At 37.6% G+C, this 144,179-nt stretch overlaps 9 protein-coding genes across 23 annotated transcripts; 4 read left to right on the forward strand and 5 right to left on the reverse strand.

The window, feature by feature from the left end:
- The first annotated feature begins 3,768 nt into the window (after window positions 1-3,768).
- ankrd34ba (ankyrin repeat domain 34Ba) lies at window positions 3,769-10,079 on the forward strand. Its single transcript, XM_079599156.1, has 3 exons — window positions 3,769-3,854; window positions 5,467-5,583; window positions 8,259-10,079. Exon 3 carries the CDS (start codon window positions 8,316-8,318, stop codon window positions 9,954-9,956), a length of 1,641 nt encoding a protein of 546 aa, XP_079455282.1. The 5' UTR covers window positions 3,769-3,854; window positions 5,467-5,583; window positions 8,259-8,315; the 3' UTR covers window positions 9,957-10,079.
- A 1,243-nt stretch (window positions 10,080-11,322) lies between these two features.
- zfyve16 (zinc finger, FYVE domain containing 16) lies at window positions 11,323-39,693 on the reverse strand. Of its 5 annotated transcripts, none has more exons than XM_079600113.1 (18): window positions 39,543-39,693; window positions 38,569-38,682; window positions 35,624-37,638; window positions 33,938-34,034; window positions 25,729-25,896; window positions 24,566-24,705; window positions 24,268-24,481; window positions 22,254-22,376; window positions 21,998-22,153; window positions 20,933-21,157; window positions 20,731-20,813; window positions 18,895-18,999; window positions 18,655-18,805; window positions 17,973-18,053; window positions 17,712-17,874; window positions 16,622-16,727; window positions 16,371-16,547; window positions 11,323-14,245 (listed from the first exon to the last, which is right to left on the reverse strand). In XM_079600113.1, the coding sequence occupies exons 2-18, from the start codon at window positions 38,636-38,638 to the stop codon at window positions 14,087-14,089; spliced, it is 4,233 nt and encodes a 1,410-aa protein (XP_079456239.1). In that variant the 5' UTR covers window positions 38,639-38,682; window positions 39,543-39,693; the 3' UTR covers window positions 11,323-14,086. The 5 variants fall into 5 exon arrangements, 4 of the variants coding, with proteins under 4 accessions (XP_079456239.1, XP_079456238.1, XP_079456240.1 ...); XM_079600112.1 differs by having other exon boundaries at window positions 11,327-14,245; window positions 25,720-25,896; window positions 39,543-39,685; XR_013796178.1 differs by having other exon boundaries at window positions 13,861-14,245; window positions 17,956-18,053; window positions 39,543-39,685.
- Window positions 39,694-40,948: 1,255 nt separating this feature from the next.
- Window positions 40,949-51,129, forward strand: marveld2a (MARVEL domain containing 2a). 5 transcript variants are annotated; one of them, XM_079600594.1, is made up of 10 exons: window positions 40,949-41,112; window positions 42,177-42,311; window positions 43,092-43,146; window positions 43,240-43,309; window positions 45,071-46,221; window positions 47,081-47,116; window positions 47,765-47,916; window positions 48,029-48,200; window positions 48,713-48,763; window positions 50,297-51,041. In XM_079600594.1, the coding sequence occupies exons 4-10, from the start codon at window positions 43,294-43,296 to the stop codon at window positions 50,414-50,416; spliced, it is 1,698 nt and encodes a 565-aa protein (XP_079456720.1). In that variant the 5' UTR covers window positions 40,949-41,112; window positions 42,177-42,311; window positions 43,092-43,146; window positions 43,240-43,293; the 3' UTR covers window positions 50,417-51,041. The 5 variants fall into 5 exon arrangements, with proteins under 5 accessions (XP_079456720.1, XP_079456721.1, XP_079456724.1 ...); XM_079600598.1 differs by having other exon boundaries at window positions 40,986-41,112; window positions 43,240-43,355; window positions 50,297-51,095; XM_079600595.1 differs by lacking the exon at window positions 43,240-43,309 and having other exon boundaries at window positions 40,981-41,112; window positions 50,297-51,129.
- Window positions 51,130-51,726: 597 nt separating this feature from the next.
- On the forward strand, window positions 51,727-63,017 carry oclna (occludin a). The gene is made up of 9 exons (XM_079600599.1): window positions 51,727-51,815; window positions 52,246-52,305; window positions 52,945-53,590; window positions 53,731-53,898; window positions 57,097-57,218; window positions 59,334-59,516; window positions 59,597-59,768; window positions 60,751-60,792; window positions 61,503-63,017. Exons 2-9 carry the CDS (start codon window positions 52,247-52,249, stop codon window positions 61,599-61,601), a joined length of 1,491 nt encoding a protein of 496 aa, XP_079456725.1. The 5' UTR covers window positions 51,727-51,815; window position 52,246; the 3' UTR covers window positions 61,602-63,017.
- On the reverse strand, window positions 62,869-89,567 carry erap1a (endoplasmic reticulum aminopeptidase 1a). 5 transcript variants are annotated; one of them, XM_079600591.1, is made up of 19 exons: window positions 89,314-89,567; window positions 88,654-89,012; window positions 88,428-88,566; window positions 86,818-86,952; window positions 86,604-86,724; window positions 86,309-86,463; window positions 85,184-85,297; window positions 83,997-84,128; window positions 76,784-76,915; window positions 76,615-76,698; window positions 75,808-75,965; window positions 74,897-74,985; window positions 74,616-74,799; window positions 72,939-73,095; window positions 71,854-72,038; window positions 71,606-71,767; window positions 69,949-70,089; window positions 69,736-69,817; window positions 62,869-64,605 (listed from the first exon to the last, which is right to left on the reverse strand). In XM_079600591.1, the coding sequence occupies exons 1-19, from the start codon at window positions 89,329-89,331 to the stop codon at window positions 64,450-64,452; spliced, it is 2,703 nt and encodes a 900-aa protein (XP_079456717.1). In that variant the 5' UTR covers window positions 89,332-89,567; the 3' UTR covers window positions 62,869-64,449. The 5 variants fall into 5 exon arrangements, with proteins under 5 accessions (XP_079456717.1, XP_079456716.1, XP_079456715.1 ...); XM_079600590.1 differs by having other exon boundaries at window positions 75,808-75,968; window positions 89,314-89,551; XM_079600589.1 differs by having other exon boundaries at window positions 88,654-89,129; window positions 89,314-89,532.
- Window positions 89,568-89,805: 238 nt separating this feature from the next.
- ccar2 (cell cycle and apoptosis regulator 2) lies at window positions 89,806-108,017 on the reverse strand. Of its 2 annotated transcripts, XM_079599128.1 has the most exons (19): window positions 107,879-107,983; window positions 107,580-107,609; window positions 107,395-107,480; window positions 107,191-107,305; window positions 106,118-106,253; window positions 105,739-105,856; window positions 104,399-104,539; window positions 104,016-104,226; window positions 101,502-101,612; window positions 100,086-100,249; window positions 98,856-98,982; window positions 98,642-98,767; window positions 98,376-98,513; window positions 95,781-96,017; window positions 95,555-95,701; window positions 94,451-94,559; window positions 94,148-94,336; window positions 91,036-91,208; window positions 89,806-90,948 (listed from the first exon to the last, which is right to left on the reverse strand). In XM_079599128.1, exons 2-19 carry the CDS (start codon window positions 107,589-107,591, stop codon window positions 90,901-90,903), a joined length of 2,388 nt encoding a protein of 795 aa, XP_079455254.1. In that variant the 5' UTR covers window positions 107,592-107,609; window positions 107,879-107,983; the 3' UTR covers window positions 89,806-90,900. The 2 variants fall into 2 exon arrangements, with proteins under 2 accessions (XP_079455254.1, XP_079455255.1); XM_079599129.1 differs by lacking the exon at window positions 107,580-107,609 and having other exon boundaries at window positions 107,879-108,017.
- A 121-nt stretch (window positions 108,018-108,138) lies between these two features.
- ddx56 (DEAD (Asp-Glu-Ala-Asp) box helicase 56) lies at window positions 108,139-117,598 on the forward strand. The gene is made up of 14 exons (XM_079599155.1): window positions 108,139-108,307; window positions 109,279-109,440; window positions 109,547-109,701; window positions 110,355-110,525; window positions 111,495-111,585; window positions 111,667-111,908; window positions 112,826-112,969; window positions 113,089-113,202; window positions 113,836-113,930; window positions 115,311-115,381; window positions 115,468-115,557; window positions 115,644-115,749; window positions 115,835-115,926; window positions 116,783-117,598. The coding sequence occupies exons 1-14, from the start codon at window positions 108,251-108,253 to the stop codon at window positions 116,864-116,866; spliced, it is 1,674 nt and encodes a 557-aa protein (XP_079455281.1). The 5' UTR covers window positions 108,139-108,250; the 3' UTR covers window positions 116,867-117,598.
- A 1,502-nt stretch (window positions 117,599-119,100) lies between these two features.
- On the reverse strand, window positions 119,101-122,987 carry ykt6 (YKT6 v-SNARE homolog). Of its 2 annotated transcripts, none has more exons than XM_079599169.1 (8): window positions 122,664-122,987; window positions 121,884-122,005; window positions 121,698-121,780; window positions 120,871-120,971; window positions 120,319-120,423; window positions 120,110-120,175; window positions 119,898-119,999; window positions 119,101-119,816 (listed from the first exon to the last, which is right to left on the reverse strand). In XM_079599169.1, exons 2-8 carry the CDS (start codon window positions 121,985-121,987, stop codon window positions 119,781-119,783), a joined length of 597 nt encoding a protein of 198 aa, XP_079455295.1. In that variant the 5' UTR covers window positions 121,988-122,005; window positions 122,664-122,987; the 3' UTR covers window positions 119,101-119,780. The 2 variants fall into 2 exon arrangements, with proteins under 2 accessions (XP_079455295.1, XP_079455296.1); XM_079599170.1 differs by having other exon boundaries at window positions 121,884-121,994; window positions 122,664-122,798.
- A 677-nt stretch (window positions 122,988-123,664) lies between these two features.
- On the reverse strand, window positions 123,665-143,322 carry aebp1a (AE binding protein 1a). The gene is made up of 19 exons (XM_079599126.1): window positions 142,777-143,322; window positions 140,491-140,748; window positions 140,348-140,407; window positions 138,698-138,781; window positions 138,332-138,394; window positions 138,168-138,227; window positions 137,632-137,709; window positions 137,097-137,206; window positions 134,792-134,931; window positions 134,617-134,701; window positions 133,692-133,836; window positions 132,557-132,636; window positions 132,269-132,392; window positions 130,618-130,814; window positions 130,344-130,517; window positions 127,969-128,353; window positions 126,640-126,779; window positions 126,158-126,257; window positions 123,665-124,887 (listed from the first exon to the last, which is right to left on the reverse strand). The coding sequence occupies exons 1-19, from the start codon at window positions 143,051-143,053 to the stop codon at window positions 124,394-124,396; spliced, it is 3,054 nt and encodes a 1,017-aa protein (XP_079455252.1). The 5' UTR covers window positions 143,054-143,322; the 3' UTR covers window positions 123,665-124,393.
- Between the last annotated feature and the right edge of the window lie 857 nt (window positions 143,323-144,179).

The raw sequence follows: 144,179 nt of genomic DNA on the forward strand, positions 1-144,179 counted from the left end.
TATATATATGTATATATATATGTATATATATATATATATATATATATATATATATATATATATATATTTGGGTATATGTATAAATAACAAAGAGCATAAACTCAATAAATAGCCTTTGGGTCAGGGAATGCTTTGGCAAGGGCAACCCTGCGGGATTATGGGGGATTAGTGGTTTGTCTGTCAATCCCAAATATAGCAGCATATTCATAAATCTCAAAAACAGGGAGAGTGCGGCAATCTGTCTGTAGATGTCCTGTTTCTAAACAAATGCAAATGGCATGAAGAATCAAGATCAAAGATTTATGGATTTTGAAAAGGGCATTTTCAGGCCAGATGTTCACATACTGGGAACAAACATCCATTTTATTTGCACCACTAAACTGAAACTTCAAGTGCAAAACATTAAATGAACACGAAAAATTAATTTTGCTCTGCTACTTTTAGTGTTACTGTAAATATTGCTTTGTATTACCAAACACAGACTCTGTCAGCAACTGGGTTCTTCCCAAGAATAAAATTAAAATCTTTAAAAAGTAAGGCATTATCATACAAACAAATGTGTTAAAATTGCTCATATAGTGCCCTCTTGTGGCATGTCTGAATCAATAGGTCACTTTAGTGGTGCTTGATAAACCAAGCATCACTGTACTATTGCTCATGCATATCTGAAAATCATAGAGACTATTGACACCCTATCAACCACCTAACATATTATCAATCACACTATCAACAGCAAAGCAATGTCCTAAACCCTCAGAACACCCTAGCAACTGCATACCGTAGTATATTGTGTAATGGATTGCACATGTATAATTTTGTACATCTGAAAAAAAAAAAAAATCAATGTGAGCAGACATTGCCGACTGTTAATAGAGAAAAAGCATCACTAAATGTCACTCAGTTTACTGGAAGAAAAAAAAAAGTTGCACCTGATGTTCTTGAGTAGTTGCTATGACGATGGCTAAACAATTAGACTGTCCGCTGTGAAGCAGGTTCATGGTTTCTACTAACAGCAGACACATGTACAATGTTACAGTTCCATGTGTGTAACTAATAATACAATAAAAAACACTATAGTATACTATTCCGAACACAGCCAGTACACACTCACACACACACACAGTTTTTCATTTCTATCCTTGTGGGGACATTCCATAGGCGTAATGGTTTTTATACTGTACAAACTGTATATTCTATCCCCTTACACTGCCCCTATCCCTAAACCTACCCATCACAGGAGACATTCTGCATTTTTACATTTTCAAAAATATATAATTTAGTATGTTTATTAACCATTTCCCCTCATGGGGACCGCTGGCTGGTCCCCACAATGGAGGTGAATCTCAGGTTTTACTATCCTTGTGGGGACATTCGGTTCCCACAATGCATAATAAACCAAGCCACACACACACACACACACACACACACACACACACACACACACACACACACACACACACACACACACACACACACACAGATAAAGTCAATCACACTAAATAAATAAATTATTAAGTCTCTTTTTTTGCATTTCTTGATTATTGCATGGGGATAAACTGCTTGAATTTGTTCCTGAAGTAATTAGCTGTGTAATCCAATGCGGTTCCAAGTAGTACCCTGGAACAACATTTCAATCAACCTATCAGATTTAGATTTGAAGGATAGTTTCTTTGTTTTAGGCTTGCGACAAGGGTTAGGTGCTTCTACACAAAACCCCTAGGCTGCGTTCAAATCCAAAATTTGATGCCCATCACTCGCAAACTTCACTCGGATGTGCGTCATTGCTCACGTTGCACGAGTGCCCACTACTGGTGGAACTTGTGCAAAAGGTTTAAATGAGACGCACTAAGCCCTTGATCACTTGGGCCCTATTTTAACGATGGTAAATGCTAATCTAACTATCTAAGTGCATGGTCTAAAGCGCACAGCGCAAGTGCACTTAGTCGTGTCCGAATCCACTTTTGCTAGTTTAACGATGGGGGAAATGGTTGGCGCACCCGGCACATGGTCTAAAAGTGTTGTCCGTATTCTCTTAATGAGTAATGGGTGTGTTTGGACGTAACGTGCAATAAACCAATCAGAGTCTCGTCTCCCATTCCCTTTAAAAGCCAGTTGTGCTCACACCATGGCGGATTTGCTATTTACATGACAGTGTAGGAAGGAAAGGAGGAAACCGATCTGCTTGTGCGAGGTTAAGCGCGCGAGCAGATAATCTACAGGACTAAGTGTACGTGCGTTGTGGACCCACCTATAGGCGCATAAATAACAAAAAAAATATTGCACCATTGACTTTAGACCAGGTTAGAGTCTATTTCAGTTTCCTCAAAATAGCACGAGCCCCTGTTACTTATGAATAGGAGAAAGTGCAACTTATATATAAATAAATCCCGCCTTCTAAAGAAAAGAGCCAATCACCGATGAGTAAAGTCAGTGCGTCACTACACAGATGCCGTTACGGTACTGATCCACTTGTCCGACACGAATGTCGTGTGGTGTCGCAACGCCTCCCCACATGTGAACGTTGATGGGCGTTCTTCTAGTTTACCGCTATGGGCGTGGTTTTGAGCCAGCGGCCAGTCAAAAACAAAGGACCCGCGAGAGACTTCCCTCCGTCTCCATGTGCGTGCTTCTATTGGATAGACGCCTCGCGTTCAACGGAATTCATTTGCATAAAGATGGGCATCGGCCAGCTTTTTGACGCGCGGCATTTTTTCAAATGAAGCGCCGCCTTCCCGGAATGCTTTGCGAGCGCGTCAAAGTCGCTTGACGTCACCCATAGGAATATAGTGGAGTGCAGCGCGACAGAAGTGTTGCACGGACAAGTGGATCACCGCCGTTAGAAGCTCCGGTTCCTGAGACGCGCGCTAAGGACTGCATTAGCTTGGAAAAGCCTGAAAAAATGCAGTGTTTTGTCATAATTCAAGCGTTTAGAAAGAAAAATTATGAGACAGTTGTTGTCAGATTGCGTATGTGATTTAAATTATGAAATTTAATTGTAAGCTTGTTGGAACAGTTTTGGACAATTTGATGTTTCCCCATTTAAAGAGATAAGAGCTACACTTGCATGCCCGAGAGCTGTTTTAAAGATGGCTGCCGAGTTGAAAGACTTGTTTTAAACTTGTCTTTGTGTCTAGCCTCAATGCTCCATCCACATTACCTTTGGATAAAGTATTTTTACAAAACATACACCTGCAAGAAAAATAAATGTTAGTTCTGATTAATTATACCATGGTCTGAGTGAATACTCGATTCTGATTGGCTGCAGGGTGTCGATTAAAAACTGATGTAGGACACCTAGTAAAGGAGTTCTAAAACCGTTCGATTTCGATTGTAAAACTAATTAAAATATAAACTAATGTTTTAAAAATGTGTTATTTGGCAAGTGAACATGGTATAAGCGGGTTAATACCCTTCGAGGTGTCCATTGTCAGGTATTAATGGACTTCGGCGGAGGCAACCGTCCTCCGCGCCGTCGTCCATTAATACCTGACAATGGACACCTCGTTTACTTAAAAATTCCCTTCACAATGTTAATCCAGGAACATGTCAAAATCACGGCGACCAATGAAATCCACTCAGTCGGTGAGGAAGTTCACAGAGAGTTTAGTCAGGTTTAGTCAGACCTGTGAGTGCACAAGACGTACGCAGCGGTTCTTTATTTCACTGGTTGTCATGGAGATCGCATTGCTTAAGTGGACTGAATCTACGCCATCTCACCTTCCAATCAACCTGATGACAGTTCTTTTCACAAATGTAAAGTAGCTACAATTTCAGACCGAGTACATATGTATAAACACCATTATATCTAAGGTATGATGGAAAAAAGACAGGAAATACAGCTGTCCTCTAACAAGGTGGGTTTTTTTCTTCAGGAGTTGCTTCCTGTGCAAAGCATTTTATGTGTGGCTAATAGAATGGTAAAGTGTCTCTTACAGAAACTCAGGGTCTCTACAGTGAAGAAATACTTAAAACAATCAAAAAACTAATAATAACAGCATCACTTTTATACTCATAACTGAATGCAGATGCACAAGGGTTAATCTCATGAAACCGGTTGGGTAACATTCATCCCAAAATTAAAAATAACTTATCAGCCTATATTTTACATTAATAAAATTAAGCACATTTGTATTATTATATCAGAAATGTGATTTTTTTTTATAACAATAGAGCACATTTTTCCTTCAAAGTCTCATTATGGTAATATTTATACATCAGGTTTAATTTACTGCCTTTAATATATTTTATATAAAATAAAATAGAAAACATTGTACTAACAGCTGTCTATTACTGTAATACAAAATTACTGAATTCATTAGAATAACCATTAAGAATGAGAATTTAAAAAGAAAAGAAAAGCCATCCAATGGATAATGATGGATGGATGGATAGAACGATTGACAGATAGATGGAGGGATAGAATGATTGACAGATAGATGGAGGGATGGATAGAACGATTGACAGATAGATGGATGGATAGAACGATTGACAGATAGATGGAGGGATGGATGGATAGAACGATTGACAGATAGATGGATGGATAGAACGATTGACAGATAGATGGAGGGATGGATGGATAGAACGATTGACAGATAGATGGAGGGATGGATGGATAGAACGATTGACAGATAGATGGATGGATGGGTGGAACGATTGACAGATAGATGGATGGATGGGTGGAACGATTGACAGATAGATGGATGGATGGATGGATAGAACGATTGACAGATGGATGGATGGATGGATAAATAGAACAATTGACGGATAGATGGATGGATGGGTGGAACGATTAACAGATAGATGGAGGAATGGATGGATAGAACGATAGATGGATGGATGGGTGGAACGATTGACAGATAGATGGAGGGATGGATGGATAGAACGATAGATGGATGGATGGGTGGAACGATTGACAGATAGATGGAGGGATGGATGGATAGAACGATAGATGGATGGATGGATAGAACGATTGACAGATGGATGGATGGATAAATAGAACAATTGACGGATAGATGGATGGATGGGTGGAACGATTGACAGATAGATAGATAAATGGATAGATAGAATGATTGACAGATAGATAGAACGATTGACAGATGGATAGATAGACAGACAGACAGAAGAAATTCACTCTTGTGGTAGGCCCTCCTTAGAAAGAATATTGCCTCTGTTGCCCCTCAAAATCTTCCAAAATTGCTCTCTTAAATCGTTTCTAAATCCCTTCTCTCAATCCTGAAAGGGTCCAAATGTGTATGTGAAGTTCTTGAGAATCAAGGTTATTTTAAATCTTGATGTTGTCCTGCTTTTCTCTCTCTCTCTCTCTCTCTCTCTCTCTCTCTCTCTCTCTCTCTCTCTCTCTCTCTCTCTCTCTCTCTCTCTCTCTCTTTCTCTCTCTTTCTCTCTCTCTCCCTCCCTGTTTCTCCTCTCAGCATGTGAATAATGTGAACACCTCTCATTGTCGCTTAGATCTGATCAACGTCATGCCTGCAATACAAGCGCACTCAAACGCATTTACACTACAGACAGACAGGCAGCGGTGACATAACTATCTTCAGCCTCTATCCGGATCGCTGTGATTATACGGTAAGAGAATTTTTTTTTTATCTTCTTTATCCATACACCTTTGCATTAAGTATTTGCAATCAAGTAGTATTTGACATCAATTAATGAAACGAGCAGCTTCTGATAAATACACCTTTCATTTATACCATACGCAAACCGACACAAGAGAACATGTTCGTCCCACAAAGTTGATGCCACTGAATAAGGTTTGCTTAATGGTTAGATCTATTTTCACTGGTTAAGTTGAAGCAGTGAGAACATTCAGTGCCTTGATTATAATAGAAACACTTTGCAACCTCTTCAAAATCTCAAGTGCATACTGAATATGCAGTTTCGTATACCATCTTTCCATGTACATTACAAAGGCTTGAAGCGTAATGACAAAAATGACAATTTTTTATTTGTTTGCTCTTTTAATAAACACTGAAATGCAGAACAACTGGACAGGATTTTCAAAGGCCACTTTACTCTATCTATGTGCAACTCACAAGTGGATCTTCTCTACCTGCTCCCCCCAGGAGAGCTGAGCAGAACATCGCTGACATGGTACAATCACCGCTACGCAAAAGCAATCGTCATTTCCTCCATGGTAACAGCGTTCAAGCTGCTCATGGCAACTTGTTGAAACCTTGTTTTCACATAGAGGAAATGCACAATGGTACTTGGTTCCACTGACAGAGTTGCTTTGATTTTAACATCATGCGAATGTGATTATAGTCAGCATTCACTTATATGTGAGATTTGAGACGACTTTACATCCAGACTTTACATTACAGTCGTTTGAGAGGCAAAGCAAAACATTGCATTTTGGTGGAAGATTATAAGAATATAGACATTTATTTCAAAGGTCATCTATATTAATCACACACACAAATTACTTTTACACACCAACACCAGGAATGATTTTGATTTCGTGTTGCATTTTGGGGGGGAAAAATGTAAACATAGAAATTATCTTTGAAATAACGTGCACTGATAAATCATAAAACAATAACTGTGCCTTAATACATTTCGATTTTGATATCTTGTTGACTGAAAAATGTATATAAAAAGCATTGAAGCTGTACTAATATCTGGAAGTGATTGTTTTCAACAAGGCCAGATTCTGAGAATAGTTTGCAAAAGCAAACAAATTATAAATGGTTTAAGCAACACTAATTGCAAGGAGACTTCTTTATAATGCACTCCTAAGATGTAGGATGAAGCGTATAGAATACAGTATCTATAGTATACTCTCTTTACATAAGCACCACTAACTGTCTCTCTAATTGACTTTAAGGGTATGAAAGGACACTTGATAAACCCCAATCAGAGGGATGATGTTCTGCAGGCTCTGAGAAAGTAACAGCAAGGACAGCAAACACAATGGCCTTTAGAAAGATTGCAGTTGCTGAAGAAAGCGTGAGGGAGGCTGAGCTCTGCGCTCATGCTGAAAAGGACAGGCACCGTAAAGAATGTTGTCTGGCGGTAATGGCAAACAATAAAGCCAAGGTCTCTGCTTCGGTTTATTGAATTTAGTGTTTCAAAAAAAAAAAAAAGTACTGGAGCTGTAATTCTACAGAAAGAGAGCTTGTTGCCGAGCAAGGCTGGATTAAAAAAACATGTAGCAAAGTGGAAAGTGCATTTGGCTCCATTTTATTATTTTGCAGCATTTCTGTGCAACCAAATCAAGCACCTAATAATGAGCAGACCACAATATAACTCAAAGCTACTCATTTAGTACATGTAATGTGTGTAATTTGCCGAGCTTTTCAAATGGAAAGTGTTACAGATATTTGATATGCAAATTTCTAAGGCCTCTAAATTATCAATATGGCCAAAATGTTACTGAAATACTTGCACACTACATGCCTTCTGTTGTCTGATTGATAGTTTATACTTCTTTTTTTTTTAACTATTTGTACAAATGTCCACCTTCAGCTAATGGCTTTTTTGCTGTGAAAAATTTACAGATTTTTAATTAATTAAACATAAGAATGACTTATATATTATTAGTAATATTTCAAAATGAACATTTACTGATCTGAAGCAACTAAGGTTTGATTACCCATACGTCATTTTCTAGAAATGTGAGTATTAAATATTATCCATCAGACTTTTGAGGAAGGTTTATTTGTTGATCATTGTGTTGAAGTGCATTATATGTTTTAAGAGCATTTAAATATCATCAGACATTATTGGGAGATACAGTGACGATATGACTTATATACTGTTAAAAAGATCTCATTGATTTACATCACAAGATATCAGAATTTCATCTTACTCTGGCCATATTAATGTCAGCAACTGCATTTAGATTATTATTCAGTTTTCAGAGTTTGGACCTCTGAATAAAACTGGTGTTTTTTCCTTCATATTCTCACTGTCATTCAGTACTATATGAGTCTAAATAGCTTTCCTGTTGCTCAAACAGTAGCGTGTTAGCGCTCGCAACGCCAAGGTCATGGGTTCGATTCCCAGGGAAAGCAACATTTAAAATATGTACCTTGAAATGCAATGTAAGTCACTTTGGATGAAAGTGTCTGCCAAATGTAAAATGTCTTAAAATGATATATGATACTAAATTTTTTTGGGATTGTTTAATATTTTATCTAAAGCTTCAATAAACAGTTCCATTTTGAAAAATTTGATTGTTCATATTCTTCTTGTTATATGCTTAATGCTTTCCCTGGCTAATCCTGTTCCCCTCTTCACAGGTTTGTCATGGCAGCACCCGTGATCCGCAGGAGTGAGTCACAGTGAACGAGGTGAAGATGGAAAGTCCACAAGTGGTTGACAGCAACTCCTTGCTTAAGGCTGTCTACTTAAGTCGTCTCCGTCTCACACGGCTACTCCTGGAAGGCGGCGCTTACATAAACGAGAGCAATGAGTGTGGCGAAACACCCCTGACGATCGCCTGCAGGAGCAGACACACGGACCACCTAAGTGTTTCGAAGGTTAAAATGGTGGGGTACCTGCTTGAAAGTGGAGCTGACCCGAACATCCAGGATAAAAGTGGGAAGACCGCTTTAATGCACGCTTGCTTGGAGCAAGCTGGTTCTGAGGTGGTGGCGCTGCTCTTGGGTAGCGGAGCGGACCCATGTCTTGAGGACCACACTGGTTCTTCGGCTCTGATATACGCCATCAATGCCAGCGATGAAGAAACTCTTAAAATGTTGATAGATGCATGCAAAGCCAGAGGAAAAGAAGTTATCATCATCACCCCTGATAAACTTGCATGTGGAAGGCAAATGGCAAAACAGTTCCTATCCATTCCTCCACTTGCAATGGTGGAACAATGGGACAATCGAAACTCCACCATCGTTCCCTGTGCTTCTCCTTCTGATATTCTCCTCAGTACATCTCCACGTGGGACTCTTTCTTCTAGTCCTACAGAGCATATGTTTTCCTTCCAGGACTTACAAACCATGACGAATTCGCAGCCAAATTCTCCATCCCACCAGGCTCCCCTGGTGCACAGTCGAGTGAGCAAACTCCACAATCTCCAAAGATTACACTCCGAGCCTTGGCTGAAAATCCCGCAGTCTCTTCTGGCCCAACAACAGTACGCCAAAACCAACTCGGCTACGGAGGAACTCCCGGACATCACACTCGAAGAGGAGTCGACTTTCAAAATGAAGAGATTGGCTTTCGGTAATACACCGCTATCACGTCATTCCAGTGTTGATTTGAAAGAAGCCAACTGTTTGAGTCAAACTCTAAGCCGAAGCAATTGTGAAGGTCTAAGACCGGAAGGACTGTGCCGAAACATGTCCTTTGATAGCTTATCGTCCTTGCACTCGTTATCCCATCCCAATCTCCATTGCAAAAGCAGCGTGGAAGCTTCACCGCCTGATAAGGATCCAGGTAAATCCCTGCCAAATTTGGCTGTATCCAGTCTCCGCAACATCATCCAGAGAAGGCAACTAGGAATGGACCACTATAGCTCGGATTCTCAACTATCAGTGAGGCTTGCCAACTCCCCAGAAGACCGTAAAGGACATCTGGAGAAGAGAAAGCTTGCTAACTCACGTTCTCCTACTTTGGTAGGCTCCAGGGAGTCTCTTGAGACCACTTCGTTGACGCACCTGCACAGGAGGAATCCAATTAGCTACGAGCGTCGGGGCTCTGGGGCGCTTTTGGATCCCATTTCCCATCCTCGAGCTGGTTTCCTCCCTCCTCTAAACCAGCATGCTCTAATCCCAAACATCACTGGAAGCGTAAATTCAAGCAGCATTGGCTCCAGCAACAAAGCAGTTTGTGGCGTAGCAGCCGGGACGAAGCCTTGCATACCCTCGGCTCCTGCAGGTTTTCCTAAGGATCTCAAGACTAGGAGGATGCTGATAAGAAGACACTCCATGCAAACTGAGCAGCTCAAGCGGGTTGGTGACTTCACTGAGATTTTTGGACACTGAATGGTTGCAACTATTACTAAACAGTTTGACAATAAGGCGCCAATTTGCACTGACAAGAATTCATTGCTTGTTGCTGAAACTGAACAAATATCATCAATAATCTTGCGTCTAAAGCCTGGTTCACACGGGACGATTTAAAAATTGTCGGCCGATTTTTCAAACCTGAGAGACCCCACACACGGCGATAAAAAAAATCACAGGTCTAACAGTTCAAAATAAACATCACACACAAACCGATTTGACTCCCGAGCATTCCCAGGTCAGACGGGAAATCTCGCAAAATCCCTCGAGATCAAACGTGACTTCAGAGTAAACAATCATGGCGGACGAAGAGGATGCAGTGGCGATAGTTTGTAGTTTGTTTTTAACCGAAAAAAACCCCGGCTGTTTTGATTTTGTTTCCCGGTGCTTCCTCGCCGCCTCGTCACCTCACTTTCTGATTGGCTACACGACACAGTCCACAGGCTGCGTCCTCGTTTGTCCCCGGGGGACACCACAAACGAGGAGAAATCGGGCCAAAAAAATCCAACATGTTGGATATCCCCGATTTGAGATCGGAGCGGTCCCGACGTCCTTCCGAGCAGACGATATCTGAGGAATATCTGATAAGATTATTTTACGATAATCGGAACATCCTTAAGATTGTCGGAAGGGTTGAATCAGGGCTAAAATCGGCCTAATTATCCTGCCGTGTGAACCAGCCTTTAGCTAAAATGAACAATTTCAACCATGTATCCTTGAGGTGCAGTCACATGTACCGTTGCTCAGCAAAATCTAGTCATTACAATAGGAATCTAAACGATTGAATCGAATCTCAGATTTTGCTCGTATTTAAGTTGTTAACACAAATCGGCCGTGCTGACCAACAGAAAGCTGCTTGGTTTGAAAGTGAATACTGTGAGCTGTGCTTCATATATCTCTATGCTATTGACAATGGACCTTTTTGTTGCCCATGAAATTTCACTAATGTGACCGCTCCCTACAGTTAAAGACAATTTAATAGAAATGAATGGTTAAGAATGTGGCTAGTGCTTCAATTAAGAAAACAGGATACAAATGAAATGTAGGTTTGAAATAAAGAAAGCAACTGGTGGTTGAGGCATTAATGGCATAGAAAACTAGCTTGTCAACATACAAATTCATTCATAATACATTTGAGTCATTGTGTATAGAACATACTTTTGCTTGTGTATTGTTTGATGCTCACAATGTCTTTAAAAAAAACACAATCAATTGCAACAGAATTGTATATTGTGAGCAGTAAATGTGCAGAAAATCACTCGTCCATTTGGAAAATCTCAATTTATCTAAACGACAAAACAAAAGGTTGTTAGAAATACATGTCATAAATGAGCCTGAGACAATGAATTTGCGTATTTATCAAAATTTTATTCTACATGAGATACATATTAGAAATGAATGTTGTTTTGAAGAACATCCTTAGGTCCCATACCAGATAATTAAATCAAATAAATCTGGTTTTCATGAATAAATAGATATACATAATGCAAACTGGTACATAGCTTTTTGTAAAGCATAAAAAATACTTTAATTGTGATGATTTAATTAATCAGTAACAGTGAGAAAATAATTTAACTCCCAAAGTATTCCACAAAGCACGAATATAAGTGAGAAGATCTGAGATGTCTAAAATGCTTGACTCATTTCAGACATTTAATCTCAATCCTTCCGTAACAATCATCTGTATCTTAAGAATATTTGTATTTGGTTTGTGACAGAATTATAGAAGCCTTCAGATTATTTAAATATACAAGTCAATATATCAAATAAACTGATTCATCACTGTTTATGTTGTGTTTTATCACTAGTAATAAAAATGAAATAAAAAATAAGGAACAATCACTCGTCTTGTATTTCATTTCGCCAATCACAGTAAAAGTGCATTTTGCAAATTAATAAATTTAGATTTTTGTTCAGATGCAGCTTTTAAAAATGAATGATTTCAGAAACTTGGCATGAACATAATCTTAATTCATAAGGGGGGGTGGGGGGGCTTTGTTTTGCAGGTTTAAGATACATCATAAAACTGCAGGACCAAAGTCCTGGTGAACAGAGGTTAAAGGTTATTGCATTTATAAAATGGCTGCTTTAATTCAGAAACATCATCCAGAATAATTTAGAAGGAAATGAGATTCTTCAATCTGTCAAACTCATTAAAAGTAACAGATACTTTATCATCTGTAGTATAGTGAGAACCAGTGCTTAATTTGTAAATCATAAGTTGCCGGAATAATAAAAATAACATGCCATGTAATCAAATCCCTATTTAGGCTAATTTTAGGCAACTCGCATTCATTTATTAGATACACAAATCATAAATAATATATTTTCCAATCAAAAAGGCAACATTTGACTAAAGAGTAGTTAATTGCCAGTCTTTTAACATTTCTATCGTAAGATATGCCAGTTATTAATTTAATAAACATTTAATAATTCACTGCTTGCATCTTACCTCGCGCTCTTTCTGTGTTAAAACTTAAGAATCATCATCATGCTAGATGTCATGCTCAGATTCTTTGATTTTATTGGCCGTTTTAATCATCTTGACATTAGCGAGCGCTGTAATTAGATTCAGACCAGACTGACAAATTAACTTTCAACTTTTTGACATCCTTACAACATACAGAGTACAAGCTCAATGGAGAGCAGCAGAACTAAATAAAGAGTATCAAATACTGGGGATGTGTTCACATTCTCTATTGATATTGTGTTAATGTAAATAGCACATTTATGGCCGGGAGAGATAGAAAGAACATGGTAGTTTCTTCACTGTTAGCATTTGTATTGCTAATCTTTCCCTTTCTGTAACTACACCCAATATTTAGTTTAACATAAACGCCTCTTCCGACGAGAGATACTGGATCCGCACAAACAGATCACAAATTAAGCACTGGTGAGGAAATTTGGCATCTTCATTAACTGGCATAATGGTTGGCCGACCAAAGTTTAAATATCATGGAAAGTGTTCAGATGCGTTTTACAAGCCAACTTTAAAAGCCCGATTTTTTAATTTCCTGGTTGGTCACACCAACAACACATTTGTAGTGTTAATAGTTGGGGCTGTTATTCAGCTTGTCCAGTAAAATTAATTATTAAAGCCAATAAAGCCATTTAAAGGTTTCAATAAAAGACCTTTTCTTTAAATCAATACAGTAGTGTGAAAATAATGATATAAATGTTAAAGCAAATTGTTTAATAGAATGATTTTACAGTCTTTTTCCTTTACACTGGAACTGTATTTTTGGTAAATATATGTGGTTTGAAACGAAACAACCAACAATTTTTTTTATAAGCATGACATCGAGTTATACACTCAACTGCGTTTTTTTTGGGTTATAATTGCAGAATGAGTTATGCTTTGTAATTTTAACGCCCTATCAAAAATATCACCTTTAATCAACACATGAACTGTTCCAAAAATAGTATTTGAGCTTAATAAAAGCTTAATTGAATTAGCAGATGATTTCATCTATACGTTTTAAATATTCAAACTGAGGAGTATTTTAACCTCTGTGTATTTTACAGATCGAGGAACATCGACTAATCATAAGACGTAGTACTTAGAAAGTACAATAATCAGTACATAAAATCTTCATATGGATTCTTACGTCCACACGAAGCTACTTCATATGGTAACAGTAAATTATGACGGATGGAGAAAAAAACACCGCAGATTCCAGCTCAGAAAAACGGACGTTAAATTTGAGAAACGCGGGACTTCACATGCTCGGTCACGGTGTGCGCAATCAAGTAATGATTATAATTCTCTGTATATCTGACATCATAGTCATACAAAAACAATTCAGTTTTGAGTTCAAACCAACATTCATCGACCAGCATCCACCGAACAGACCCCCGGAAACACAACCGAAGAAGCACAGCACAGTTCTCATGTTTTTATTGTGTTGCTGATCCAAGACCTCTGCTTTATTCTAAAGGATCGCTAATATAGTTCCACTTTAGTGAAGTGCTTTTTAATTTCCTTTAAAATGCATCAAACTCTCCATACCTTGTCATAAATCGGGTAAGGAGTTTCTATGCATCTGCAACTCATCGGTTACGAATGTGAAGGTTTCACTGGCTGCCTTTGATTGGAAAGTCAGCAGCGTTCAAATGCTCATTGAGATGTAGAAGAAAAACTCCATGTCCATGGTCTGGTGGGGGACACAGGAGCTTCCTCCGTGGATGACGGGAATCAGAGCCCCGTCCAGATCGTTCATATACTTCTGAGGCAGGAGGAGGCCACTAGAGCCAGCCTGGTACTCAACCTACAAAAACACAATCAGTGGGTTACAAATGCACTTATGTATTTAATCTACATACTACAGTGTCTTGAGAGTTACTAATGAAGGAGTGATGCCAGTAACAAACCATTTTTTACAAAAAGCATCAGTGAAAAATCTTAAATGTCACCTTATACTGGCCCGCAGAATTAAAACTCTGAATCAAATGCTCAAGTCTCAAGATTCATTTCAGTTTAGGATCTAGCTCCTAAACTCTGGAATAGCCTTCCTGATATTGTCCAAGGCTCAGACTCGCTCTCCCAGTTTAAAACTAGATTAAAGACGCATCTCTTTAGCCAAGCATTCACATAATGCATCTCATACCTTTTATACTACAGTTAAATCAGATCAAATGGATTCATATTATGAACAGCAGCTACGCTATTTTTTTCCCATCTGCCTGGCGATATGTTATGCCCTAAATTAATACATGATTAACTAACTGTATTTTTCTATGTACATTTCTGAAATGCATTTTCTGTAAAGCTGCTTTGAAACAAAATGTATTGTGAAAAGCGCTTTACAAATACATTTGAATTGAATTGAACCGGTTATTTCAGGTGGTTTCAATGAACTGGGTTAAATGTTGAATCAAGCGGTTTAATCCAAACATTGATATGCCGACAATGTTCACAGCAATCAAATTTGTTCACAGAAGCTCAAACATACTTGATGCGTGAGAACCAATGAGGTTCGTTCTCGCGTGTTATGCAGCGCGTTTGAGCTTCTGCAAAAACCAATAAGGTTTGCTCTTGCACGTCAAGCAAGTATGGTTGAGCTTCTGTCTGCTGATCAATGTTTATATGTGAATAGAAGCCTGAATTAAATCAGTTAAACATATAAAGCGACCAAGTCTCTTCAGAAGACTTTAAGAAGGATTTCTCTCACAATTTCTTTTGAACCGTTAGTATTTTGTAGTGCTGGGACGATACACCTATCTCCTGATCACGATATTTGGGTGCCGATACAATATGTATTGCGATTTCTTTAAAGAATTGCGATTCTATATTGCGAACACTAGACCATGGGGAAAAGTTAAATCATACACTTATGAGTCATATTTACAAAAACAATTCATCACATCTTTCTGAGTTTTATTTCAGAAGCATCATACAGTACTACATTATCTTTAATAAATGATTCAATAACAAATCCAAATTTTAACAGTCACTTGTCGCCACCTAGTGGCGAAACAATGTAATCGATAAATGTGTTATTTTAAATGCCAAGTTTCTTTCAAAAGCTGATTTACTCTATTTTTATCGCTACTGTAGACATCAGTGTTTATAACCGAACTTTAAACTTTTATCTTAGTACTTCCATGATAATTTGAACTATTGTATCACAGAAATAATGATACTATGAGGTTGAAAAGACTGTTTGTGAAGCGGTTTCATGACAACTCTCTGGATCAGCGCAGATTTGAATGTTGTGATATGATTTTGTCAAAGGTTTAATAGACAGACGAAATGGAAGATCGCGTAGGTGTTTGAATCGAGATCACAGTCCTTTAAAGATGAATCGTGCATCTCTACGGTCTTATATCTCTCTCAGCATATAAGTAGCACGAGGGCTTTCAGTGCATTCAGTCTCACGTCTCTTCCACGCGTTCACTTGAAAGGGATATTACGTCACTCAACACTCAGATAACACTCACACTTCATCCTCTGTTGAAACAAGTGGCTAACTTCTGTCAACCTCGTCTATAAGCAAGGACAAAAATAAAGCTATTTCATTTGAATTAATATCGACCCCGTAAGAAAAAGATTGATTTTAAAATCGTTTAAAATAAAAATTGCGATAGCTAGGTGAATCTATTTTTTCTCCCAGCCCTACTATTTTGGGTGGATAGAGTTTCAAGGGAGGGACAGAAATGTCATTAAAAAACATCTTCATTTGTGTTCAGAAGATAAACGAAAGTCCTATGAGATTGGAACGACACGAGGGTGAGTAATTGATAAGACAATTTTTGGATGAACTTTCAATTTAAAGGTTTTCTTTTGTTCAAAACATCCTGTTTATAAGCGCAATTTCCATCATACATTACAAAATGAGTTTCAGAGTAATTTCATCAACACTCCTGTGTAATTTAGTGCCGGAAATGATTTACCACGTCCGAGTCGGTGGAGACTCGGAGCGCGAGAGAGTTGAATCCATTGGCCATGAGCACAGTGAGGTGCGGGCAGAGGGCAGCACAGCTGGCGGTGGCAATCTCTCTCTGAAACTGAGCTGATGATGTGAGGATGGCAGATAGGGAAACGTCTGAAGACTTCAGCAGATAGAAAACCTGATGGGAGAGACGGGACATGAACCAGAGATGACAACGAGGAACTCATTGTGTGGGCATCATGCAGTACACACCTCAGTACACCTGATGCTTCGGCCATCCATCTCAAACTCAGAGTCCTGCTGGATCTTGACGCTGGACACTCCCTCCAGAGACTTGCCATCCACTGGACTGGAGACTCTGCAAACATGCAAACACGCATAACATGTTATACTTTCTTAGGGGAATTATTTTTGACCTGACACAGCATCTTAACCACTGAAAGAAGCTGAACGAATGAATTTTAAACAGTGCCCAATTAATGCAGTGTATATTTTCAAGGTTACTTGCAGCAGGAGCCAAACCGATCAATAGTGCTTTATCACTCAGTAAAGTGATTATTCAGTACAGTATTGGCATATTGCACATCCATAAGAAAGCATCTGATAAGAACATACACTACTGGTCAAAACCTTTGCTTTTGACTGCTTAAGGAACATTTCTGATTATTATCAATTTTGAAAACATTTTTTGCTGCTTAATATTTTTGTGGAAACTGTTCAACACTAATATACTTTTATTCAGCAAGGATATATTAAAATTGTTTAAAAATAACAGTCACTAAGTAATATTGTGATATTATAAAAAATAACTAAGCCAGACAGGGCTTAGATTAGGCCAGGATTCGTCCTTAGATCAATTAGGGCATTTAAGTTGCTTTAATAAATGTGCCTTTGAAAAAAACATTACTGATGTGCATCTTGAGACAAAACAATGGCACTGATGTATTTTAAGATATGCCAGTGCAAGTTGTTTTCAGTTAAAACAGCTCAAACTTGCATTTTAATCTTGGACTAGATTTAAGCCTTGTCTGTGAAACCGGGGGTTAAAACGTTACAAAAGATTTATATTTCATATAAATGCTCTTCTTTTGGATTATCCATTCATCAAAGAATCCTGAAAAAAAAAAAAAAAACTTCCATAATAATAATTACCGTATACGAAGTAGAAGAAGAACCATTGTTAATAGAGCAATAATAATAATAATAATAATTGAGCAGCAAATCAACATATTAGAATTAATAATGAAATAACTTAAGGCTTGATGAGCAGAAGAGACTTCTTTCAAAAGTTTAGAAAAATTAAGATTTTTAAGTGTAAATATGTATGATAAATCGTTGGTACCCAGTGTTGACAGGCGCGATCCAGTCGACCCAGCGTACATTCACATTTTCTCGTGTCTCTTCTGAATCTGCCTTTCCACAGGGTATCTGGAAGTCGCTCTGGTCCCTGAGGGCCTGTCGCAAACCCTCCATTGTCTCCGGAGGGATTTGCACCATTAACCCATCTAAAGATGAAAAGGGAGAGCGTGATGATACAGCTCTGCTGTTTGAGAGTAATAATCTAATGTAGTGTTCAAAAAACTGACTTGTATAAAAGCATTACCCTCCACAATGCTAGATTTGGCAATAAATCCTGATGAGGCTTTCAGAGCACCATTAAACACCACAAAACTTGCTCCAGTCACTGCAAAAGAAAGACTTGTCATCTGCTGATATCAGAAAACAAATATGACACAACAAACTTAAGGAGTGTTTTCCCAATAGAACTTTTAGAATAGATATTACAATTATTATAACTATGGTTACAATACATTATAATATGCATTACAATACATAATTAATGCATTAAAAATACTGGTAACAGTTTACAATAAGGTTCAATAACATCAGTTAATGTATTTACTAACATGAACTAACAATGAGCAAAACATTTGTTACAGTATTTTTATTAATCTTTGTTAATGTTAGTTCATAAAAATACAACCGTTCATGATTCATGTTATTCACAGTGCATTTACTAATGTTAACAAATACAACCTTTGATTTTAATAACATATTAGTAAATGGTGAAATTAATATTAACTTATTAAGATTAATAAATGCTGAGGTAGTATTGTTCATTAAGTTAACTAATAAACCTTATTGAAAAGTGTTACCAAAATGCTTTTATATAGAATGCATTATTCAATTCATTATGTTAGCAAACATTTTAGCCCATTTAAGAGAAAACACAAAGTTATTAAATATTTGTAGCTATATCGCCCAGGATTAGCAGCTTGACAAACCTCTCCTGGTTTTTCCTGGTATGCTATTGGCTTGAGTCCGGTAGCTTCCGTCTTCGTTCTGCATGCAAACCAAGTGGGAATCGGCCTCTGTGCTGAAACACGCACCGAAACTGATCACATGCTCATTGGAGGAGTTCACCACCTTCAGCATCTGCAACAGCCAGAAAACAACAACACAATCAATGACAACAACATGATAACAACAGCCTGACTGCTGCACAACTCAAATACAACTCTGACCTCATTAAACCTGGACTTGGGAATCTCGATGTAGCTGTTTCCCAGCTCCATGTGTACTCGCAGACTTTCCACCACAGGTAAACTGTATTGGTAGTTCCTCAGATCCTGTGTTAAAATCAGCAAAACACAAGAATGAAGGAGGGTACAAAGTGTTTGGGGATACAAGGCCTATAGTTAACATTTGACAACACGTTTAAGGGTGTGTTCACACTTGTAGTTCGGGTTCTCTTGGTTCTTTTGGTCCGTACCACAAAAAGAAAATGATACATTAAGTCCTGGTTAGCATTCACACTGTCATTTTTCAAACAGAGCCTAAAGATACAAAACAAAAAACAGATTTCATGACGTATATTTTGCAACAGAACTTACCTAACATCCAAAACAATGCTGTGTGTGGGCTAAATGCACTCGCTGTATGTGCGCACATATAATGTTATTTTTCCCAGCAGAGAACTCATAAAGACCTTATAAAATGAATAAAGGAATCAAAACAGCAGCATGAATTCCTCTGTTGCACAAAAACAAAGATCTGCTCAAAGGAAAAGCGGTTCTGACGCCTGTACCGAACTGTAATGTGCAACTGAGCTCCTGAGATGTAAGGAACCAGGCATGCTTGAGCATTCGGCCCTTTTTAGGGTCGTATCTTGTGACATCACATCCTGTTTTTGGTTCATTTAAATGTCTTAAGGTCCACGTTCGTACAGTCTGACAAGCATCAATCGTAAATTACTATTATAAATCCTACAGTGTGCACCCGGCTTACATTTACCTTCCTTCAGGCTCAAATGGATGCAAAGAAGAATCACCAGAAATAAGCCAATTTTGATCAACTTAATTTGCACATTTTTCCATGCCTGTGTCCAGGAAAGTGGCCGCGAGCATACTTGAAAGCACTATAGTTAGAATGGAGACCAAAGAAGCTCTTATATTCTCAGAAATCAAGAGTGGCTCAGAGCTGAAGTACACTTTGAGAGGCCTCAGTCTTGAGCGCTCTCTAATCTCCTTCATTAACTGTCCTGAGCTGAACCCTCGACTCGGGTTTTACTTGGGTGGAAAAATAGCTTCAAACTACCATCTTTGATATCCTTTAAAATCTTTCAGGGAAAAATCATTCACAAATTAGAAAATTTTAATTAAAACCACAATAAACCTAAAATTTAGATATTGAGTATAAGGCTAAAACCAAATAATCCGGAATTAAATAACTATTATGTTTACCTCAGCTGCACACCATTAAGCCATATAAACAGCTATAAACATAAAAATACATTCTTTTCAAATACATGCACTACAGTTTATACAGGGTCAGTTTAAAAAAAAAAAATAACACTTTTATTCAGCAAGGAAACATTAAATTAATCAAAAGTGACAGTAAAGACATTTATGTTACATATATTTCAAATAAATGCTGTTCTGTTCTTTTGAACTTTCATCAGAGAAACTAGAAACACGGTTTTCTCAAAAATATGGAGCAGCGCAACTGTTTGCAACTTGATAATAATAAGAAATGTTTCTTTAACAGCAAATCAGATTAGAATATTTTTCTTAAAGATCATGTGACAATGAAAACGAATGTAATGATGCTGACAATTCAGCTTTGCATCACAGGAGAAATTTTCATTAAAAAATTTAAATAGAAAATAGTTACTAATTACTGTTTTTACTGTATTTTTGATCAAATAAATGCAGTCTTTGTGACTATAAACTTATTTCTAAAACATTAAACAAAACAAGACTTCAAAACAGCAGTACATGACTGAACTATTCATTCAAGTTTATATGAATGAGTAAAATACAGCCAGGATAGACAAGTGAGGGTTTAATGTGAACACGTACTGTGAGCAGATTCATGATGGTGTGTCCTGTCTCTTTAAAAACTGATTCACGGAAACGCACGCTCACCAATGGGCAGGGATACACTGTAAAAATAAACAACAGATCACATGACTATGAGCTATGAGCTAATATCATATATTCTGATAACAATAATGCTTTAAAAACAACATTTTCTTCTCTGGATGTTCTAATGAGGGCTCACCGTTGTATTGTGCCCCTAGAGCGAGCAGCAGTCGGAGGGGAAACACTTTAGCCCACGGCACCTCCAGCTTCTGAATCAAAAGACCACAGAGGAACGAGACCTGCGGCAAAGCAAGACCATCCAGAGGCTGAAAGGTTGGAGTGAAGAACAGGACGCCGCCGTGGTCTTTACTGCCCAGGAAACTATCAGTGAATGTCAGATTACCAAGGTGCTTAACGAACTTCCCTGTGGTGGGAAAAATAAGAAACAACACCATATAAGGTAAGCCACCATATGTCACTCATTAACATACTGAAAGTTTTGAGTTTTGGTTAAACAGATGAAATAGCATGCAACAAAATGCAGTAAAGCTAATCAAAAAAAAATCCTGTATAATCTATTTTGCTATCAGTATAGAAGTAAAAAAATCTCTAAAGGCCAGAAAGAGGGTGGAATATTGGTTTTGGTGCAAAAATAAAAAGCTATAAAGAGTAAACTATGGCCCTTTAAGGAAGGACACCAAAGTGAATAGGGTAAAAAAAAAAAAAAGTAACTAATAGATATCACCATACTTACCCAATTGGTTGATTCATAAAGAATTGCAAACATCTGATATGGTATGCTTAAATATTAAAATGAGGCATTATCTAATTAAATATGCACTAATAATATGCATACATTATCCAATATTCAGTTATTTGTTTTGGAAAAGTCAGGTTTCATTGTGTTGATGTATTAGAGTTAAAAAGAAATCTCTCTGTTTATCACTCCAAAAATCTAAAAAATATTGTCAACAGCCAGATAAAAAAATATTTTCACCATGCTTTAGGATGCATGAACAAACCCTTCAGTAAAAACATTCAGAATATAGATACAACTGAAAAGTTTGGTGTATGTAAGCACTGATTTTTCTGACTCCTTGCAGCATTTAAAGATTTGTATTGTATTTGAAATATACATTTAAAAAATCCACTACACAACACGTTATGAAAAGCCAAATAGCCCAAAATATAAAAACTGCCCAGTGCATTAAAAACCAGTTTTTTTGCCAGTAGTGTCATGCCTTAAGAGTCCTGGGTGACGTACCTTTCTGTGCATCCTGGTATATACTAACATACAGGTTGAATACGTCTCTAGGCAGGCTGTTTTCCTCTGGGAGACACTCGATTATAAACACCAGCTCTTTCTGGCCAACTCCCTGAAGACCATTAGAGCTCAGACACCAGCACTTCTTCTCACAATCTACAACACAAACAGAGAGACGGAGAGCAGTGATGTTTATCAAATTAACAAGTGGAACATGATCACATATTTCAATTCAAGTTCAGACATCGCAACATACATGTGACGATCTTGACGTTCACCAGTAAATTGGCGTTGAGCACGAAGATCAGAGGTTGTGGGCCTCCCTCCTCCAACAGCAGCAAAATTTGGCAAGCAGCAGGACGTTCCTCAACTAATAAATCTAACGAAATGAAAAGAAAATGACAGATTAAAGAAAAACAGCACCACATAAAGATTCTCACATTTGACTGTTGTGACAAAATAATAACCTAAACGGCAGCAGCTTCAGTTTAATTGTAATGACATGTATATGCCAGTTTATATTCAATAAGGATACTAACTAACCTCTATACGTAAATAATATTTTGTTGTCATTAAAGGGTTAGTTCACCCAAAAATGAAAATAATGTAATTAATGACTCACCCTCATGTCGTTCTAAGCCCGTAAGACCTCCGTTCATCTTCGGAACACAGTTTAAGATATTTTAGATTTAATCCGAGAGCTTTCTGTCCGTCCATTGAAACTGTATATACAGTATACTGGTCATGTCCATAAAGGTAAAAAAAACATCATCAAAGTAGTCCATGTGACATCAGTGGGTTAGTTAGAAGTTTTTGAAGCATCGAAAATACTTTTTGGTCCAAAAATAACACAAAATAAGACTTTATTCAGCATTGTATTCTCTCCCGTGTCTGTTGTCAATCCTTCACAGTTACGCTGATGGCGTAAGACGCTGATGACGTGTATTTCTGGTGCGCCCGAGCTTCATTTATAGACTGAGGGAAACGCACGCTGTAAAAGTGTCTCATCCGCGACATGCACATTTACGCACCATTAAAAAAATGATATCCACGCAAACAATGTAGAATAGCTTGAATATAGCGTGCGTCTCCCTCAGACTGTAAACGAAGCTCGGGCGCACCAGATAACACGTCATCAGCGTCTTCCGTCAGCAGCGTCACTGTGGAGTCCTGAACGCAGATTGACAACAGACCCGGGAGAGAATACAATGCTGAATAAAGTCTTATTTTGTGTTATTTTTGGACCAAAAAGTATTTTCGATGCTTCAAAAACTTCTAACTAACCCACTGATGTCACATGGACTACTTTGATGATGTTTTTTTTACCTTTATGGACATGGACAGTATACTGTATATACAGTTTCAATGGACGGACAGAAAGCTCTCGGACTAAATCTAAAATATCTTAAACTGTGTTCCGAAGATGAACGGAGGTCTTACGGGCTTAGAACGACATGAGGGTGAGTCATTAATGACATTATTTTCATTTTTGGGTGAACTAACCCTTTAACAAAGCCACACATAGACTCATTTTGCCATAAGCATTGCAGCATGCATAGGGCCTTGTGAAATAGTTATATTTCCCCCTAAATTCTGTTTAATGATTTAATTAAAAAAATATTCAAAAGTTTCAAAAATGTTGTCTAATGAAGTAAATTCATAAAACTTTAACATTTTAGTCAATCTAAAATGCCATCAAAACAAAATATAAAATAAATGTATTTTTAGTTTTGTCAAATAAAGTGCTGCACAACAGAACTTACTGTATACTGTATAAATTAAAACATGGGTGAAAAAACATCTTGGTTGTATGATGAAGGATCTAAGGATTCTTAATAGCAACCTGAGTGTGTGTGTTACTTTAAGAGAGCAAACATATCATATATAAAAATAAAAAGATGTATATGTGTCCGGTTTCACAGACGAGGCTCAAGTCTAATCCCAGACTAAAATTCATGTTTGAGCTGTTATAACAGAAAGCTACTTGCACTGATATATCTTATAATATGTCAGTGTCATTGTTCTATCTCAAGATGAACGTTTATAAAAGCTACTTAAATGTAGTTTAACTAAGGCCTACTCCTGGCTTAATCTAAGCCCTTTCTGTTAAACCAGGCCTTAACTTTATAATCATTAGGCATTAATGTAGTTGTGACTTTACACAATTTACCATTTCATCATTTTTTTATTTCCCCCAGCCCTACATTTAGACATGAATGACCTCCAGAATGATGTCTACCATCTGGTAGAAGCCTTTAAACAGTCCTTACCCCCAACTTCCTCCTCTCCTGTAGTAATGAGAAGCGGAGGCAGACCTTCGTCATCCTCCGGCACCAGACTGACCGCTCTCTGTACGCAGTTGCCAACCCCACAAAGCAGACCGTAGTCCCACGGGCCTCTGACGGGCGGGCGGCTCACCTCAGTAGCGCTGTCAGAACTGACTCCGGCACTCTCATCAGACTCGCCAGGAATTTTACCTTCAGGCTGAAAGGCAGCAAATCAATTAATGACTTCAATTGTCACTATCAGTTATCTCCAGCATCAGTTTAGAGGATTTCGGCGACTCACCTCCGGTGGGTCTGGCGTTACTGGGCTCGATTCCTGAGAGGATCTTCGGGTCTGTACGGAGAGTTTGGTGGTGTCGGCTACCTCACCGTTTGGCAGGATACCATCCGCAAACCACACGTGCTTCTGCTCACGTGGAAAACCTACAGGAACAAATATAGAAACACAAACGACAGTGTCATTAGGATCAGGCTTGAAACAGGGTATCAAATAAAGTATGCTTGAAATCAGGTGTGATGAAGAGGAAATTTGTGTACTATTGCACCAAAAGTTTGCTCACCAAGGTTGAATTTATTTGATCAAAAATACAGTAAAAACTGTAATATTGTTGAATATCATTACAATAAAAAAAAACGGGTTTCTATTTAAATTAGGGCTGTCAAAAGATTAATTGTGATTAATCACATACAAAATCAAAGTTTGTTTACACATAATATATGTGTGTATACAGTGTAGAATTATTATGTATAAATACACACATTCATGTATATATTTAAGGAATAATTGCATTTATATACTATATTTATATTTATATAATTTATATTACATATACATATTTTATATATAAATATAACCAATTTTTCTTAAATATATACATGATTGTGTGTGTTTTTATATATATATAAATAGTAATACACAGTACACACACATATATTATGTGTAAACAAACTTTTATTTTGGATGCGATTAATCTTTTGACAGCCCTAATTTAAATATATTGTAAAATGTAATTTATTCCTGTGATGGAAAGCTGAGTTTTCAGCATCATTACTCGAGTCTTCAGTGTCACATGATCCTTCAGAAATCATTCTAATATGCTGCTCAAGAAATGAAATGAAAGCTGATTTGTGCCGTATGTGCAACATGTTTGTGGAAACCATGATTTTGAACAGGCGGTTCAAAAAAACAAAATATTTTGTAATATTTAAATGTCTTTAATGTCACTTTTAGTCAATTTGATGCATCCTTGCTGATTAAAAGTATTAATCTAGCTAGTGAAGCTAGCCTAGTCTTCCACTCTATATGATATGGAGTATATGCAATTTGGGACGCAGTCACTCTTTCATCCATGAACTAATTATAGTAAGTGGAAGTCACTGTGTTTTATAGCCATAAGAGCTATAACTCAGCATTCTGGCTCAGAGTGCAGTGCGTACCGTCATTACCGGGGTGTTTGAGGACAGACACGGGGACCATGACGGTGGGTGGGGGAGAGTTGAGGGTGCCGGCAGCACGGGCCTGCTGCATGGGTGGTATGGTGGAGCAGTACTCTGATGGGATGTTGGGATTGGGACTGGGCCCAGTGGGGCTCATCATTCTCTCATGGGCTTGAGCTGCACACAGACAAACAAAATCAGTCGTTCCTAAATCAGGCGTCTTTTCAGTGTAGTGAATGAAGGGTCATGCTGGGACAGAGAATGATTGAGAGAAAGGAACAGTGGGGTGGGCAAATCATTTTACAGTCCTGTTCCCCATGTATATATGTTCTTAATATAATAATTGCAATAACTGGGAAATAACTAGGTACTAACCCTGAACCTACCCCTAAACCTAAACTTAACCGATGTAATTGCCTTATATTACCCAGTACGTTCTTAGGTAAGAACACTAAGTGCACGTACTGTAAAATATGCAACCAACAGTAGATACATTTTGCTGTGATAAATGAGGAATAACTTTTGTTATAACTCGTGCATAACTTTTGTTAACAGCCTAAAGACAATAGAAAGTGAGAATTTATGCAATTTATGGTCTTAATAAATATTCCCGGTTTTGTAAACGATTTATCAGTGCACACATTATACTAAAGAAAAAGCTTTTTTTATTTTACATCATAATGTAATAACTTGCTCAATATCTGACTTTTTAAACGATGTAACATTAGATTAACCAATAATATATCATAGCCTAATATGCAAAAGTCCCATTCTAAATGATTTATAAACTAATATTATGCTTTACTCAGATATATAGTAGTGGCCAAAAGTGATGTCTGGAAGGGAGTTTTGTTTTTAAAGACACTGAACATATTTTTTAGGTTAGGTTTCATATTCATAGGTTTTATCTTATTATGCAAAAACAAAAAAAAAGCATAGAAAAACAAAAAGCTCACTGGAAAAAGCATACTTTGACTACAACATAATCAGTTATTAATATTTTGTTGGTTCCCTCGTTTTTGCATGTGTTCATTATTTCTTTGTATGACAGCCTGACCAAATATTATCTGCACAATTTGTCATGTTTCATTGCATTATCAAAAATAAAACAATTGACTACAAGCACAACTACGCAATATGCTTACCAAATCTTTAAGAACTGTTTTTGTAATATTTGAATAAAGGGTGGACTAGCGTGCTGTCATCAATAGACGCTTTTCCACCATCGGGTCGAACGGTTCCAGTTATATTTCCACTTGAGATTGGTTCGGCACGGTATGACAACAAACTGCTTTCGGCCTGAATTGAACCGTGCAGGTAGAATGGGTGTAGTTACGTCGCCCTTCAGGACTAGTCACTTATCTGTTGCCAGGCTTCAAGTTTCTCTGTAGCTGGCCAAGCTTGCTATTTGAGCCAAGTAAACACTAGTTCATAATAAAAAATAAAATAAATATCTGATCATCCTCTATAATGCAGTCACTATTTACATCTCATACCATCTGTAAACTCTTGCAGAGAGAGAACTCTTACAGGGCAACGATTGGACTGACGCATTTGTATTACATTTAAAAGAGCTCTGATATCAGCCGTGCATTGGAAAATGAAACCAAATCCATACCGGCTGGGCCGGATCGGCAGTGAATGCAATGGGAATGGTTTGGCCCAATGGTGGAAAAGGCTCATGTCTTTGTGTGAGGAACAGACAATATTTACTGAAAATCTTCCCCTCCACTGCAGTCAAGTGAATGTTTCGGTCACTTCCTCACACATATAACTTCCATATGACTTTAAATAAAAGCACACTGTCAAGTATGAACTACTTTTATGGAGCTTAACAACCCTTGGTTTATATGCTTTCATTTCATTAAAAAAAATAGCAGCATCAACATACTGCCGTTTGCAATCCACAAAAGAAAGTTATGTGGCTTCTAAACAACATGTTTGAATGAACAACGAGTGAATGATGACAGGATTTACATTTTGGGGAGAACTGCCCCTTTAAATGCACTGTGAATGCAGTGAAAGATGAGTTCATACATCAAATATATGTATATACTGTACCTATACAGTACCGTTCAAAAGTTTGGGGTCAGGAAGATTTTTTTTTGTTGAAGAATTTAACTTCAGCAAGGATGCAATAAGTTGATCAAAAGTGACAGTCAAAAATAATGATTTCAAATAAATGCTGTTCTTTTAAACTTTCTATTCATCAGAGAATCCTGGAAGAAAAAAAATGGTTTCCACAAAAATATGAAATAGCAAAAGTTTTTTCAATATCGGTAATAAGAAGAAATGTTTCAAATCAGCAAATTATAATGATTTCTGAAGGATCATGTGACACTGAAGACTGGAGTAATGATGCTGAAAATTCAGCTTTGATCAAAGGAATAAATGTTTTACTGTATTCCTTGGTGAACATAAGAGACTTCTTTTAAAAACATTATAAAAGATTCCAAACTTTTGACCGGTAATATATTTGCTGTACACTTGTAATTTGTAATTACACTAGCTAAAAAGTGTTGACCTGTGGTAAACCAAGTTATAATCAAAGTCCAAAGTACAGACCTCATTCAAGCTGAGTCACATTCTAATAAATCAAAACCATCAAATGTTTACAACACCACAGGCTTGGTGTCTTTAACCGAGAGCACTGAGGGTCAACCACAGCAAGTTGTTATTAAAGTGATGGGCAACGAGCCACCAAACTGAACTCAAGAAACAGGACGTCCAGTGCAAACCACAGCCCAGTGTGCTGACAGCCTCTCCAGCCATGAGTCAGTGCATTATGTTGATTAAGGCTCAAAGATGCTCATCGACCTGATTACACTGGCACTGCCTGTGACACCCGCAAAACATGTCAGCTAGAGGCACAAACGCCAAAATATGCTGGCTCACGGCGAAACCGGCTACCACGACAAGACAGATGGGAACTGTGAAGCCAAGAAACAACAGGACAGAACGTCCTTGAGTATTTGGAAATTCACACTGGAGTTAAAAACTTAAAAGAGTTACCAAAATAAAGCCACTGAATGATTAATCGCAGATTGTGATTCAGTTCAGTGACATCCTAATCTTACCTCATCCCAATTTAACTCCAACCCAAATTCTCTTCCAGGTTAATCACGGGTTGCATGTTAGTCTCCCAGGACGGCGTTAGTGTGCACCGAGCGGAGGAGGAAGTGTCCATCTTGCCGATGAGCGCGAGAGAGTCCGCGAGTGACTGAGATAGAGGGCGCATCCTTGAGCCTCTCTCATCCCGGATGGGGCGCAGCTCACTTCCGCAACCTCACACTGAGTTCTCGTCTGTCCTGGACCAGGTTCCAGCCCTGCGAATATCACTGGCTCCGAGTGCAAGCTCAGTCCGTCACACACACGCACGAGGTCGTATTAAATGGCTGCCCTGGGCTGAGAGTGGTGACAAACCCTCCTTTCCTGAAATGTGTGCTGGAGACAAGATGTGTGTGTGTGTATATGTATGTGTGTCTTACTCGATTCCTCAACCCGGAGAGTGAATGAGAGAGAGTGTCACGTATACTGCACCAGGTGGGTCCTGTGTACACACACACACACACACACACACACACGCACACACACACACACACACACACTCAAGGACATGCACCAGTGCCCTGGCTCCACCCAGCCCTGCACCAAACCCTGCGAGAGCTGGCTGGCGACTGACGCTCTGTGATGAATGTCCTTTTTAATGTGCAAATGGACCGCACGCTCGGCCACACACCGTGTGCCAACCTCTTTTTATAGACCATCCAGGACGAAAAAAACAAAAACAAAGCCTTGATCTTCTCCATTACATCATCAGTCCTTGAAAAATAAAAGAGCTTCAGATGTTTTGTCCCAAGAAAAAGTTTGCCACAAATTAAAAGGGACGCAAGTGCTCCATGAGCCAGTGTTGTTATTGTCACCTAAAACTAATAAGCTGAAATAAATACAATACAAATATGAGATGAAAAACATAAAATAAAAATAAGAAAGGTTGCATTGGCAACCAACTGAAATAAATAAGTTGTAGTGGAAATATTGCAATTACTTCAACTCAAATATAATTTGAAGCTAAATAGGAATGACAAAAGCACATAAAAAGTGCTAAAACAAACTAAAAGGAACTGAAAAATATATAAAAATTAATTCTAATAAATACAAAATAAATCACACTAAAATAAAATTGTCATGAGTCTTAATTTACGACAGCATTACATCACAACTAAGAAAATCAATGTCACCTTTAATTTAATTTAAAAAATAGAAAAGTATGCAAAGCGTGAAAGTATAGTTACAAATTAAATGGGGTATTTACTGCTGACAAAATGGGATTTTTATAAAACTTGGTTGTCTATAATGTAAAATGCGAGAAAAAAACGTATAGACTGCATAACTATAGAAACAGAGAAAGGCATGGCATTCCCTTTTTGCCAAAAACTTCAACATCCATTCGTCAGACTTTTGCGGACAAATAAACGGGTATATCTGGGTGAAGGTAACATGGAGAAACATGGAGTGTGATATTGTAATAATGCAAAGCGGGTTGAAAATCGGCAGACTTATCCTTTAAGTGAAGTTTATGCATTTGCATGAAACTGCCTGTTTTCTGCTAGCCTGGCTCCACCCTCCTACGTACTTCCGCTCAGTTTTCATTTTCCTTCAGCACTACGTCTCGGTTTGCGGTGTATTCGTAAGTTTTCTCCGGTCAATTTTTTACCGGTCCAATCAGAGAACAGAGGGAGTGGCTGAGAACGATGATGTTGAGGTCGTGCGCTAGTCGTGCGTCACGACCAAACGTTAGCGATTGGTTATGGCAGATCCAGAGTAACTCTGGGCAGATCCAATAGTTTTAAACTTCAACAGAGAACCCACCTTCAAGGAAGTTAACGCTTGTTAATGGAGAGAGGCCAGACTCTCTGTACAAATGAAATGTACGAGAGTCTGGTAGGACCAGGCTAGTTTTCTGCGCTTTGACCATCAGCAAAATTTTACACCTTCCACAACATCTGACCAACATGTAAAGCAACCAACTGCAGTTGTTTTGCCTCATGTGCAAAACAAATGAAATGCGTGTAGAATAAAAAAAAAAACGCAAACTATAATGATACCCAAGTGCCCACACTAAGGCCTCGTTTACACTGCAGGTCTTGATGCCCAATTCTGATTTGTTTTATCCAATATTTTCGACTGTCCGTTTACGCGTTCTTTCAATTGACCGTTCGCAAAGACCCACCCCCCTTAGTTACTGTCGCTATGTCCGACATGCTACACCGCTCTCTCACACACATGTTCTCACGCAGTGAAAAATACATCGCTGAGCAGAGAGGAGACTGACAACGCGCTGACAGACAGACCAGACCTGGTTACTTTTCAGTTACTTTTGATATTAAACAAAGTCTCACCTTTCAAATTTGGTCATAAAAAAAGAAAGAAATTTAAACAATAAATAGCGTTTTGTGGCTCTTTAATGTGCCTGACAGATCGCTGTAGAGCATCAGTTAAAGCTGCTCGTGAACCGATCATCTCTTCCTTCTAGTTCATTTATAGCAGGGGTGCCCAATCCTGCTCCTGGCGATCGACTGTCCTGCACAGTTCATCTCCAACCCTAATCAAACACACCTGCCTTTAATTTTCAAGTGATCCTGACGTGCTCTGAAGACCTTAATTGGTTGCTTCAGGTGTGTTTGATTAGGGTTGGAGATGAACTGTGCAGGACAGTCGATCGCCAGGAGCAGGATTGGGCACCCCTGATTTATAGCATCAAATAAACATGAATGAACATCAGAAGGAATGTTGTTTTAACCGCGGAAAGACGTCAGTACACTCCGCTTCTCAAGTACAAATCCTCCAGTGTTAATCTACTAACTCTCCTGACTGCTTTGTCGGACAAAATGGCGGATGGCAAAGTATGATTGGTCAGATCACCTGTCAATCAAGCTCCCTCCGAAGGGTCAATTGTGACCCATATCCGATTCATGTGTTTACTTTGCCATACTATCTGAATAGTATTATTGCTCATACTATTGTGCATGCTTAAAGGGGGTTCTTGCACAGATGGACAAACACGAAATATGCTTGATGCTAGCTTTGTGATTATAGCCTATGCGAAGTTCGCCAAACAACACCATGATTTTGAGGCGGATGAGGATGAAAAGGGCCATCATCATTGCGCATACACTTCAGTTATTGTGTGCGAGAGTTATCAGGACTGGTGGGAGCATATTATGGCAGGCTTTAACAAGGAGCAGTGGGTCAGAAATTTTAGGATGAGCAAGCCAACCTTTGTCCACATTCCTCTCCTACGACAACACCACGTTTCGTTAGGCCATCCGTCCTTTTGCAGATGTGTGTCGAGATTGCTCTCGTCATTAAACCACGGAGACGTAGCCTAATGCCGATCAGCCTGTTCACATGACAGTCGCGTTGGCACATATCAGATTAATATCTGATTGATTTCCACAAATGAACGAGGCCTGAAACCGATCTCGAAATATCCGAATGCATGCGTTTTTTCCCTGTTTACACGGTCATAGAACACATCCAATCTGTGTCACATATGTGCAAAACATCGGAATTGGGTCACATTTCACTGACAGTGTAAACGAGGCCTAATAGAGCATGCTTCATTTATGTATTGTGAACAATCACAGAGTGCACATTAAAGCAGGAAGAATATTCATTAGCTATCAATGTTTTTCTAATTTATCAGCTGGGAAAAAACACTATGAAAGTGATTCCAAAAAAATAATTTCTCTGTGTTATCGTTACAGATGTAGTATAGACTCCACTATTCTCTTAAAGGATTAGTTCGCTTTCAAAAAATGCTTTGCTGATAATTTACTCACTCCGATGTCATCCAAGATGTCCATGTCTTTCTTTTTTCAGTTGAAAAGAAATGTAGGTTTTTGAGGAAAACATTCCAGGATTTTTCTACACAGAATGGACTTCAATGGCAATCATCTATCCCAATGTTCAAAAGAAGGTTCATATGTCCGTCTCAATGCAGCCTTTAAAGTCTCGACACGATCCCAGTCGAGAAATAAGGGTCTTATCCAGCGAAACGATCGGTTATTTTCTAAAAAATAAATAAAATGTATATACTTTTTACCCACAATTGTTCGTCTTGTGCTGGTCTGCGATGCGCCATGTATTACGTCATCACGTTGGAAAGGTAACGTTCACGTCATCTATCTAAGTTATTTGTCTGTGTACTCTCATTTTCTCCTCTAACTTCAAAATCGTCACGACATCTTTGTTTTAATTTATTTATTTATTTCCGTGACCTTTCCAACGTGATGGCGTAATACGTGGCGCGTCTCAGGTCATTTGTGGTTAAAAGGTATATATATATATTCATTTTTTTAGAAAATGACCGATCGCTCCACTAGATAAGACACTTAGTTCTCGACTGGGATCGTGTCGAGACGTTGAAGCTGCATTGAGACGGACATGTGAACCTTCTTCTGAACATTGGGATAGATGGTTGCCATTGAAGTCCATTCTGTGTAGAAAAATCCTGGAATGTTTTCCTCAAAAACCTACATTTCTTTTCGACTGAGGAAAGAAAGACATGGACATCTTGGATGACATCAGGGTGAGTAAATTATCAGCAAAAATTATTTTGAAAGTAAACTAATCCTTTAAACCCTGGTTTTACAGACGAGGCATTAGCCTAGTCCCAGACTAAAATGCATGTTTGAGCCGTTTTAAATAAAAGCAACCTGCCCTGATACATTTAAAAATATTTCAGTGCCATTGTTTTGTTTGCACACCAGAATTGTTTTTAAAGGCATGTTTATTAAAAAGCTACTTAAATGTCCTAATTGAACTAAGGCCAAATCTAAACCCTGTCTGTGAAACCAGGCCTTAGAGTTTGAACATTAACTTTATGGTTACAGTTTTCATTATTGATGTGAACTGGCCTTTAGAGACTCTGTCTGTCCAGAACAATTATTTCACAGTAGTTTTTCCACAAAAGCACTAATTTTATCACCCTAATTTGTGTCCAGCTAGAACTAAACAATGCTTCATGTGCCACATTTCTACACTAGAGTAGACATGAACTACTGCCACAGATCGTCTAACATTTAATGCACGGGTGTTATTATGATGGATATTTTAAAGGTAAAGTGCGGTGCATCCACTTAAATATTGAATATTGCAGGAGATTTCATTAAGACCGATTGGCAGCATATTAAAGTGGTTAAGCAGCACTCACCTCTCTGTATGGTAACATGGCAGATGACACAAACCCTGGCCTCTTTGTCCAGATATTTCAGTCTGCATTTACGGTTGCAGCAGCCAGCACAGTACACCTGCAAAGCAGACAACATTATTCACTCAAAACACTGGGTAAACGCAGTACTTCATCAAGCATAAACCCGGAGAAAACTCTCTAGCGTCCTTTAGCCCATTTTATTTATTGCCCCAATATGTCATGAAAACGGCAACTCAGTGCAGCAATTCAAGCTGGAAACTATATCAGCGCTAAAAATACATCCTGCTGACCCGGCAAATCTGCCTCTATATTTAGCACCTCCAGTGGAGAATAAACCCTACACTGACGTAATGAAAACAAAAGAGACCTCACACCAATAGATAATGAATAGTTTTGCTGTCTAAGGCAGAGGACTACAGGTTTAAGGCTTTCCTGCGGTTATAAATAGACAATAACTAACACAACGGCAGGGTTGTGTCACAGATCTTTGATCAAAATCAAGGCAGCTGACTGCATGTAAATTCATTGATTCACACTGCGGTTATTTGCCTTTCACCTCTGAAAGTCAGAACACACATTCAACAACTACAGAAGTTACAAAGTCACTTTCAGAACTGAAGCAAACACATTACTAAGCCTCTAAGTAAGTTAATTTATGCCAAATAAACCGGGTGAAAGTGGATTCGTAATGACCCGTCTGACTGTACATATCTTGCTTTAGTATGTGGATACTCATACCATAAATAATAAATGAACATGAAATATTAATTTGTGTTTAAACTATTTTGTTATTTGAGAAGAAAGAGCGCAGAGTAATGTTGTAGACAGGGAAATCGCTTTTGATTTGACAATTATACAGTTTAAAACAAGAAAATAAAAAATATTTTTTTTAATTAATAATAAAATAAATAAAAACTATTCAACCGTTTTTAATGTTTTTGAAAGAAGTCTCTTATGCTTACCAAGGCTGAATTTATTTGATCAAAAACACAGTAATATTTGAAATATTATAATAATTTTAAATAACTGTTTTCTATTTTAATATATTAAAAGAATGTAATTTATGATGATGCAAAGCTGAATTTTCAGCATCAATACTCCAAGTCTTCAGTGTCACATGATCTTTCAGAAATCATTCTATTATTTGATTAACAAAAAGTTCAAATGAGCAGCATTTTTTGAAACTGAAATCTTAACATTATGAATGTCTTTACTGTCACTTTGATCAATATAATGTGTCCTTGCTGAATAAAAGTATTAATTTCTAAAATCTTACGGACCCCTAATTTTTGGACGGTTGTGTGCATAGCATACAGGTGAAACTCGAAAATTTTGAATATGGTGCAAAAGTTCATTTATTTTTAAGTAATTCAACTTAAAAGGTGAAACTAATATATTATATAGACTTATTACATGCAAAGTGAGATATTTCAAGCCTTTATTTGTTATGATTTTGACGATTTTTGCTTACAGCTTATGAAAACCTTTTCACAATATAAGCTGTAAGCCATAATCATCAAAATTATAACAAATAAAGGTTAGAAATATCTCACTTTGCATGTAATGAGTATATATAATATATATTAGTTTCACTGAAATAAATTAACTTTTGCACAATATTAAAAATTTTCGAGTTTCACCTGTACATATATTTTGTTTTGACATACTGAGAGATAACAAACGCACCTTTCCACATGCTCTGCAATGGTGTCTCCTCTTAGTAAAGGTAAATTTTTGTTCACAATTCATGCAGTTAGGGGCCTCAGAGTCAGGGACCCACGGTGGCTGCTTAGATCCCAAACCCTCGGCCTCGAGACCTGCCGGATCGACAGATGATTCCCGGTCCTCCAGAGTCTCTCCTGGGTACGGTGGAGGCTCTGAGAGCTCATCGTGCCCGTAACTGGCATCATATTGCTGATAAGAGGGAGGTTCACAGTCATTTTCATCTCGGTTGGGCGAAATTTGCGAGTCGTTCTCCGCAGCAGGACCTGCCAAATCGGCTTCAGCACGACTGCTTCGGTGTCTTTCCGATGGAGGCCGTACGGTTTGGTTGGACAACTGCTTTGGTCTCGCCCCGCCATAATTTAACTCTTGGTTGGGGGAGCAAACTGACTGAATCTCAACAGGGCTGCTTATGTTTTCATGGCTAATTGTTTGCGTGGAGTCTGTTCTCAGCGGGCTGCTGTCCTGAGACGAAGAAGAAACGTTTGAACCCTCGCTCTCCTCCAGATATTGAAGTGAGCCATCGCTCTCAGGAGAGGCAAACGTGTCTACTTTACAGCTCTGCAATTCCTCATCTAAATAGCCATCGGGATTTCCGTTAAATTCTGAAAAACCATCATCCGCAAATTTTTCTGCATCAGCGTCAGAGTTGATTTTCACACCCTGACCCATTAGAAAGGCATCTAGCTCCTCATCCGTGACCATCATCACGGTCTGGTCACTTTCAGGAAGGTAATCGTTAGTGATACCGAACTCATAGGAATAATTTGGGCTCTCTGAATAGGGTGGTGACGGGTTACCTTCACACATATCTCTACCGGTTAGTTTATCAGTAGGCGAAAAGGTGCGCTTAAAGTTTCTTTCAGGGTAATGACCCGAGACCGCAGACGCCCTTTCGGGGTTCGACATGATCTGGACTAGCTCAGGCTCATCTTCAGGTGAGGAATCAGGCCTACTGGAGGAGAATGGATTTATAGACTCTTCTAAAGGAAGAATTAACTCTTCAGCCTCTCGAATTGCTGAATTTATTTCTAGTTCAGCCTCATCTTTGGTTTCTATCACCGCTGGCTTTTGAGGGTCTAAAGACGCCACGAGAGATCCACACATAGAGACGGCCATCGGCAAACAAGACAGAGAAGATCCCTTCTCCGAGGAGGGACTTCCAGCTAAATCTTCTGGATTTTTAACACTAGCATCTTGAGACAGTTGTGCATCTTTTGAATCCGGCTGGAGCGATACAGCATGCTCATCATTCGTTACTGAAACATCTTCATCTGTAGCATGAGGAATTAAATTACTAACATGTTCCTCATTCATTGGATTGCATTGAGAATTGTTCTGATCACTAAAGCTTGATTCTTCAGGACAAGAACTTTCGCTCTGTTTGCACTCCAAAGTTGTGATGCTAATTGATCCATGAGGGTCACTAAAGGCCGGTAATATGACATCCAGCAGACTGAAGGAGTTAGAGTGAATCTCAGAGTCATGTTTTGGTAATTCACCATGGTTGGATTTAGAAAAGTCTTCTGGACAAGATACTACAGGACTCTCGAAGTCCACTAGAAGCTCCTCGTTATTTTGCTTCTCAGGAACGTCCAGCTCTTTGAAGTCTTCCTGACTACTGGCTTGCTGGAGGTTTGCAGAACCCGTATCATTCACCAGGTCACACACAGGCTTCAGCGACCGGTCCGGACAAGGAGGAGCCGAGCTTTTGATACCTCTGCTATCGACGGAGGACAGGAGGTCCACACCTGTGAGTGGCCGTTCATTTGAATAAGAATCTTTTTGGTTTAGGGTAATACTCTGTGATGTAAGTCCATAGTGCAGAGCGTTGACATCTGGGAGTGTCTGGGAGACCTCTGGGAGTGTTTGTGAGACCTCTGGTATGAAGCTTTGAATATCCAAATGGTGACCCGGGACGAGCGTGGAGTCGGGACAAGGAGGGCTTGCATATGTGGTGGGCTTGTTCTCAAGCTCCTCTGAAAACAAAGTGAAACATTAAATTAATTTATAATATAGTTTACATCAAAACATCAACAGTAATATAAAACCAAACCATATGTAATGATATCATAAACCTGAACCCCTTTTAACTGCTAGCAGGACACTTGACACCTTTTTTAACATCACATGATTTTGTAATCATTAGGGTATCAAGCGATGGTACTATTTTACAACCTATTGGGCGGTGATATCAAATTCAAATTTGGAACAACTTAGTTAAACATATAGCTTTGATTTTCTAGCAATTTTAGGGTCCAAATGATTTATTAACAATAAAATCAGACAGCATATATGCATGATATATAGTTTTTTATTTGCTTTATGATATTATAAAACTTTAGAAACTAGCTATAAGATATATACATGTTTTAAGTAAGATTCTTCAATGTTTTTGAAAGAATTATCTTATGTTCATCAAGCCTGCATTTATTTGATCAAAACTACATAAAAAAAACTGTAATATCGTGAAATATACTTTAATATCACTGATTTCTATTTAATATATAGCAAACTGTAATTTATTCCTGTGATGCAAAGCTGAATTTTCAGCATCATTACTCCAGTCTTCAGTGTCACATAATAATAATAATAATAATAATAAAAAATGATTACCAATGTTGAAAACATAGCTGTGCCTGTGCTGCATCATATTTTTGTTGAAACTTTTATTTATTTTTTCAGGAGACTTTGATGAATAAAAAGAGCAAAGGAATAGCATTTATTTTAAACAGAATTTCATAAATGTAGTGTGTGTGTATATACAATTTGAATTCAGGAAAAATTAGACACTGGTCATTCAAATTAAAATTAATTAACCCCAAATGTATTGTGGTGCCCTCACCAATTGAGAAGCGCAAAATTAATATTTGTAACACTGCAATAAGGGTAAAGCAAACATTTCAAACCTGCATTGAGTTCAAAGTCATCCAAAAGCTTGTCCAGGTCGCACACAGCAGCCTTAAAATAACTGTCCATCCTAGGACGGGATACGATACACCTCACTTACCCCTGCAGAGAAACTGGGGCAGATGGGACAGAACCACAAGTTAAAAATCATACATTTTCCCCCAAATCTGACTAGGTAGTTACAGACACTGGATAGTCAAAATAAGAAACAAATAGACAAGCATTCCTCAATGCTTCAATACAAATAAGTAACAAATAAGTAGGGAGAAATATCTAAGATAAGTAAAGCAATGAATTAGGCTACGCATAATGAGCAAAACCAAATATTAGGCTACTTAATATTTGCAACATTTGCATTGGCAATAACTTATTTAGATGTTTAGCTTGTTTTGATTTACTGTGAAGTGAAAAGGGGAAATGTGATTTCACCAGGTCTGCAGTACAAATCAGACTTGAAAAACACATTGTAAACAACAACAACACATTATAGACAAGAAGTGATAAATACATATAGGCTAAATATGGTAACTATCCAGGATTCATCAACGATATCAACGTTTCCAAAGGGCTGTTAATTATTCATCTAAACGAATAGGATAATGTTCACTTTGTGTTTTTCAGACGTATTATTTGCTTTAATAATAGTAATACCATTATTTAACTAAGATAAATGGTCAACAATAAACCATATGAATATCATGTTCCTGCCTTGAGCACTTTGCTGTCAAAAACTAAGAAAGCACAGCATTAAAACCGTTTTAACACACAATAATAAGACTAACTTATAATCAACCCTAAAACAGCGAAAATAAGCAGTAATTTATTATTTTCATAAAGTTATATTAGCTGTTCAATTATCATTAGCAATCTGCTAACTAGCTTTTAGCGGTTAGCGTCAAATGAAACACAAACAAAAATACACATGAAATGGGAATATTGTTTTTTTATGATATCATTCCGCTTCATTAGCTACCTTGATATGTGTCATTGTTCAGTCGTCTTCGTTTTTTGCTGTATTCATATGAAATGTTAGTGTATTTTACCATTAGCAGCTCGCTAATATTTTCTGGTTCCTCACAGTCAGTGAATTCCACAGTTGCCTGCGCGAGCGACCATTTCCACCCGGCGCAAGAATCACTGTTTAAAGGGGACGCGCACTATTTTTGATTGTGAAGTATTTTGTTTTATTACAGTCGATTACAGTATGTTAATGTAGGTCTATGATATTTCAGTAACGGTATGCTACATAATACTATGGAAGTTCCCCTCACAGGATAAAAAAGTAGGCTAATTGTGCTGTCACAATTGCAAGTTCATTTCTCACATTTTTATTTAATTTCTCGCTATTCTGAGGGGAAAAAATCTGAATTGCAAGATATAAACTCAGATTATTAATATAATATAATATAATATAATATAATATAATAATATAAACCGAAACCGATCATGATCAGTCAAGCTTTATAGTAATAATTAAGCTCTTAGTTGAATGTCAGTGTTTTGTTGTTTTTATTCAGATAAGTAAAACCACAGACATTATGTACAGTAATGCTATAGATTGTGGTTTTGAGAATCAAATAAATAAGCACAATAAATATTAATTTTACAATAAACATTTTAATAATAAGCCTAAAAACAGGGCTTTTGCAAAACACTATCCATACTCTGGCTTAATGAAGAGCCTATGTCAAGCCTTAATGTCAAATTGAGCATAATTACAACCCACAAGGTGCGTGTAATTAAACATTGTCCAAAAAGTGACTTAGGACATAAACAAATTGAAACACTATAACTCATAAATGAACAAAATTAGTAGTATACAAAAATGATCAGGAATATTATTCAGCAACTGTCGAGTATTTCCTATTAGGTAAGGTAGAATTCTTCAAACTTTTTTGCATTTTGGGAATAGTCGCTCACCATCAACACCCAAATAATACAATATGATATAAAATAATATATATTTTTTGTTTTTCTTGTTTCCAACAGCAACACAAATAAGCAGAACAAAAATAAAAGTAGTTCCTTAAAGGGATAGTTCACCCAAAAATAACAATGTTGTCATCATTTACTCCACCTTCAAGTTGTTCCAAACATGCATTTCTTTCTTCTGCTGAAAACAAAAGAAGATATTTTGATGAATGTCGGTAACCAAATAGTTGATGCAATGGGTCCCATTGACTTCCATAGTGTATATTTCAAAGTCTGAGGCCCATCAACTGTTTGGTTGACTATAATCTTCAAAATATCTTCTTTTGTTCAGCAGAAGAAAAAAATTAATACAGGATTAGAACAAATTGAGGCTGAATAAATGATGACAGAATTACAATTTTTGGGTGAACTGTCCCTTTAAGATTCCTCAGCTGTTCTTCAGGGAAAGCTTTCCCTGTTAATTATTGCCATGATAAGGTGGGGTGGACCATAAAAGACATCATAATTTGCAAAAGTCATGCAGCTCAGGAACAGTTTTGTGTTTTAGCAGCATTACACAAAGAAAGGATGCTGGAAATATTTATTAGTGTTCATATTCATTCGAGGTCCAAGTAAGTAATTTTTAAGCTACATTTCTTCAAATCTTCAATTGCGAAATATCTTGTTGCAAGATAGTATTGTTTTCACCTGTACAACACAACATCCTTCCTTGTTTCAAAACAGGTACTGAGCAAATTGCCATGGATTCTTCTCTCTATGGTTTTTTTAGTTCCTCAATTTACTGAATAAAAAGTGCTTTCTGCGTATCGACTGAGAGTCATTATCTCTTCGGTTTCCCATGGGTTTTTATTTTTTCAGATGATGTTTGGAAATGAATCACACTGACAGCACATGAAGAGATAACTCTTGTTTACACAGTAAACACAGCACTTTGTTTTTCCCAGCAAAAGATGCCGAGTTAGCAAGATGACTGTCCAATATTGAATTCCTATCCTGATAATTTGCAAACATGTCAATCATAGGCCAACATAGAAACTTAGGCCAGGAAAGACAGCACTGTAAAAAAAAAAAAAAAAAAAGGCTTGCCCATTACAAAAATGGGAAACAACACCATCTGATTTTGAATATAAATTACATAATTTAAGAGGAACCAAAAACTATTTCTGAGTCACGCATGGGTTATTCAAAATATCTTTGTTTGATTACGGTGTGCACTACACTGTAAAAAAAATATGTTGGTTTAACTTAAAAAAGCAAGTTACCTTGTTGCCTTAAAATATTGAGTTAATACAATGAGGAAGAATGGTTTAATAAACAGAAACTCAAAAAAGTATGTTATCTTCACACATTAGTTATCGAAGTTGATTTGATAAAAGATAAAAAGTTGTGATAACAAATCATGAAAAAAATTTTTTTACAGTGTAGTATTGCTTTTTAACGTTCATTTTAGCAATTTATTATTTTTTTCTATTATGTTTTGGTTTACTCATATTTTGTTTTTGGATTTTATACCTGTCCATCATGCAAATGATGTCACCTGGAGCCTGCGCACCAGCAGCATTAGCATTAGTCACCAGTTTCAGTCAGTGTCGAGTCGTCATTACAATCTGCGAGAAGAGGAAATAAATGTATGATATATTAGGAGAACAGATCAAAGTTTCATATCCCTCTTCAGGTAAAGTCTTCAAGTCTCTGCTGACGTCACGCTCAGACAGGGATAGGCTGCGTCACGTGGTACAACTTTCCAAACCTGTGTGTGTTTCCCGAAAAAAAGTGTAGAGAAACACAAAACCCTTTGATAGCGGAAAAGGTAAGACGAAACCATCATTAAAGTTCATTATTTAATCTTTACGTATAAAAAAAAACCTTATGTATCGAAAAAATAAGAGACATTTCTGATCGTTGTTGTATTATTATAAACACATCTGTCTGTCAGTGCTGTTGTTGTCATGTCGGTTAGTTCCACCTTACTAACCGTTCTGCCTTATATTTTAAACATGTCTTAGATAAAGCTGAGATCTTAGATTCGAGAGTTTATATACTCACTATTTGGGATGATGAACAATCATTTAGACCTGTTGATCCCGCAGTGTTTTTCTTAAGCGCGCGTTGACTCCTATTGTTTCAGTTTAGAATGGAATGTATACAAAAAATGCTGGGTTGTTTTAACAAAAATTTGGGTCAAATATGGACAAATCCAGCCGTTGGGTTACATTTTTAAAGTGCATTTTTAATCCAACGTTTGGGTTTGTCCATATTTGACCCCAAAATTGAGTTAAAACAACCCAGCATTTTTTAGAGTGATATATTGTAGAATTTTAAATGTTTTGGTAATTAGTTACATTGTTGAATTGCTGCCAGAAACGCACCAATAACGATTACCATGTTCATGTACTATGGTATTTATGCATATAATAATTACCATGGTGAAATGCAGAAAAAAACATGGTCTCCAAAACACATGGCATTACCTTGGTATTTTTAGTACTCTTTTGTTAGTCATATGATGGCTTTTCATTGATGTGTTGATAGCTTTTAATAATGTATAACTTTTTTTTATTTGTGTACACTTCTTGTTATTGTCTTTCAGGCCTTTGAATTCACATTTATCCACCGAAGTTTTGCACACTGAACTCGAGGCCAATGTAAGTCTTGCTGAGTGACTGCGTGTGAAAGGTATTCCATGAAATGTATTTTGTTTTTCCTTATTTGTAATACTTATACTTTTCTCTCATTAGGTAAACTATGCTTAAGGAAGAACGTAACATGGAGATTGTTGTTTTCCTTATTTCATGCTGTTGACTCAGAGTTAGTAGTATATGATTACCCAATCAGACATCTAGTGCTTGATCAGGCATGTTCATTTCTCTCTGTGGTTGTCTTGATTCTATCTCTGTCGTGAATGTTTGGGTTGCAGTCGTATCCTCTGTGGGTTTAGAGTTAACGTTCTTGCTGGTGGATGTCGGGTTACTGTTACAGTCGTCGCTATGTTCAGGTTACAGAGTTAGACCGACTGACCTGGGGAGCACCGATGTCCGAGAACATATATTCTACATATATCAATATAAAAACATTTTACTAGACTGTGAATACCTGGTCAATCACAGCATTATGTGATTAAATATGATTGTGTAATTACACTTCATATCCACTTTACATCCTTATTAGTGGTTGACCAATATGGATTTTTTTTTATATCTTGGAGAGCATGGTGGCCGATATAGAGCCAATGATATTACATTATTTTATTTAAATAGCATGCATAACAATGGCTACAGTGAAATCTAGATTTATTTTACATATTTACCTATTTAGAAATAATAAATTGTAACATGTATCAATATAAAAACAAATAATTTGTTATTATTCATTTTATTACTTAAAATACATATACTCAATCTATAATTTAATTCTCTTTTTCATCCCTTTAAGACATTGTTGCTCCTCAGGAATTTGTTTCTTGTACCTCCTCTTGGTATCCTAAATGATGATTATTTGTTTTGATGGCCTTTTATATGCTTTGGAGAAGGGTTTTGTTTTTTTCCCATAATATCTTCATTTTTTATCTTTCTCTTGTGCTCTTTCACTAGAACACTTTTGATTGTCAAAAAAACAATATACAAGCAGACAATTTTGCATACTTTCCTACATTTTCTGTAACATTTACGTGCTCTACCACACAATACCCGCTCTATACACGGGTTTCTGTGCAACGTCATCACGTAGATGCGTGCGCATCTAAGAGGCAGAAAGCAACACTCTTTACGGCTATATCTAGCAGAAGCAGAGATGATGCGGAGCTGTTGTGCTGTAAACTAACCTAAATGCATAGGGTATGACATGTTTTTATGATTCGCAAACTTAGTTGGACAATTTCATACTAGTCAACTAACTAACTTTTTACATAATGTTATATTAATATGCAAATGAAACACAAGCAAACATATTCAACTCTGAAATTGCAGTTTATTATTGAGTCAACAAGAATTTACAAACAATGCGAAATCTACGTTAATTACAATGTTCTTTTACAGAACTCGGCATAACATATAGCGGTCTTGCCTCTTGGATGCGCGCGCATCCGGTATTGTTTGTATACAAGAAACCTATGTATAATAGCGATTCTCAACTGGTTTTGATTCAGGACCCAGATTTTTCATTGAACATTAACTGATGACCCAAAACTGTGCCAGAATTGATATAGAAGTAAGCAGAAATATATTTAATATATATGCAATATATATAAAATATGCAATTTCTTTGACGTCAACAACGAAGGTTATGTGAATCGGGAAGTTCTTCCTATTTAAAAGTTGATAAGTCTATTTATTTGTTATCCTAACTTTGCAAAATAGATGAAAATAAAAGGCAGATACTCGACCAACTGTGGAGGAGGTTCAATTAAAAAAAAAAATCCAAATCTAATCTATGCACTATGCTCAATTATGTAGTCAGACCTGTGACAAATTTTTGGGTCATGAACCACCAGTTGAGAACCACTACTCTACAAAAAACAAAAATCAGTTTCCTATATCTTTTCTAAAGCCTGTTTACTTCATGTTGCTCTAGGGATAATTGCATTCTTCATTCGGCATTGTGCCCGAAACATGCCCCACTACAACGGCGCCCCCACGGGCTCGCTTCCGAGTCTTCTCGGCTTGGATGATCACAGGACATCTGAGTCTTTACGGTCCGAACCGTTTCCACCACCTCCCCTACCGGACCAACCACCAATAGGCCCTGAGTTTGATCCCAGCGGAAGCGACAACGAGGACTCTGCCATCGACATCAAACCCGTCCACCGCTTCATCCCAGACTCATGGAAGAACTTCTTCAGGTCCAGCAGCAGAAGCAGCAAGATAAAGTCAATGTTGGGGTCGAGCAGCAAGAACGCCACCACTGACGGCGTTCGCTGTTCTCCTCCGCAGTCTCCGTCAGTTCCCGGCTCTTACCGCGACCCGTACGGCGGATCCGGAGGCAGTTATAACTCGCGGAAAGAGCGTGAAGCAATGCTGTTGGGCAACCCTGGGGAATCCATTGATGGTCGTACGGTGCACACAGCTTTGACGTACAGTGAAAAAGTCGAGGAATACAACCAGCGCTACGACTACATGAAGTCTTGGGCTGGACTTTTACGTATTCTTGGTTGCATTGAGCTGCTTCTGGGGGCAGCCATTTTTGCATGCGTATGTGCTTACATTCATAAAGACAATGAGTGGTATAACATGTTCGGATACTCGCAACCTGGTGGAGCTTACGGAGGATCTTACGGAGGATCTTATGGAAGCTCTTACGGAGGAGGTTACGGCAGTAGCTACTACACTGGACCCAAGACGCCATTCATACTAGTGGTGGCGGGATTGGCATGGGTAGTGACCGTTATCATGCTAGTCTTGGGAATGACCATGTATTATCGAACTATCCTTTTAGACTCAAATTGGTGGCCGTTAACGGAGTTCTTCATAAACTTGGCTCTTGCGCTCCTGTTTTTGGCGGCTGGCTGCGTGTACGTGAACGACACCCTACGCGGTGGACTCTGCAGCTATCCGGTCTTCAATAATGGCATTAATGGTGCTTTCTGCCGCACGGAGGCTGGACAGACGGCGGCTATCATTTTCCTGTTCTTCATCATGATTGTGTACTTGATCGGAGCCATGGTGTGTCTGAAACTGTGGCGGCACGAGACAGCTCGGCGACTACGAGAGCGGAATGGTCAGGAGGTGAGATTTTCTCCAAACCATGAAGCGTTAGTTCACCCAAAAAATTTAATTCTGTCATTAATTCCTCACCATCGTGTCATTCCAGACCCGCAAGACTTTCGTTCATCTTAGGAACACAAATAAAATCAAATCAAATTGATGAAATCTTAGAGCTTTCTGTCCCTCCATTGACAGCTACGCAACTGTCACTTCAAAAAGTTCATAAAAAGATCGTGAAACTAATCCACATGAAGAGAAACGACCGATTTATATGATGAACAGATTGAATTTAGGCTTTTATTCACATATAAGTTAAGCATTCATCAACTAAACGGAAGCTCAATCATGTTCCCTTGATGTGCGAGAGGTTTGTTGTCCATAATTCATATGAATTAGTTTTACGATCTCATTATGAACTTTTTGAAGCGTCAGTGGTTGTTGCATAGCTGTCAAGCTCTCAGATTTCATCAAAAAGATCTTCATTTGTGTTCTAAAGATGAACGAGAATCTTACAGGTTTGGAACGACATGAGGGTTCTAAATTCTAATTACAGAATTAAATTTTTTTGGGTGAACTAGCTCTTTAAGTTGTTTTATGTATTTGTTCTTGTTTCAGTGAATGATTTCCTAAGCTTGATTTGGTTGAGGCTTGTTAGGTTGCCGGATAACTTTGTGACCAATTTGACCAAAGTAGAACCAGCACACTTTGTTTGAGTTTCTGTCCTAATTAGCAGTGGACAGGACATTTTGTTGATCGCATGGTTACTAAACCAGTGTTATTTATTTTTGTATCATTGAGATAATAAATAAATGGCAGTATCTTCATTAGTTGCAAAAATGAATAAAACAACAACTGAATCAGCTCTACTTCTGTTTTACAGATGCTGCCAAGAGATTCTCCTGATGCTGTGCATTTGGCAAGTATTTTGGCTCTATCCGTTCTCATGTTTACCCATGGTGCACTGCTTTCTGATATATAACTTCAATGCACAGTAGTCAGTTATGCTCTCTTTTTAGTGTTTCCATAAGTGTATCCTTGATTCGCAAGCATACATTTCTATTGCATATTTCTTGAAACGTCCCTCCAAATGCAGTTATTCTCTATATCAGTGCGCTCTGTTTCTTGAGTTTCTTCCGGGAACAAACACGTCACAATATTCCTCATTTAAATAATCCATACGCAGAATAAAGGGGCGGGGCCTGGTTGAGTTAGTTAGTAGTGTGTTAAACTGGTGGTTATGGTAAGGGGCGGGACATTTCCCAAACACACTCGAAGCTCTTGACCAATCACAACACACTGATCCAGCCAACCAATCAGAGCACAGTGTGCTTTTCAGAAGGAGGGGCTTCATAGAGACAGGAACTAAACAGAGTGTTACTGACAGACTGGGAAGAGAGGAGCCGCAACAATGGAGAATATGGGGAAAATATGTGTTTTTTGAACATTTAAGCATGAAAACCTGTTCTAGTAGAGCCCAAAAACAAAACCGAGATTTTAAAAAAGGGCTAATAGGGCTAACCCCCTTTTTGTTTGTAATTTTGCATCATCCTCTTCGCTGTAATAGGTTGTTGATGGATCAAGGGAGCCAATGTCTATGTCAGCGCCGGTACAGCACACACACACTGCCGCCCCTGGCGTCTCCAAACCCAAAGTTGTGAAAGGGTATATTCCAACTGGACACACTCCTAAACCTGTGATCATGCCGGACTACATTGCGTGAGTACCTGCTTCACAATCAGAGAGAAAACTCACAAAAGTGTATTTTATGACCTTGATATGCTTTTGCTCTTTAATAAATCTCATCCTTGTGTTTTGTGTTTCCCTTCAGTAAATATCCAGCCATTCGAACCGATGAGCAGCGGGACCAATATAAAGCCGTGTTTAATGACCAATATTCTGAGTATAAAGAGCTCCATGCAGAAGTTCAAATGATACTAAAGAAGTTTGATGAAATGGATGTTGTTATGCAGAATTTACCGCACAACACCACCAGCCACATGGTCAGTTCATATTCACTTTTATTACTCTACAATTTTATCAAGCATACATCAACAAGGCATCTAATCGCAAAATCAAAATTTGATTCTCAATTTTTGTAGTGCGTTTCTTAAATGTTCCCTGTTGGACTTTAGAACAACATTTAATAAATGTTTTGATGCTTCAGCTTAAGAAATTACGTAAATTTGCTCTTTTCAAAGACAAAATGTATCAAATGTTAAGTCATAACTTAATACATGTGCTTACTTGGTTGCACCTTTCAAGTAAAGGATTTGACCTTAAATTGGATTGTGTTATCAAATCTCTTCACTAGCTTGCTTCCTAAATCTAGTTGTCTAATAAACCTGGCGTTGCATATTTAAAAAATATGTTTGGCTCTTTTGCAAATTGCTTTTGTTCTTCTTTTGTAAGTGCTTTGGATAAAAGCTTCTGCTAAATGCATAAATGTCAATCATGTATTGCAGAAGCGTTATTATAGTCTTCTTTGAAAAAATTCTCCCATTTTCTATCTTAGGAGCGTGACCGCATCAACAAAATCCTGCAGGAATATCAGAGGAAGAAGATGGTGAGTTATTGATGATAAACGATTTGAGAAAACGTACCCGCCATTAATATATCTTATAGGCTATTAAAACAGCATTGTGCATTATTTAATTAAAGCTTTATTCATTTAATTCATATTTATAATTATGAATTATAATTTTTCCTTATGTCAAAGCTATTATTTACCTTGTTTTGTTTTTTTCATTTAACCCTCTGGTTCTCTTCGTGTGGCGGTCAAAAATGACTTGAATTTATTATTTTCCTTTTTCTCAATGAAATGAATGTACTATATTTAAGTTAGATAATGTTTTTCTTTTAATATTTTGTATTTTTGAGGGATTTTATTGTTCTAAATTATATGTATGCGGTAGTTATAATCCATTTACCGGTATTCACTTTTTTGAGCACAGACCTGAAAATGATATTTCCTATTTCTATATTTTTATATATTCTTATATATTACTATTTCACATTTTTATATGAAATATGTATTTTTCAAAACATGTTTTACCCTAAAAATATTTTTTTTTTGGGAGCCAAAAGTTTCCACTAGTTTCCCATTCATTTCCAATCGCTCATTTTTGACCGTGAGGAGCACAAGTGTGACATTTTTTTTCAGCACCATTTAACCTTTTCGAATCAAGTCCATGTTTGTTTTGTTTTTTTGTCTGTGTGTGTGTGTTCACACTGCAAGTGCCAAAACCTTTACCAAGTTTCGTACCTTATGGTACCAAGTAAAAACAAAACAAAAAAAAACATACAAAGGGTTATATTAATGGAAAAATTTGTGGAAAAACAGCACAGGCCATTGTGTCACATTGTGTCGTATCATACATAAGCTAGATGTGAAAACAATGTGATTTTGATCATCATACTTTTATTTTGGTGACTTAATGTTAAGAAAAATTCTACATTTTACATTCATAAGGGTCAGGTCTCCATGCTTAAACCATGCACAAGTGTACACTTGACAAGAGAAAATGGTGGTATTTTGATTATACTTTCAGAGACTCTCAGCTCATGTGTATGGTTTACACATATTACCATATTTAAATCATTTCACAGACAGAATTATCCTGCCTTTCCCCCAAAAACAGAAAATGTAAAAAGGGTCTGCAGATTCTGTGTGGGCCTGTACAGGCGGGGAGGTTTTGTCTAGATGTTGCTGGCTGATTTATAACATTGTGAGGAGCGAGTGGAGGAAGAAAGGAAGGAGGATGAGGAAGGGGTGGAGGCTGTTTTTCTCACAGGAGTTGCTCTATTGTGTCTTTTCCAGAGGAGGAAATAACTGTAGTCACCCAGACCACTCAGTGGCTTCTCTATAAAGAGACTTTGAGCCATATTTTGAGTGACAAAGATCAGGCAGTCAAGACACGTAGCTCTGTTTTTGTGATTCTCCAGCACCTCAGATGAGCTGCGCTAACAACTAGTTGTTCAGTTTGGTTGTAGAATTGAGTAAAAACCATTTTAATCGCTGTGTATAGAGAAAATATTTAGTTCCCACTCTTCATCCGACTGGGATGGTGGTCTCATTTATGTCTCTTTTTGTCTCAAGGATCCCTCATTTCTAGAGAAGAAGGAAAGATGTGAGTATCTGAAGAACAAACTCTCCCATATCAAGCAGAGGATTCACGAGTACGACAAGGTCATGGGCTGGAACGACGGTTACGGCTGAAACCATTCAAACCTGCTGTCATGGTCCTTCATTTTTCACGTTGTTTTACACTGAACATGTGACCACTGCGTCTGCAGAGCCTCGCTGGTCTGGATGCTCGTTTATATTACAAAAAATAAGGAAATGAGAGATGGATAACTTGCATGCTCTTAATGTACGCTCTTAAGAACTGACTGAAAATATTTTCTTTTTCACGTTGTATTTCATAATGCTGACTACAATTGCATGATGTTTATAGAAATGTTTCATATTTTGTATGTATGTATGCAGAAATGCTGTTTTTATCCGTTCATTTGAATGATTTTATGCACTGTTCAATTATTTGTGCTACTGTGTTGAACTGTGTTTCGATCAGTACAACAACAGCCTGTCGCCCTGTCCTTATATTTTCCGTGCTGCATCAACGTGATGAGTTGAATCTGTGATTTATACTGTAAAGTGTGAAAAGTCTAAGCATTTCATGCAAATTTGTTGTAATTTCGTTCATCTTTGAATAAAAAAAGTCCAGCCGGAAGGCAATTCAGACACAGCAGAGCAAATCCATGACCAAAAAAAATTACACGCATATTAATATGTTAAGAAATTCAATAGCAAGCTTGCATGTTGTCTAGCGTTTTGATGTGTTAAACCATAGACAGTAGTGTTAAACTCACTTCTTCTCTAAGCATTCACATCGTTCACTTCCTGTCTAGACTATTGGAGTGATAACACTTACATTTCCCTCTGTGGTCGGTTCGCTCATAACGTTTAAGAACACTTTCATAACTATTTAAAATAATAATAATAATAATTAAACCATAAGTTCAATTATAGGCCTGTTGGAATAAAAAGTAGCCTATATAATGCAATAATAGATTGTGTGCCATTTTACAATATTTCTCTGAGGTGTACAGTAGCTTTTTGTGTAAGTAGCTTTAATTTTTTATTTTCAATTAGATAATATCTGCAACAGTGGCCATATACATGTCACCACACCTCTGTTAACTTGCATGTTTATTATCGCAGACTCATATTTTTATCTGTAGGCTAAGATGTCTGTATCCTGATACTAGACGATCCCTCTCATGGCTGTGTTTCAAAAACTAATATGCTGCCTATCTAGAGAGCATGTTTAGGTACCATACATAGGCATTGAACATTATTTTGAGGAACTATAAACTTTGTTTGCAAATGTATTTAACATGAAGCTGTCTAGGCAGCTCACTAGGTTTCGAGTCTCTCTCTCTCTCTCTCTCTCTCTCTCTCTCTCTCTCTCTCTCTCTCTCTCTCTCTCTCTCTCTCTCTCCCTCTCTCTCTTTAGGTGTGTGTGTGGGAGGGGTTTAATCATTTTAAGGACAGGTTGTTTGTCTCACCTGAACAGTGACACATACGGAACATCAGTGCGCGAGAACACAAACAGGTGAGAGTGAAACTGCAATAAATAGTTCATAATATAAGCCGTACAATAATCAGAATCGTATATATCAACTTTTATAAGCCAATCTGCGTTAATTATAAGATAATTCATGCCGACAGTCGTTACATTTTACTTCAGAAACAACTCAATCGCGTTTCCGCCTCATTTGTTGGTGAAAAGTCTCCGAATCTGTCGTTCTCCACATTGTTTTTTTTTTATTAAAAATGAGAATATTATATTTGTATAGCCTACTGTGTTCGGGGAGTTTTACACTAATGGTAGTTTTAATTGTTTTCCTTTCAGTCATAATGCCGATTGCGGTTTAGTTGACAATATTAAAATGAGGTGTATAGGCCTATAGTTTATATTAGTTTTATGCTCTCAATGTATTCATTAAAATTCATGTTTTTTTTATTTATTTATATATTTTCAGAATGTCTTCGAAGCCGAACGGGAGTCCTCCGCCCTATGATTATCATACTGAGAATGGATAGTAAGTGTTGAGTTTCGCCTCAGAGTTTCTCTGGATTAAGTTAGGCTACATGGGTTTATGTATATGCCTACATATTTTAAAAAAAAATATACCCATGACCTTTGGTTTTGGAAATAAATAAATAAAGTCCTCAATGTATCGTTGTTCAAATTATTGGGAGCATGTGTCCCATATTCCTGTGACCATTTTGTTATCGGCAATTATAGCCTATTAACTTTTCCCCAAGCATCAGTCTGATTAAGCCAGTGTTGTAACTATTTTCAAGAGTACTGAGAATGCCAATATCACCTAATTATTTTTTGCCATAGCTGGTAACCAAAATTATATGATTGTCCATATATCTAATGTAATGTCTATATATCTAATGTCTCTCTCTCTATATATATAATCTAATGTCTTTGTTTTTAAGCTATCTATCTATCGTTCTATCTATGTCGTTCTATCTATCTATCTATCGTTCTATCTATCTATCTAGATTATTAACTCTAAAAAACAATGTTTGGGATTTTTTGACCCAAACATGGGTTGAAACAACCCAGCAATTAAGAGTGTTGGACCGTTGGTCATAACAGAAGAATATTGGTCGAAATGCATTGTTGTGTCCATAAACCGAATGCGTTTTCAACATCTTCTCTGCAGTAATGTTGGCGCGCGGTCTCAGCCCGCGTACTCGTACTACCCCGACGATGAGTTCCAGCATTTCTACCGCTGGACGTCTCCGCCGGGCATCATAAAGATCATGTGTGTGCTGTCGGTCATCCTCAGCGTGGGCATCTTCGTGTGCGTGGCCTCCACTCTGGCCTGGGACACGGATGCTGGAGCGGCGGGATTCGGAGGATACGGAGGAGGATACGGAGGAAGTTCTTATGGAGGCTATGGCGGCAGCTCTTATGGCGGCGCCGGTGGCTATGGAGGAGGAGGAGGATACGGTTATGGGATCCTAGGATCTCAGAATGACCCCAGGCAAGGGAAGGGTTTCATGATCGCTATGGCCATCATCACCTTCATCGTTCTGCTCGTCATCTTCATCATGGTCATCTCGCATAAGAAAGTGTCCCAGGGCAGGAAGTTTTACCTGGCCGTCATCATCGTCAGCGCCATCCTGGCCTTTCTCATGTTGGTTGCCACCATCGTCTACCTGGTGACGGTTTACCCAATGGCGCAGTCTTCCGGATCTGTTCAGTACAATCAAGTGTACGCCATGTGTGCCGCTTACCAGCAGCCAATGACGGGTGGGTTCGTGAATCAATATCTGTATCACTACTGCGTCGTGGATCCTCAGGAGGTGAGCACAGCGTTGCACACAGACAAAAAATAGGTGTAGAAACCATTTTCACTAGTACTAGTAAATTAGTAAGTTATTTTTTTACTGTGTAAATGGACATATTTAATCAAAGTAGTGTCCTCTTTCTGTCTCTCATCCAGGCAATCGCTCTTGTTTTGGGCTTTATTGTCACCGCGGCCCTCATTATCATCATGGTTTTTGCCATTAAAACCCGTCAAAGGATCAATTATCATGGGAAGGAGAACATCCTATGGCGCCATGTGAAAGTAATCCAAGACCAAAACTCACAGCCGGATGTGGAGGGTTGGGTGAGTACGGTCTTCATTCTTCAGGAGAATCAGTGCAATTACGTTTCATTAAAGTGATGGCTCACCTGGAATTGAAAAATGTCGTCATTTACACAAAAGAAGATATTTTGAAGAATGTGTGTAACCAAACAGTTGATGGAGACCATTGACTTCATAGTAATTTTCTTGCTACACTCTGGATGGAAGTCATTGGGGTCCGTCAACTGTTTGGTTACCCAAATATCTTTTGTGTTCAGCAGAAGAAAGACATTCATACAGGTTTGGAACGACTTAAGGGTGAATAAATTATTACATAATTTTCATTTTTGGGTGAACTATCCCTTTAAAGTATTATTTAGTCACACCTTGGGTGAAAAAAAAGTCAATATTTGTCATAGAGTAAGAGTATAGAGATATTAAATGAGTGTGGATAGCAGATCAGATCGTTTGATGAGGAATGTTTGCACGTTCATTTTGAGGTTTGATTGTGGACATTTGTAAATTGGCAAATTGTAGCGGAGTTTGAGACATCTCTTGTGAAACTCTAGAGGAGACGCATGTGATATTACTGGGCTCTGACTTCTTCTCAAGAAGGAAAAACCAGGGAAATATCAGGGAAATTGTGATCTCCAGCCCTGGAAAAGTCACAAAATTCTTATAAATTACAGATACAAAATGAACAAATTATATAAATTATAAATAAAAAATCATACAATTATTTTTTATCTTAACAAATAACAGCCCTGGAAGTGTCATGGAAATTCTTATAATAATAAAAAAATATGATGTGTATATATATATTATTTATTTTTATTCACACACACACACACACACACACACACACACACACACACACACACACACACACACACACACACACACACACACACATATAAATTACAAATACAGAATAAATAGTTTAAATGAATTCAAATTAATGATAAATAAAAATTATAAGTATTAAATTGGCTAGAAATTGCTTTTCATTTCAAAACATGTTTCAAAATCTGTATCTAGTTATCACAAACATACACTGTAAAAACTTATTTTTCAAAGTTGTAAAGCAAGATTATTGCAGTACGTTTTACAAGAAAACAATGTCAGTCTTTCTATAGAATTTAATGTTTAATTAAATGCGTTACTTTTCATTTCTTTGTAAGCATTTGAAATTTACTAGCAATTTCTAAAAGAAAAGTAAGTTAATACTACGCTGTTTTTTCAGTGTGGAAGATTAATGTAATGTTCTATGTCAGAAGATCTTAGACCGCGAGTTCTCCATTTTAATTAAAGGTTGTTTGTGATTTTTAGTGTTGTAAGGATCACTCGGCTACAAGCCTTTTTCCTACAACTCCAAGTCGTCTATTGTGACTTGAAAGACTATAATTTGGTCTTTTCCATGCAGAAGGTCTATTCTACTCTTGATGGAGTATATCAATGTTAATTCTACACCTGTGCTCATTTCTGTTGCCAAACAAAGAGCTCTTTAACTTCCTCCAGTGTCCTCGCAGCACAAACCGGTTTATTTCTGGTAGTGACATACTTAGATGTCAGTCTGGTTTTGAATATAGGCGGCCTGTGTGGTTAGGTGGAAAGACCTGTTTGTGTGTGTGTGTGTGTGTGTGTGTGTGGTTGGGGGAGAGCAGCGCTCACAGTTGGTTTCTGGGTGTGGTTTGTTGTGACAGTTTCACTGGCATATATGTGCTAGATATCTTAATGCTGCTAAAGAGAGCCCTCGTTTTCTTTATCTTTTATTTATTGCCTTCGTCCTTTGATTTTGGGCCATTTTTGTGAATGTTAAGTGGATAAATATTGTTTTGCTTTTCTTGTGTGTGTGCATATAGATGTATAAATGTTTTAAATCTGATGTTTTATGATGGGTTTTTATTAAAAGGTGAATGTTGACTCTTAATTTGACATGAAAAGAGTTTTGCTTTGTCAGGATTTTATATTGGAGCTCCGTTGTCAGGATCATTTGCTCAGGGCGGGCTGGACCGGTTCAACCAGAAACTCAAACCAATGTGGAGCAAAAGAAATTGCTGTTGTTCACGTTAAATCGGGCTGTGATTCTAGGATATATGATTCAAACTGCAGAAGTCTTTTCCAGATGTTCTGTGTGTATTCGTTGAATCCCTCAGGATAGACGTGTTGAAACGCGTGTGCCGTTTGCACCAAAGAATCCATTTGAGTGAATCTCACAAAAACTGTCCAGAAATGATAACTTGATGACACAAGCGCATCGCCCTGATGATATAAATAAAGTCGTATTACTGATTACTGCAATGGGTGGAAAATAGTGCAATTTGTATTGTGCAATAGTAATTAAACATGATATGATAATCATGATAGTTTTTGTTGTTGTGGGTGTGCGTACTGTGGGTGTACGTACGTGTGTGTGTGTATACATATATATATATATATATATATATATATCAAATAAAATGTATGCATGTCCGGCAAAAGTGATGTCTGGGCTAGAAAAATTAACATATTCACCCTTTATCCAAATATTATAAAAAATATTGTGTAGTTGTGCTTGAAGTCAATTGTTTTATTTGTGATAAAAATGCAATAAAACACGCCGAATTGTGCAGACATCATTTTTTGCCAGAGGCTGTCATACAAGGAAGTTATGAACGCATGCAAAAACAAGAGAGAAACAACTAAATATTAATAACTGATTATGTTGTAGTCAATGTGAGCTTTTTCCTTTTGAACTTTTTGTTTTCCTGTGCATTTTTTTTTCCATAGTAAAATAAAACCTATAGCTTTTTTACCAAATAATTTTGTCAGATAAATACGTGAACCAAGTTTAGTGTTTTGTTCTACCCTCATATAAAAAAAAAAAAATATATATATATATATATATATATATATATATATATATATATATATATATATATATATATATATATATATATATATATATATTCCTCATATTTTGCGGGTTTAATCGAACTTGTAGTGTCATTAAAAACAAATATCCCCTCCGGACATCACTTTTGACCACTACTGTGTGTAATATATATATATATATATATATATATATATATATATATATATATATATAATTATAATTATCTTATTTTGCATTGTCGTTTTTATTTAATTTAGTATTTGTATTTATTTTATATTCACATTATAATAATGAGAATTTGGGGGATGGGGGAAATAATTGTCATGATTGTAAATAATGTCTCGATTCAAACCAATCTCTCTCAGGTAAATGATGTGAACGGAGTCCCAGAGCCGCTGCTGGCTGATTATCCCGTAAAGTACGGAGGATCTAGGAATGATCTCGATGACGACAGTTATGACAAACCTCCCCCCAGTGACAGTCCTGTGTGAGTACGCCGTGCGGCTTTAAACACTGCTTCTGATTTCAACCTGTTTTTCAAATCCGATTTTAGGGCATTGTTGTTGAAAGCGTTGATCTGTTTGTTCAGTCGGTGGATCTACACTACAATTAAAATGTTTGGAGTCGGTAATTTTTTTTTTTATGATTTTGAAAGAAGTCTCTTCTGCTCAAAGGCTGCATTTACTTGATCTAAAATACAGTACAAACTGTAATATCGTTGAATATTATTACATTTTAAAGTAACTCTTTTATATGTGAATATATGATAAAATTTAATTTCTGTGATCAAAGTTTAATTTTCGGCATCATTACAGTCTTCAGTGTCACATGACCCTTCAGAAATCATTCTAATATGATAATTTAATGCTCAAGAAACATTTATGATTATTATAAATATTGAAAATATTTCTGAAAATATATGCTGCTTCATTTATTTCATTTATCTGAAATGGAAATATTTCAGATAAATAAATAAATAAATAAAGGTCTTTTACTATCACTTTTGATCAATATCATTGCTCAATAGTATTGTGAAAAGTATTCATTTCTTTTGAGAAAAAATCTTATTGACCCCAAACTTTTGAATGGTAGTGTATTCTGAAAAACATAATTTATTATTATTATATAGAGCTAATTACATAATAATTTTAATAAGTATTATTAATTAACATTACTATTACATGATAAACTAAACAGTTTAACTAATTATTATTATTATTAATTAATAATATTACTTAATATTATAATTAGTAAAACCTTCTCATCCATGAATTTCTTCTTTCCTTGCCAGTTTATAACCTGATATATGTATATATGTTTTTAGTGACGTAACACTGTCCAACAGCGACACCTGCAGGTGAAGTTACAGCGGGACGCCGCGTCTCTCTTGTCTGGCCTCCCCTGAGCCCATTGAGTTTTAACAGACGCCCTAAAGCGTGCGCTGGGTTTGATGGGGGTAATTGAGAATGAATGAGAGGAAGAAATGCCTCCATCGCGCTGATCGGATATGATCGGTTCGTGCGATAAATCCGGACTCTTGTTTTTGTGCGTTAATCGGAAGACTAATTAAAAAAGAAACGGCTCACTCACTTCAAACTTCAAACGGCCTGAAAACATGATGGGGTGCGGGTTTAATCCGTGTTTATCGTCTGATGACCTGAAAATAAGCAGACGAAGAACAGCTGAACATCAGTTCACAAATAAAATGTGTTGTGTGTGTGATAGAAACTGAACTGATGAAGTAAATGAACAGTTACAGTACAGGTTGTGCAGGTGCGCTAAATAAAGATTTGTCAGACGTTGTGCAATACAAGGGAAGTTTTCTCGTTCCTTCACTTCCTCGTTTCAGTGTTCCTTCAGCTTCGAGTCATTTCTGGAGACGATGTGTTTGAGACGAATGTCCGCAGTCAGCGTGATAAATTCCTCCACTCTCTAGACTTAATCTCTTGAAGTGCTTTGCTGATAGTAGATACAATGACGACTCCGTGGAGGAATGAAAACAATGCATTGTGGTTATGACACAGCAAATGTCTTTATGTTTGCATTATTTATTGGTCAAGCACATTTCATACACTATGGCAATTCAAAGTGCTTTGCGCCGAAAGGAATTAAAATAATCATAAAATAAAACCAAGGAAAAATTTAACCGGTTATAAAAGGAGTTAAAAGAGTAAAAAGATGATGCAGTGAGTGAAATACACTCACACACACACACACACACACACACTTCAGTATTATCAATTTGCCTGCACTGAAACTATTAGATGAGAACAAAACTTTGAGTAAAGTTTAACAAAGTTTGATTCATAAGTAATGAACATTCACATTGTTATTGAACTGAATTTAATAAAAATTCTTATTAAAAATAAGTCTTCTGTAGAGCTGTATTTGAGCTGAAATTGAGTTTGTTTCACAATTAATGAACTTTGCAACATTGACACTGTTATTTTCCTGTTTATTACTGTGCAGCTGCTTTGAAACCGTCTTGTATAAAGCACTATATAAATAAATGTGACTTGACATGACATGATGCATAGATAAACTTCTAAGCGTCTTCATCATTAGCTCATAGCTGCTCGTGTGTGTGTGTGTGTGTGTTCAGGGAGATTCGGCATGAACTGCCGGTCCGGAGTTCAGTCCCGATGAGCAGCGGGTCTGAGATTAGCAGTTCTACAGGACGGCCCAAGAAACGTCGCGCCGGACACCCTCGCACCGCTGACGCGCGGGACCGGGACACGGACTACGCCTCCTCTGGAGACGAGCTGGACGACGAGGACTTCTTCAGGTGCGGTTCTGCTGCCATTATCCGCTCTGAGCTCACCGTGTAAGATGCGCTCTGAACGTGCTCTGCTTTTGTTTCCGCAGTGAATTCCCTCTCATTGTTAATAATCAAGGGAGAGAAGATTACAAGCACATGTTTGATAAAGACCATCAGGAGTACAAGGAACTGCAGGCAGAACTGGACCAGGTCAACAAGCGTCTGGCTGATGTGGACCGAGAGCTGGACGATCTGCAGGACGGCAGTCCTCAGTTCCTGGTACACAACTCTCGTTACTGGCAATTAATATATGCTACAATACAAGCATTATTCAAATTAGCATAAACACAGTACAAGAAATAGGATTATGATATGAACATTTAAATGTCAATTTAAATTATACATTTAATTTAAAATAATAGTCTTCAGTTTATGGTATGAAAAGTCTTCTAGATTCAATGTTGATAATTTCTAAGAATTAATAAGTGCTAAAACACTATTATTACTATATAATATAATTACTATACATTATATATATATATATATACATATATATATATATATATATATATATATATATATATATATAGTAATTATATTACAATAATATACAAAAATATATATGTACGCATGTTATATTTAATTTAATATAATATTTAATTTTAATGATTGAATTAAATTATTATATTTTATATAATACATATTTATAATTAATAAAATTATTGAAATAATAATAATTTAATGTACTGTCATTGTGCTCATTTGAAAGATTATGATCTGTAAAATTAATATATTTTATATAATAAATGGTATATTTATATTAATAACTATATTGGTATATTATTATTAATACAACTATTTCAATAAGTAATAATATTCTGTAGTCATTTTGCTTATTTCAATATGACTGTCAATTTAATATAGGATTATATATGTATAATTAAAGTTATTGAAAATATTATATAACATTTTCAATAATATTAATACAATTATTTATTGTATTGCCATTATGCTAATTTTAATATGATTGTGTAAATTAAAATAGCCTACAATTTAAAAATAAGATTGACAATTTTTTTCTAAATTGGTGTATTATTATTATTTAGCATTATTATTATTTTATTGGCAAAAAAAGACTGAATATGAGCATGACTTGTTTGCCTTAAAGTTGCATGTTCCCGTCAGTTACACTGTATTATGTGTAAATAACCAACGTTAACATGGGAAAAAGAAACTGACTTCAGTGGTTCTCTTGAAACAGGACGCCATGGAAGAGTACAACGCGCTCAAGGACAAAAAGAGGGTAAGAAAGAGCTGAGTCCTGCTTTTCCCACAGACTCCGGCGACAGTGCTGGTTGCCAGATGTACGATAATTATCGTATTTGTACGATAATTTTGACCTATGTACGATCAATAATGAAAAAAATCACATAATGTACGATAATTTCAGAGTTTTCAGTCGTTCGTCCAGACACACATCCTACCGCTTCTCTCTCTGATCCTGAATCATTTTGCAGGCTCGCACGTAGCTATTATACACACACACACACTGGCACCACATGGTGTCGCCCCGCTGTCCGCTGCCCACACATCAACACTACACTACAGTTTTGCCGAAGACCGTTCAGTTTAGATCAGTTTAACAAAACGAAGCAGTAACATGCTAAAAATTGAGTTCAGAAAGGGAAGGTGAGGACAGTGGAGGGGCGAAGATAGTTTAATTATGGTCTAGTTCAAAATGTGGACTGTCAGCATCTTTTGCACTTTGGCAAAAAAAAGTTAAGTAGCCAGACTTCCTCCAGTTAGTGTGAGCGTATTACACAGCTTGTTTAAATTGGCTGTAAAATTATTTGGAAAATAAAATTGTTGGAAAATTGCTATATTTTATGCGTTTGGTTCCTGTACGATAATTTTTCTCAAAAAAACGATATTTTTGAGGTTTTGGTACGATACTTCGACATTTCTAATCTGGCAACACCGGGTGTTATCTGACGTTTCCCACTGTCTCTGCAGAGCGGAGAGTACCAGGTGAAGAAGAAGAGGTGCAAGCACCTGAAGGCCAAACTGAGCCACATCAAGAAGATGGTCAGCGATTATGACCGCAGATGCTGAAGATGCTGAGAGAGGAGAGTGTTGTGTGTGTGTGTGTGTGTGTGTGTCCAGACGTGTGGCTCATTCCCAATCATGAGCTAGGCTGTGTTGCTTTCTGGACTTTTGATTGATGATGCATGTAAATATTAAAGGTATTCTGAGGCGTACTGCTCAATGCAATATTTTCCCAGGATCCTTCATGCACCAGTTGTAATATCATGTTGTCTAATGTCTAAATCCTCATTTGTTTGTTGTAGTTTCTTTGTTCCAAATGCCTGATTCGCTGTTACAGATTTAACATGAACTTGTTGTTTCAGTGCAACAGTGTTTGTTGTAGTGTGTGTTTTTAATAGTTATTCAGAGGTAAGTGTGCCAAATGATTTTCCAGGTGGGTGGTCTGAACTCTTGATAACTGTTTTTGTTCGTACTTAATCAAGCTGTGATAAGTTCGGTAAGGTTACACATGTAACAATTAGTCTGTTAAGCTGTATTTATGCCATTTTTAAGAACTTTTTACATGCTGGTATGTAAATATGTCATTTAAACGTTTAACCCTTTGATTTTTTTTTTTCCTTTCATTTTTTAAAAACTTTTAAATAAAATCATTTTTTTTGATAATACATTTGACTGTATACATTTACCAGTAGGCCTAAGTGTGTGTTGATTTTGAAAGGACGTCAATAAATCCACAAAATGTTGTTAAAACCAGTTTCTTTCATTTTAGACTACAAAACAAAGTCTTGAATTTGTCAATTTAATTTAGTAATGCACCGAAATTTCAGCAAGGGGGAAATATTTGGCCAAAAATGAACATGAGCTGTGTGGACGATACCGATCTGTCTTCATTTTGATAAACTGGTAAGCAGATCTCAGTTAATGAGCAAACAAACACATGTGGTTGCACGCATACCATCCAAAAATCACAATAACTATATAACTTCGTTACTTATGATATGAAACAACAGATTTCAAATTCAAACAATAAATAGGCCTACCATTTTGGCCGCGTCTCAGTTCAAGCGGCACGTGATCAAATCTCTTTGCTATTTAAAGGGTGGTAAAATGCCATTTTCACAAGATGTTAATATCTTCTTTACTATTTAAAGCACGAAATAAACATGGATGAATAAAAGGCATGTTGGAAGATACACAACTTATTAAAATCCGTGTTGTGTAGTCACTCAACCAGTTTCAACGGCAATACAAATTGTAAACAATAGCCTATCGTCTTGAGAACCAGAAAAAAAAGTTTTGTGAATTTAGTGTTTTTTGTTGTTGTTTGTTTATTAAATGTCATTGCATAGTTTGGAGCATAAGAAACAAATGGAATAAAGACATTTTTTGGGGGGAAAAGTTCTTTTATTCCTATGTTATGCTATGTTCTCTTAGGACACCAGTTGATTTAATAAAAATAAAAATAAAAAATTTTCATTCAGCAATCAATTTTCAGGCTCAAGCTTTGTTTAACCAAACTTTAAATATGATTCTCAAATATGTTATGAAAGATATAACAATGATTTGATATACCATTTTACTTTATGAAATGTAAACATGGCCATAAATCTCATTCCCATACTATGCAATGCCAGAACACTGGTAATTAGATACACTGCATCTAATTTTCATATTAATGTGTTCTTGGGGCAACAACATGAAAAAAGATGTGTAATAATGGGAGTAATCATTGGGAATATTTTTACAAGAATATCTCATATTTCATAGGAATATTGATCTATAATTTCTTTCCCTGTTCACTTGTGTCTCCCAAAATGCCTGATAATCATGATATGAGTCCTTGTGTCCTCTACATGCATGAATCAATCTACATAACATTTTCCTGAGATGTTGATTTTATTACAAACAATTTGAAAATTAGTCACAAAAATATGAATATGAAACTTCTAGACATTTGGCATCTCTGAAAAGCCCTGCATGTGCTCTTTACAGGACATCCAGACTTAAACTGACATGAATGGTGTCAGAGAAATTCACTAAAATATAATGTACACAAAAGTTTATTCCTGGGGAGGACGCCACGTAACGTTATTTACCTCAGAAAAGCCTTTCAGCGTCCAGATCTCGATGGTCAACTTGAAAAAATAACTATAGAGGAGTAAATCTGTCCTGAAAACCAGTGTTTATTCCAGGCGTTTAAACATTTATAATTAAACAATTATTTTGGGATTAGAAGCAAAAATTATTTCATTAAAAAGTTATCAATGTTGTTATTATAAAAACTGCCTTGTGTTCAATTTTAAAATTTGTACAGAAATCAGTTAATTTTAACCTTTAATATTATGGTAATGTCCCAACTGACGTGTTCCCTATTTTACAACATTAGTTGAGATATTTTTTTCCCTTGAGAATAATTGACATGTATTGTACCTGATGCATACCCAGATTAATAATAATAATAATCGATATCGAATAGAACTTTAATTTAATTGCAAGCTTGTGAATCTAAATCAAATTGTGAAATTTGTGTCAATGCCCAGCCCTCATAAATACTAGTATTTTTATTTGAGTGTTGATTATTAACTTTGATTAACTGATTATCAATTAGACTTCTTTTATAGTTTCATTTTATTTGGATAAATGAAAACTTTCATTTCAGTTTTGGTGTTTCTGTAAAAAAATAAAATAATCAGTGCATATCTACTTAAATTAAGTTGATATTTTGCGTGAACATTTCACATCTTTAGACATATTTTATTACAGCCAATTCAAATGTTGATGATTAACATCATGATATCAGAACAGATTCAGATACACTTCCAGTGTGAAGGCCCTTGTAAAGGTGAATCTACACACACACACACACACACACACACACACACACACACACAAAAGTCTCTAGGGTTGTCAGGACTCAATCCTGGACAGACTGCATGTCCAGCCAGGCTTTCAGCAGTGGGACGTTGCTGTCCATCCAGAGGATGTTCTGCTGGATTCTCTCCAGGGCCTGTTGGATGCTGCGGAGCCCAGAGCCCTGATCCTGCGCTAGTGAACTGAAGAAAGTCTGAACCTGCAGGAACAACACAAACAACTGCTTCATCTTCTTGGATTTTCACCGTTTTTGGTTATGCATGGCAATGGCATTAACCAGATATAATCTGACGTCCATGATTTATAAGATCATATGACCATCTTTATATAAAACAAAACAGTTTTTTATACATCACTGATACGAGTAAATGAGTTATCATCATGTTTATCAAAAGTAAAATGAATTTCTTGAAATACTAGGTGGGGAATAAAAACAAAGCAATGGGCTACAATTAATACAATGTTTCAATTGATATTTGAGCGGTCACTATTTAACCATTTCATTCAATTTTTTGGACTATATAAGCTCATTTTGCATTCATACTTTAAAGGTGCAGTGTGTCATTTTTAGCGGCATCTAGTGGTGAGGTTGCGAATTGCACCCAACAGAAGTTACGGTGGCCAACAGGAAGTGATGTAATCGTCTGAGACAGCAGAGTAGCCAGTTAAGCAATGAGGTGATCCAGGCAGGGAGGAATATACGTGGAGTAATAAGGACTCATCTCTTCATTCTCGTATTGACTATTGGTTAGTGTCTAATGATTTAAGTAATAGTGTGACCTCTGTACTCATAGAACCTTGCATAATGACAGATCATAAAGGAATAATCCTAAAAATAAATATGGGGCACAATAAATCAGTTAAAAAAACGTATAGTTACTGGAAATTAAACAATAAATTGCTTGAAAATGAATGCCTAAAGAAAAAAATACAACATATTATTGAAAAATATAGGACAATTGCAGCTATAGAAAATACGTATGGAAAGTATTGGGAATTAATGAAGTTTGATATCAGAACGGCATCTATTAATCAAGGAAAATTGGAAGCAAAACATAAAAAAAGGAAGGAAAATTCAATTATTGAGGAAATATTAAATTTGAATAAACAGAGGAAAGAAACCTTGAATGATTTGGATTTAAAACAACTAAATTTATTGCATACTGAACTAGATAATATCTATGAGGATAAAGCAAAAGGAGCATTTATTCGATCTCGACTTAAATGGTTAGAAAAAGGGGAAAAAAATACAAAATATTTTTTTGGCCTCGAAAAAAGAAACAGTGATTTTGCCTCAGTTTCAAAATTAATGATTAACAACAAAATAGTAGATAATTCTTTAGATATTTCAAAATATGTTGCTCAGTTTTTTAGTAATTTGTATTCTTCTACAATGGATACTTCCAACATTGATATTTTTTTAAATAGCTTTATGAATGATACCAAAAAAATTGATCAGAACATCCAAAATGTGTGTGATAAAGAAATAGATATTGAGGAGTTGAGAGAGTGCATTAACTTGCTTAAGAATAACAAATCTCCAGGCAATGATGGACTAACAGGAGAGTTTTACAAGACTTTTTCCAAAGAACTTTCACCCTTTTTATTATTAGTATTTGTAGAAGCTATAGAAAAAGGTGAATTGCCTGCTTCATTAAAACAAGGGGTTATAACACTGATCCCCAAACCTAACAAGGACAAGTTACTCATAGAAAATTGGAGGCCTATTAGTTTGCTCAATAATGACAGTAAGTTGTTTGCAATGATTTTTGCTAGGAGAATTAAACAAGGTTTAGATAAAATAATTGATATGGAGCAGTCTGGGTTTATGCAAGGCCGTTATATTAGGAATAATATTAGACTAATCTTAGACATGATAGATTATAATCAATTTATTAATGATGATAGTTTTATTTTATTTATTGATTTTTATAAAGCATTTGATACGGTGAATCATGATTTTATTTTCAAAGTTATTAAATTGTTAGGTTTTGGAGATGTTTTTTTGAAAGCAGTTAAAACATTGTACAATGGTTGTAATAGTTCTGTCAAACTTGCTCATGGTACTTCACAAAGGTTTGATATTCATCGTGGCATCAGGCAAGGATGCCCTCTCTCTCCTTCCTTATTTTTGTTAGTCACCCAGGTTTTGGCAATGCATGTCAAAAGAAATCAGTATAATGGTATCACAGCTTTAGATGTAGAATTTAAACTTAGCCAGTTTGCTGATGACACTGCAATTTTTTTAAAAAACAAATTTGAGATACCAAAAATAATTAGCTGTATTGAGGCATTTACTGCTGTATCAGGCCTTAAAATGAATTGTGATAAATCTGTATTGTTTCCCCTCAAAGATTGCTCCTATACAGAAATAGAAAACATCCCAGTTAAACACCAATTAACATATTTAGGTGTAGTAATTTGTAAAAATGAAAAACAGAGAAGTCAGCTAAATTTTGAACCAATTATTGAGAAAACAAAAAAGAAATTTAATTTGTGGTTAATGAGGGATATATCAATATTCGGGAGGGTATTATTATCAAAGGCGGAAGGTATATCTAGATCAGTATATACATCTTTATCATTAGATGTGCCTCCTAAGGTGATTAAAGATTTAGATAAGATACTTTATGACTTCATATGGAGGAAAAAGCCACATTATTTAAAAAAGGAGATAATATGTAACACCAAAGAGCAAGGAGGACTTGAGGTCTTAGATTATAGCACACTTAATGACACTTTCAAAATTAAATGGTTGATAGAGTTTTTGAATAATAGAGAAAGTCTTTGGAACGTATTTCCTAATTATATATTTAATACTCTTGGAGGCATAGATTTTTTGTTGAAATGTAACTTTTCTGCTGACAAAATTCCTGTAAAATTGGCCAATTTTCACAGACAAGCCCTGCTAGCATGGAAATTGGCATATAAACACAATTTTTCACCACACAACTATTTCATATGGAATAACAAAGACATACTATTCAAAAACAAATCACTATTCTATCATACTTGGTTCAATGAAGGGATTATACTCGTAGGACAATTGATTAATTCAAATGGATATATGTTATCATATACTGAATTTCTACAAAAATTTAAGTTACCAGTTAAACCAAGAGAATTTGCCATTGTTCTTGACGCGATCCCAAAGAGTGTGATGTTACTCTTAAAAAATGCTGAGTCAGTGGAAATCAACATGGATAATCTTTGTAGTAAGATTTTCATCGATAATGTTAATGTTTTAAAGGGGTCATGACATGAGAAACCAAATTTGCCTTGATCTTTTGGTATATAAGAGGTCTTTATACCATTAAAACGTCCTGCAAGTTTCATAGCTTAAGACGTCCTCCCCATTATAAACGAATCATTTATTTAATCAAGCTCTAAATACAGCTCGTTCTGGATCCATGGTAAGAAGTGACGTCACGGTACGAAGTGACGTACCAGCGTTTGCATATAGACCGCCTCCAGCACAAGACAACTACGCTTTAAGCGCAAGACCACTACGCTCATTTCGTATCATTGTCGCGCCCGCGCGCTGCGCGCCTCACAAGTGTTCAGTCGACGGACAGCGAGTGGGTCTGTGTACAGGGAAATTACGATGCCACAGATGTGCTGTTCCTGGCTGTGGACAAACAACATCTGTGAATACGCTGCGAAAGATCCAGTCGTCAGGGAAAAATGGATGCACTTTATTTTTTGCGGACGTCTCTCAGTCACGGCAGTGTTAATTTAAGCGTTTGTTCTGAAGAACAAATCCCAAAATGATGCTGGCTTTGCTGTTGCTCAAAGATAAGTCCGTGTCGACTATTCTGGCCTCAACAACGACGACGCAAACTGTAAGTAATGTATTTAAAACTTTAAACTACTTTTTAAATACGCTGAATCCGCAATGTTCTGGCTGGGGGCGTTAATAATAATGCATAGGCACTGACGTTAGCCAATCATAACAGTGGGCGTTAACACTGAACTCTTAAAGGGGAAACACCCCCAAAACAGACTGTTTGACTCTGAGGATGAGAAACAGGGTGGGAAAAGGTCATAAATCACTACATTTTAAAAGTTTTTTGTAAAAACAACTATAGTAATACTATAATTGCACCTAAGGGAACATAATAATAAAATAAAAAAAACCCATGTCATGACCCCTTTAAAACAAAAATGTAGCAATAAGATTATAAGGAATGCTCTTGGTTCTGTGTCTTTTCCTGCAGCAAGATTCTTTTGGTCTTCTTTATTTGGATATATCTCTTGGGGTAAAGCATGGAAATTGCCAAGTAAGTTTTGTGTCAATAACAAAATTAAAGAAGTGTCTTACAAAATACTTCACAGAATTTATCCTGCTAAGCATGTTTTGGAAAGATTTAAACTAAATATTTCATATACTTGTGAATTTTGTGCAATAGAAAAAGAAACAATTTTGCATCTGTTTTTTCACTGTATTTACTCAAGATTATTTTGGAAAGATTTAGAAACCTTTATTAATAGAAAACTGAAGTGTATGATGGAAATTAATGTTTTTGATGTGCTTTTTTATACTCAGAATGACAATTTGGAATGTAAAGAACAACATATTATACAGTTATTTGTTTTATTAGGAAAATACCATATACATAAAAAGAAGTGGGCCCAAGATAAACCAAATTTTCCACATTTTATAAATGACTTTACCCTATATGTACATCTTTTGGAACAAACTAAAAACAAAAAAGCAATGAAAACATGTAATGCTTTGAAAGCACTGGATTTTATGTAAATTATATTACTTTTTATTTTTTTTTATTTTTTTCTCTCTTCCTGGCAGCTAATGTTAATGTGATATTGTGAATATGTAATACCTCTTGTTCTTGTGGCATTGAATAAAAAAAAAAAAAAAAAAGAAAAAAAAAAAAAAAGTTAAGCAATGAGGTTTCTTTACAAAGGTAAATTTAGTAAATAGGTTTACTTGATTTTTCAGTAAAACAATGTTATTGCGAATATTATTGGTACTTGTTCATCATTGTGTCAGTGTTTTATTCGCTGACTTTAGCTTTAGCTTCTTTACACGAAGAACAACATGATGACGAAACGCGTTTGTCCGTTTAGGGCTCCTGTAGAAACATGTCGATATAAGCGGACCCGCGGTGTGTGTAGATAGAAATGCCTCATTCTAAGGTAATAAAAACAAAACGGTTCATTATGTAAAGTCTTTATACACCACTGTAAACATAGTTATGTGTATGATATTGTATTTCTGCCAACAGATCCTCTTAAATATTACACAGTGCACCTTTAAGCAGGACAATATATGTAAAAGTCCCCAAAATGACAGATCAATCTTAAGTACCTCATCAAGCATTTCTCTGGTGGAATACTGATCGGTCACTCCAACCGCCATGCGAGATATTGCAGACGAACCCAGATCAAACCTGAAATCAGGATTTAGATTCAGTACACCACTAATATTCACTATCTATCATGTGTCATAAGAATGTAAGATTTATTTGATCATATAATAAGGTCTTCATGATGATGTTTCAGACAGATATCTGCTACGCACTTTTTCACAAGTGTCCCCCAGTTGGTCTTCATGAACTCCCAGGCGAGTTTGAAGCCTTTTGGGTTTTTACTGACAGTGACGACCAGTGACGGCAGGTCTTGAGTTTTCATTATCTCTCCCTCCATGCTTCTTTCCAAGAGCCTAAAGAATGAGCAAGAAAAACACATCTTAGAGCAGGTTTACGTATTATGCACTTTTTCAATGTGTAGAGATTTTGTTTTTGGGCTCTACTAGAATAAGTTTTAAATTAGATGTTAAATGTTCAAAAAACACACAATTTTCCCGATATTCTCCATTGTTGCGGCTCCTCTCTTCCCAGTCTGTCAGTAACGCTCTGTTTACTTCCTGTCTCTATGAAGCCCCTTCTTCTGAAAAGCACACTGTGCTCTGATTGGTCGGCTGGATCAGTGTGTTGTGATTGGTCAAGAGCTTCGAGCGTGTTTGGGAAATGTCCCGCGCCCTTACCATAACCACCAGTTTTTTTAACGTTTTTTTTATTTCACCTTTATTTAACCAGGTTAGTCGGTTGAGAACAAGTTCTCATTTGCAACCGCGACCTGGCCAAGATATGGCGGAAAGTGCAAGGCAACAAAGTTACACACAGCATACAAACGTTCAAATACACAATCATACATATAGAGGACATTTAAAATTAATTAGAAGTTAAAAGTAGATTGTTTAAAAATATAAAGTGGCAGTGCGAGAGGAATAGCAGTAGAATAATTGTATAATCCAAAGACTAAATAGGCTACTAATGTGAAAATAGATTCAGTTGAATTCAGTTGCATATGCGCAAAATACGTTGAGGCTTTGATGAATGTGCTAGAACATTAACAAGCAGAGGGCGTCAACATGTACAATGATCTGTCAATAAGTTAGAGAGTAGCTTTTTAAAAGTAGTGACAGGAACAAGGGATTCGAGTTTGAGAGACTTTTGTAGAATGTTCCAATCATTTGCAGCTGAAAATTTGAAAGAAAAACGGCCAAATGTGGTGCGAGTTTTTGTAGCAACTAAAGAAATATATCTACTCGAACGCAAATTGCGCGTAGGTTCAGATATGGTTATTAAAGTGCTTAGATAAGATGGTGTTTTACCTAGTAAGGACTTGTAGATTAACTGGAGCCAATGATTTAGGCGTCTGGTGTGTAACGAAGGCCATCCAACTATTGAATAAAGAGTGCAGTGGTGGGTGTTGTATGGGGCTTTAGTAACAAAGCGAATGGCACTGTGATAGACAACATCCAATTTCTAGTTTAACACACTACTAACTAACTAAACCAGGCCTCCGCCCCTTTATTCTGCGTATTAATTATTTAAATGAGGAATATTGTGACGTGTTTGTTCCCAGAAGAAACTCAAGACTACAATGGAGGCGTTTCAGGAGTTCAGAAACACTGATATAGAGAAGAACTTTGTAACTTTGCAGAGCTTTTTCATGCTCAAACAGCAACATTACACACTAAAGAAAGATGAACAAAAGCATAATAGGACTCACGCAGGATGGAAAGGGTAAGAAATTAATCATGCTTTTGCTTGACTTTAAGTGAAGATCTTTTCAGATAAATATGCCCAAAATGTTGACCTTTTGATCTTCATTAATGATTCATGTTTGGGTGAACTCTGAAAATGTCAGAAGCTTCATGTATCCAGACTCACCACTGAAGCTTGTGAGTTAATGGAGTGTACGCGAGGGCGGCTTTAATCATCCACTTCTCCGACGGTGAGGCGGATCGCTTGTATTTCTCCAACAGGAAGTCCCAGCCTTCATCTGTGCGCGCTCCTTCAGTGTAGACCACCAAACTGATGTCGGCAGGCAGCCTGAACCAAACAAGCGATATAAATGGAAGTAAAATAGTATGCAGAACGTATAATGTGAACGTTGTGTGAATCAAACAAACTCTTACCGCAGTTTGCCATCAGATTCTTTCCACTTCTGGAAGCGTTCAGAGGCGGTGCTGACGCAGGACGGGTAACGGCGGACACAGGCAAACAACAGCAGGTAATTCCTGAGCATCCGCTCGGATACAGATCCGTCATCAGACCAGCGCTGACGGTCAATCAGTGTCTTGAATAACTTCACTAAATGACCCTGTTAAAACAGATTCAGATTATTTTATTTAATGCCATTGAATGTGGCAAAAATTCAATTACAAAAATACAAATATCATATCAATATAATAAAAACAAAACAAATAGCAAGTCATTATACAAGATTTTTAAATTAACATCTGATAAAAAAATTCAAAACCTTTTCAGGCATAATCTCATTAAATATGTCCTTAAGTGAAGTAACTTCATAAAAGAGCCTTCTGCTATCCAATAAAATATGTTTGACAGATAAGGGAACTGTTAAAACAGAAAACCACCAACAGTTTGTTGAAATATAGTACATTATCAAATACTATTTATTTTCCCCAAACTTTGAATTTTTCCGGATTCTGTTTTAATTTAATTTGAAAAAATCAAAAAGAATGTCTAATCAATTGAATTCATAAAACGTTAACAATTCAAAAAATTTAATACAATTGTATAAATAATAGCGCCCTATGAAATATGTTTTATCATTAACAAAATTCTGTGATGTCGCTGTTTTATTTTTTGGGGATTCTGTGTTTTATTTAATACTAATGTATTATATAATTAAACGGTGAGAATCAAATGAACGCATACAACTTTAACAATTGAATCTTTTAAAATTAAATTTAGACAAATTTTGGCAAACTGCTGCACAACATAAGTTTAAAATTTAAGTTAAAAAATGACATTCCTTATAAAATAATGTTTTATTTATTATTACTTTGAGAAGTACACTCTATTGTACAATAGTAATATATTTCTGTCATAATTTTTTCAAAGTTATTAATGATTAATAGTACTTTGTTTTATTCATCCAAACCAAAGATTTGAAATGTAATGTCTAAACGGAGACCCCAGAAAGTATCTTAACATCCAGGACATTGCAGTATTTGATCATTTGTGCAAGCACTACCTTCATCTGGTTCTCCAGTTCCTCCATGTTCCTCTTCTCCATGAGTTTGTAAAGCGGCACCAGCTCATTGAAGCCCTGCGTGACTGGCATGATCTCAGACTCTTTACTGAGGTACAAGCTCAAATTCAGAGCTTTATCCAGTGGGACTTTCTCTAAGCTGAAGGAAAGACAAACATATTCCAGCAAGAACATGAATCAAATTTAAATGTCTTAATATATCATTTTTCTTTAAGTAACAAAATCTCGAATCAAGTGTCGTTTGTGCTCAAAAGCTGCAGGATCTCTTCATTAACGTCACATTTCTTCATCATCACGTATGATCATCACAATTTTTCTTGACCTCAACTACAGTGGTACAAATTGAATTTGTCATTAAAATGAAAAATATTGTAATGTTAACCCATAAAGCTAAGTGGTTGCTTAAGTTTGATAATGAATCTGCTATGTCATGTTTATGACATATTTATGATAATTTATGTTGTCTTGGTAATGTCAAGTTGTCATTACCAAGACACTGACAGGTTATGATGTATTGGTTTATGTCAAGTTGTCATGACAAAGACATCTCAAACAATGTCATATTTGCATTAAAAATGTCATAATTGAGCAAATGACACTTAATGACAGTTGTCATAAACATGCATAAAACCTCCTTCATATTCATGATTATGAAGGTGTCATGTCAGTCATATGCACACACCTTCAAGTAAAGTGTTACCGGCAGGGTAATAATATTGTTGTAGAATTAATTGTCCCCAACTAAGCAAACCAAAAGCCAAAGGTGACAGTGGCAAGGGATCCAAAACAGGGAACCATAATCAGGTGTCCGAATGGCCAACGAACGAACAGTGTATGATTATGATTATGATTATGATTCAGGCAGCATTATTGGTCAGAAGTCAGATTGGATTGGAACATTAAAAATATATATCCAGTTCCATCTGTTCCATTTAAAGGGGTGGTTGAATATGATTTGACTTTTCTAACTGTAGTTAGTGTGTAATGTTGCAGTTTGATCATAAACAACATCTGCAAAGTTACAACGCTCAAAGTTCAAAGCAAAGGGAGATATTTGCTTTTAAATAAATTGCTTTTTAAGGACTACAACAAACGGCTGGTAGAGACTACACGACATTCCTCACGGGTTAGTGACATCACCAACCCTAAAATTTACATAAACCCCGCCCCCTGAACACGATTTATAGATTATCAAGACAGAATATGCTAATCAATGACTAGAAGATAACTACACATAAGCTACATGAATTCATGAACTAACCATTCAGAAATGTTTTCTACATGTTGTCACTTCTTCTTGAGTCTCTCCATCTTTCTGACTTCGGTTTGAACATAAAAGGCTAAACGTTTAAAAAAATGTCAGTACGTGTGAGGTAATAGAACACGAGCTCTTGTAGCTCCGCCCCCTGTGCCGGGAGCAGCAGCTCATTTGCATTTAAAGGGACAGACACAAAAATCGTGTGTTTTTGCTCACCCTCAAAAAAGTGACAATTTTAACATGCTATATAAAAATATCTGTGGGGTATTTTGAGCTAAACCTTCACACACACACTCACATATTTTAAATCTTGTGAAAAGCGCATTATACCACCCCTTTAATCCAAAGTGTCGTATTACAGGAATTCAATGCATTGCAAATGCTGTTTGAAGTTCCCTCACCTGACCAGCTGAAAGATGTCGTGGATGAGACTGGCCCTGTCGTTGCTGCTGAACACTGTGTGGTTCTGCTGGAGTTGACCGATCAAAGCGTCCCAGCCTCCCGACTCATAGTGTACAATATAATACCCCCGCAGGTCCACATTGAATTTAATCCACTCCACCTTCTCTGACAGGTACAGCACATCTGCAGACACACAGTCAGATCTCAACATACACTGAACAACATGCTGGGAAGGATAAAAATGTTGGGTTCGTTTAATATTTGATGCCGTGACACACACCTTTTTCACTTTTCAGCAAGAATCGCTGCACTGCACTACTGTGACTGGTGATGTAAGTCAGAGGGACCTGCCACAGGAAGCTTGACGTACTATGAGAAATCAATTACAAACAAAGAATATTATTGCTTATGTGCTATTGCTATTATGTCTTAAGTGAACATAAACAGAGAACAAAGAAAACACACGTGTAACAGTATATCGGAGTTCTTGCAGCTCTTAAAGTGACAGCAGCCTAATATTCCCAATGCTGTCTGTCTCTATAATAAAGTTAATCAAACAACAAAAGACAAAGAGAAAATTCACTTGCTGTTCTTGACTTTTGTAACTATATTTGTAATGTAGCCTATATTTTATTTATAATGTCCAGTGTTATTTTACATTTCATTAGTTTGTGTACTTGAATACCTGAAAATCTTAAAAATGGTTTATTTAAATTGTATCTTTGTTCAGTTGTGTGATCGCTAATTAGTTTATTTGTCTTTTTTTAATTACTGAGTGTTTACTTGTCTGTAATAATGCTTTGAATTTATATTAGTTAGGCTAGTTGGTTTTGCTATGGTATTTTTTAATCACAGGCAAAAGTTTCTTGTGTATTCATGCTATTTAGCTATAATAAAATATTTTGCAATAAGACTTAGAATAAATGTGAATTATTATTTTTTTTACCTTACTGGAATCTAAATTAGGAATCAATAAGATTTAGAATCGATAAGCAGAATCGGAATCGTTATAATTCAAATGATACCCAACCCTAATTACCAATGATTTTATTTGATTATCTTCTTTTTTACTTCTTATTTGATCAGAATGCCGTAACATAATATTTTTAAAGCATAATACTGTTTTAATAGTTTTTGTTGCACACTGTGTTGTTTCACATGGTGTCTTTGTATAGTATGCATTATGCAAACCTTGAAGTCTTTGAAGATTTTTCTCCTTTAAGATAGCGCTCCTGTTTGAGGATGACCTCTTGACCTTTGACCTCGACAGTGACTAAAGGAAACCCCTCCTGCAGTGTCCAGGTGTCCATGATGGCTCGAACGTCAACACTGTCCTCCATGAACCATTTCTGCTGGACAAGGATTGATTTACTACATTTATGGAATTATTTTATTTGTGGAAAAAGCGCTATATAAATGTAACGAATTATTATTATGGTGCATATGATATATTATGAAATGATATTACCTGATATCATATAATGCAGCTAATTTCAGCTAGAACAGGATTGCGTTACTACATAAACTGAATAATTTATTTGTTTTGTGGTTCATATCATATCATGTCATACAATATATAAATCAGATAATATCATCATATAACATATGTAATATATATAATACCATGTATCATATCACGTCATTTATCATATAATATATTATAAAATATATCATGTCATATATAAAATATTTAATGTCATTTTATATAATTTAATGTCATATATCATATATATTATATATGATCATGTCTCATAAAATATGACGACATATATTCTACAAATATAAAATATATAATGTAATATATAATACATTATAAAATATATCATGTCACATAATATATCGTCATATAATATATTTTTACATATCATATCCCATCATCATATCATATCATATAGATGTTATATCAATGTTGCTATGAACCCAGAACATTCCTATAAAAATGAATTAAAAAAATTATAAATGATTGCTACATATTATATTATTTAATGCAGTACTCACAGAAGCTGGAGATTCAGCCCTAATTTTGGAACAGAATCCATCGAGTTTTAGTCTCCCCGAGTCCAGTCCATCAGAAGTGCAGATCTGAAAAGGTTGAAATGCGTTTGGACTCAAGAGCATTGCTTTGAGTGCTGGAGAACACACACAGGAACCAGCAGAGGTCACTCACATTGGTAAGACTTTCCCAGAGGTGAGCGTTGACGGTGTTCTGGTAGCTGTGTCTCTTCAGGTAGTCTATAATGCCGTACTTGAAAGCCTCTGGGGTCAGGAAATCCCTCAGCATGTTCAAGATACACGCTCCCTTGAGAGATGATGAACAACCAGTAGACATATTACAACTAAATATTCACGTAAAAGCTTTTAGAGATTAGTGGACAACCAATATATATCGCCATGGCCGATATTTGACATTTTTAAATGTCACTTTTAAGTTTTTTTCTTTGGTCACTAATGGCGCTTTTCCATTACCAGTACCAGCTCGACTCGACTCAGCTCGTCTCAGCTCGGCTCGCGTTTCGCTCCGTTTTCCATTGCATAGTACTTCCACAATAGTACCTGGTGGTCGTCATAGCGACGCGACACACACCCGCTACCCACACACACAGGACAATGGAGGAAATCGAGTGTATGCTGTTTTACATAATATTAGTAATGGGTATATCACGCAATCTCTGGCAAAACTATTTAAAAATGCCGGGGTTATTCAGGATACTCCGTCTGGCGCGTGCAATGATGGCGCAGTGAATAGTGACGATTCTCGCTGACCAATCAGCAGTCTCCCGTGTGTCACGTCACGTTTTAGTATCGCCTCAGCTCGCCTCGGCTCGCTTAGAACCTCGCCGGAGGTGATACGAAAAAAAGTACCTGGAAGCAGGTACTGGTACAAGTTTTACACAGTGGAAAACAATAGGTTACTGTCGTAACCCCGGTTCTCTGAAACATCGAGTGGAGAGATCCACCTATGGGAAGGGCATCCGTACCTGACCTCTGCAGAAGCATCCAATTGCACCAAGTCTGGCTAGACAGACAGAAGCGCGCAGCCAATGCCAGGTAAGGCCCCGCCCCCTTACCTAGTGGCATATAACGCCTGCAAGCGCTGCTATTCTCCAGTAAGTATATTCGCTTCTCGTGCGGCAAGCGGGGCAAAGCTGGTGGATCTCTCCACTCGATGTTTCAGAGAACCGGGGTTACGACAGTAACCTATTGTTCTCTTTCATCATCTCGTGTTCGAGATCCACCTATGGGAGAGACATGGACAGCTCCCCGATTGCCCAATACACTCACAGTGAGGTTCTGAAAGCCAGAGAAGGACGGTCGCCCCAGGGGGGGGGCGGTGCCTGACACGTCCCATAATCATGAACCTGCAATCCTGACGCACACACATAACTGCTGTGCACATGCAGGACATGAAACATGTATGTGGTAATAACCCCAGCAACACCAATGTACATATATACATCCAGGAAGGACTGGAAATACGTGCTTGGTGACAGGAATGTGCATGGCCTGCCGGCCCATTCACTCCTTATTCGTTACTTCCAACGGGGTTACAGGGAAGGTCTAAGAAGACCCCACCCCTAAAACCGAATGTGCTACCGAAATTCTGGTGACATCCAGCCGGTAGTAACGCACAAAGGTATGAGGAGAAGCCCAACTGGCAGCGGAGCAGATGTCCTGCAGTGACACTCCCCTAAACAAAGCCCAAGAGGCGGCTAAGCCCCTCGTGGAATGAGCTCTGATGCCCCCTGGGGGCTGCACTCCTTTTGATTCATAAGCCACAGCTATAGCATTCACAAGCCAATGTGAGAGGCGTTGCTTAGATATGGGACTCCCTTTGTGAGGGGGCGCCCATGAAATAAAGAGCTGGTCGCTCTTCCGGAACGCACTGGTCCTGGTCATATATGTCTGTAAAGCACGGACAGGACACAGAGCATTTAGCCTCTGATCCTCCGGGGAGGAAAACGGTGGAGGGTGAAAAGCTGACAGCTCCAACACCTCCGAAGTGAACGCAGGGAAGCACTTCGGCATGAAGGCCGGATTAGGCTTAAGGGAAACCTTATCTCCACTAAGAGAGAATTTAGTGCACGAGGGATGAACCGAGAGTGCATGTAGCTCACTGACACGTTTAGCTGATGCCAAGGCCAAGAGCAAAACTGTCTTGAAGGACAGTAGCTTAAGGGAAATACTTCCCAGAGGCTCAAAAGGATGTTGAGACAGAGCCTCCAGCACCATGGAGAGGTCCCACTCAGGAACAGTTCTCCTGACGACTGGCAAAGAGCGACGGGCACCCTTCATAAATCTGCGGATTAGAGGATGCTGCCCGACTGTTGAGCCCTCAAAGCCCACATGACAGGCCGAAATCGCAGCCAGGTAGACCTTAATGGTGGAAAAAGACCTCCCTTTTTCCATGAGGTCTTGAAGGAAACACAAAATATCAGGAACTGAGCACTGATAAGATGTGAGACCACGCCCATCGCACCACCCTTCGAACACTTGCCACTTACAGCCATATAAGGACCGTGTAGAAACGGCTCTGGCATTCTGTATAGTGGCAATCACACGCGGCGAAAGCCCCAGTGCGCTTAGGTTCGTCCTCTCACGGGCCAGGCCCAGAGAGCCACCCTGTCCGGGTGTGGATGGTAAATCTCCCCGTTCGCTTGGGACAATAGGTCCGTGCGTGGGGGGAGGCGCCACGGCTCGGCATATAACAGAGGGATTATCTCCGCCAGCCACGGTGCTTTGGGCCACCTGGGTGCTATCAGAATGAGAGACAGGCTCTGCTCTCTCACCCTGGCCAGTGTTGGAATTATCAAGCACAGGGGAGGAAAAGCATACAGCAGCACTCTGGGCCATGGGTGGGCCAGTGCATCTACCCCGAGGGGTGCGTCCACGTCCTTTAGCGAGAAGAACATAGGACAATGGTAGTTTTCGCGCGAGGCGAATAGATCTACGGCTGCCTGTCCGAATCTCATCCATAACATATCCACTATCTGGGGGTGAAGGCGCCAATCTCCGTAGATTGGGTTTCCCCTTGATAGAAGATCCGCGCCTCTGTTCAGAATGCCCGGAACATGAGTCGCGCGTAACGACAGGAAAACCCGTCTGCTCCACACCAAAAGCTTGTAAGCTAGAGCGTGAAGTTTCGACGAGCGCACGCCGCCCTGACGGTTGATATAAGCCACAGCCGTGGTATTGTCGCAGCGTACGAGAACATGATGTCCCTGCAGGCGAGGCAGAAAATGATTCAGAGCTTTCCAAATGGTCAACAGCTCTAAATAATTTATGTGCGCTGAACGTAGTCTGTTCGGCCACAGACCGTTCACCGTTCTGCCCTCCTGGGTGGCACCCCAGCCTGTTAAGGACGCATCTGTCGTCACAACTTTCCGCATCATAACCGTCCCCAGAGGGGTTCCCTGTGCGTAAAAGTCTGCGCTCTTCCAGTGTCGCACGGCTGCCGAGCAGGCGCGCGTCGCTATTACAGAGCGGCAAAGATCGCGAATCGGGCTGAAATGTAGTGACAAAACCCATTTCATGAACGCTCTCATTCTCAGGAGTCCCAGTGGCACAACTTGGATGGATGAAGCCATAAGACCCTGCAGCCTGAGGCATGTGCGATATTGTACTTTCGCCCCCTCTCTGAACTGCGACAGACAGTTCATTAGAGAGAGAACGCGCTCTTGAGAGAGACGCGCTCGCATGGAGACTGAGTTCAACTCCAAGCCCAGGAAAATTACATTCTGACTGGGTGTAAAATTGCTCTTGCTCACATTCACTCTGAACCCGAGAGATGTGATGTGCGCGAGCACACGGCAGGTGTCCTGCAACACTTTCTCCTTCGATTCGGCTATTATGAGCCAATCGTCTATGTATGTCAGAATCCTCAGACCAGACATTCTCATGGGTGCTAAACCCGCCTCCGCACACAGACAGAAACTGCGAGGACTCAGACTGAGTCCAAACGGCAGAACTGTGAATTCGTAACATGTGCCTTGGTAGGCGAAACGAAGAAACTTCCTGTGTGGCGGATAAATGCTTATATGGAAGAAAGCATCTTTCAGGTCTACCGATGTGAACCAGTCGTTCTGTTTTATGGCGCGGGCGAGCGAGCCATGAGTTAGCATTCTGAAATTGTATTTCCTCAAATGTTTGTTCAACACACGAAGGTCCAAGATAGGGCGGAGAGAGCCGTCCTTCTTTGGGACCAGGAAATAACGAGAATAAAATCCCTGATTCATCAGACTGGGGGGCACCACCTGAATAGCTTCCTTGTTTAGGAGGGAGGATATTTCCTCTTTCAGAATGTGTGAAGCGTTCTCTTCCGTGTGTGAAGAGAGAACGCCGTTGAAATGCGGGGGTTTCATTGCAAACTGCAGTCTGTAGCCCTGCATTATAGTACGCATCACCCACTCGGGAGCCGAAACAGCTTGCCAAGCCCGTTCGTGACTCGCGAGTGTTCCCACCCGAGCCGCAGTTGAGCTGTGTAAGCCCAGCTGACTCATTTGTGATGCAATGGCGCCATCTAGTGGATGAACTAGGGGCGACATGCCGGGGTTTAGAAAGATTTTCTCTCTCTGCAGGGAGATGAATTCTCTCTGCGGAGAGAGATCCTCTCTCCGTAACGAATTCATTTGATTCGTTTGTTTTAATGTGTTTTTTGTTCTTTTGTGTGTTTTGTGTTGGGGGAACACTGGGGCCGAAGCCTTTAATAATTTGGTGAGGGGAAGTGAGTGTGTGCGGTGTGGTGACACTGCTTTTTGACTTTTCCTCACAACAGACCCCTCGAACGTGAGGGGGGAACACACGTTCAACAAACACATGGGCTGGGCAGCCTCGCGAGAGACCCTGCGTCTTTTGGACAGGGGTTCTTGGACATGAAGAGAGTCCAAAAGGCTCGTAGCCCGTGAAAGTGGACTCGATGCCCCCACCGGCCGAACATCAGGCAGGCCGCTTGCGTTTCGAGTCGGTGGGGGTAGTGTTAGATGGTCTTCCAGCCGCGGCCGCGGCGGGAGTAGATTTTCCCCAGTGCTTAGCAGGCGGTGGGTTATTCTGCCGTGGGGCGGGGGGTCTGTTGCGGGGCCTTTCCTTGCCCTGGTGGAAATGTCGTCCCATGGCAGGTGGGTTAGGCAAACGCGCAGGGGGTGCCTGGCGTGGGGCCGCCTTCCTAGGAAGGCATAACTTGAAGGCCTCGTCCTCCTTCTTTTTGTCGTCACACCGTTGTTGCATCAAAGCGACGGCGGGGCCGAAGAGAGCCCGGCCGGGCTCCACCGACGCGCCCGCGATGCGCCGCTTCTCACTGTCAGGAAGGCCCGACAGGTTAAGCCAGAGCGCGCGCTCTCCCACCACAGAGAGCGCCATAGAGCGCCCGCAGGCTTGGACGGCCTGCCGAGCGTTACGGAGGACGAGGTCGTTCACCGTGAGGATCTCCTTCCACAAGGTTAAAGAAGGAGTTCCCTTTTCCAGCTGTTGCCCTAATTCGTCCAAAATCTCCGCCTGGTAAGCGGAGAGAAGTGAAGAGACGTTCAGGGCCCTGACAGCCAAGGCCGAGGATTTGTATGCGGCCTGGTGAACTGAGGCAGAAAAACGGTCCATCTTGTTGGGCAAGACCGGCTTCGAGGGAGCGAGCAGCCCTCCATGAGCGGGGTTAAGGTGCCTGGCGATGGAAGGCTCGATAGCGGGGGAGTCACCCATACCATGAGCTGCCATGTCCTTCACCTCAAGACCCGTGAGACCGTGTTTGAAGTCGAGGGGGTCGCTGCAATTGTGCCTCATGTGCTTCGCGCACGCTGGAAGGACGGGGAAGAGTTGTTTTCTCGGACCGGGAGGGGGTCCCAGCACTTTCCCGTCGTAAATATCCCTCTCCTGGTCGGTGGCGCTCTGTGGAGCCGGCCATTCCATGTTGAGGCGAGCGGCCGCTCGCTCACAAACTTCCAGGAGGATGGACTGAGGCAAGGCCGTGTGGGCGCTAGCCTGGGGAAAGCCAGAGGGCGGGATGGCCTCCTCGTCCTCTGAGATCCCAAGAAGAGCCGCGTCATCCTCATCGCCGGAACCGGCCGGTTCGTCGACGAGGGTGAGGTTGCCCGCGAAGATGTCCTCTTCGGGGAATGCGGGATTGGGCTGGTCAGCCCAAATGAGTGAGGTGGCGCCCCGGGAGTCCCCCGGTAGCGCGTCGTCGTCACCGTGTCCCCCATCCGAGTCAGAGAGGCCGAGCTCGGAGCACTGGGTCGCTGCAACTTTCAGACGACGTCGTAAAAGCTTCTTGGGCAGCATAAGGCAATGACTGCAATTTTCCGGGTTCTCCAAGGCTTCTTGAGCGTGTTTAAGGCCCAAGCAGACCACGCAGAACGGGTGAAGGTCCTTAGCGGCGATGAGCGCACCACACGCGGCCGGGCAGGCCCGTGATAGGCTGTTCCCCGGAGAAGCGGAAGGTTTAGACAGCGACATTCCGGAGAAGAACGCGGAAAAATCCGTGGCGGGCAGCCGTGGAAGGAGGAGCAGGTGAAAACGGCGAGAGCGCAGGCGGCTCCGAATGCAGAACACAGCAGAAAGGCTGAAAAAACGACTGTCACGTCTGACGGAGGCTGATCAGGCGATATGTCCTCCTGAAGACACGAAAGTGAGCAGCGTAATCCAACCGAACTGTGTCAGTGCAGAGATCGCGAGAAGCGAATGTCAACTGGAGAATAGCAGCGCTTGCAGGCGTTATATGCCACTAGGTAAGGGGGCGGGGCCTTACCTGGCATTGGCTGCGCGCTTCTGTCTGTCTAGCCAGACTTGGTGCAATTGGATGCTTCTGCAGAGGTCAGGTACGGATGCCCTTCCCATAGGTGGATCTTGAACACGAGATGATGAAAGAGAACCAAACAGAGGCGAGTCGAGTCGAGGTGAGGCGAGCCAAGGCGAGCTGGTACTGTGCAGTGGAAAAGCGCCATAAGTGTCAGAATCAGCTTTTATTTTGACAGAGATGGAACTTTTATTTTGACAATGCTAAGAATACCATCACCTGATGTGAACGTAAAAGGATAACAGAATAAATTTCAATCAATCAATTTTTACAGATTTATTTTTTAAGCTCAATAAAAAAATGTCATATTGATTCATATTACAATTATTTCTAAAGTCGCAAATATGTTAAATAAATCTAATTTTCATTGCAGCAATGTTTATGCATGTTTTTAAAATTAAAGGTTTACTAACTTTTTTGTAAAAATGCAGTTTTGTTTTTTAACTGCTAGAGGGCCAAAAGTAACATAGTATACCTTTAAATAGTGTAATATCATATATATCGGCTTTATAATCGGCCAGTCTGCTCTCTAAGACATTAGTATCAGCGTTATTACCATAGCGGCTGAGCGCTATTAGAGATATATAAAGTGCTTGTGTACCTTTCGGTAGGAAACGTCATCAAACATCTCGCTGATTTCCGCAGGATTCTCCACTGGGGTGGAAATGGGGTGTGAGGAGATTAAAGAGTCCACTGACATGGCGGTGAAGCACTTCTCCAGGAAATAATCATCCTAAAATAGAGACACTGAATATCAGCTCTGTTATAGTTACATATCAGTCAGACTCTGTTGAAATGACCATATCACAATCTCAACTAGGGCTGGGCAGTGTGATCATATACAATGAAAGGCTGAAAGTGATGTGCGGAGGGGGACATTTGTTTTTAATGTGCCTACAAGTTTGATTAAACCATTAAAATATGAGGACATTTTTATTTTGTTTATATATATATATATATATATATATATATATATATATATATATATATATATATATATATATTAAAAATGAGGGAAGAACGAAACACTAAACTTGGTTAAGGTATTTATCTGACAAAATTATTTGGCAAAAAAGGCAAACTACAGCTACAGGTTTTATTTTACAAAAAAAAAAGCATAGAAAAAAAACCTCACTTTGACTACAACATAATCAGTTATTAATATTTTGTTGGTTCTCTCTTGTTTTTCACATGTGTTCATAATTTCTTTGTATGACAGTCTGGCCAAAAGTGAAGTCAGCACAAGTTAGCATGTTTCATAGTGTTGTTTTATATCTAATATATTTTTTTTTATATAATATACATATTTTTCATAAAATGTTATATGCATACAAATATTTAATATGCTTACAAAATCTTTAACATATTTTTCATAATATTTAAATAAAGGGTGCAGATATCAATTTCCTAGGCCGGACGTCACTGGTGGAGACGATATAAAGTGTCTCCTATCCTACAGATTTGCTATATCGTTTTTATTGCCGTATGTACATAGCACAGCAATAGTAAAAGTTATTGACACTTTAAAGTAATAAAGAAACATGCATCAATGAGAACATGAAGAGCAGGATGTGCAATGCTTGATGTTAAAAAGAGTAAAGCACAATAAGTGTGTTTACGTGCAGAAAGCCCTGGGAATCCTGAACTCAGCTTTAAGCACTTGAATGGTCAAATACACACAGAATTCTGTTAAAATGCCCAGCGTGTTAAGTATTCACATAACCACAGCTTATGACTTAACCTCAACTATTAGATCGTTGTATTAAATGTAAAGATACGTGGTCTCACCACTTGCAGCTCAGGGTGGGTGATGTTGACAGACACATACTCCATGAACTTGGCAAAGCCCTCGTTTAACCACAGGTCATTCCACCACTGCATTGTAACCAGGTTTCCAAACCACTGGATAACAGATGTGAACGATTAGCCATCAATTACATCATTCAGTCGTCAAATAATTGTGTATGATGAAGCCAGGCAAACTGATATCCTATATATCTCTGCTAGTTTCATGTCTCCAATATCACTTATCTGGTAACACTTTACAATAAGGTTTTATTTGTTAATATTAATAACAATGAACAATACTTCTACAACATTTATTAATCTTAGTTATTGTTAATCTCAACATTTACTAATACATTTTTTAAATCAAAAGTTGCATCTGTTAACATTAGTTAATGTACTGTGAACATGAACATTTTTATTAACTAACATTAACAAAGATAAATCCTGAATAATTAATAAGAAATTAAATATATTCTTATTAATAAAAAATAAGAATATATTGCTCTGATGGAAAAAATGACTGCATTACAATTGAAAACTAATCTTTTAATTCAGAGATGGAACATGGTTAAAGAATATTTAAATCTATAAATTAAAGTTTTTTAGTTTTTTTCAAATACATTATATATTTTATATCATTATATGGCTGTATATTATTGTATCATGATTGTTGAGATGTGAACATTCATATTAGGTGCAGCAATATATATATACAGAATATTTTTATTTATTATTATTATTATTATTTTTCTTTGTATTATTCTTGATATTTGATCACTTGTCTCAAATAATGTTCCTTTTGTTTTGTTCTGTGAAAAATATAAATAAAAAGTTCTAAAAAATAATAATAATATATTGCTCATTGTTAGATCATGTTAGATAATACATTAATGTTAACAAACATTAACCTAAACAAAATAGTTTATTGTGAAGTGTTCCCACATATCTCTCTTTCTTCTCACATACTAAAATAATCTCCATTTATGTATTTATTTGTTAAGTAGTCATGCAATAAGCAGGATCATGTACAGTTATATAGCCATCAACAAAATATATTTTGTGAAAGAGGCCGACTAGCTGTACGTGATCCTTTACTAAGATTGAATTAGTAACAGAAATATCCACCTGATGGGCTAGTTCATGGGCGATGACTTTGGTGATGCCCAGTTTGTCAGAGGAAGAGGATTTCTCAGGGTCAAATAGCAAACCGGACTCTCTGTATGTCGACAGACCCCAATTCTCCATAGCACCGGACTGGAAATCTGGGATCGCAGCAAGATCTGCAAGTAAAAGATAATTATAGCCAAGTCCTAAAAAGCCTATAAATAAACTGATTACAGCTTTGCATTATTTCATGGCAGATTGCATACTAAATTGCATACAGCAGTAAAGATGGTGACTGCTGAAGTTTCACACTCACCGTGTTTGGGAAGTGGATACGGGATGTCAAAATAATCATCATAAAAGTCTAGCAGTGTGACGGCGGTGTTCAGAGCATATTCCGCCTGATTGATCTTCTCAGGAACCGTATACACGGATATCTACATCAGGATTCAGGTTATGAGGAGTGAAACCACAGGTTTATTCAGGTCTGGGTGTATTGTAAAGTGCTTTTGGCAATATGATTGACTTGCCTCAACTCCATGCTGACTCTTTTTACTGATGGAGTGGAAATCACAGATGATGAAGGCCACCAGGTAGGTGCTCATCTTCACCGTCGTGTCGAACTGATCCTCCAGTAGCCCGTCAGCCAGCTCTACAGTTCTCAGCTATTGGATGAAATAATCTTTCATTCATTTACATTTACATGAAACAGTCTGAAAAAGAAATCACTGAGTTCAATGTCAATAAATTACATTATAGATTGTGTGCAATTTATAAATTGACATCCAAAGTTGTGAATTTAACTTGTGTGCAAAATTGGAATATCGCATAACATTAGCATTTCCATCCCATGTGTTCAAGAGAACAAAATCGTCACTTCCTAGGAAATTGGTATCTGGTAAAAATGGAAGTTGCTGCAAAATCGGGGAAGAAACTGTGGCTCTTTTATCCTCCATCATGTGCGATGCTTCTTAGAGGGAATTAAACCAAATCATTCTGATGACAGACTTTGGCTCAGGCATTTCATAATGTCAAACATTGACATTGTGGTGCCGTGACCCAGATGGAAGTGAGATTTAGGGGGTTGAGTGTAAGGGACGTAGGCCAGTAAGAGCTGTGCGTGTATTACGTGTAAACCTCACTCCCCTGATCTCAAAAGGCGGTAGCGGCAGCGGTTTTAGCATCCTTGTAAGCATGCGTGCCGGAGACACCGGTTCGTATACCAGTCACAACCAGTGTAGGACTGTTTACATTTGGAGCCATGAACCGGATGGGAGTGAGGTTTAGGGCGGGGTGAGTGTAATGTGTCTTTAGCGTCCTTGAGAAGCTATTGTTATGCTTTCCGAAACCACAAGGGCTCGTTAGGGCCTGTGTGACGTAAAAAACGCCATCGGAGGGTGTGCGGCGCGCGGAGGCTCTTTGCGGACATCCGCATGCCTCCCATTTTTTGTGAATACATGTACATGTCACTAGGCAGCAAAAACACCAACTGCGCCGATCTACTGCGCATGTGCAGAACACGTCCGCTGAGCAGACCCCAGCATACACTTTTTAGTAGTATAAAATTTAAGTAGTCCATGTCTGTGCTGTCCACAGCCATCCATGTACGCATCCAAACTGGAGTATAACCGAGGCTTTAGCGTGCCCGCCTCCCAAGCCGGAGACCCCGGTTAAAATCCCGCTCGGAGCGGGTCAAATAGGACCGGTTAAATTGGGTGCCATTGACCTGGATGGGAGTGATGTTTAGGGGGGTGAGTGTAAGGGACGTAGGCCAGTAAGAGCGGTTTGTGTAAACCTCACTCCCCTGGCCTCAAGAGGTGCGCTAGCACTGGCGGTTTAAATCCCATTCGGAGTGTGTCGATTAGGACCAGATACACAGGCTTCTGTTTGAGCACAATAAGTGGTTTTCCACACTTCTTCTGTTTAACATATTTACAATACTGTTTATAAAATAGTTAAATAGTTTTAAAAATCTCATGTTCTCATGTGTATTTATTTGTAGCGTGTGAGAACTATTACAGCCATTTTTTTCAAATTTTTTTCATTATGATTTTGGTGAATTACATTGAATCCAATGTGACCTGCTCCATAAAGATCATACCCAGATTTTTAACATAATAAAAGGTTTAGTTATGTGTACCTTGGGCATGTTGGATATGGAAATGTGCCTCGATTCTCGGCGCACGCGGATAGTAAAGTTGGCTTTGAACGCAGGTTCATCAAAACAAGGGAAGGCGGCTCGAGCATGTGTCGCCTCAAACTGAGTGGACGCCAATATCCTGTAGGGAGAAATATGTTGAGGGGTTTTTAATCTTCAAAACTACCAGTTCATCAAAACACAAGTAATAATGTTGTGGTTCCCTTACCTGTCCTCTCCACTATTCGTGGTGTATTTGCCTTTATAGAAGCCATGAAAACTGTCTGATAAGTTGGCGTAGAACTCCAAATGCACCAAATGGTTTCCTTTCTCAAATGTGAAGCCATCAGCGAAGAGTGCAATCTGTTCATTGGCTTCAAACTCACTGATTTGAAGATCCCGATGATGTCTGGACTCTAAAAGCTGTGCTTTAGAGATCTGAAGGTTCTTGCTGTGGAGGATGATGGCTCTGGTGTCCTGCTCTACCTCTACGAGGATCTGGACAACACCAGTGAAGGTCAGCGAGGTCAGGTTGGGGTGTATCAGGAGCTCATAGTGCTGGGGTTTCACAGTTTCTGGCAACCTCATCTTGTCCCAGGGAAAAGGCAACACATTTGTGTCCGTGTTGTTGACAGTCATTCCATGGTTGCCAGTTAAAAGAACACATAATAAAACGGCAAATATAAAGCAGTTTAAACCGCAAGACTGGGAGAAGAGCATGATGAAAAACAGAAGTTTAAGATCAGCTTTCTTTTGGATGTATGCGCTTGCCAAGGTTATCAATAACACACATGAGAACTGCTTACGAACTATAGACGTCACAAAGTAAGAAAAACACAAATTATACAATGCATCTAATTTACATTCGGACAAAAAGTTTCGAACAAACCTGCGCGCGAAATCCCATAGGTAACTGAAAGTGAAACTACGCAGCTGTCAATCACAATATCTAATTTCCTGACGTAAAAACGTCTCCTTTTTGTGCTCAGATTCTAGTATTACATTATGGAGCTTATAACACATCATATTACGTTTTATATAACTAAAAATAAACGTATCTATGTGCTGCGATAGAACGTTGAACGCAGCAGTGAACGCTCTCATGAATATTAATTACGTAAAGGACTGGCTGTTGAATAATTAGCATACGTGATTTGACGCTTCAGGAAGTACACCAAGCTACGTCACCATGCTACTTAATTATTCATGATATAAGCCTTCTTCAGCTGAAGTTGGGAAGAAATAGCGGCCTCTGTAGCAGGGGGTCAAAAACACACCATCAAACTAAAAAAAGTATACGTTTCCAGTTACAGAAACACTGATTAATTAAAAAGGATTGAGCAAAGTTGCTTTTCAAAATAGAATGACAAATACATTATGATTTGATGAACTTATATTTATTGGCCAACTTCATCACTAAACAAAATGTGGTTATTTTTAGTGGATTAAAAAAAATAGACAAAACAAAAAGAAAATATATACATGTATATTACATGTCTTGTGATTTGTTTTTAATTTTACTCAGTCCATTATGACACTTAATTCTCTTTATCCACATCTTGCAATGCAATTGTTCAGAAACAGGTCATTAGAAAATATAAAATGGTCCCTGAGAAAAAGACAAAAATATTTTTTCGCCAATTAAATCCTAAATAAGTCGACATTTTCCTGTTTGCAAACCTTCCAAAATTGTTTCAGACTTTAATTTAATTAAAACGTATTTATTTTCACAATTGTTCATCACAGTAGATTAACAAATAGAGGTTGGGTTGAGTCAGATCCAAACTACTTTAATTGCAAAGGGAGAATTCAGGCAGTATTTCCAGAATAATTGGACTTTCACTATATTTTAGTCTAGACTAAACACTAGACTGACCTCATACGAACACTGAAGAATAATTATGTGGGTGGATGGTTTCAAACAGTAAGGAAATGCTATAGTACACAATAACAAGTATGAAATACAATAAGATCCAATTTGTCCAAAAATAATAATAATTTGTCAAAAAAAATGTGTTGCATGCTTCTTTTCAACCTCTCTTTATCTTAAGTTAAAATCAAAGCAGAGATCTGTAATTTAAAAAAATGGTTTTATAATCACGTAAAAAAAAAAAAAACATTATACCGGATTACGAATAAGTTTTCATATCTGTATCTCTGTTTATGAGATTGTCAGTTTTGTGGATGGATCATACTTTCATAGCTGCCAGAATTCACAAAAAAAAAAATAAAAAAAAAAAAACTAAATAAATAAACCACGTTTCCTTTTCATATTAAGCACATTACATTCTAAAATAAACCAGCAAAACTTTCATTTTTATTAATAAAATCCTTTACAAATGTGTATGTGTATGATAAAAACAACCCTTTTCCCCACACAGAAACAAAACAAAAAACTTTTTTTTAAAGCAAAGAAACTAATTTTTCTTTTATTCTGCTCGGCCCAAACACTATTGCATCGGCATCCGATGGGGCTCTACACCTTCTCATCCTTTCCTCCATTCGCAGTTGTAACGGCTGTCGTCTAAACAGTAAAAACATAATATATTATTAACACAAATCTGTCAGATTATAAAGTCTAAACTGCATATAAAGCACTCAAGGACGTCACCTGATCGACCATCCTCTGCATCTTCTCAATGACAGAGGTCATCTGACCGGTGTTTTCTCTCAAACTCTTCTCGTATGTTTTGTTGAGCGTCTCGGCTTTCTCCAGTTTCTTCTTGAGCTCTTTCTGTTGGCCCTGCTCCAGTTCATTAGCGGCCTGTCTCGCTTCTGCTGCTTCTGAATCACACACACAGTGAAACACACCAAAGACGTCAACGTTTTAAATGCATTAAAACTTGAGCATGAATATGATGGCAGAAATAAAGCATTACAAAATGAGAGGCTTAATGCATTACAGTTAGATTCGATTCTATATCGATTAATTGCGATTACATGACACCTGACATGGATTTCGGTAAGTTGTACTGTAGGGCTAGCCTGGAAATCCAGACCTAAATCTGAAAGAATAATGGTCTGGTGTCGATTAATGAAAACCGGCCAGCTCGAGTCGAGGGGCGGCACCAAGCATGCATTTGAAAATCTCACTGCACGCAATTGGCTAACACTACGACCAATCACAACAATACACGGGGTGATGTATCACTAAGCCCCATGCGCTCAGTGTTGCCAACTTAGCACCTTTGTCGCTATATTTAGCGAGTATTCAGACCCCTCTAGCGACACATTTTCAAAAAAGCGACTAGCGACAAATCTAACGATTTTTTCTGGTGATATTGGTGACTTTTGGAGACTCTCTGACGTGAAAGCACATATCGTTCATACTCTTCTCAACGAGCAGCGGGTGCTATCGCGGTGAATCGCGCATGTGCGGGAAGCCGCCGCTGTGTTGCCAACTTAGCGCCTTTGTTGCTATTTTTAGCGACTTTTCAGACCCCGATTTTTTTGCTTTCTCCATAATTTAGTTTGACCATTTTAAGTTCATTTCTTTCTTGTGCTTATTACTTAATACTCACTATCACGGAGCTTTAGTTCATCCGGTTCAACTCTCTCAATTCAGATAAATATCCACATAGGCCTATAAAAAAAATGTAGTCATTCACTAGGCCTATATCATAGCTATTCATATTGTCTGACAAAAATAATATATAGGAAATAAGTACAGCTTTATTTTACATTCGGCTAGGGCTGTAAACGATTAATCGCGATTAATCTAATCCAAAATAAAAGTTTGTGTTTACATAATATATGTGTGTGTATTGTGGATAATTATTTTGTATTTATAAATACACACACATGCATGTATATATTTGAGAAATATTTGCATTTATATAATGCATATATATTTTTATATGATTTATATTATATATAAATAGAACTATTTTATATATAAATGACACATTTTTCTTAAATATATACAGTACATGCATGTGTGTCTATTTATATACAGTATACAAAATAATTATACACAGTACACACACATATATTATGGAAACACAAACTTTTATCTTGAATTCGATTAATCGCGATTAATCGTTTACAGCCCTACATTCGGCTATATATAATATAATATAATATTGCCGAATAAATACAGTACGTGAGCATTCATTTAGAGAGAAAACAGGCCAAAAAAAAAAAGAGACAAGTATGACGCGATGACGTCACGAATATGCTAATTGACGCATGACGTCATCTAGCGACTTTTAGGGACGGCGTTAGCTACTTTCCTTTGAAAATAGTTGGCAACACTGCATGTCCTTAGCTACCAGCGGAGTAGTGGGAAGTTCGGATCATTTTACTGACTTGGATCTTTGAATCTCGTTCAGCAAAATGAACGAATCTTTTATCGAGTAATTTCGTTCATTTCAGCAGAATAACTAAAATGTCATGTTAAATAGCCCAACACATCTAGTACTTAAAGTAAAAAGTGGGTCCAACTTAAGTCTAGGCTATTGCAGTCTGTTAATGCACCTCACCTCCTGAACCACGGCGATCTTTCTTTTGCAACTTCAAATGTATCACGTCTACTCAGTTCCCGCCTCTCGTGTCTATCTTTGGGTTCGAACTTGAGCGGAGCTAACTGGTAGATTATACTTTTGCCGTATCCGGCCGGCAAAACAGCAAAAACTTAATTCTTGCAAAGGAACGATTCGAGCGCCGTCTTCTGTTCCTCATTTTGAGATAAAGGCAAGTCAAAATTTTTCATTGTAGCGCCCAAAGCCGTTTCAAACAACTGGTGTTCATCCACAGCCATCTTGCAATGTTTACTAATGACTAATGTCATCTCGCCTCTGGCCCGCTTATATCAGATAACCTGATGTGATTGGTGCAGCTCAGATAGAGGGGCATATTTAATGAGCATTATTACTCGACACCAGAGTGAACTCGCTGAGCAAAGTCAAATTGTGCTCTCGCGAGAACTCTGGATTTCCAGGGTAATTGTACTGTATCTTTCAACGTACATTCTGATGTTCATTCATGTTTATTAGGTGCTATAACTAGTAGTAAAGCGGAAGAGTTGATCGGTTCACGTGCCGCTTGAACTGATGCGCTACAGCGATCCGTCACGCCACATTAAAGAGTTTATTGTTTGAATTTCGTGATAAAATTGACAGTAACAGCACAAAGCTGATTGCGATTTATATGATGGGAGGAGCGTTACAATGTTCACTTATCAACTGAAACAGCACAGACTGAAAGATCAATTTTGGGGATTTAAAGGGATGGTAAAATGCCATTTTCACAAGATGTAAAATAAATCTCTGATGTCCCCAGAGTGTGTGTGTGAAGGTTTAGCTCAAAATACCCCACAGATATTTTTATATAGCATGTTAAAGTTGTCACGTTTTGAGGGTTTGCAAAAACGCACCATTTTGTGCCTGGCCCTTTAAATGCAAATTAGCTACTGCAGAGGGCAGGGTTTCAAGAGCTTGTGTGTGTGTGTGTGTGTGTGTGTGTGTGTGTGTTAGCAGCTGCGATTACCTCACGCAGACACATTAAATTTGTTGTAGTCCTTTTCTTTAAAAGCAAATATCTCCCTTTGCTTTGAACTTTGAGTGTTGTAACTTTGCAGATGTTGTTTATGCTCAAACAGCAACATTACACACTAACTACAGTTAGAAAAGTGAAATCATACTTTACCACCCCTTTAAGAATCAAAATCGATATAAAAATCTGAGAAATGGATATTTTTAAGCCAGCCCTGATTACAGTCTCACCGAGTCTGGATTGCAGCGTGGCGACGCACTTCTCCAGTTCCCGCTGGGCTGTTTTGCTGCTCTCCAGCGACTGCAGCAGGTTTGGCAGGTTAATGACGTTCCCTCTGTAGTTCATCATATCTGTGGCGTTTGAGCGACGGCCCGACGCGCGCTCTTTGCATGGCTGTCCCGGCAACATCGCTTTATTCCCTGAGAGAAACACGCAATGACATTTTTAGAATGCTATGGAAAAAAATGTGTTTTCATGCATTACCAGATTGCGTAACAGCACACACACACACACACACACACACACACACACACCCTCAGTGCTGATGCTGTCGTCTGTCTGATCACAGTCTGACCAGCGACCGCACAGATTCCTGTAGAGACAAACCCCACCGACCGCAGCCTTTCTGACCAGATCCTGCGCCTGAGGAGAGATGGGAAAGCACTCTTCAGATATACTGTTTTTTACTTATAATCAAAGAATGCAAGTCAGTACAAGTATCTAAACATTTTTAAATCAAGATACATACACAATGACGTATTTCTATTAAGGCTTGTTTTCTGGGAAAAAAAATGTTTTTACTTAGCGCAAAACCTCTTTGGTTTTAAAAAACTACTGTTAGGATTTACTTAAGACTTGATTTGTTTTTCTTTCAGACACAAAATTTTTGGCTGGAGAGTATTTAAATCAATCATGCAAAGTGATTAACATAAGTTTGTGTTAGTCAGTGGTATTTTCAGCTCTATTACTGCCCAAAAAAGCATGTCGTAACCCATTTTGCGCCTGACATGACACTGAACTTGCAAATTCTCAGTAAAACATCAGCGCTTTTATTATTATTATTATTATATCTTAATATGTAATTTTGCTCCTCAAGTAAATGTATCTTGATTTAGGAATTTTTAGATATTTGTATTGGAAAACAGGAAAAAGGTAAAAAACATTTTTTCCCCAAAATAATATGAATATATATGAATAACACAAATTATTATTATTCAAAATATTATTTAATTTAATATTATAAAAAATAAACAAATTAATAAAGAAATATTATATTGTTGTACCGTAAAATAAAGTATTTTGTGATGATAATAATAATATTTTTTTATATGTGTATTAAAATAATTACTATATAATATTAATATACATCAATACAATTATTATATTAGAATATTTTTTGTTTATTATTTTAATAAAGAATTAATATAAGAATTTAAAAATAAATAAATATACTAATATTGCAATAATATTATTTCACTGTAAAATTAAAAAAACAAGCATTTAATAATAATAATAACAACTTTTTACAGACCAACAGTAAAATTACAATACTAACATTTATGTATATTTCTTTGACTTCAAATGTTAAAGCTTTTTTTTGGCAGATTACTAAGAAAGCATCTCCGAGGAAACATCACCTGAGCAGGACTGAGGAACAGGCCGAGAGACAGCAGGATGTTGAGCAGATCTGCTTCTCGAAGACTTCCTGTCAGCTGCCGGTCAAAGAACACCCAGGACAGAAGCACCTTACGAGGAATCTCAGCTGTCCAGCCCTGAGGACAGTCCTTCAAGCACACAGAAACAGACGTCAGAGGACAAACACACACATGTGGCTCAGATCCGAGCAGAAACGCGAGCTCTTACGCCGTCTTTGGACGTCTGAGTGTCTGAGGCGCTGCTGCTCTGCCCGTCTCCTCCTGCGCCCGCAGTTTTACTCTCTTTTACAGCCTCACACTGTTTTTCATCTGGTTCAGTATCATCCATCAGAATCACGTCATCAGCGTCTAGCTCCTCATCCTTCTCTTTGAGTTTTTTCTTCTTCGCATCGATCAATCCTTTCTTTTTTCCCGGCTGTTTGTCTGATGTTTTGGGCTCATCCTCCTTAAGAGAGAAAAAGTTACTGGATTTTCATGCTCTATTTACATAAACAGTTGATGTTCTACACACAGCAGTGTCCAAAAGTGATGTCTGGAGGGGATATTTGTTTTTAATGACCCAACACGTTTATTTAAAACACTTAACTTGGTTAAGGTATTTATGTGACTAAATTATTTGGTAATAAAGGCAATAGACTGTCAATGGAGGGACAGAAAGCGCTCAGATTTCATCAAAAAGATCTTCATTTGTGTTCTGAAGATGAACGAAGGTTTGGAACGACACGAGGGTGAGGAATTAATGACTGAGTTTTCATTTTAGGGTGGATTATATCTTTAACTTGATGTACTAAAATAAAAATGAATAAAAACTACATAAACATTTTCAAAAAATCTAATAATAATAAATAAAAAAATTACAACAAAAACAGAAAATCTAAAAATAAAAACTAATTCAAAATATGAATAAAAACTGTAGAGATGCACCGATTACAGTTTTCTAGGCCGATTCCGATTTTTCATTGAGTTTGACCAGCCGATACCGATAGCCATTCAGTTTTTCTAACCACTTTACAGCACACACAAATATTTTTTTTCCATATTTTTTTAATAAAACACCATATACTTTTACCCAAACTGAATAACAAAAACAAGTTTAAATGGGTACAAGTTTAAATTTTCTGTGAATATTTTTGTGTCTTCATTTTCTTTTCTGACAGCCTACTCCAGTTCTTGTTAAAACACACTAGACATAAACATTTTGGGCACTTTTTGTTTAAAAGGCTAATTATTTTGTCCATTAAAAGTGTGCTTTCACTTTAGCCCCTTTTTTAATAATAAAATCCCGGGAAATTGCCGCAAAATTGCCAGAGTGCCTTCTGTGTGAACGGCATCGATCCCGGGTTGGTGACCTAGTAACATTGCCGGGATCAGTCCCGGAACGCGCCCTGTGTGAACAAAAGCCAGGATCATTGCCTAAGGGGTGTGTCGTAGTGACGGCGCACGTGCCATCGCACGACTCTAGAAAGTTTGTGTTCGTCGTCAACAAAGAAAGAACGAAAAAATGTCTGCAAACTGGAACGAAGCAGAGACCAGGAGCTCCTCACTATCCACGCTGAAGCTGAGAGCGCTCGCCAACTCTGTGGAACGGTACGCGATGCGTTAGTGTACATGTTTCTCGAAGCGTACGACGTTTCACATCTCATCCTGACGTCACGTGTCTTTACGGGATCTTACCGGGATGTGTGTGAACGCACTGACAGATCCCAGAAAATCACTAGCAGTGTGAATGAACCAAAATCAAACGATCCCGGGACAAATCCCAGGTCACATTATACGTGTATTTTCCGGAATCTCTGTGTGAAAGGGGCTTTTAATTGAGCGTGAGCAGCGCAGCAAAAATAGACGCCGAAACTCACGCTTCACTGCTGCTCACGCGACGCTCATGCGCTGCTCCCGGTGTGATCGCACTCATTGATTAACATGTACGCCGAAAAAAATACGCGTCGCTCACGCTTGCGGTGTGAAACGGCCGTAATTCACGAGGTTTCCTACATGTGCGTTCCGTGTGCATGTGCGATGCTGATGTTGCGCGATGTTAATCATGCGGCGCCTGAGTGCATTTGACCGGCATAAAATCGGCACGTCAGACCGGCCGGTCGGCGATCATGGACAATCACGTGAAAATCGGCCAATTCTGGTCACCAGCCGATCAATCGGTGCATCTCTAATAGGGCTGTCACTTTTGTGAAAAAATCCTTTTCGATTTTCGAGACATAAGTGTTCATTGAATCGATTGTAAAATCGATTTTCCATGTCTAAAGACGTTTCCATTTTCAACGCCAAATATAAGGCAATCCACGGACAACTAACAGGCATTAGGACGAACGTAAAGAGGGCGCTTGAGACACACAATATTTCTGATGATTTATTGGCATGAAATTTCGTGTACAATTACAAACAGGAGTGTAACATTCTCGAAAAGCAGAGTGGACTGCCATAACATCAATGAAAAACATTACTGCAGGCTTTAACATGGACTGTGCGGTTCAATGGCTGAGCCATTCAATAGGCTACAGATAGCGCGAGACGTTTTGTTGCTGGGTCGACCAAGCGGTACGTGCGCACGCCGCGGTCAAAGTTCAATCGCGCAAATCGCGTTGTATCTGAAGCGCAACGCTGAACCTAGTTCCGCGCATTATGCGTCCTGAAAGCCGTTAAAATCGATTCCCTATTTTCATTTTCGAAACTTGTGTTGGTTGGTCTGATTGATGGTGCAATCGATTTTCGAACAAAAAGTGACAGCCCTGATCTCTAATAGTATGGCAATGGCACTAAAATATCACTGGCATGAGGTGTAGTGTACCATGGGAGTGCTGTTGTCGTCTTTGCCGCCGGTCAGCGGGACACTGGGATCCTGAGGCAGACGGCAGAGACACTGATACAGCTGAAGCCCAAAATCCCTCTGGAGCATCTCGCTGAACATCTCCGCCATCAAGCTGACCTGATGCAGAACACGAGACACAGAAGCTCAGGGAGTTACATCATGTCTGAGCCAGTTTACTACACATACTATTTGCTTTATTAATAGTTTCAAATTTGCTGCATTTAACTGCATGCGTACGCACACACCTCACAGCTGTCTCGTGTCTGAAGGCTCTGAGGCTCCAGCATTGACGACAGAGACACGACAGACAGACTCAGTCCATCGGAGGGGTGAAAAACCACAGACGGACCTTCAGAGAGCAACAAATCATCCTGGAAGACAGGAAAGAAAACAGACACGCTAGAAGACATCTCTGACGTGATTTTTTTTTGACGTGAGCATGATTGCGGTCAGTAGTACCAGCTGTTTTTGTTGCAGTTTTGCCCAGTCTTCTTCTGCTGGCTCTAGATTCCACACATCTGGCAACAACACCACAACGGTCTCCATTTTATCTCCTGAAAGATATCTCAGCTCCGCCATCTTGTACCTTTGGAGAGGGAGAAAGATATTAAGAGGCATTTACGGGAAATGAGCATATTACTAATGAATATGTAAAAGACACAAGGTGACATACTTCTATCATTTATCAAACAAATTTGTATTCATATTTTCAAACATTTATCTAAAATAAAATTTAAAAGAGAACATATACTACTGGCGTTTGAAAATTTCGAGTCGGTAAGATATTTTTTATGTTTTAGAAAGAAGTCTCTTCTGTTCACCAAAGCTGGATTTATTTGATTACCTATATTTAAATTAGGGCTGTTAAACGATTATATATATATATATATATATATATATATATATATATATATATATATATATATATATAAATACACACACACATGCTTGTATATATTTAAGAAATATTTGCATGTATATACTGTATATAGATTTATATATCATTTATATTATATATATAAATGTTTTATATATAAATAACAAATTTTTCTTAAATATATACATGCACGCGTGTGTATTTATATATACAAAATAATAATACACAATACACACATTTATTATGTAAACACAAACTTTTATTTTGGATGCGATTAATCATGATTAATAGTTTCACAGCCCTAATTTAAACTAATTTATTCCTGTGATCAAAGCTGAATTTTCAGCATCATTACTCCAGTCTTCAGTGTCACATGATCCTTAAGAAATTATTTTAATATGCTGATTTGTTGCTCAAGAATTATTATTATTATCAATGTTGAAAACAGTTGTGCTGGCTTAACATTTTTGTGAAAAACCATAATCTTTTTTTCAGGATTCTTTGATGAATAAAAAGTTTAAAAGAACAGCATTTATATGAAATATAATCTTTTGTAACATTATAAATGTCTTTACTTTCACTTTTGATGAAATTAAATCTTCCTTGCTGAATAAAAGTATTACGGTAATCTCTTTGAAGAAGAAAAAAAATCTTACTGAACCCAAACTTCAGAACACATTTTTTTAAAGGAATTTTCTACATACGAAACTTCAGAAACGTACAAATGCATAGTTGAAGCAAAGTAAAAATGAATACACTTTGGCAAGCAACATAACTGGATTAAAGTGAAATTAAAAGTGAAATCTACAGACCACTGCGTGCAGGCTGAGAGATCTACAGAGGTTTGCTCCTTTATGCAGCGGACTGCAGTCTTGACCAGCGTCGCGCTGTCCTTTACTGGGTTCGCTCCGTCAGCTTCGGGTGACCAGAGGCCTCCTGGGAGACGCAGTTCACCTCCACTCTCCACCAACATGAACTACACCACAGAGAAAGAACAAATCAACATAAAGGAGAATGTAACATATTAATGAGGGATACAGAATATTCAGTACAGCAGTGGTTCTCATCAAGCTTTTTGACTCAAAGTCCCACTGTTGTCCATTTATGCCTTTTTTAAAAGTCTCAATTTCGTTTTTGGGCTCTACTAAAATAGGGTTTCATGCTTGAATGTAAAAAAAAAAAAAACTCCTCATATTCTCTATTGTTGCGGCTCCTCTCTTCCCAGTCTATCAGTAACGCTCTGTTTAGTTCCTGTCTCTATGAAGCCCCTCCTTCTGAAAAGCACACTGTGCTCTGATTGGTCGGCTGGATCAGTGTGTTGTGATTGGTCAAGCGCTTTGAGTGTGTTTGGGAAATGTCCCGCCCCTTACCATAACTGCCAGTTTAACACACTACTAACTAACTCAACCAGGCCCCGCCCCTTTATTCTGCGTATTAATTATTTAAATGAGGAATATTGTGACGTGTTTGTTCCCGGAAGAAACTCAAGACTACAATGGAGGCGTTTCAGGAGTTCAGAAACACTGACACTGATATAGAGAAGAACTGGAACTTTGCAGAGCTTTTTCATGTTCATACAGCAACATTACACACTAAAGCATAGTAGGTCCTCATTAATATTAATATTACAACTGGTTGTTGTAATATTAAGTGAATCAATTGGAAGAGGTGCCCTGGTTGAGAATCAATGATGTAGATGGAACTTGATTTTTTTTAATATTAGGATTTGATTGGAAAATGAGAGTAGGCTGAGATATTATTGCTTAATACTATTTATTCCACATATAAAGCCTTGATTACATCAGTCAGAAAGAAAAGTCAACCAGAAGTCAATATTAAAGATTATGTCTTTAATATTATAATAATAATATAATATATAATGTTTATTCCTAATCTAGTTTAGTCTAATTTTATTCCTAAAAAAAAATTTGAACATGGTTTTATCCAATCAGTTCTGAAAACGTATGCAAATGAGTGCATATTTAATCAGATAATGCCTGATTTGCATACTTCAACTTAACCGAAAACTTGTAATGTAAAATAACTATCTTAATGTAGTGTGATTAAACTACTGGGTAAGTTTAGTGATCTCTATCAGTTAATATTTCTACCTAATTGACCTGTGGTGTCCGCAAAGAGTCCATTTTGATTTCACTCTGGTGTGTTTTTAAGGAACGACAGCAGTTCAGTAGCTTCATGGGACGTCCTGTAAGCTAAGATGTTCTTACTTTGAGAAGTGTAGTGGGATGTACTGCCTCCTTCTGTGTCTGACCGTCCTTTGAGAGGTTGCAACACTGTGAATACAAGTCCTCAAGGCACGGCATAGAAAACAACAGAACCTGCAGAGAAAACAGAGCAATGCATTCAGGAGAATAGCCATTGTTGGGGTAGAGCCGGGCGTGCCAGTGCGTGCCAGTCGCGTTTCCACTGTCACTTCCGGGGCTTGATCGGGGCTTACTCAGGATTTTCTGGCACGTCGAATTTCTGGTCCAAAGCGGGCCAGCTCGGGATAGAGGAGTGGTTACGAACAGAGGCGGAGTTTACCTGAGTCTGGAGATTCAGCATTAAAGACTTAATTTACTTTAAATAATTTACCTCAATTAAACTCACTTCATGTTTGATTCTGTTTGTGATCCGATGTGGATTCTGATCACCGTATAAGTTAGAAATATTTATAGGCTACCCGATGCAAAATTCTATGCACGCTAACCATTACCATAGTAAATATGGACGCTTGAAGAAATCAGACAAATCATAAATAGCGATCACAATCATGTTTTTATTTTATCTCTTATTATGTCTACGGTCTCTTTATACCGGACTATCATAAAATAAAGCAACTTTTTTTCCGGAAGCTTCCTCTGTTTCTCTGGCTTAAAACATCTGTAGCCTACTGGGAGTCGAGAGAGTGCTAAAGCTCCTCAGGTCGTATTTTTTGGTGGCATATTTGTAGAAATTATCCTTCTTTCTAAATGTGATGTAGCCTAAATATGTCCTGTAACTACCAGATAAACTGAAACAGCCTCGACTGAATAAGTAAGTGTGTCCTCTTTCTTTTGTCAAATAGACCTAACGGTAGCCTAATTTATTTTTGTGTGACTAATGTGCAATTTTGACATTAATTAATTAATTTTGATCAATGTATCACTTTTTATTGTAAACCTGTGGTAAAACATCGATGCTTGGGTTTTAAATATTCAAGTAAACAACAAAAAAGCCAGCAAACGGTCACATTTATCATGTTTCTTTTGCGATCACGCGGTTTCCAGTGATTTCTTTCTGATAGTTTTCTGATAAAACTTCCATTTGTTGGTGAAATGATGGGTTAGTGTGACGTTGTTCCAGAGAGGCGTGTTTTAGTGAAGCGCTGTAGAGCTTCTGGCCCGACAGTGGAAACGCAGGCCCGGTGCTTCTGGCCCGAGGCTATTAGCCCAACACGGCCCGTTTAAAGCCCTTGCTCGCACTGGCCCGACAGTGGAAACGCGGCTATTGTAACGCCCGTTTCACACATACTCCGTTTGCAGTGTGTTTGCGGTGCGTATTTTTTTCCGTTCCCATGTTAACAGGTTAGAGCTTTCACACTGCACACGGATGCGGTCCGGCGATCCGTTCCAGTTGCGGTGCGTATACAGCAGTGCAGCGATCGTTTACGCACAGAGTCTATTTTCTGCTGTGCTGCACCGCACTGCAGCGTATTGTTCACATTGAAATAAATATAGATTGACAAGAAACTGTAATAATTTGATCATATAGCTACTCATAATTACAGTTAATGTGTTCTACATTTACTAAATTACAGGATCAAGAAATTAAAAACGTTTTAAACGAGAATATAAATATAGGCCTATATTATTGCTGCATGTTGTTCTATTTAAACATGAATATGTAGGCCTACTGTGTTGCCCTTTTTATTTATTTTGTTTATCGTCACATTCAACCTTCATGTCATGCGAATTTATTAAATGTAAATTAACATCTGAATATGTGTTGTAGCCTATATCTGAATTCATAAGTAAATCATATTATATAGTTTTATTTTTGAATATACAGAAGTTAAACAAGGTGTAATTATAAGTTTGTTATAGCTAGTTATAATTAATTTTGACTATGTAATTGTAAATCAAAATGTTTAACTTTTTGGTGCTACAGCCAGCCTTATTTATAGCAGAGGAAAAATACTTGTTTTAATGTAGTGGCATGTACTAACAATAATTAATATATCAAATGTTAATTTCCAAAAAGGTCTTTTGTCTTCTGGGGGCTAGCCCTCTCTTCCGGTTCTTTTTTTTTTTCAGTCTTAAAATATGCATTTATAATCAGTATTATTTATACATTTGTATTCTAATTTAAAATATATGTGTATTATATCTTAGCAACAGATAGGCCCATAGCGCGATAGCTTTTCTTCTGTCAACAACTCGAACTAAAACAAAGAATCACAATGATTAAAATTCATTTCATACTGTTGTAATGTCTGTAACAATGTCAAAGTTAAAGTTTGGATTTAAAATCAAAATTACTTAGCCTACCCATTTTTTATTTTGTGACACAGAAACTACGTATCAGTAGCGCACTGGAAACGCAGCATATGTGAAAGTACTATAGCGCGTGCTGCTCCAGTAACGCACACGCACTGCAACACGCACCGCAAACGCACTGCAAACGGAGTATGTGTGAAACGGGCGTGAGTCTTGTATGGCCACATGATTAAAAAAAATAACAACAAAAAGAGACCTTTGTACCTTAACAGCGAAAGTGTCATCTGTGGACTCGCAAGCTTCCGCTTTGGTTTCCGTCTGGTTTGATCCGATGTGAAAGTGACACGGTCCTCTCAGAGGAAGGGGCTGGTTGAGCGGGAAGCTCTCGGTCCAGGACAGCTGGAGGTGGAAGAGGTTAGAGGTCAGGTGCAGGTGCGGGTACCGACGCTGAAGCTCCAGATAGCCGCAGGCCTGGCTGAAAAAGTCAAGAGGAAAAGACAATGAGTTTACGGTTCATCACTTCATCAACTCACCACTGGAGGTGGTTGAGGAGAGATCCCCTGATATGATTGTAAAGCGCTTTGGGTGTACAGCAGTTCATTCATTCGTTCATCAGAACGTCCCAGCACTGTTTTCGCCTGACTCACGTGTCCCTGGAGAAACAGGAGAATAGCGGCGCTCTGTGTGTGATTACGGAGCTGCTTTTTTTGGGCACTTCCTCCGCCCTCCATCTTTTGCGTTTTTGGTGCATGGCGTCTGATCCCCACTGCCCTCCGCCACCGTCCTCCCTGAAGGACACACGTCAGCGTGTTAAAAACAGGACCGTCTTCAAGGGCGCTCACACACAAACAACAGATGAGGCGCTTAAATCGGTTCATTTAAACCAAAAATTGGGTAGGAGTATGTGATTGGCATACTAACTTCAATGTTTGGAAGAAAGTACAGTAGAAGTATGCAGAATTAATTCAATAATTTTGTTTCAGAAAAGAAGCATTAAATTGATCAAAAGCGTCAGTAAAGATATTTATAATGTTACATAAGCTTTTATCACAAATTTGATTAACATTCGATTCATCAAAGAATCCTGAACAAATGTATAACGTTGTACACAAATGTATGGAGCAGCACAACTGCTTTTTAACATTTATAATAATCATAAATGTTTCTTGAGCAGCAAATTAGACTTATTTCTGAAGGATCATGTGACACTGAAGTCTGGAGTAATGATGCTAAAAATTCAGCTTTGATCACAGGAATAAATTACAGGTGAAACTCAAAAAATTTGGATATCGTGGAAAAGTTCATTTATTTATTTCAGTAATTCAACTTAAAAGGTGAAACTAATATATTATATAAACTCATTACATGCAAAGTGAGATATTTCAAGCCTTTATTTGTTATCATTTTGATGATTATGGCTTACAGCTTATGAAAACCTTTTCACAATATTCTAATTTTGAATTTGGGGTTTTCATAAGCTTTCAAGTTGAATTACTGAAATAAATGAACTTTTGCACGATATTCAAATTTTTTGAGTTTCACCTTTACATTAAACTATATTCACATAGAATAAAGTCTTTTAAATTGTAATATCTCTCATTACTGTTTTAATGTATTTTTGATTAAATAAATGCAGCCTTGGAAATTTCTAAATTTTTACATTAAATAATCTTACTGACCCCAAAACTGTGAACAAATTTTGTGTGCATATGAATATATGCAATTTACAACAAAACACACTGCATGAACTAATGCATCCAACAATGCAATTTGCAACTTGACCTCACATTTCCAGTCTGATAAATGACCCGGATGTGTCAACCTCTATTTTGACTCATTATTATCAAAAGTTCTATTAAAAAATTATAATAAATTATATGATAACTGGATGCAGTGGGGTCAAGTGACTTCAACAATGCAGCATAATATAGTTTTAAAAATGTTAAAATAACAATATAGACAGACTATACAGGTCATTGTGTCTCACCAGCGTCCACCTCTCCGTCCTCCCATGATCTCAGGGTGTCTCTTGCGTCCTCCACCCCAACCGTCAAACGGGCCGTTCCAGGGCATCTGCTGGTGATGGGACATCTGGATCATCCCACCTGAGACATATCACACAGCGTTCATTATGGACAGCTCCTCACGTCAGTGCTATTTCAGTATTATTCAGCAAACCGGTTCAGACACTGAGAGAAAAGAGGTGATGCTGCAATGTATATTATGAGAAAATGTGTTGTTTTTTTACTTGGATGCATGTAAATCGATGGTAGGAGACTCCAGAACATAATTAGGAGCCTTTAAAATAGCATAATGGGCACTTTATCAAAAGTTTTAGTTAACGATAACAACACTGTGTCACGTACCAGGGTTTGGCTGCATACTGGGAATCAGTGGTGGTATTTTGGGAGATTTCAGCAGGGGTTGAGGTTTGGTCCCTAAAATGCCAGGCTTCATATTGGTCGACATGGACGGCAGCAGCGGAGGAGGAGATTTGAACGGCTGACAGAGAGAAACCCGGAGAAAGAGACCAAAGATCAGACATAACTATAACCTGTTAATTATACACTCATTCATAATACTCTAAAGAAATATGGAGTAACTTTACATGCTTCTAGAAACTAAATATTTCATTTTATTTTAGCAACACACTAAGGCTTTCACTTAACAGATATCACTAGTTAATAAATATATTACAATTATGCCAAACTTAACATTTTGTTCCAATAAAAATAAATAAATTGGGAATACTCAGTTTGCACGGCATTTATAAAATTCCTAAATGTTTCTTGAGCAGCAAATCATCACATTAGAAAGATTTCTGAAGGATCATGTGACACTGAAGACTGGCGTAATGATGCTAAAAACAGGAAATATATTCACATTTTAAATTGTAATAATATTTCACATTATTACTGTTTTTTTTATCAAAGAAATGCAGCCTTGGATGGTAGTGTATGTTTAGTGGAAATCCACATTTCTATGCTCTAAATCAGCCGTTTCTGAGGAAAAGCTAGGGTTATTCTTAATAACATGACCAGGCCGTTGCCAGAAGCCGGTGATTATAGTATATAATGTTTTAAATATGGATATTTTTCTTACAAAAACGCATCGCTCCACTTCAGAAGGCCTTTTATTAACCCACTGGAGTTGTATGGACTACTTTTATGATGGATGGATGGATGCGCTTGCCTTTTTGGCCTTTAAAAAACAAGGTACCATTCACTCTCATTATAAAGCCTTTTTTTAAATACCTCTAAATGTGTTTGGCTTAAAGAAGAAAGTCATATACCACTAGGATGGCTTGAGGGTGAGTAAATTATGGGATCATTTTATATTTTGGGTGAACTAACCCTTTAATGTAAAGAGGGACCAAATATTTCAACAAATTGTAGATTTATATTATACAACAACTTCTTAAGGACATGTTATTACATACCTGTCCGTTCAGGGTCTGGACTTTCTGTGCCGTCCAGCTGATGGGTTTCAGGGGGTCCTGAACCGCTTTCACCAACACTTTCTCACCCACCAGTGGCATTCGACCCACCACAACACTGCAATGCAAACCACAAACCCTCCACTAAACCTCAGATCTCACATCAGATTATGACTGATTCATGCAGAATAAAACAAACACACAAACCTCATTGGGAAATGAACCTCCTGATCCACAATCCCATGATGCTCCTGCATCTGCGTGACCACCCCGGTAAACACACGTTGCCTCATCTAAACACAGAATCATCCATGCGTTTACACAATAAAACATGAGAACGTGTATCGTGTTCTTATGCACAATAATATTGAACATATTCCTATCGTATGTACCTGTGTCTCCATATCAGATTTTCCTTTCTCCTTTGCATGCAAAAGAAAGTATACTGAGTGCTTCGGGACACGTGCGTACACAATATAAATGCATTAATAAAAAATGTGCAATGATTTGTCTGCTTGTTGTGTAACGTTAGGTCAACAGCAGCATGTGTGATATTTACTTCCTACTGCATTAGCATTACAGTAATGGCAGTTTAGTGCGGTTTTCGCGAATCCGCAGATCTTTATTTAAGACGAAACTGTTAGAAGAGATATTAAACAACATGAGGCGACATTTAAAAGGTAAAACTTACTTGTATTTTGTGTTCGTGGTCTTATTTTCCTCTACGTTGATGCTTTTGTTTGTCTGGTATCAGTTCTTCTTCCAACGGGCGTTTCAGGCAGCAGCGCCATCAACCGGTAAGCCAGAGTAACTACAGGTGAAACGCCTTAAACTGCGTTTGGTTGAAAATACAACATCAGAGACCGAACAAAAACTTTCAATGTGACGCAAACATTCATAGATAGTTTTCTAAACTTGGTTAGTCTTCATAGACGGTCGTATCCGCATTAAATGCACGTCGTGTGGTTTGACCTGCAGTTCCCCTCCAGTACCATAAGCGGCGCTGTGGCGCAGCGGGTTCAATGTCTCGCTCGTCTGTCTGTGCGCAAACACACGTGTGAAGATGGAGGAGGATAGACTACTTTTTCATGAGATGGGGTTAGATGATCGGCTATTAAAGGTAACATATATAGTCGTGCTAATAATATAAAGTCTGCCCGCCTCGAAATACCAGACAGCAGGATATCATATATTCGTTTTGTGCCGTTTGTCTGCATTTAGTGTCTGTTTCGACATTATATTTACTTGCTAACAGCACTGTCATTTCTGAAATAGAATAAAATGGATCTCTTATTGGATCTATGCAAACATTTCTTTCTGGTTCAACAGATTCACCATGAATACATTTCTTGTATATCTGTATTTAGTTATATGAATACCATAGTTCCTTTCAAAATACTATAGTTAGTACAGTAAAACTGTGGTAATATGTACAGAACACACACACACACACACACACACACACACACACACACACACACATATATATATATATATATATATATATATATATATATATATATATATGCTGTCCAGTCGATCTAACATAAAATACTTTGTTTACATAATATATGTGTATGTATTTATATTATTTTATGTATGTATATATAAATATATATATATCAAATGTGTTTGTGAGTGTATATACTGTATTTGTGTGTGTGTGTGTGTGTGTGTGTGTTTATATATACAGTATATAAACTCACAGACATATATAGACATATAAGACATCAACATGCAGTGATACAAATCATGTGAGCACATCTGAAAATCAGAAATGTATATGTAAATATATATATATATATATATATACAGACATACATACATACATATATTATGTTAAAAAAAAATTGACAGCACTAATATATATATATATATATATATATATATATATAAATATATACACGCATACATTTCTGATTTTAAGATGTGCTGCTCACATGATTTGTGTCACTGCATGTTGATGTCTCAAATCACAAAACATTTTTCAATCCCATTTACTCTTGTGTTTTAGTGCTGTCCACTTGTGATCAGATCATCTTCTAGGGATGTTAAGGATGCATTATTTAGCGCTGCTGTTGTGTTTCTCAGGCTCTGGCTGATTTAGGCTGGTCTCAGCCCACCCTCATCCAGGAGAAAGCCATCCCGCTGGCGCTGGAGGGGAAAGATCTGCTGGCCCGAGCTCGAACCGGATCAGGGAAAACCGCTGCCTATGCGGTGCCACTGATCCAAAGAATCCTCACGTCCAAACAGGTGATGTGTGGCTTTTATTCATTTATATACTAAGTTTATACTAAGCCTTAATGACAGAAATAAGTAACATTTGTTGTCGCTGATGTTGTATGTTTGCTGTGAGCAGACTGTACGTGAGCAGGCCATTAGAGCGCTAGTCCTGGTCCCGACTAAAGAACTGGGCCAGCAGGTCCAAACCATGATCCGACAGCTCACTGCGTACTGCGGCAGAGACGTGCGAGTGGCAGACATCTCTGGGAAGGCGGATCTATCGGCACAGAAGTCAGTACTACAACAAATCACTTGCTAAAGGAATTATATCTATATGTGACCCTGGACCATAAAACCAGTCACATGGGTATTTTTTTTTTTTAATTGAGATGTATACATCATCTGAAAGCTGAATAAATAATCTTTCCATTGATGTATGGTTTGTTAGGATATGAAAATATTTGGTTGAGATACGACTATTTGAAAATCTGGAATCTGAGGGAGCAAAAAAATGTAAACATTGAGAAAATCTCCTTTAAAGTTGTGCATTTATGTTCACGATTGTGCTGCATTCACTCACAAAAATACATGTTTTATATATTTACGGTAGGAAAATATCTTCATGGAACATGATCTTTACTTAATATCCTCATGATTTTTGGCATAAAAGAAAAATCAATAATTTTGACCCATACAATGTATAGTTGGCTATTGCCACAGATATACCCGTGCGACTCGTGACTGGGTTTGTGGTGGCGGGTCACATATATGTAACTCAATTTGATATAAGAAATTACTTTCTGAACAAGTTATGCTAAAGTTAAATCACATTCATTCAGGAGTAGGTTTAATCTCATTAAGGCTCATTCAAGCTCTCGAGTCTCATTCTGATTGCAATTTAATATTGATTCCAAGAAACATTTACAATTCTTTGTCTTTCACAGGCCTATTTTAATGGAGAAGCCAGATATTGTGGTGAGCACGCCGTCCCGTGTTCAGGCTCACATCAACGCCCAGAACCTGCAGCTGCACACTTCATTAGAGATGCTGGTCATCGACGAGGCGGATCTGCTCTTCTCCTTTGGGTTTGAAGCTGACCTCAAAAGCCTGTTGTGGTACGTGTTTGAATAAAACAGCTTGGCCCTGTTTACAGCTGGTATTAAGATGCGTTTTGCTCGATCGGATCACAAGTGGACCACACTAAAGTAAGTACAGGTGCAAACGGGTCTAATACGTTTTTAGTTTGTCCACTTTCAACCACTTCCAGAGGCAGTTGAAAACACATTAGACCGGATTGCTTTCGTAGTGTAAACGCTCATGTGGTCGAATGTGTTCAAACAGCCACTAAAGACCGTCTACTGACCGAATGCGTGAACATTATGGAAAGTTGATTAGACCGTTCGCATCTCTCTCAAAAAAATTAGCAAAGAGTTTCAATATTTTTCCTATTTAAAACTTGACTCTTCTGTAGTTACTTCGTGTACTAAGACCGACAGAAAATGAAAAGTTGCGATTTTCTAGGCCAATATGACTAGGAACTATACTCTCATTCCTGCGTAATAATCCAGGAACTGCCGTACCAGCAGCGCAGTGATATTACACACTTAGTGCCGGTCACGTTGGAAGTTACCGAGCTGGGCGCTGTGATTTTCAGGCGCTGTGTAATATCATTGCGCTGCTGTACGGCAGCAGTTCCTGGATTATTACGCAGGAATGAGAGAATAGTTCCTAGTCATATTGGCCTAGAAAATCGCAACTTTTCATTTTCTGTCGGTCTTAGTACACGATGTAACTACAGAAGAGTCAAGTTTTAAATAGGAAAAATATCGAAACTCATTGCACATTTTTTTGAGAGAGATGCTAATGGTCTAATCAGATTCAATGATCTATGCTAAGCTATGCTAACAGTGCTACCGCCAGACCCGGAGATCGGCTCAATGGATTCGAAAACGGTAAAACTGTTTAACTCTAGGGGAGCTGGAAAATGAGCCTATTTCCAAACAAAGTGGAGTGTTCCTTTAAGATGTGCTCTCTTCTATTGGACTTTGTTACAACATCTAGTATTTGTCTGTTGCCCTCTGCAGTCACTTCCCCAAGATCTACCAGGCGTTCCTCATGTCGGCGACGCTGAATGACGACGTTCAGGCCCTGAAAGACCTCGTCCTCCACAACCCCGTGAGTGCAGAAGCAGAGAAGCGTTAGCAGCGTGTGTGTGTGTGTGTGTGTTGTCTGGGTCTGATGGTTCTCCTCCTGTAGGTGACGCTGAAGCTCCAGGGTTCCCAGCTGCCCGACAGCTCTCAGCTCCAGCAATACAGCGTCCAGTGTGAGGAGGAGGACAAGTTCCTGCTCATCTACACACTCCTGAAGCTCGGCCTGGTTCGAGGGAAGTCCCTCATATTTGTCGGAGATGTGGACCGCTGTTACCGGCTCAAACTGTTTTTGGAGCAGTTTAGCATCCCTGCTTGTGTGCTGAACTCTGAACTGCCGGTTCACTCCAGGTGGGAGAACAGACTTGAAATCAAATATTTTTTTCTTAAAGCTGCAGTGTGTGATTTCTGCACCATTAAATAGTCCTGCTGCTATTGGCCGAGTCAGCAGTGTTGTGTTGAGGCACTTCCAGGGTTATTATCATGAACTAAAACTATTAAAAATGATGACTTGAAAAATTAGAATATGGTGTAAAAGTTCATTTATTTCAGTAATTCAACTTAAAAGATGAAACTAATATATTATATAGACTCATTACATGTAAAGTGAGATATTTTAAGCCTTTATTTGTTATAATTGTGATGATTATGACTTACAGCTTATGAAAACCTTTTCACAATATTCTAATAATATTAAGACATAATCATCAAAATTATAACAAATAAAGGCTTAAAATATCTCACTTTGCATGTAATGAGTCTATATAATATATTAGTTTCACCTTTTAAGTTGAATTACTGAAATTAACTTTTGCACGATATTATAATTTTTCGAGTTTCACCTTTAAAATTAGACCAAAAATTTTTGAATATAACTTATTTAGGGAAAAATGACATGACAGAATTTAACATTTTTGTATATATTTTGTTGACTTGTGTCCAATAATGTTTAAATCCAGAGAAATCAGCTATTTTATTATTCATGTGTCTTTTGATTTACAGTCAGTAGATCACGCACAGAAGTAAAATGTACTAGTTTCTGGGCCGTGCAATGTTTGATTTTTACAATATTTCCTGTTATAATACTTCTTGCTGATGTATACAATGCCAGTAAGGTTGGAGAAAAATAATATTAACCAGTAATATCTATAAATATTATTGTTGTGAATATTGTTTAACTCAAATACGTCACATCACATGTGTTTAATGCAGTTTTCATGTTGCATTCGATGTACTTAAATCAGTTTTTATTTGGGTCGGTTTTTCAGGTGTCACATTATCGCTCAGTTTAATCAAGGCTTCTACAACTACATCATCGCCACAGATGAACAAGGACTAGAGAATCCCGTTGCAAGTTCTCAGAAAACACAGGAGAAAGGAAAGAAGAAAAAGAACTCTGGGAAAAGTGGAAAGTATGAGTTCCCTGCTAATTAAATGCATGAAAATATGATTTATTTTTTTGATAATGGTTGGTGTTTTAAAATGGTTTCAGCTTTAAACATTTATACTGAATTTTGTTTTATCCTCTCAGAGGCAAAGACAAGGAATATGGCGTTTCCAGAGGGATCGACTTCCACAATGTGTCTAATGTGATCAACTTTGATTTTCCCACTTCAGTCGAGTCCTACATTCACCGCGTCGGCAGGTACACTGATGATCGTTATCCCACTTTATTCTAATTAATGAAACTTATTTTTAATAGTTTTAATTTTAGTTTGTTAACAACAATAATTATTATTATTTATTTTTATATTTTTAGTTATAGATTTAGTAATTTTTTATGTGCTTTTGTCATTTTATAATCTATTTAGCATGAATTTCTATTTATTTCAGTTTTAGAGATTTTAGCACTTTAACAAACTTATTTTATTTTATTTAGTTGCGATTTTTTATTTTCGTTTAAGATTTTGTTTGTCTTTCATAAAATGTATGTTATTTTATTTCAGCTTAATTTAAATTAACTTAAATTGTTTGTAATAGATTTAGTTAATACTGATAATGATTTATTTTTATATTTTAATTTTGTGCTTTTGTCATTTTTTTCTTCGATTTAGCAATAATCTATATTTATATCAGTTTTAGTCATTTTAATACTTCAACAAACTTTAAGACAAAAAGATTTAGTCTATATGTAAACTTTTTTTAGACAAAAGATTTAGTCTATATACATTTTGATCTAATATTTATATTGCATTTTATTGTAGCTATATTTAAATTAACATTTAGATTAAGATTTTATTTACACTAACACTAGTTGATTTTTCCCGCTTCCCTTTAGAACGGCTCGAGCGGATAATCCCGGCACTGCGCTGTCCTTCATTTCTCACACAGAACTCCCGATGCTCACAGAGGTTGAAAGCGCTCTCTCTGGAGGTGAAAGTCACAGGCATCAGAGGATATTTAATTTAACACGGTCACCAAGAACTAAATACGGCCTGCTTGTCCTCTTAAAGGCACACTATGCAAGATTTTTACCTTAATATAACAGCTTCGAAGTCATTTCGATGGTAAACGAACTCGTAGTTGGGCGAATCATCCCGATAGCAAAGCAGGGGGGGGACCAGCAATGCAGTTTGAGAGGTGACAATAAAAGGCATTTTTCCTAGCCTGATTTTAACCTCTGTTTTGAACGCTCTGTTTGAAGGGGCGTGTCTGTGTGAGGCTTCAGTGTAAACGCCCACTGCTGTGATTGGCTGCTGTGAGGCTTCCGTGTAAACGCCCACTGGTGTGATTGGCTGCTGTGAGGCTTCCGTGTAAACGCCCACTGGTGTGATTGGCTGCTGTGAGGCTTCCGTGTAAACGCCCACTGCTGTGATTGGCTGCTGTGTGGCTTCAGTGTAAACGCCCACTGCTGTGATTGGCTGCTGTGTGGCTTCCGTGTAAACGCCCACTGCTGTGATTGGCTGCTGTGTGGCTTCAGTGTAAACGCCCACTGCTGTGATTGGCTGCTGTGTGGCTTCCGTGTAAACGCCCACTGCTGTGATTGGCTGCTGTGTGGCTTCAGTGTAAACGCCCACTGCTGTGATTGGCTGCTGTGTGGCTTCAGTGTAAACGCCCACTGCTGTGATTGGCTGCTGTGTGGCTTCCGTGTAAACGCCCACTGCTGTGATTGGCTGCTGTGTGGCTTCTGTGTAAGCGCCCACTGCTGTGATTGGCTGCTGTGTGGCTTCAGTGTAAACGCCCACTGCTGTGATTGGCTGCTGTGTGGCTTCAGTATAAACGCCCACTTTTGTGATTGGCTGACATGCTTGCATATGAAATAGCTAGTATTACATGTGGAACTCTCTCGAAAACTTTTACTACATTTTATTATTACAGCTATCGAGATTAACGAATCATGAAAAGTATTGTTTAAAGCATTATATTTAAATCTATCCCCATCACATGAAAGGTTGCAGTGATGAGCATTGAGCAGATGACATACAGTCTGTTGATCGCGTGAATGAAAAGATCTTATCTTATTGCAACGCAATTTCTGCACTCACAAATGCTTTCACCAAATAACAATGCAAACACGATTCTCAGTTCATCAACCCTTTAAATACAAATACTCCACAGCGACTCTAGGGGTCGCTGTTTGACAAAAACGGAAATCTTGCATAGTGTGCCTTTAAAAACCTAATATTATAAACTAACATTAAAAAATATCTTAAACATTTATTGTATTTTTTTTATTGTATATTTGTTGCAGATATGAAGGGAAAAAAATAACACTTTTTTTTTTCACAAGCAAATTTTTTCCTCTGTTTTCAGACACAGAATGTGTTTTGAAGCCGTACGGGTTCAAAATGGAGGAAATCGAGGGATTCAGATACAGATGTCGGGTATGTTTGTGTCCTCTTATAGTACTGAAGCTGTATTATGGTTTGGTTCACCACCTGAAGTCTCTTGTATGGTATATTTCACCCAGGATGCCATGAGATCGGTCACAAAGCAGGCGATGAAGGAGGCCAGACTGAAGGAGATCAAACAAGAGCTGCTCAATTCAGAGAAACTCAAGGTTTGTGCTCTTTAAACACGGCTTATTTTAACCAGTTACTCTCTCATGTCGACTGACCGTAGGAACTAATGTCCTTTATCTGACAGACGTATTTTGAAGACAATCCCAGAGACCTGCAGCTGCTAAGACACGACAAAGACCTTCATCCCGCCGTCATCAAACCTCACATGAAGAACGTGCCCGAATACCTGAGTAAGGAGTGATGGCTTTTTGATTGCTCTATATTTTGGACGCACAGACAAATGGATTTCAAACACAGTTTTCATGTCCGTTTCAGTCCCGGCTACGCTGAAGAGTCTCGTCAATCCTCTGAAACAACGGAGGAAAAGGAAGTTTAAAACAGGCGGCATGATGCTGAGCAGCTTTAAGGTGACAATCGTTCATTTACGTGAACACTTTCAAAACTCAACGCTACTATACATATTAACTACTTATTGATATAATTAGGGCTGCTCTCGACCAGACTAGTATTCGTTCATTTAATCCGTTAGTCGACTAGTCGCACTTTAATGATATTAGTTTAATTTCTTAAATATATATTCTGGGGTGACATCGGAAAATGGTTTGAGTTTCAGGGCTGAGAAAGAATATTATGTGTAACATTGCTAACATTGTTCTGCATTACAGCAAAATACTAAACCATAATAATCAGCCTTTAAAATATACAGGTGAAACTCAAAAAAAAAAAATATTATGCAAAAGTTCATTTATTTCAGCAATTCAACTTAAAGGGGTCATGACATGGTTTTTTTTTATTTTTTTATTATGTTCCCTTAGGTGCAATTTTAGTATTACTATAGTTTTTTTTACAAGTTTTATTTCAGCAATTCAACTTAAAAGGTGAAACTAATATATTATATAGACTCATTACATGCAAAGTGAGATATTTCAAGCCTTTATTTGTTATAATTTTGATGATTATGGCTTACAGCTTATGAAAACCCCAAATTCAAAATTAGAATATTGTAAAAAGGTTTTCATAAGCTGTAAGCCATAATCATTTTCTTTTCTTTCTGCGACCAACTAAGTAATTAAAATTTGGTTGACTAAAAACAATTCTTTAATAAAAAAAATTGGTCTTTCTCAGTGACTAACGCTCTAGATGTAATAATGGCATATTGGTTAATTAAGAGTTAGATACTTAATAGGACTTGAATTGTGCATAGAAACAGATCCTCCAGAGGTGCTCTGAATCAATAATTTTCAACTTTTGATGTATTTGCAGAGCACTTTCAGAGGCAAAAATCCACTGAAGAGTTTTCGCTACACGAGGAAGAAGCGCGGTGAAAAGAAGGCTGGGAAAACCTAACAGCTTCAGAGACTCTGGGATTGGATTGTGATGTTGAGGAATCGTCTGGACACTTTGTAAACATGCAGTGAACTGTGTTCATCCTGTCTTCCTGCATGTTTGAAATATACCTTGTGAATTTCGAACATGTAATATTGTTTCATTAATACTAACTACTTCATACAGTGTCTCGTTCTCATTTTGATTATAAAGGTTTTGATTGGAGCTTCATTTAGATCACCTTCAAATTGCACAAGTAATTACCAAAAAAATCCAACTATTGTCAAAAGAATGCATCATGGTTTATTTTTTTTATTAAATTAACAATTCTTATGAGAAAATAATATCATGAGGTCCTCAAAATAAGCTTAATATTCTTTGATTTTGGGAGGAAATATGACTTGTATTATGTTTATCGGCTCAAATAAACCTTTGACAAAATGCTTTTATATCCATATACAATAGACAAAACCGATTCTGCTGTTGTAATCTAATGTCCACACATCAAATACTAATTTGATCACAAGAACACAACAGACTAGTTATGGTGCAGGTTACTGGTTAAAAACTGATGAAAGGAATGTTTTATTAATGCCAAATATTTATTAGTCAACATGTTCAATTTTACTACAATTAATGAGTATGTGAAGGGGAACAATTACTTTTAAACATCACTAAATGCTCAGGTTCTTCTAACATGAGCCAGCAATGATTTGGCAATTACCAGAAGAAGGCACCTCAAAAGGTCTTAGTTAGTGGTACACGTGGAGTGTAACTTGTACATTACTGAGGGCAGAAACATAAGCACACACTCATTTAGATGTGAATATAACACTGTCATGTTTCCTGTGCTGAAACACCTCAACCATTCAAAAGCAAAACGCAGAACAAATGTTTACATCGACACGACACCAATCCACCTCTGACATATAAAACCCACAACATTAGTGTTTGAACATGTCATAGTGATGAGTTTAAGGATGTGTAGATTCTCCAGTTCATACAAAACGTTCCTCTAGTGCCAGCTTGTACTGCATATATATATCTACTGAAAAACAGTGAATTGGGTTATATTTCACCACAAAAATTACAAGAAAACAAAATTAAGCATATTTAAAGACATCGTTTTCAAAACAATTAAGCACGTTTCACTCCCAAATTCTCATTATTTTCCTATTTAATTTCCTGCGTAAAACGTTATTTTTTCTGTATACTAAGATTTTTTTTACTTCTAAATTAAATTAGCATAAAGGCAGTACAATAACTATCATGGTATACAAGTACTTTACAATAATAATAAAAAATCATTTTTTTATACATTATAATAATACTATTCCAGGGAAGTTTGTGCTTAATTGTCAAAATGAAAAAAATTTACTTGCCCAAAATTAAAAATTTTGTCTGTCTTTCTGATTTTGGGGTGAAATAAGACCTGGGACCAGTTGCATAAACTTAGCCAACATGTTAGTTGTGTCCCAAATGACAATGAACTATGTAACACAATGTATTTATGCACTATGTACACAAGCATGTAGTGTATGAGTTTTATACGGTCATTTAACATCAGGGTCTCAAAGCCTCTGATAGTTGAGTGCATGAAGTGTTTTTGCAGTTAATTAATTAAGTGCATCATTGAGTATTTCTATGCACTAACGGCATAGAATGGTGCATGAATATGCAAATTAGAATGCACGGCATAGAATGGTGCATGAATATGCAAATTAGATAAACCTTGTGTCTAGAACTAGCTTGACCAACTAGCAGTTAACCAATGGGTAACAATCAAGGTCAATCAATCACCAATCGAAGACTTAGCAGTTTATGCAACCGTCTGCGGACACGTTCACCCAGATCATGCTGGTTTTACTCCACTTTTGTGCATGTATGTTTAAGCTTTACACCAAGAGAAAAAGCACACTAACTTTAAAACAGGAGCCTTGGCTGTTAGCAGCAAAGCATCATTAGATTGATACAGCATTCGAGAGGTCCAGCGAGAGTCATGTGACCAAACACAATCACTAACACAGCACAGATTTACACACACAACTGCATTTCCCGTCGCGCGAGGATCAAGGGGGCTGATTTCACAGTAAACCACACTTTAAGGCTTTATTATTACTCTCAAACATCACAATACACCAGCTGGTTTATTTATAATCAAATGAAAATATTGCAGGAATGTCTCATATGTGCAGTGACAGAGTATTAAAAACCAAATCGCAATACAAACTCAAGATGCAGGGAACCAAAGCCAATACGATTCAGTTATTTATTTACATTTTCAAGAAAGAAAGAAAAAAAAAGTATTAGAATTGTACACAAACAGACTTTGAAACATTTAATTTGGTCAGTCACTCACAATATTGCGGATTGAGAATCCAAACGTTATGAACACATCAATATTTAACACATTGTTCACTGTTGTCACATTTAAAAAAAAGGATTCAAGCTACATGTTCACTCTACAAGGCGCTTCAAAACTGCCAAAGCCGAATAATGGGTCTAAATATAGAGAATGCAGCATTTTCACTCACATGTTATCCATTGATAAGGCTAAATAAACAGTCTGATGTCAACACACTTGTGTCTAAAAGTAAGGCACAGCGGGGACGTTTGACTGGAGCCCCTCTATGCTTTTATCTGTATCCGTTCTGAGCTTGTGCCAGACCCTGAGGAACCGCCAAGGAACGCTGAAGAAAACCAAGCTCTCACACAACATGAAAATCGATGGCAGAGTAAGTGTGGTGCATCATGGGAAATCAGCCCCCTCTGAGCCTGTCATTGTGTACCGTTGGATCGTTTCTCTCATGTATTCGCTATGACTGCTGCATGATGAAAGCACCAGCCCACACCAGGACAGAGAGAAAGAGAGGGAAAAGAAATAGAAAATCAGAGAGGAGAGGTGGCCGAAGAGTCCAGTCCAATCAGATCGCGATCACATGACCTCACAGCACGAGTTCTGCTTGCGTGCCTAGAACATAATCAACATCACATTAGAATAAACATGTCTTCAGGACCTGTTGCTGTGTTCATGGGCATGTAACGTACTTACCGTTTTATAAAAGGCTTTTGATTGGTTTCCCAAATGCTCAGATTTCTGAACTAAATCATCCAGTTTTTCTCCTCTCTCCAGCAGCGACTCCATCGTGTTGTGCTGGACAAACACATTTTAAAAAATCATTCATTCTGCAAACTGAGTATCAATGTAGGAGGCTAGAAAAAAAGCCTTGAAACTTGTTAAACACACTGTCATAATTTGCTCACCAAAATAATTTTGGTTTCATCCAGTTCAGCTTGCACTTTGGTCATAGCGTCCGCCTCACGTGGATTCTGCAGAACGGGAGATAAACTCAGAAAACTGTAAGATGTAATCAAATGTGTTGTGTTCACTAATCAAGTGCCCTTAAATCTTGACCACTACATGGCTTATCTTGGCTAAAGCAGTTTCATTATTATGTTCATGATTGCTCCACCTGGTATCTGGCCAGATGACTGTCCAGTGCTGTGTACTGAACGCTCGCAGGTGATCCAGAAGGCCAGTCTATACTGTTCACTTGCCTGGAGAACTCATCCAGCACCTACACACACACAAACACGCACACACACACACACACACACACACACACACACACACGTCAAGTGAGAAAATGCTGACGCCTGATCAGTACAGAAATCTCATCATTATTTTTAAAGTATTGTTTTAAATTATATTGAATATTAAAGTTGACACTAACACGTCATAATGTTTTTTCTAGTACTGTCTTTATAATGATAATAATTAGATAATAATGACTGTAGACAAGAGACACAGATAGATGGACGGAAAGACAGACAGATAGATAGATAGATAGATAGATAGATAGATAGATAGATAGATAGATAGATAGATAGATAGATAGATAGATAGATAGATAGATAGATAGATAGATAGATAGATAGATAGATAGATGGATGAACTGGCAGTATTAATCTTGCTAATGTTATTGGTCTTTGGTTATGAAAAGCTTAAAGTCAAGGAGACGCACCTTGTCAAGTAAAGTGAAACAGACTCTGGAGGGATATTCACTGTCAGCGATCACAACACCACCGAGATTGTCATTGCGCACATACACGTGACACAAGTACTCTAACAGGGAAAAACACACACACACACAATCAATCAATCAATCAATCAATCAATACATACAGTGCTTTCATGAGCAGCGCCACAAACCACTGGGGAAAACTGGGCTTAATTACTGAATGTGTACTTCAAATCTTAAAAGTATATTTTAAAAAGCTGTGTTGACTGACATACTACACATATGTAAAGTACTTGCTTATTTTAAGTGTGTGTGTGTGTGTGTGTGTGTGTGTTATTCGATTTAAAGTTAATATATTTAAAATGTATTAAATTGCAACTTCATCCTTATAAATGACATTACAAATATATTAAAATATATTTTTGTTAACCATAAATGCTTTTCACATTCTGCGTACAAGTTAACCATATTTCAAAAACAATGCATTTCAGTAATTATGAAATATAAAGATGTATTTTAGTTCAGCTAACTCCATTTAATATAAATTGAAGTGTCCAAAAACATTACATTCAGTTCTCACTTCAGAATATTATTTCTGTAATTTGTACTCTTTATAAAAGTATGCTAAAGTGTATTTTTGTTTCCATAAGGGGATGTATTAACTCTAGTAAACTGAATTTGAGGCTCACAGAAGCTCAGCTGATCAGTTTGCTGCTTTAATAACACAGTAAACCTAATAACTACTAGTCCTTCATCCTACACAAGCTACAATTAAACTCAACATCTACAATCCGGCCAGGAGGAAACATTTCAGTGGTGTGATCTCTGACCTTGCTCTTTGACAGACGCACGACTTCCTAATGGTGAACGCTCAACAATCAGGGCGCTGGTGAACGTCATAAACTCCTGAACACTGGAAAACAAGAACAGATTATAGATGCAGTCGGTTGCAATGATAACACCTAAAACGGTTTAGTATGCAGTGCAATATGAACAAGACATCCTAGAAGTTGTACCTGGATCTCTGGAAGAAACTGAACGATGACAGATCGTACGCCGCCTTCAACAGGTTGGACTTCGTCGAGCCTTTATACAAGATGCTCAGACTGTAGAGTTTCATGGTGTTTCTGGGCAGGGCCTGCAAGAACACATCAACAAAAAATACACATTATTTTATTTTATTGAATTATGTATTGTTTTGGATAACCAAATTTCCTATAATTATAAATTAAATATAACATAATAAAATAAATAATAAACACTGAAGTTGATTTATCCAGAACTATTTTTATTTATTGATTATTCAGATATAGCACATTATTTTATACTGAGCGACTTATTATAAAAGTCAGTAAGCACAGGAAAATATAGCAGACATTTATCTTAGATCCAAAGTGACACTATTAACAGTTAGATTCCCCTGGTTATGATCAAGGACACAATAGTTCATGGGGTTTGAACCTACAACCTATTAAACCCAGACCTTTAACCATTACACCACACCCATATTATAACAGACCAGACCAGCACCACTAGAAATGATACAGATACATGGAAACCTCGGATCAGATTATCAGAAGGTTTATAAAGAGGATATTTTAGCCTCTATTCAGATGTATCATTATGATTCAATCCAGTTCAACAGGCTGATGACTAACAGCTGCTTAGCATTCGTGCTAGCTCTAAAAGTCCCCGATATCTCCAGAATAACCTTTCTTAATATGAATCTGTCTGAAACCGTTTCGATAATGTGAGATGTGACATTATAAATATACATAAACAGTTGTCATTCTTACCTGCTCTGTGTAAAACAGCCAAGACTGAAGCTAATCCGCTAACAGCTAATCTTATTTGTCTAAATTGGCAACGGTGTCTCTGGCGTGCTATTATGTAAATTAAAATAATTACTATTTGTATTATGGATTATAATACCACTGGCATCCAGGATAGTCCAGTTTAACAGAAGGTATTTAATCAGATCACAACTATCCGAGGATTTTTTTTCCCCCACAGAAACTTGCTAGCTGGCAGAAAGCGGCATTTCAAAATAAAAGACCCTCTTACACACCCATATTAGCTGACGTGCACAAAATAAAAGTCTCATGTCCATTCATGAAAGCGGACATAGAAAAATAAAAGTCCCTCATGAAAAAACACCAATGAAAGCTGACGTACGCGAAACAAAAGTATCTAGGTGCACGTTAATTCAAGAGAAAATAAAAGTACTTATTTGTGAAACTGAAAGCTGACATATAGATATGAGAAATTGTGCCACAAATGTTCCTTATCCACACCCATGCAAGCTGCCATAAGCAAATTAAAACCACAATAACTTTTTTTTATAGGCCTAATGCTGCTAAATAATAATAATAATCCTAAAACACTTTGCTTTTAGCATGTTCTAGCCTGTTTCCCAGTCTGACTGTCTACAAACCAGCCCATCAACCATTTTAGCATTATATAATACTATTTACTCATTTTATATTTAGCACATTTTATCACGGGGGATTTACAATTCACTAATTATTTAAATAGTTCTGAATTAACCTCAATGTAAATGTCTTCATTAAGTGCATGATGGTGGTGATAGTTCACTTGAAACTACAACTTAATGTGGTCTACATATATTGTACATAAAATAGAATTTTGACTTACATTATACATAACATGAAACATTACAACATAACAAAATTAAATTGAGACATTTTATTAGAAAAAAAAGTGGACATTATAATATTCGTGTACACAAGTAATGTAAATTGAGAACAGCTCAGAAATAGCTATTGCCTTCTTTTAATAGTAATAGCCAGTGTTGGGAGTAATGCATTATAGTAACGCAAGTTACATAATCAGATTACTTTTTTTAAAGTTACTAGTAACGTAATACATTACTTTTAAATTTACAACAAATTATCTGAATTTAAATGTGAGCATTTACTCATCTCACTTGCACAAATATAGATTTTTATTCCTCAAAATGAAAATAAAAGAGTGAAATGCAAACTCAGAATATTACAGAAATCTGCTAAAATTAAATATGTTAAATAACACAAATATACTTTATGTATTTAATCTCACTTTATTAACCAATGTCTTTGCTGCTGACTCATAATATGATAATCCAATTCAACCATGAATAAGCAAAAATGACTTTTAGATAAACAACATGTGTTTTATTTAATTTTTATTGCTGAAGAGCGTTTTAAACAAACAAGCAAGGCCAGCCCAGGTGAGAAAAAGTAACACAAAAGTAATGTAACGCATTACTCTCCGTAAAAAGTAACAAAGTAACACAATTAGTCATTTTTTTTAGGGAATAACACAATATTCGAATGGATTACTTTTAAAAGTAACTTTGCCCAATACTGGTAATACCTCATTCTTCTGACTATTCACATAAGACTCCTTGAATTAAATAATAATGATATTTCTGTCTTTTATACTCTGTTCCACAGAGAGAGAGAGTGATTTGTAGTTTATGAGCTTAAAGAGGGCAATTTTCCACACATTTCCATACAATCCTTCTCTAATCTTCATCTATTCTATACTCAAAGTTATAGTCTTGAGTGGGTGCAGTTTCCAGTTCAAACCACAAGTCAAGCCAAGAGGCATCTGTTGTTGACATTGCTGCTGTGGTGGGTGGAGGTGTAGTCGTCGTTGTGGTCGGTGTGGTTGTCGTGATGCCTTTCATCCTCTCCATTCTCAGCTTACGCATGCGCATCAGTCGTTGGCGACGCAGACGGTTATTCTGGGGGGCCGCGGCGGCCCCTGTGCTCTCGACGCTGACGCGGTTGTTTGTGTTTCCGGGGGTGTTGGTAACCAGTCTTGGCCTATTCCCACTCTGGGCCATGATCTGTCGGATACGATCCCAGTTGGATTTGGTCAGAGTGAAGCTGCAGGGTGTAGCATTGGCATCATAGCCCACAATGCAAAGACGAGTCTGAGAAGAATAACCATCCGCTCTTGCAGTAACGCGATACTCGCCTGGGTTGAGAAGACGCCAGTAATCGCCAGTGGCAGCTTTGAGAAATAAAAGTCTGGATTAATATAAAATATAATATACTACAACGGTATGGCCTAAGCAGGGATTCCCAAACTTGTTTGCCAGCCAAAACCCTTTGACCTAAAAAATATTTTCATGATTTGTTATCACAACTTTTTATCTTTTCTCAAATCAACTTCGATAACTAATGTGTGAAGATAACATTCTATTTTGAGTTTCTGGTTATTAAACCATTCTTCTTCATTGCATTAACTCAAATTTTTATTACAACGAACTCAATTTTAAGGTAACTAACTTGCAAAGCTTCCATGTAACTTTATTTTGAAATATATGAAGACTGAGGACAATATACTGTATGTATGTGAACAACTTTGACATGCCTTATTGACTGAAGTGCCTTTGCTTAATTTATTCTAATTTTATTTTATTTGTATTTATTTTCTTTATCGAATTTGTTCTAGTTAATTGTGTTAACTATGTTCTACACATACGTCTCCCAACGAGAGATTTTGTATATTGTGTTTTGTAAAAAATGTGTACTATAATAAAAAAAAAAAAAAAATTAAGGTAACTTTTTTGTAACTTGCTAACAACTAATTTTTTTATTAGTTGTCCCTCTAAGATTTTAAGTTAATATCTGAACAACATGTTCACAATTCTCTGATGTTGATTAATGGTCACATGTATGTATATACAGAAGCACATTTAAAAAACAAAACAAAAAAAAACATGATTTTACTAATCATAATTATGACATAAAAAGTCGAAATTATAGCCATAATTATGACATTTGGATTCACAGACAAGGCTTAAGTCTAGTCCAAGACTAAAATGCATGTTTGAGCTGTTTTAACTGAAAGCAACTTGCACTGATATATCTTAAAATATATCAGTGCCATTTTTTTTTTGTCTCAAGATGCACACCAGTAATGTTTTTTTAAGGCACTTTTATAAAAGCTACTTAAATGTCCTAATCCTTAAACTAAGGCTTAATCCTGGCTCAATCTAAGCCGTGTCTGTGAAACCAGGCCAAAAAGTTGAAATTATGACACACGAAGTTGGTAAAAAGTCTGAATTATGACATTCAAATTTAGAAATTATGACAAAAATGAGAAATTAAGACTTAAATATGACATTAAATGTTTGAAAAAAATCAATAAAGTCCGTTATGACATTGAAAGTAATAAATTAAACTTTTTATGTCATGTTTATAAGAAATTATGTCATAATTTCAATTTTGAATCTCCTTTTAGACCTATTAGGACAGAATGACAGAATGTGTGTTACCTGTTTTGACGTCATGTTTGATTCCCTCCACTGACACTGTGGCATTTGCTAGAAGATTCCCACTAACATCTCGCACGACTCCTTTAATGCCTCGATGGACCTGCGGGTCACATAAATGACACGTTTTTTTTTAGACTTAGTAGCTGTTATACAATGTGCATCTAGCAATATATAAATTCTGCACCTTCACCTTCTGCACTGTAAAAAAATATTTTCATAATTTGTTATCACAACTTTTTATCTTTTGTCAAATCAACTTCGATAACTAATGTGTGAAGATAACATACTATTTTGAGTTTATGTTTATTAAACCATTCTTCTTCATTGTATTAACTCAAATTTTTTATTACAACGAATTCAAAATTTTAAGGCAACAAGGTAACTTGCTTTTTAAGTTAAACCAAAAAAAATGTTTTTACAGTGTGGCTTTGAGCTTCAGCCACTATGTCACACAGAGATCTGAACTGTATGCGTTTTGTAACCTGTTCAATGAAAGCCAGCAGAGCCTCTCGGTTGTTTTCCCACTCCGACGCCAATTCGCTTTCATGTGGAAACTTATCGCACCCAAGAAAGATGGAAATCTCAAAGCAGTTGGTGTGCAGGTAGCTGAAATCGTTCATGCCTAAAGCAACACAGAAAAGTGTAATAAGAGAAGGTTTTTTCCTTAGATAATAAAGGAAAAGAGGAACAGATAATAAAGGAACAGATAATAAAGGGGAGTAAGTGCCTCTACATCTGTTGTTTTGAACATTCAGAGAATATTCAGAAATAATGTTTACATAACTTAACGGGAACGTTAGCCAGACATTCTTGGAACGCTTCTTTGTTATCTGGGTAAATTAAAGGGATAGTGGAAATTCTGTCATGAATTCCTCTCCCTCGTGTCGTTCTAAACCAATAAGACTTTCGTTCATCTTTGGAACACAAATGAAGATATTTTAATGAAATCTAAAAGATTTCTGTCCCTCCATTGACATCTACAGTACACAACTACCAGTTTGATGCTTCAAAAAGTCAAAATGTTCTAAAGAGACAAGATCACTTCATATGATGAACAGATTGAATTTAGGCTTTTATTCACATTTAAACATTGATCATCGAACATAAACAGAACATGGTTGACGTGTGAGAACAAAACCTCTGGCTGGAGCTCAAACGTGCTGCGTAACACACGTCAAGCTAACATGCTTGAGCTTCTGTTTCTCACAACTGATGAATGTTTATATGTGACTAAAAGTCTAAATTCAATCTGTTCATCAAGTGATCATGTCTCTTCAGAAAATTTTGACTAAACCACTCGATTCATATGGATTTGTTTTACAATCTCTTTATGAACTTTTTGAAGCGTCAAAGTGGTAGGTGCGGAGCTGTCAATGGAGGAACAGAAATCTTCATTTGTGTTCTTAAGATGAACTAAAGTCTTGCGGGTTTGGAAAGACACAAGGGTGAGGAATTAATGACAGAATTTTCATTTTTTGGTGACCCATTTTTTGGCTTATGTGCACTCTAAACAAATATTACACTCTAAAAGATGCAGGGTTGTTTTAACCCAAATTTGGGTCAAATATGGACGAACCCAACCGTTGGGTTAAACCATTTAATTAAATTTAACTCAACGGCTGGGTTTGTCTAGCCTGGAAATCCAGTCCTAAATCTGAAAGATTTCAAATTGTGAAAGATTTTCAAATTCAAATTGTGCTCTCGCGAGAACTCTGGATTTCCAGGGAAGGGTTTGTCCATATTTGACCCAAATTTGGGTTGAAACAACCCAGCATTTTTTAGAGTTTAGGATTATTTAAATCATCACATACTGCCCACAACCGGCTTCCAGCTGGCCCGGTTGACGATGCCCTGGCCGCCCGTGATGTCATCGGTGTGACAGGACCCGCGGTGGTTCTCCGTCATGGTCAGGTGACTGTGCGCGTACGTCATGGCGAGCCACCGAAACAGGTTTTCGTCCGCCGTCTCGCGAAGAGCGCCCTCGTTCTGTCGCTGAATCCTGGCCCATGTTTCTTCGTTCATGTGGTGGTACTCAAACCCCGGCTGACCCCCCCTGCTGTCCGAGCCCGTGGCCCGCGGTGGACGCTGCATGTCGAAGGGGTACGTGACGATCTTCTCTCCGCCCTGGAGATTAGCGCCCAGAACAAACGGTGTCCTCTCCATCCAGCTGATGATTGCTTTTGTTTCAACTGCGACCTAGAGTGCAGGTTTGGTTTGTAAATGAAACTCTGGAAGATAAATTACTGACAGAACTATTCTGCCTTCAAGTCATGTCAGAATTATGTTTACGAGAACCGTTTCGGTTCGGTCAGATTTAGTTTTAGTCATTAAAGGTCCAGGTTTTCCTGTGTTTTTGAAGCTTTTATTGTGTTTACAGTGTGCAATATAACATGTGTTCATGTTTCGCGTGTAAAAAAACAGTATTTTTCACAAAATGTACTTTTTACTTTAATTATCTGTATACCGCTGTTTTCACTGTCCTAAAAATGGGCTGATGACTTCCTTGTTCTATGAAAGTCCCTCCTTCAGAAATACGTAACGAGTTTGGATTGTGCCAGCGGTTCCTGTGTTGTGATTGGACAGCAGATTAGCGCACGTTGCCCGGAAAGGTCACGCCTCTCACCATAACGTGGAGACGCATGCGCTCAGTGTTACTGTTAACATGGCCAAACAAAGGTGATTTGACTCCGGGATGAAAATAACAGCGTCTCGACGACACACACTCTACAAACGCAACTCCTCCTCTTCTCTGTAGGAGCGCAACAAGACCACGCCCCCTTTTTTGTGTATTCCTGTGGGCGGAGCTTAGTCAAAAAACTGTTCTAGTGACGTCATTAAAGCAGGAAGTAGAGGATGTAGTCCGAACCGGCCGTTCGCTGTAGACTTTGAAAGGGGACTTCTGTTAAATCAAATATCTCGCTTGGCATTGAACTTTGAGCTTTATAATTTTACAGGTATTATTTATGCTCTAACAGCAACATTACACACTAGCTAAAGTTTAAAAAATGGGATCACGAAGAACAGGACCTTTAATGACTGTAAAAGTTTTGTTTGTTCATTATTTTGCTTTTTATTTTGTTGCAAAATTTAGTTTTAGCTTTGTTTTCTAGTGAAAAATATCTGAAACATCCTTGCAACAATATTTAGGCAGGCTACTTCACAAGAATAATTGTATTGCAGAAAATCAGTGTTGGGTAAGTTACTCTAAAATAATGAATTACTAACTACTAATTACATCTTCAACAGTGTAATCAGATTACTCTCTGTAAGAAGTAGGCCTATCAGTTGTACAATACAAATACAGACATGAAACTTCTCTCGTAATTCAAATAAATAATATAAAATTAGAAAAGAACAAATTATATTTCAATGCATGCTTTTGCATTTACTCGCAAAAATGTAGCATTCTCTCGCAAAACTATTGCCTTATCTCAATAAACTTTGTTCGCTCACAAAAGCACTGAAATATAGTTTTCCCTTTGCGAACAAACGGGAAGTTTAACTGGGGAACGCAATACTTTTGGGAGCAAGTTTTGCGACTATGCAAAAGCATTGAAATCTGATTTCCCCACCCATCTCATTTTTGTACATATCACCATGCATTATTTAAATTTTTAAATAATTTTGTTATCTGTTGTATTTGTCTGGATTTTGAAAAAAAAAAAAATATTGAAAAAGATTCCTATTGTTTTTGCCACTGAATTAAAAAAGGGTAATTGCAACTTTTTATCTCACAATTCTCACTTTTTTCTTGCAATTGTGTTTACGTATCACACTTCTGAAATTGCGTTATTTAAACGTGCAATTCTAAGAAATAAAGTCAGAATTGCCAGATATAAACTCGCAATTGTGAGAAACAAGTTGTAATTACCCTTTTTTAATTCAGTGGCAAAAACAATAGGAATCATTTTCAATATATATATTTTTTCAATATATTGATTTATCCATCCACCCATCTATTTACTGATTGATTTAGATTTTTTAAATCATAAAATTCTTTCCAAACTAAAGTAGGATCTATCTAGGTTATGGGTTATCTATCAGGTAAAGCGCTTTGGGTGTACAGTAGTACATATGAAAGCGCTATATAAATGCCTCATTCATTCATTCATTCATTCATTCATTCATTCATTCATTCATGCATTCATTCATTCACAGGCAGGGCTCTTTCTTCAGTTCCACTCACAGAGCCATTGAGAAAATTCTCAGGCATGGGAATATGGTGATTGGGAACGATCCGCGGCACCCATCCCCTGTCCTCCGCACCCCACAGGACACTGTTCAGGTCTGGAAAGTTCTGGAAGATATCGTATCCCTCTTCTGTCCAGTGGCCCAAAGCCCAGTTTCCCATTTCAGAGCCCTAGACAAACAAGCACCCGCCCAAGAAAACAATGAGTCACATGACAAACAGAAACGGCATGGCCAGAGAACAGGGATTATTTGTTTAAAGTGTGTCTCACCATCTCGAAGGCCAGCTCATAGGCGTCAGGGTTCAGGGACGGCACTAGATGGATGCGCACTCCTTCCACAAGGCGGCGCACTCGCGGATTGTCGTCATTGTATTCTTTACACAGGAACTGCATCAAGAGCAGCACAAGTTCCCTGCCCAGCACTTCATTCCCATGAAGCCCTGCTGTGTACCGAAATTCTGGCTCACCTTAGAAAAACATGGCTTGATTTGGTGGGAGCAAATTAGTGATTGGCCATTAAACAATGAAATATCTGTAGGCTAATTTATACATAGCGAGGTACAAAAGTTTGAGACCACATTTGGAACTTTTTCCCATTTAAACCTTAAAGCTGCAGTCCGTCGTTTTTCCTCTTTGTCGCCATCTCTGTTAGAAATCTGCAATTGCAGTTATTCGCGGAATTATTAACTGTGCGTGGGTAGTAAATCGGCATGAAACAGCGCGGATGAACACAATGTATTGAGGCTGCCGCGTCGCTGTGGATACTGTAGCCTACTGTCATCAGCAATCTCAGAGTATACTTTTTGAAAGTGTCAACATTAGAATTTTCATCGGAAAATTTCATCTGAACAAGTAAGTAACATTCACTTTTGTTCTGACCAAATTCGGGGGGTGGGGGGAAGCATTGCAGTAGCTATATCATGCTGATTAAATCTAACGATTGCTTATATCACGTCAAAACGTGAACAATATATTTTTTCTGTAGCCACTCTGAAGTCCGAAGTCTTTGGGTTTTACAACTGGTGAATCTCCAGTTTTCACTGGTGATTGTCGCTTTAAACTTTCGGGATCCGCCATACAAAGTGCTAAGCTAAATCTCCACCACCATCATCCACACACGCTAGCCGGGGACTCCTTCTCTATGTGTACAGAAGTGACGTAATGACGCAAAGACATGTTCGAAATTCCCGCGGAAATCCACCAGTACCACTGGAATTAAAATCATTATTACAAGCTTACCGTTTTGAATCGAGGTAAGGCAAGCAGATCGTTTTGAACACTGGCTGGTTACGTTTTTTTCCAAAAATGTCTTTTTTTATATTTTTAAACCCAAAAAAGTGCCGGACTGCAGCTTTAAAATAAAGAGTTTTAGAATTTAAAAAAAGGAAGTTATGAAATATAACCTTTCAGATGCACAATTTCTATTTAAGTCCCCCCGGTAAAAAATCACGTTTTTAATGTTATTTATATGTTTATGTGGTGTATTTAATATGTTTTAAGACAAACCATGTGTAAATTCATAAGTCGACAGCATTGCTGAGTATTTTCTGCTTAAAACTGCAGTGAACCAAAGACAGTCTCAAAAACACGGTTTGAAATCGCTGGTGTTTCTGACGTCACAAACTACCTTGTAACCAATCAGATCAACGTGTGATCGTCAACGAGTGGATCTCTGAGGGAGTGAGTGAGTGGAGGCGGGGCTCATTTGTATATTCATAGAAACGCGTATACTAAATGAGGCAAGGGTGTCGAGTTACATTCAAGCTATTTTAAGCCATGAACATATTTTTTTCAAGGAAAGACATCATTTTGGTGATCAAAGATGAGTTTAAGGGATAAAATTATTGACTACAGGGAGACTTTAAAATTGCAGTTTAACTGGCACAGATCTATCACAAGAGGAAACCCTCTTAGAAACTACCTGTCTCATGTTCTCCAGGGTTATCTGAGATCTCCATGGCGTACATCTTCAGCCCTTGAGAGCTTTTTCCGATGTTGTATATTCTGGTGATGTTGGGACATTCTTCATTTATGACCTTCATCATCTGTTTATACACACATACATGACAACAGTTGCAGGACAGCAGCTTTTCCACAAGTCTACAAAAGAGTGTCTAAACTTCACGCTGGACGTGTTGTGACGTGCATCTGAACCTCAGCTTTGACCTCAGTGACCTTGAGAATACCTGTGTGGCTGTAAACGTCTCACCTGTCTCATCTCTTTGTAGTTGTGATGCCTGTAATCAAGATCATCCGTCGGTGGAACGTCGTTCTCAGTTGGATAGCTAGCTGGTAAGAGAGACTCATTTGTGCTTATAGACATACATGACAAAAATGTTATGAAAAAAATATTTTTTTGTTTGAAAAATGTTATTTGAAATCACATTTAGATATGCAATGGGTTATATATGAAAGCCAATTTCTGTCATATAATAGAATTTTTTTTTATTCAAATTCAAATGTAAAAATTCAAATTTTTAAGACTTACATGACAAAATATGATAAATATAGTAAAAATATAGTAGGCTACCCTACTATAAAAAAAATAGTAAAAATAATATAGTAAATTGAAAAACATTTTTATTGAAAATATTTTTTTTCTTAAATAGTAAAATATTATTTAGATATAGAAGCCCATTTCTACCACATAAGAAAAACAAATGTTTTGGTTAATCATAATTATGAGATTTAAAAGCTGTGATTATGAAATAACTAAAAAATCATTATTATGAAAAAGTCTAAATTATAACATACTAAGTCAGAAGGAGATAAAAAGGCATAATTATAAGATAAAAGGCATAATAATAGTAAGGTTATACAAATGAGATACTCAAAATTATGAAATTAAACTAGTCAAAATTATGACATTAAAACAGTCAAAATTATGAAATTAAAATAGTCAAAATTAATGCATACTAAGTCAATAATAAGATAAAAAGTCAAAATTATGAGAAATAAGTGATAATTATGAGATTAAAAATGTTAAATTATGACAATAAATTTTAATTCATTTTCGTAGTCACAATTTTTACTTTTTATTTTATGCATGCTCATTTTGACTTTGACTTGATAGAGTTAGAGTTCCAATAGACTTTTTTTGGAAGGCTTTTTATATATATATATAAAGCATAAAGAAATAGAACAGTGAAGGAAACTGGTTACGGCTCTGTCATATAAAAATGTATTTTAGAGCAGTTTAAAACAAATGGGTGGAGCTAATTTATCAGATCCACAGAGGTGGAGATGGAGGTCAAGCTCAACCCATGACGTTGAGAGTGATAGAGCTAGATGTCATTGATTTGGCTCATCATGAGTCAGGCTTAGGTGAGAGCTGCAGTGCTTACTGGGTAATGGGCATCCGAGCACTTCTATCCTCATGCACAGGCTGCCATTCCAGCTCTGCGGGAGGACACGCATGTAACGCGCCACCACAGGATACGAGAACTCCGTCATTACTGGAGTGTCTTTATCCACATTCCCATAAAAGAGCTGTAGGATGAAGAAGAAGAAAACAGGTGTTGGCCATGCAAGATGCTTGAGATTAGGAGTGTGACGGTACATGTATCTTTCCGAATCAAATTTATTCTCAAGAATTGTTTTCTTATAATATAATTTTTTTAAACACATACACACATTTGTTAAAAAAACACAGTTTAATTTAAAGCTACACTGTGTAGGAATAACTCCCATCTAGCGGTGAAATCGTATATGACTACCAACTGAATATTACTTTCTAGCCCCTCCCACTCCGAGGGCGTTTTAACTTCTACGGTGGCCGTATTATTTCAAATCTGCCGGCAGTCGCGAGTAATCTCCCGCTCGCATTCGTTACGGTGCCACCGAGTGTAAAAACACGAAAGGCGAAGCTTGAATTTCCAGGTTTGTCCCTCTTTGGCTAATGTATTTTCAAGATGGAGGCGCAACATGGCTTCCGCCATTCGAGTAGCTCACCCGTATGTATTATAAATGGCAGATTCTACGTTTATGAGAATACTTGATTAGTTGGTGGAAGTAATTATACATTAATGAGCACATACAATTTTGAAAGAACAAAGTGTTTTTTGCTAAGAATCAACTTAAAAAATTACACAGTGTAGCTTTAAAAAACAGAAGCAATTTTGTGTTTCATTTTCTGCTGTACCGAACCCGTGGTGAACCGAGACTTCAATACCGAGGTAAGTACCGAACCGTCATGTTTGTGTACCGTTACACCCCTATTGACTATAACATAGTTTTATGTCGTTTTAACGTAAAGTGTATGTAACTGACCCACTCGGCGTAACCATCATGAAGGAACGTCCATTCCCGGCTGTCGTTACTGAAGGCCACGAAATACGACGACACAAAGTCATTACTGGAAGAGAGAAGGAAGCATCTCCTTGTCTTTCTGCAACACTTGTTATCAGGAAAAGTCTGATGAATGTTTTGAGGGCTCTTGTCTTACTGTGACTCTGAGTTCCTGCCCTGCGTAATGACCCCTGTGAACTCCACCTCTCGACGGGCGTTCACCTGAAACCAGTGATCCTTCTCCTCCGTATCTGCACACCACGCTCCGCCGTAAACGTCCTCCTCATCAGCTGAGTTCTGCAGAACAGATGCACACTTTAAAATCCCCCCAAAAATTGTATGCATTAAATTTTGGGTAGGTAAGAATTGTCTAAAGAACTTTTTTTTAAATTGGCTTAAACTGTCTTTATATATCAATACATAATTAAAATGTAAGTACTTTGAAAAAGAGAGTATAAAAATGTAGTGACTATAGTGTATTTAATCTTCAAAAAACACAGCTCATTAATTCCTACCGGGACGAAACAAGTGATTGGCTTGCGCGACTGTCACTCTCCGTCGCCATGACTACCGCCGCTATTACTGGCTCTGCCCACGTGCGCGCAGTCGCGCACCCGTTTTTAGGTGGGAGTGAATGGAATTAATGAGCTGTGTTTATTGAAGATTAAATACACTAGAGTCACTCAGTTTTTTATACTCTCTATTTCAGAGTACTTGCATTTTAATTATGTATTGGTATATAAAGACAATTTGTTGTTTCCCTCTCAAACGTGACTGGATTGTGCAGGCCCCACTGATTGGGACAGCCTATCAGAAATCACCTTTCAGAGGTGTGGTTCAGAGGTGTGTCTGAACATTGCTATATTGCCTTCTTTGCTGGTTTAGGTTTATTGATTTGATTGATGAAAAAACAGAGAAACTCACATGTACACACAATTGTTAGCTGAATTTTCTTTTCTGATATTAATGTAAGCTGAGCATTTGCTTTGATGTTCTTGAGTATGTGGTGTGTTTAATACAGTCAGGTTCAAATGTGGGTGCAAAAAATCCATTAAAACTCTAGCAGAGGTTTGTCAGAGCATTGCCATTGTGCTATTGCCTCGTATTGCCTTTATTTAATGTTAAATAAAGCAACATGGTGAAAATGATGAAAAATATTTTTACATTCTCCAAAGTATTAACATTAAACATTTTCATAACTCCATGTAGGAGGTTTCTGTACATAAATGTAAGCACTGTGGCAGTAGTAATGCAATATTTAGAAAATGTACTCTTGATACTCAAGTACTTTTAAAAACAAGTACTTCAGTACTTTTAGTTGAGTAGACATCTGACTGTAGTACTTTTACTTGTACTTGAGTAAAATTTAGCAGGGGGTATCTGTACTTTTACTCAAGTAATGAAGCTGTGTACTCTGTCCGCCTCTGCTTATATTATATTTCATATTTAAAATGAATGAAATCTGACAACTTTCACATACATTTAGTTTCTAAATGCTCAAAAAAAATGCTTTTTTAGGCTGGACCAACCAACGCGCATGTGCAGTCATAAGCATGTGTCTCAGCCGGAGCTTAATTGGCGATTGGTTGATATATTTAGAAGGCGGGACTTTTTCCGCCATATTGTGTGTTGCACATTCACAGTATTATGAGTGCACCGACTTTCTAATTTATAAAGTCTTTGCTTGTGAAATAATCTGTTTTCTGCTTGAATTTATTATTAAATTGAATTATCTTGCTTAATTGGCATGTCTTAGTTGTTCACCTAGCTAGTTTCCACTAGTTTGATGTTTTGGGATGACCAGCTAGACCAGCTATAAAAAGACAAGCAAACCACCTTAGACTGTTTAAAGCCGTGCTTTTTTTATACAGCTCATTATTTATTGTTACAATTTGTTATTTATTTTTATTAAACAGCTTTAATTTCTATTTAATCTTCTCATCTTCTTTTTGGAAACAGCATTGGCTAGTTTTGGCATGAATTTGATTTCAACATTGCAAAATAATATTTTATTACTCAGCGTTTTTGTCTCGTTTTCCAGTACAAATATCTCGACATTCTTCAATATACATTCATGTGAGAAGATATATTAAATGAGATATTAAGTTTCTGAAAAATATCTAAATTAAGCGAGTTCTTTTTGCTTAAAACAAAAATAGAAAAAATATTTGCAAGTGGATTTGAATTAATATTTTTTTTCTGACCCCATGGCAGATATTTTTTCTTGTTTTAAGCAAAAACTATTAACTTTTTTTCTTTCTTTCAGAAAACAAGCCTTTTCCATCTCAAGCTAAATGTATCCTGATTCAAGAATGTTTAGATATTTGTACTAAGTCTGCAGTGATTAAGCACTGGAATATTTTCAAGTATTTTGAAAATATATGATCCTAGCTATTATTCTCCTCCTCCTCTCAATATTTGAATTCCTATGAAACTGTAATATGGTTTGACTATGTATGTACCTGCATGTTCAGACGTCCTCTCAGGGCTGAAAACCCATGATGAGACATAGAAGATGCCAGTATCTGATCGTCCTCCACTCGATGGGACTCCAGGCCTAGAGGAGGACACTCTGAAGGACGAGAAACACTGTATCATTCTTTCTTAAAGGCTCTTAAACGCTATGATAAGAGCACTGACAGCTTTCTCTGAGCAGATTTATTTCAGACACTGACTATCTCTCATTTTTTACAGAGGAAACCCATTTGTGCTGAACAAAGGCTGAAGCTGGAGCCAACAGCAGTTCTGGTCCAAAAAGCCAGAAACTCCAGCTGGAAACTAAAATCACTGTGTGTGTGTGTGTGTGTGTGTGTGTGTGTGTGTGTGTGTGTGTGTGTGTGTGTGTGTGGGAACTTGAACATGTCGGCTCTGACATTTACTGCTCACCGAACTCACAGAAAACCACTTCTGCATTCACACAAACCCACTGCCATAAGAGACTGTGTGTTTTTGCTCTGATTATAATGTGATTTGTGGCTGTTTTCCAGAAATACTCACTCTTTGGCTCGGCATGAGGAGGCGTCTGCTTTCTCTTCTCCTCCTCCTCCTCTTCCCACATCTTCCGTAGTTTTTCCGCTGTGTAAGGGAATGGAGAAACTGAGCGTCATACTGAGAGACTTTAAATAGCTGAACGGGTACATCTTTGTTGTTTTTACCTAGTGACTAAATGCCAGCACAACTCAGAGAGAGAAATGTGCTAAAAACTTGCACTTGTTTATTTCATAATAAATAAACTCACAAAGTTTATTTATGAATCTCACAAAGCTTGTTAAGAACAAGTTTCAGTCCAAAATGTATGTGTTTTTTTAAGAAACTGCAGCTTGTTTTGCATTGCAACATTAAGCAAAACAATTAAGCATGTATTGCTGAAATTATTCATTTTCTGTCATAGTAAAAACAAACAGAACAAGCTAAATGCTTTCTAATAAATAAATAACAATGGCATTTTTCACTACATCTCATCTGGTCAACATACGCATGCAATAAAAGCCCATTCTCTTTCATTTGAGCAAACATGAAACTGATTTACAGACCCTTCTCCTCTTTGGCCTTTCTCGCTCTTTCTAGCTCTTCTTCCAGCTTCTTTGCTGCCACTGATTATTCAGAGAGAGACAATTAGGATACAAATATTCTATGCACTCAAAACATTATGACAGATTCAAGCTCTTTGAGAAAGATTGAAGTGGTGCAAACGTACAGTCAGAATAATCATATTCCTCATACCAAGGGGCGATTGTTCGAGGGGTGGTAGTGGTTTCCTCTACATGAAAAAGGATTATTTGACAAATGTGAATAATAGAGAACATAACATGATATTTATTTGCATTAATTCATGCATTGCACTCCTTGCTGTTTGCATTTTCACATTAGTGCATAAATGAAATTGCATGTGTGATGTTTGCATAAATTGTGTGGTATTTGCTTGTGCAACACTTGCTCTTATAGAGATCTATGGTGTTGTTGATGAGTGTTGCTGTTGCTATTTAGGTGTTTTTTAGCCTGCTGCTATGGTTTCTTTTTTTGTTACAAGTACCAAATTTCCAGACTTTTCAAGTTTTGTTACCTGGGATTGGTAAGTATATACTTGGGTCATCAGTCCTGGGTGGCTCCTTGACTTTAGGGATGAGGTCGGGCTCTTGAACTTCATCTATCAAGTGATAAAATAGTTAGTATTTTGAGAATTTGATGCTAATTGCTTCAAACATACGTTGGGCGTCCCAGTAACCCGTGTCATGCTCTTTGATTGAGGGTGGTGTTGTGGTGTCTTTCTTGCTGTGTACGTAAGAAAAAACGAGAGATAACCAAAGAGAAATATTGTGACTACCCATCTAACAGGGAATGTTCTCAGAACTTTGGCTAACGTTAGTGTTATGAACATTCTACCAGTAACGGTAATAGAATGTTCATTCAAAGTTGTTTCAGAATGTTCATAAAACATTCAAAAGTGTCACATGATGTTTGCACGTTGGTCATAGTAACGTCCATAGTATGTCAAAACTAGACTTTTCATCTCATCAATATGACTTAGTATGTCATGACTTTTTATATCATAATTATGATTTACCAAAGCATGATTTTTGTTGTATGTGGTGGAAATGGGCTTCCATAAATATGGAATTAAAGGGAATGAAAGGTGAAGTGTGTAATTTCGGCGTCAGCATGATGCTGAGGATTTCTAGGTGGTTTCTTCTCCAATTCTCTGATGCTTCGGTCTTAGATCTGTTCTTCAATATGAGTCTGTGGGATTTTTTTACCACATTGTTTACACTCCTCCTCGGGAAGTCAATGTACCAATGACTTATAATTAGGCCCACTCAGAAAGCTCTAAAGACTTCCACAAAACTGAGATCTGAAGGCTAAAACGAGCTCAAAAGTCTTTCTTACTTGGGATCAGTGTTGGGGGAAATGCAATACAAGTAACTTGAGTTACGTAATCAGATTACTTTTTCAAGTAACTAGTAAAGTAACGCGTTACTTTTAAAATTTACAACAAAATATCTAAGTTACTTTTTCAAGTAAGTAACGCAAGTTACTTTGTTTTCCCATTTATTCACTGACAGCTCTCCTGTCCTCATGTTGAGACAAATCAAAGTGCAGAGGTGTGTGTGTGTGTGTGTGTGTGTGTGAACATGTTTATTGTAGTTCTAGACTAAATGTGAGCATTTACTCATCTCACTTGCACAAAAAAATATTCAATATTCCTCAAAATTAATAAAATCAGTGAAATGCAGATTCAGAATACTATGCAAACCTCCAATAACTAAATATGTTCAATAAAAATAATTTTTTATGCATTTAATCTCACTTTATTGAACAATGTACTTGCTTCTGACCTTCAATGATCAGTTAAATAAGCAAAAATTATTATAGATAGATAGAAAGGTTTGATTGTTTGCTTTCCTCTACTGTACACATTTCCTTCAGTCTGAGGATTATTATTTCACTTTTGGTGTGAAAGGGTCTTTACATTTGCCCAAAAATAGAACTTTTGTGTTATAAAAAAACAAGCCCAACATTTTTTACATTTTCTAAAAAAGTACCGGTAACTAAGTAATGCAATTAGTTACTTTTTAAGGGAGTAATGCAATATTGTGATGCATTACTTTTAAAAGTAACTTTCCCCAACACTGCTTGGGATTGGAGAAAGTTCTGACACACTTTGACATGTTTTGCAATGTGGCTAATTCTCCATGTGTTGTATATGTTGCCATACCATGATCTGGGCCAATGGGTTTCTCCATCTCTGTCTCCTTTGGTGTTACTGTTGGAAAAACTTTAAGCATAGAAACTGTATTTAAAGACCACATTAGGATTCACTTTAAAATAATAATGTGGCAGAAGATTGTATAAACATACACGTGTCCCATCCCAGCTCCAAGAGCAGTTTCTCCTCCTCTTCCTCCATGGTTGACTTTCTGGTTGGTTTAGTTTCTCTGGTTGTTGGTGTTGTGGTGGGCTTCAATGCTTTCGGCTTTTTGGTGGGTTTTGGAGGCTTTGGCTTCTTGGTGGGCTTTGGGGGTTTGGGTTTCTTTGTTGGTTTTGGAGGTTTGGGTTTTTTGGTGGGCTTCGGTTTCTTGGCTTTGGCTTCCTTCTCAGCCGCCTTCTTTGCCTTGGCTAGACAATACATGAGAGATTGATATAAAGGACATCAACATTAATCTAATGATGTAAGGAAAAGTTTCAGCTTCATCTTTTTTGATGCAAAAGAACACTTCCATAATGTGACCCTGGACCAGTCACAAGTCGACTTGCATGGGTATATTTGTGGCAATAGCCAACAACACATTGTATGGGTCAAAATTATCCATTTAAATAAATCGATTAAATAAAAATCATGTTCCATGAAGATAATTTGTAAATTTCCTACCGTAAACATATCAAAAAATATATTTTTGTGAGTGAATGCAGCACAATCGTGAACATAAATGCACAACTTTAAAGGAGATTTTCTCAATGTTTTGATTTTTTTGCTCCCTCAGATTTCAGATTTTCAAATAGTTTTCAAAATCTCAACCAAATATTGTCATATCCTAACAAACCATACAAAGTCTTATTTATACAGTTTTCAGGTGATATATACATCTAAAAAAAATACCCATAAGACTGGTTTTGTGGTCCAGGGTCACATATTTGTCTTGTGCATTTACTGTATTTTTAAAGATGCTTTTTCATAAACCCAGAGTAAAATGTTGCTCAGATGTTTGTCCTAAAGTTCCTTCAGATAAATAAAATAGAAAGAAATATAAAATTGGTCCCTTTTGTGCTTTTCTTTTGTACAGGCGCCTGTTTTATTCACACATAAAGATGTCACACTGACATGTTGCCTATTTAGAAGACGGCTTTGAGTCAAACGCATAATTGTTCAAATTGAACAAATCAAAGAGAAGCTTTTATAAAGTTTTACGGCTGTCATAAACTACTGAAACCACTCTGACAGTAGAAACAACACTTGAAATACTATCAGATTAAATCCAGACCACGCATGGAAACACAAATAAATCACAGCTTGGACTGGAAGTCATCCCTCCTATCAGATATGAATTATTACACAAGCTTATGTTTAAATATTTAACATCAGCACAGAGTTACCAAAGAGGTCTCTTTCATATCTGTAATGTTGTTTCTCCTTTACAGCAATGAGATTAAATGTAAATAAACAGTGGAAATGGAGACTTTTGCTTTAGAAAAGAACGGCGTATAAATTGCAAGTGAATTCCACAAATAATTACAAAGAAACATTTTGAAGTAGAAAGTCTAGTATTTTCTTGTAAAACATACTCCAATAATCTTTGTTTTTACATTTTTACAACTCTAGTTTCGCAAGAGATCTTAACAATATATCAAACTAGATCTCAATATGAACTCAAACATTTCTCTCTTTTATTTAACAGCTTTTTACTCTTACTGGAGGACAACTACTGACTTATTTTGGTCTGTTTTAGTCCCCAGAAATTTTGGGAGAAACATCTGAGACAAAGTTAATCCTACAAGATAATTGAGATCTTCCGAGCTACAAAAGACTGATGAAATTTCCCTGTGGATGCTGTGCAACTTCTTCCTCCTGTTGATCGTTTTCAGGCCGCAGCGACTGAAGGAAAGCTGTCACACACACACACACACACACACACAACCGTCTCAAACAGATCCGATAACTCTGAGCGTTTCAATTCAAACCAAATGTCGGCTCTGTCTCTCTTCCTGTCTGTGTTTCCCAAACCTCACAGGACTCTGACGTGAGCAAAACGGAGAAGGAGAGAGAAGCCCACAGTATGTTTGTTTTCGTATTCAAAACCCGCAGTGTTTTCAGAAACCATCTGTGATTCTCATTCAACTTTTTTTCTAGCCCACAACTGTAATTTCATTCCCACATGCCTCCTTCGTGTTTTTTTTTTTCCAAATGAGACAAAAGGAAGAAAAACCGACAGCAGAAAGTGTGTCAGAGGACTGACCAGTCATGGTTTCACTAAAAATGTTGCATAACCTCAAAGGAGCCAGTAAAGCTTTTGGCTGAGCCAGATATCTGTCATTATGACAAATCACAGCCTTCCTATCCTACAAGAAACTGTGGACTGCAACCACCAAAACCATCATTACATGAAGTCTAAATGTCTTATTCTGTTCAATGTTGAGCAAGCAACTTACCAGCTAATAACTCTTCAGATGTCTTTTTTCCCTTTGGTTTTTCTTTTTCAGCCATTTCTTCTGCTCCAGGCTCGTCCATCTGAGTGTCTTCTGAAAATCCATCATGTAGATCTTCTCTTTTTGAAATAATGCCGCTGTTTTGCCGGATTTGGACGCTTCTGGTTCTCTGTTTGGACTTGGCAGCATTAACCAACTCTTCGTTGATAACAAATGTCAAAATCCAGCACAGGGCAAATAAGGTTGCATACAGAGAAACCCTCGGTGGCTGCATGGTCATCTGGGACCTTCTGCACCAATGCTACAGTTTAGAGATGGTCTCTCTTTCAATGGTAAGTGTGCGACAGTTGGAAAAGCAAAAAACTGGCTAGCTTGGACTCGTCAGGTTGTCTGTGAAAAGAAGTTCATCCAGATGTTTGGGTGTTCTTGGATAATCTGCAGGAGATGGTATCAGTGAAGCTGGTGTGGAAGTCCGATGTAACGGGATTGTGGCTGTTTTTCCTTCTTTCGGTGGAATGAAATTCCTCTGACATCCCCCTCTGAGTGAGTGAGGAGCAGGACAAACCCACAGAGAAAAAGAGGAGGAGACTGAGAGAGAGAGAGAGAGAGAGAGGGGGAGAGAGAGAGAGGGAGAGGGAGAGAGAGAGGGAGAGAGAGGGAGAGAGAGAGAGAGAGAGAGAGAGAGAGAGAGAGAGAGAGAGAGAGAGAGAGAGAGAGAGGTTTGGGGAAAAGTATGACAGTCTTTGCTGCGTAAAGGGGTGGTTTATTATGATTTCACTTTTCTAACTTTAGTTTAGTTAGTGTGTAATGTTGCTGTTTGAGCATAAACAACATCTGCAAAGTTACAACGCTCAAAGTTCAAAGCAAAGGGAGATATTTGATTTTAAAGAAATTGCTTTTTAAATTAAGGACTACAACAAACGGCTGGTAGAGACTACACAACACTCCTCCCGAGTTAGTGTCATCACCAACCCTAAAATTTACATAAACCCCGCCCCCAGAACACGATTTATAGATTATCATGACAGAATATGCTAATCAATGACTAGAAGATAACTACACAAAAGCTACATAGATTCATCAACTAACCATTCAGAAATGTCCTGTTGCTTCTACATGTTGTCACTTCTTCTTGAGTCTCTCCATCATTGTCTGACATTGTCATTTTGAACATAAAAGGCTAAAAGTTTTCGAAATGTTCAGTGCATGGAGTGGTGATCGTCTGTGTGAGGTAAAAGGACACACAAGCTGTTGTAGCTCCGCCCCCTGTGCCGGGAGGAGCAGATCATTTGCATTTAAAGGGACAGACACAAACGGTGCGTTTTTGATCACCCTCAAAAAGTGACAATTTTAACAATATCTGTGGGGTATTTTGAGCTAAAACTTCACATACACACTCTGGGGAC

Source organism: Phoxinus phoxinus (assembly GCF_949152265.1).
Source record: "Phoxinus phoxinus genome assembly, chromosome: 23".
NCBI classification, from domain to species: Eukaryota; Metazoa; Chordata; class Actinopteri; order Cypriniformes; family Leuciscidae; genus Phoxinus; species Phoxinus phoxinus.

Bases quoted from the DNA above. Each gene is read 5' to 3' on its own strand.
- oclna (XM_079600599.1), top strand. From the start codon at position 52,247: ATGTCTTCGAAGCCGAACGGGAGTCCTCCGCCCTATGATTATCATACT. The intron at 53,899-57,096 runs GTGAGTACGGTC...AATCTCTCTCAG, and splicing joins AGCCGGATGTGGAGGGTTGG to GTAAATGATGTGAACGGAGT. The intron at 59,517-59,596 runs GTGCGGTTCTGC...TTGTTTCCGCAG, and splicing joins GACGACGAGGACTTCTTCAG to TGAATTCCCTCTCATTGTTA.
- marveld2a (XM_079600594.1), top strand. The intron at 47,917-48,028 runs GTGAGTACCTGC...GTTTCCCTTCAG, and splicing joins ATCATGCCGGACTACATTGC to TAAATATCCAGCCATTCGAA. The intron at 48,201-48,712 runs GTCAGTTCATAT...TTTCTATCTTAG, and splicing joins ACAACACCACCAGCCACATG to GAGCGTGACCGCATCAACAA.
- aebp1a (XM_079599126.1), bottom strand. From the start codon at position 143,053: ATGACCATGCAGCCACCGAGGGTTTCTCTGTATGCAACCTTATTTGCC. The intron at 137,207-137,631 runs GTGAGTATTTCT...CTCGTCCTTCAG, and splicing joins TCCTCATGCCGAGCCAAAGA to AGTGTCCTCCTCTAGGCCTG. The intron at 130,518-130,617 runs GTGAGACACACT...TTGTTTGTCTAG, and splicing joins ATGAGCTGGCCTTCGAGATG to GGCTCTGAAATGGGAAACTG.
- ankrd34ba (XM_079599156.1), top strand. From the start codon at position 8,316: ATGGAAAGTCCACAAGTGGTTGACAGCAACTCCTTGCTTAAGGCTGTC.
- erap1a (XM_079600588.1), bottom strand. The intron at 76,916-83,996 runs GTACACAAGCAC...TCATCTCTCAAG, and splicing joins ATGACGTTTCCTACCGAAAG to GGAGCGTGTATCTTGAACAT. The intron at 73,096-74,615 runs GTGAGGGAACTT...TCTTTCCTTCAG, and splicing joins GACATCTTTCAGCTGGTCAG to CTTAGAGAAAGTCCCACTGG.
- zfyve16 (XM_079600112.1), bottom strand. From the start codon at position 38,638: ATGGACAGTTATTTTAAGGCTGCTGTGTGCGACCTGGACAAGCTTTTG. The intron at 34,035-35,623 runs GTGCGTTTGTTA...TCTGCTTTGCAG, and splicing joins ATTGCAGAGCATGTGGAAAG to GTGTACTGTGCTGGCTGCTG. The intron at 17,875-17,972 runs GTAATGCTTTTA...TTTCATCTTTAG, and splicing joins CAAATCTAGCATTGTGGAGG to ATGGGTTAATGGTGCAAATC.
- ddx56 (XM_079599155.1), top strand. From the start codon at position 108,251: ATGGAGGAGGATAGACTACTTTTTCATGAGATGGGGTTAGATGATCGG. The intron at 110,526-111,494 runs GTACGTGTTTGA...TGCCCTCTGCAG, and splicing joins GACCTCAAAAGCCTGTTGTG to TCACTTCCCCAAGATCTACC. The intron at 115,927-116,782 runs GTGACAATCGTT...ATGTATTTGCAG, and splicing joins TGATGCTGAGCAGCTTTAAG to AGCACTTTCAGAGGCAAAAA.
- ykt6 (XM_079599169.1), bottom strand. From the start codon at position 121,987: ATGAAACTCTACAGTCTGAGCATCTTGTATAAAGGCTCGACGAAGTCC. The intron at 121,781-121,883 runs GTACAACTTCTA...CTTGTTTTCCAG, and splicing joins AGTTTCTTCCAGAGATCCAG to TGTTCAGGAGTTTATGACGT. The intron at 119,817-119,897 runs GTAAGTACGTTA...ATTATGTTCTAG, and splicing joins CAAAAGCCTTTTATAAAACG to GCACGCAAGCAGAACTCGTG.
- ccar2 (XM_079599128.1), bottom strand. The intron at 101,613-104,015 runs GTACAAAGGTCT...TTTTCTCTGCAG, and splicing joins ATGACACTTTCGCTGTTAAG to GTTCTGTTGTTTTCTATGCC. The intron at 96,018-98,375 runs GTACACTACACC...TTCTCTCTTAAG, and splicing joins ACGACAACAGCACTCCCATG to GAGGATGAGCCCAAAACATC.